We start from the raw sequence: 134,753 nt of genomic DNA, 5'->3' as shown, positions 1-134,753 counted from the left end.
CCTCGACCTGCCCCTCGCCTGCCCCGTGTTTATAATAAATCATCTGAGAACTGTACTATCCGCCTCCGGTGTCTGCATCTGGGTCATATCCTGAGTCGTTTTACAAAATAGAATCTGTGAGACTCATGCACCATGTAACCCCCATTAATTTAGCAGGTCAAAATGTTACAACTTGTAACTAAACGTTTTATTTACAAGATTCTCAGTTCAAACCTTCGCCATGTTTTCAAAAGTTGTGCATCTGTTCAACTCCGCCCATTGACATTTAATAAGCAATTAAATTTGTTCTGCCCCCTAAACCAATCAGATTATTTTTGCCCTTAGAACAAATTTGACAATTTATGTCAATCTGCCTGCCACAAGCAGCAACAGTGTATAATTTGTTATCCCTTTCTCAAAACATTGTAGTTCCCCTAGAGGGCACTATAGCATTAAACATTTGCATAGAATGTTCTAGCTAGCAGTTTGTGAGTAAGAAGAGAAAGCCCCAGATACCTAGTCAGTGGTGTAAAGTACTTAAGTACAAATAATTTAAAGCACTAAAGTTGTTTTGTGGGGTATCTGAACTTTACTATTTACTTTTACTTCACTACATTACTAAAGAAAATAATGTACTTTTTACTCTATACATTTTCCCTGACACCCAAAGTACTCGTTATATTTTGACAGGAAATTAATCAAATTCACAAACTTATCAAGTGAACATCCCCGGTCATCACTACTGCCTCTGATCTGTCAGACTCATTAAACACAAATGTTTTGATGTCTGAGTGTGCCCCTTGCTATGCGTGAATTAAAAAAGAAAAGAAAATTGTGCCGTCTGGTGTGAAATAATTTGTACTTTTACTTTTGATACTTAAGTATATTTTAGCAATTCCATTTACTTTTGATACTTAAGTATATTTAAAACCAAATACTTTTAGACTTTTACTCAAGTAGTGTTTTACTGAGTGACTCACTTTAACTTGAGTCATTTTCTACTAAGGTATCAAGTATGACAATTGAGTACTTTTTCCACTACAGTACCTAGTCCATTGTTGCCAATTTAGCAACTTTGTTTTCAGAGCCCTCTAGCGACTTTTATTGGTAAAAGAGACTAGCTACTTTTCAGGCTGCCTTTGGGGAGTTTTGCCACAGAGATTTCCTATGGTTTTAATAGCATTTAGGGACTTTTCTCACTCAATTCTGCCGCAAACGGGATTGTGAGAAGCTGTCTGCAACAGCAACGAGTCCGCAGCTGTGCTGCAGAAAGGCAAATTGGTGCTGTGGTGTTGTTGCGGTAATGGCTCAATGTAATCTCGTGTTTCTAGCGACAGATCAAGGAGCCAATAGCATTTCTCACTGAAAAATTGAGCGCTTCAAGTTCCTCAGTGTCCACATTACTAAGGACCTATCATGGTCCAAACACACCAGTCGTGCCGCGTGAATGACAACACCACTTCCCCCTCAGGAGGCTGAAAAAATGTGTGGTTCAGGCAACACTGACCTAGTCTCGAAAAAGTCTACTAGATAAACTACCTACCATCACAAGCTAGTTAGTAGAAATCCCCACAAAGTGAAATCACCAGATCAAAATATAGAAATATACAGTGTTTTGAGCGATATTCTTTTCAAGAGTTTTAAGTTTTTTTGTTTGAAGATGATTTTGTTTCATGACAGAGAAAGTGTTTAGCACAGTGTTTCACGTTTTCTTTCTTTAGGAGTCAGATTTGCAAATGAGATAAAAGTATTATTTTGTTTTTAGCTCTTGTGAAGTGTTGATGATGTCTAGCTAGTTACATGTATTGCTGATGGGGCCAGCTCTGAGTTGTCATTCTAGAACAGGGATGGGCAACTTTGATTGTGACCAAAACACTGTAGTGGCCCCCCTCCTGACGGGGGAGAATTCATTTCCTGCAATTCTAAAATTTTTGCCATAGAGTAGAGAGAAATGTTGGCAGTTTTTAATATGTTAACTGAGTGAGAGTGATTAACAAAATCAGTGAGGGGTCCCCGGCTGATAATTTGACCATGATTACTACAAGTTTAGATAGCTTTCCCCAGTTAAAATAACTTACCAATAAATAAAAACATTTGTGGACATGGACTAATTGAGTGACTGTCAGTGACAGACATAACAAGAGAACATTTGCTGATGCACAACAACATTTTGAAATTGCACATTTTGTATTCTACTATTTTAATTCTCAACAGTAAGTTGAGACTCAGACTGAGTTCCAAAATATATACAGTACCAGTCACACCTACTCATTTAAGGGTTTTTCTTAATTTTTACTATTTTCTACAATGTAGAAAAATAGTGTAGGGATCAAAATGATGAAATAACACATGGAATCATGCAGTAACCCAAAAAGTGTAAAACAAACTAAATATATTTATATTTGAAATTCTTCAAACTAGCCACCCTTTGCCTTGATGACAGCTTTGCAAACTCTTGGCCATCTCTCAACCAGATTCATGAGGTAGTCACCTGGAATGCATTTCAATTAACAGGTGTGCCTTGTTAAAACGTAAATATTGAAATTTCTTTCCTTCTTAATGCGTTTGAGCCAATCAATTGTGTTGTGACAAGGTAGGAGGGGTATACAGAAGATAGCCCTATTTGGTAAAAGACCAAGTCCATATTACGGCAAGAACAGCTCAAATAAGCAAAGAGAAACGACAGTCCATCATTACTTTAAGACATGAAGGTCAGTCAATCCGGAAAACTTCAAGAACTTTTAAAGTTTCTTCAAGTGCAGTTGCAAGAACCATCAAGTGCTATGATGAAACTGGCTATCATGAGGACAGCCACAGGAAAGGAAGACCCAGAGATATCTCTGCTGCAGATGATGAGTTCATCATCTGGGGAGGAAAAACTCCCTAGAAAGGCCAAAACCTAGGAAGAAACCTAGAGAGGAACCAGGCTATGAGGGGTGGCCAGTCCTCTTCTGGCTGTGCCGGGTGGAGATTATAACAGTACATGGCCAAGATGTTCAAATGTTCATAAATGACCAGCATGGTCAAATAATAATAATCACAGTAGTTGTCGAGAGTACAGCAAGTCAGCACCTCAGGAGTAAATGTCAGTTGGCTTTTCATAGCCGATCATTAAGAGTATCTCTACCGCTCCTGCTGTCTCTAGAGAGTTGAAAACAGTAGGTCTGGGACAGGTAGCACGTCCGGTGAACAGGTCAGGATTCCATAGTCGCAGGCAGAACAGTTGAAACTGGAGCAGCAGCACGGCCAGGTGGACTGGGGACAGCAAGGAGTCATCATTCCAGGTAGTCCTGAGGCATGGCCCTAAGGCTCAGGTCCTCCGAGAGAGAAAGAAAGAGAGAATTAGAGAGAGCATACTTAAATTCACACAGGACACCGGATAAGACAGGAGAAGTACTCCAGATATAACACACTGACCCTAGCCCCCCAACACAAACTACTGCAGCATAAATATTGGAGGCTGAGACAGGAGAGGTCAGGAGACACTGTGGCCCCATCCGATGATACCCCCGGACAGGGCCAAACAGGAAGGATATAACCCCACCCACTTGGCCAAAGCACAGCCCCCACACCACTAGAGGGATATCTTCAACCACCAACTTACCATCCTGAGACAAGGCCTAGTATAGCCCACAAAGATCTCTGCCACGGCACAACCCAAGGGTTGGCGCCAACCCAGACAGGAAGATCACGTCAGTGACTCAACCCACTCAAGTGACGCACCCCTCCTAGGGACGGCATGAAATTACCCTACCTCAACCCAATCGAGATGGTTTGGAATGAGTTGGACCGAAGAGTGAAGGAAAAGCAGCCAACAAGTGCTCAGCATATGTGGGGACACCTTCAAGACTGTTGGAAAAGGATTCCAGGTGAAGCTGGTTGAGAGAATGCCAAGAGTGTGCAAAGCTGTCATCAAGGCAAAGGGTGGCTACTTTGAAGATTCTAAAATATATAATAAATGTTGATTTGTTTAACACTTTTCTGGTTACTACATGATACCATATGTGTTATTTTCTAAAGAAAGAAAAACCCTTGAATGAGTAGGTGTGTCCTAACCTTTGACTGGTACTGTGTACATATGTATACAGTGGGGAGAACAAGTATTTGATAACCTGCAAAATCGTCAGTGTTTCCTACTTACAAAGCCTGAAGAGGTCTGTAATTTTTATCATAGGTACACTTCAACTGTGAGAGACGGAATCTAAAACAAAAATCCAGAAAATCACATTGTATGATTTTAAAGTAATTAATTTGCATTTTATTGCATGATATAAGTATTTGATACATCAGAAAAGCAGAACTTAAAATTTGGTACAGAAACCTTTGTTTCAGTGTATCAAATACTTGTTCTCCCCACTGTATATATACCGCCAGTTGCCCATCCCTGTTTTAGAATGTGTATTGGCATATTCATCCCGCTCGTGGAACTATAAGCTTTTTTATGCAGTCAAATGCCGATACCTAAGGTATTTCAATGAAAATGTTATTATTTATGTTAGAGATACTATTATTCCTGTTATGAACTTGTTTCTTCGTGAAGAGTTTTATCATATTGAGACGCTATTTCATGTAAATATGTTATTCTAACATCCATATTCTAGCTTTTATTTTATGAATATATGTTAGCTACAGTACTGTTGCTAGCAGTTTTTATGGAGTCAGTGTCTTGTTTACATTGAGAATTGAGAACTTTTACCGGTAATTTTAACATTCTATGTGAGATCCTGTGCAGCTCTAGGCAGATAAAAAAAAAATGGTATTGCTTGATTCTGAGACCAGAGCGCCGATTCAACGATCTCAAAGAATGGCGAGCTATCCAAACCCATTTGACTGACTGGCAAGTGCAGGCTGTACTGCTTTTACTGCTTCTTCAATTCTTCTCATTGAGGATGTGCCTCGTCATTGGATCAGTCATTGGATACTGATAAGAAAAGTGCTACAAACTTCTATTTGTGACTGATTTTTATTGTGTTTTTTTATATTTGTGTACTGATTAATTTATGTGTTGATGAATTTGTGTCTATTTTATTAAATATGCCAGGTTTTTTGTCATTTTTAATCCAAACCTTGTGCTTCAAGACCAAAAGTGCATTCAGAAAGTATTCAGACCACTTCCCTTTATCCACATTTTGTTACATTACAGCCTTATTCTAAAATAGATTAAATTAATACAAATCCTCATCAATCTATACACAATACCCCATAATGACAAAACAAAAACATGTTTTTAAAACTGTTAGCAAATCTATTCAACTTAAAAAACAGAAATACCTTATTTACATAAGTATTCAGACCCTTTGCTATGAGACTCGAAATTGAGCTCAGGTGCATCCCTGTTTCCATTGATCATCCTAAAGATGTTTCTACAACTTGATTGGCGTCCACCAGTGGTAAATTCAATTGATTGGACGTGATTTGGAAAGGCACTCACCTGTCAATATAAGGTCCCACAGTTGACAGTGCATGTCAGGGCAAAAACCAAGCCATGAGGTCAAAGGAATTGTCTGTAGAGGTTCCTCTGTGGAGATGAGAGAACATGAAGGACAACCGTCTCTGCAGCACTCCTCCATCAGGCCTTTATGGTAGAGTGGCAAGACGGAAGTGACTCCTCAGTAAAAGGCACATGACAGCCCGCTTGGAGTTTGCCAAAAGGCACTTAAAGGACTCTCAGACCATGGGAAACAAGATTCACTGGTCTGATGAAACCAAGATTGAACTTCTTGGCCTGAATGCCAAGCATCACGTCTGGAAGAAACCTGGCACCATCTCTACAGTGAATCATTGTTGTGGCAGCATCATGCTGTGGAGAAGTTTTTCAGTGGCATGGACTGGGAGACTAGTCAGGGTTGAGGGAAAAATGAATGAAGCAAAGTACAGAGAGATCCTTGATGCAAACCTGCTCCAGAGCGTTCAGGACCACAGACTGGGGCGAATGTTCACCTTCCAACAGGACAATGGCCCTAAGCATACAGCCAAGACAACGCAGGAGTGGTTTCGGGACAAAACTCTGAATGTCCTTGAGTGGCCCAGTCAGAGCCCGGACTTGAAACATCTCTGGAGAAACCTGAAAATAGCTGTGCAGCGACACTCCCCATCCAACCTGACAGAGCTTGAGAGAATCTGCAGGGAAGAATGGGAGAAACTCCCCAAATACAGGTGTGCCAAGCTTGTAGCATCATGCCCAAGAAGACTTGAGGCTGTAATTGCTGCCAAAGGTGCTTCAACAAAGTACTGAGTAAAGGCTCTGAATACTTATGTAAATGTGACATTTCAGTTTTTAATTTTTAATACATTTTCAAAAATGACTAAGACCCTGTTTTTTCTTTGTCATTATGTTGTTTTGTGTGTAGATTGATGAAGAAAAAAATATATATTTAATCCATTTTAGAATAAGGCTGTAACATAATAAAATGTGGAAAAGGTCAAGTGGTCTGAATACTTTCCGAATGCACTCTATGTACAACAATTAAATGATAATCAACTCCTCAAATACACCATTTAATCCATATGAACAAAGTAGCTGTTCATAGGTCCAAAATGGCCAAAAATGGCCAAAACCATCCTTAGGTAGGTCTGTTTTGTCATTATTGAAACATCCATTACATCCTTGCTCTCTTCAGGAGACCCACTATGAGTAACTAGAGCATGCCATCTTGTGGTGACAGCCTGATGAAAAGTATAGAAAAATGTTTGCTATACAAAGTAGGCCTACAGCCAGTGAGAAAAGTTCCCTGCTACAAAATCAAATAGTTTCCCCCCACAGATGCTACCAGGCCCCACTAGGACGTGTACTCTGAGCATGCGCTGACCAACCGAGAAGTGTCTTAATTAACTGATATTTTCAACCTCTCCCTGTCTGAGTCTGTAATACCAACATGTTTCAAGCAGACCACCATAGTCCCTGTGCCCAAGAACACGTCTGTAGCCATAAAGTGCTTTGAAAGGCTGGTCATGGCTTACATCAACACCATCCCATCCCTAGACCCACTTCAATTTGCATACTGCCCCAACAGATCCACAAATGACGCAATCTCTATTCCACTCCACACTGCACTTCCCCACCTGGACAAAAGGAACACCTATGTGAGGATGCTATTAAATTGACTACAGCTCAGCGTTCAACACCATAGTGCCCTCAAAGCTCATCACTACACTAAGGACCCTGGGACTAAACACCTCCCTCTGCAACTGCATCCTGGACTTCCTGGCGGGCCGCCCCCAGGTGGTAATGGTAGGTAGCAACACATCCGCCACGCTGATCCTCAACACGGGGGCCCCTCAGGGGTGCGTGCTCAGTCCCCTCCTGTTCACCCATGACTGCATGGCTAGGCACGACTGCAACACCATCATCAAGTTTGCTAATGACACAACAGTGTCACAACAACAACAACTGATCACTGACAATGATGAGACAGCCTATAGGGAGGAGGTCAGAGACCTGGCCGTGTGGTGCCAGGACAACAACCTCTCCCTCAATGTGAACAAGACTAAGGAGATGATTGTGGACCACAGAAAAAGGAGGACCGAGCACGCCCCCATTCTCATCGATGGGGCTGTAGTGTAGCAGATTGAGAGCTTCAAGTTCTTTGGTGTCCACATCACCAACAGACTGACATGGTCCAAGCACACCAAGACAGTCGTGAAGAGGGCATGACAAAACCTATTGCCCCTCAGGAGACTGAAAATAATTGGCATGGGTCCTCAGATCCTCAAAAGTTTCTAAAGCTGCACCATCAAGAGCATCCTGACTGGTTGCATCACTGACTGGTATTGAAACTGCTCGACCTCCGACCACAAGGCACTACAGAGGGTAGTGCGTACAGCCCAGTACATCCCTAGGGCCAAGCTTCCTGCCATTCAGGACCTCTGTACCAGGCGGTACCAGAGGAAGGCCCTAAAAATTGTCAAAGACTCCAGCCACTCTGGTCATAGACTGTTCTCTCTGCTACCGACGGCAAGCGGTACCGGAGCGCCAAGTCTAGGTCCAAGATGCTTCTAAACAGCTTCTACCCCAAAGCCATAAGACTCCTGAACGTCTAATCAAATGACTACCCAGACTATTTGCATTGCCCCTCCCTCTCTTTTACGCTGCTTCTACTCTCTGTTATTATCTATGCATAGTCACTTTAATAACTCTACCTACATGTACATATTACCTCAATTACCTCGACTAACCGGTGCTCCCACATATTGACTCTGCACCGGTACTCCCTGTATATAGCCTCGCTATTGTTATTTTACTGCTGCTCTTTAATTATTTGTTACTTTTATATCTTCATCTTATTTTGGGGAGGGGGGGGGGGGGTATCTGCATTGTTGGCTAAAGGCTTGTAAGTAAGCATTTCACGGTAAGGTGAAATGTTGTATTCGGCACATGTGACAAATAAAATGTAGTAAACCGGATAGATTTTTGATTGACTTTATCAACAACTGCTCAAAGTTTTGTTCACCTGGAAATTCCTATTGCATTAGCCTAGAATGCTGACAAAAAAGGATGTTTATTTATAAACTAGAAGTATTTAAATATTCTTGATTTCGCAATTGGGATAAATAGGAGTACAGCAACATCTTCCATCCTGGCAATAAGATACGGTTACAAGCCATATCCTTCATTCGTCACCGCAGTGCCAACAAATAGTCATAATATTGTTTCGACTTTAAGGAGAAAATTGAACTTACCACTGAACCTCAAATAGGACCCATTCTGGCTAGGTAGGCCTACGTGTTTTGTTGACCTTGAATCAGATAAAGAAACGCTAGAAAAGGGGAACGAGAGAGAGAACTAAGAAACACAAAGAACGATACAGGGCAAAGTAGGCCAAATCAAAGAGTTCTGGTTAAACCCTTATTTTCCAACCTTTAAGGATAAATAAGTGTATTGTATGCCCGTTTTAAAGGGTCCTTGATCTTGCTATTTTAATTAATCTGATTTTCAACTCTGTAAATAAAGTAGTGGTGAGGTGCATGCTTTATTTCCTAGTGTTTAATCTCAAAGGAATGCGCTTAATCTGTTTCTATAGAAACACTACTTCACAAGCACACACTCACACACACACACACACACAAGACTGCTAAAAGAGACTAGAGTACACCTTGTGTTGGTGTTGTCACAAGTGTAATATTATTATGCATTTTCATTTAAAGAATCACTCCAGGCTCATTTTCACTTCATTTATCACCAGATTTACTTAACACAAGGCACAACTCAACAGGGGGTCCAGGTACTGTACGACATGACATGGTACAAGTGGGGGAGTTGACCTTTCCACTTTTGTCCTCTATTGCTCTTCTATTGTTCTCACAAGCAAGGGGAGATGCCAATGACATCAGAGTAAGTGCATCAGACCAAGTCCTTAAATGGACAACTCTTTAAGTTTCCAGTTGTGTATAAAAAACTCAAACTCAAAACATGTTCTTTTACCCTTGTGTACATGACAGTATTTATACTTGGGGTATTGTTTTTCAACGGGAGAAGGTCAAAAATAGATGGATTGCATCTATAACTTATTTTAAGCTGTTTGGCTGTGTTTACACAGGCAGCCCAATTGAAATCTTTAGCACATTTTTTGAGAAGCATCCAGCTGCAGATGGTGTTGGCTGAAGCTACCTAGTCTGTGAATATCAAAGTGTATGTGCGTGCGTCTCAGATGGTGTTTTTGCATCTCCGAAGGTGTGTTCGTGCTAACTGAACTCGAGCCGTAACATAGTAGATGTTTTCTTGTATCCTTCCATTTCATATATGTGACATTTCTATGATATGTCTGCTCTTGTAGCTGTCCCTACAATTTGTATGATATGTTACAAATCTGTGCCTCATGTTAGTTAGGTGTCAGCGTTCGTATCATAGAGGTCAAAATTGGGAGAGTGAGCTAATTGTTCAGGATTATTTTAGTTTTGTCATACAATGTCAATACCATACTTGTACTTTTTGGGTGAAAATCACTACAATGAGTCTAAACAAAGCTTTAGCTGTCACCTTGACAAATTGGCTACACTAGCTATCTAGAAGCTAGCTCTCTGGCAACATTCAACATCCTTTCTCAGCTCACATGTCTCACAGCATCTGTGTCCTGAGAAGGTATATAAAGGAGCCAGACCCTATTGAAATATTTGGCATACCTGATATCTATCTGATCTTTTCAGTAATGTGTAAACAGCAACAACAACAAAAAGCACATGGAATCTGATCTTTTGAGTTCATATTTTATCTACGTTAGATGCTCAGATTTTTTGCTCTGAAGTGTTTTTTGCACATGACCTGGCATTAACTAAGACAACTACTCCCACATTCAAAGGAACAATGAAAAAAAAAAAGCATTGCATCTGTGTGCTACTTCAGAGGCTACATCAGTGTGCATATGCAAATCTGACATGGGTCACATCTGCTGTGTTTACACAGGCAGACAAATTCTGATATTTTTTCACTAATTGGTCTTTTGGCCTATCAGATCAGAAAAATATTTGATGTGAAAAGATCTGATGTGATTGGTCAAAAGAACAATTAGAGGGAAAAATATCCGAATTGGGCTGCCTCTGTAAACACAGCCATATAAAACTGAATGTAGACAGTCAGAAAAAAAGATTGGATATGGAGAAAAAAATCTGAATTGGGTTCTGAGGGTGGCTGTGTTAACACAGTGTCTGTGACATCTGTAGAGTTGTCTGAATCCCAGTGGGATAGGCTACAGTGAAATATAAAGTTGGGAGGACTGAGGACACCAAAGAGCAGGAAGCAATGTTCCTATTTTTATATGCACCAATTGTCCAACGGTCATGCAGGATAATGGGATTATACTTGGTTTTCCTATTAGTTGGTTTCTTAATTGGTGTCCATACTGTGCGCACAGCGTGACCAGGAGGGATTCCCTCAATTGTGTTGGCCATTATTGGTGGTGATTATTCTGCATCAACAGTTATGCAAAAGTTACATTATTGACTTCAATGAGAGATTTGTGCTAAAATGTGATTCATGCTCAGAGATCTTAAATGAGTATTCGGCCCTGTTAGAGGAGATTGCAGACTAGTCGTACGCGGACAGTTTGTTGCTCTGTTAATATTAGCACTTGTTATCTTGCGTTTTGTCAAATAAATGTTACCAATACGAATGTACGAAGGGCAGATGTTTTGGTAATTAGACCGCTATTTACATTTTGTAGGCCAGCCCCCGAAATGACTCTCAACAATGTTGTATGCAAGGATTCCTTTGTCTTCTCAGGAATTCTTCCTTTTAAGTGTTGCTATCACCGAGCCTCCATCTTGGCACATCTGGGAAGCAGAGGTGCTGTTGTGATCACATTCTGTAGGTCTGATGATCTGATTGGAAGTTAACTTAAAGATGACCTCTTGTGATTTTTGAACTTTTACTGTTGAAAAGCAGGGTAATACTTTATTTTAAGGGTCTGTAATAAACCATTTATAAGGCATTTATAAACAAAGTGCAAGGCCTTTAAAAACAGTTTGCTCACCACTTATTAATCATTACTCCCACATTTGTCAATGTTAGTAAACTAGTTATTCACAAATGTATATTTCCTTAAATATCCTGTGTTCTGTGCTTATATTTTACCAGGTACTGGTGGAACGTCTAACGTCTTCCTCTTTAGTGAGAAATTACATTGGTCACTCAAAACATGTATAAAGCATAAATAGCTGTCACTTTAGATTAGGGACTGCAAAATACTAATGATTAGTAAATGGTTTATAAATATGGGAGTAAAGATTAATAAATGGTAAAAATACTTTATAAATGCCTTATAAATAGTTTATTAGGGACCCTCAAAATAAAACGTTACCAAAAAGAGTATTCCAAGTATAAATACAGTAAAGTACACACAGCAAAGGATGAAAACATATTTTTGAGCAAAATCGTTTTTTTAGACAACTGCAAAGTTCAAGAATATGGTCAGATGGGAATCCATGATGTCATCGGCCTCCCCCTTGCTTGAGGAGCAACAGAGGAGAACTAGAGAACAAAAGAGAAAAGGCCCACCCCTCCTTGAGCTACTGTATGAGCCATGATTTCTTTGTCTCTCTCTCCCTCTTTGATCATGCCTAGATTATGAATGCCTTAATGCAGGTGATGCCTTGTAACTTATTGTTTTGCCTTGTATAATTTGACTTGCCTAGTTAAATCAATGTTTAATATATATATATATATATATATATATATATGTATATAATTGAATCCATACATTTTACAATGATATCAAATATAGTATTATTAGCTAAATACTGTATGAAAAAGATTCCAGCACTACAATAACAAGAAATGTTTGCAAACTTACCTGTTCTGTATATTGTCTGAATTGAAGAGGTGAATTGTTTACTCCTCTGCTGTGCTTGGGTAGGAGGTGGGGGGGGGGGGGGGGGGGGGGTTGAATTTCAGAAAAAGCTGCATCTCGGAAGCACCAATTATCATGGGTGTTGGGTGGGGACAACGTTTCTAATTGATCAATACTGGTATGGTCCAGGTGAAGGCCACGGTAGAAGGACATTTAAGCACCTTCATTTCTGTCCTGAGGACTGAGGAGACATTGTGAGGTTGATGTAGGTTCAGGCATTATTTAGTCCAGGGGCCTCATTTAGCAAAGGTGCGCTTTAATTAGTAAAACGTATTAAATGTTACAAATTCTAGCTAGGTGGCTAAGTGGCCAATGTTAGCTAGGCTAGGGGTTAGAGGTTAGGGTTAAGTTTAGGAGTTAGGTGAAAGGGTTAAGGTTAGGGTTAGGGGAGGGGTTAGCTAAAAGGTTAAGGTCAGGGTTAGGGGAAGGTTAGCTAATATGCTAAGCAGTTGCAAAGTAGCAAAAAAGTAGTAAGTACTAATTAGCAAAAATGCTAAAGTAGTCTGTGTGTAACGGTTTTCTTGAGGTGAAGGAGAGGCGGACCAAAACGCAGCGTGGTGGTTATTCATGGTTCTTTAATAAAGACACTAGACATTAATAAACTAACAAAACAATAAATGTGCGAAAACCTAACCAGCCCTATCTGGTGCAAACACAGAGACCGGAACAATCAACCACAAAACACTCAAAGAATATGGCTGCCTAAATATGGTTCCCAATCAGAGACAACGATAAACACCTGCCTCTGATTGAGAACCACTCCAGACAGCCATAGACTATGCTAGAACACCCCACTAAGCCACCATCCCAATACCTACGAAAACCCCAAGACAAAACACACCACATAAATAAACCCATGTCACACCCTGGCCTGACCAAAATAATAAAGAAAACACAAAATACTAAGACCAGGGCGTGACACTGTGATGAGAGATTCAAAATGTGTTATAAGCCCACCCAATGAGATTCGAACTCACAAGCTGTCACGTTCTGACCTTAGTTCTTTTGTTATGTCTTTGTTTTAGTATGGTCAGGGCATGAGTTGGGTGTAATACCGATGTTCCTTTTTCTATGTTGTGTTTTGCGTTTGGCCTGGTATGGTTCTCAATCAGAGGCAGGTGTCGTTAGTTGTCTCTGATTGAGAATCATACTTAGGTAGCCTTTTCCCACTTGTGTTTCATGGGTGATTATTTTCCTGTTATGTGTATGTCAGCTTTCAGAACTGTTTCGGTCACATACACATGGTTAGCAGATGTTTTTGCGAGTGTTACGAAATGCTTGTGCTTCTAGTTCTGACAGTGCAGCGATATCTAACAAGCTAAAATTCCACAACAACTACCTAATACACACACATCTAAGTAAAAGGATGGAATAAGAATATGTACATATAAATATATGGATGAGCAATGACCAAGCAGCATAGGCAAGATGCAATAGATGGTATAAAATACAATATATACATAGGCATTAGTTACAAATGAGGATTTCTATTGGGCAAATTCAGGTATGTTTAGCCATGTTTCGTTCCATTTGCTTCAATCACTAGTGCCAAAGTGATTGTAAAAAACTGTAAATGTCATACGTGCAGCCCTCTAAATGATTGTCTCAACCCAAAGTGGTCCCCTTACAAAAAATAGTGAGTAACACTGGTCTACACAATGGTGCTACCCGCTGTTGAGGCTACTGTAGACTTTCACTGCAAAACAGGGTGATTTAATAAATTATTTGTTGACATTTACAGTGCATTCAGAAAGTATTCAGACCACTTGACTTTTTCCACATTTTGTTATGTTCAGGGTTGGGGAGTAACGGATTACATTACAAAAAAAACAGTAACTGTAATCCGTTACATTAATAGCAAAAATATTGTAATCAGATTACCAATACTTTTGAAAAACTAGATGATTACTTCAAGGATTACTTTTAAATTCTGAAAGGATGTTTGCGAAACAAAATATTTGACACTTCTCTGTTTTCTTAATGACATTCAAATCAGCCTTAAAAAAATGAGCAAGTTTAAGTTGGTTCCACCTGAGCGAGTCAAAGACCAATATGATGACACACCAAATGTGTTTGATGGGTCTCGGGAAAAGAGCTGGAGTAGGTTTTTGTAGGCTACAGTCCAAGCTATGTCTTTCAATGGTGCGACTGCTGTCGACATCCAAGGATTATCCAACTTGAATAAACGCTTGGAGGTAAGGATGACAGTAGTGGTGTAGTCTACAGCATATGGATATCCCTTGTTATTGATATCTACATAGCGCATTGATGTGAATCACACTGCTGCTCTCTCATGTAGCTATTTGCGTCTTAAGGATTGTGGTTGTTGTGGATGGCTGTTCACAAATCTAAATGTGTATTTGAACCCAATAATGGTTGAATTCAAGAAGTTTAAACTGCCTAGACATTGTTTTTGAAACCAGTGGACAGCCAGTGAAAAATGTGCTCTTACAATAGCTGCATAGTGCAGATCCAAGCCTATGGAATAAAAGTGGGGCTTTTATTGCTCAATCTAATTTATGCTGATAAAAAAATGATCCATAGGCCTAATGGACACATGTTCAAACTTGTACACTTTTGATAGACTTAAAAGGGCAATCTGTAGTTGCTATCTATTTTTGGACGTATAGGTAGGTACATTATATAATAAGTACCAGTCAAAAGTTTGGACACACCTACTCATTCAAGGGTTTTTCTTTATTTGTACTATTTTCTACATTGTAGAATAATAGTGACGACATCAAAACTATGAAATAGCACATATGGAATCATGTAGTAACCAAAAAGTGTTAAACAAGTCAAAATATATTTCAGATTTTAGATTCTTCAAAGTAGCCACCTTTTGCCTTGATAAAAGCTTTGCACACTCTTGGTAAATTGTGGATGGGCCTGAAACCATGCTTGCACCATTTGAGCATGGTGGAACCTGACATTATCCCACACAATGACATAAGTCACGCCATCAGCTCTTCAGACCTGATTTAGCTCATCAAGGACGGTTACATTCGAACAGCGAATCATGTGGCTGCCTGCAACTCAATATATAGAGTATATAGAGTAGAGAGCTTTAGATGTTGTTCGACCAAACATTAGAACGGGCAAGATGAGTAATCTAAGCAACTTTGACCGTGGTATGATTGTTGATGCCACACATGGTGATTCCAGCATCTCAGAAACAGCTGCCTTCCTGGGATTTTTACACACTACAGCCTCTAGAGTTTACAGATAATGGTGCGATAAACAAAACACATTCAGTGAGCGGCATTTCTGTGGGCAAAACCACCTTGTTAATGAGAGAGGTCAGAAGAGAATGTCCAGACTCATTCAAGCTAACAGAAAGGCCACAAACGCTCAAATAACAGCTGTTTAAAACAGTGGTGTGCAGAAGGGCATCTCTTAACGTACAACACCGTGAATAATTCAGGCTGTTGTGGTGGCAAAAGGGGGTTCCTACCCAGTACTAGATAGGTGTACCTATCTGAAAACCAATCTGAAAACATGGTCTGGAAAAGTAGTACATGGGACCATAGAAATAGTGTCTGATAAAGAATGATGGGGATATATTACATCCATAGATAATGTAGTCCAATTGGTTCATGTTCCACGGTAATTGGTGTCAATGGATCTCGTTATCCTGAAACTTTCATGATTGAAACACGTAAAACTATGCATTAAGAGTAACGCAACAGTTACTTATCATTTTGAGCAGTTGTATCAGTTGATAGTCAGATCATTGTAATGAAATGAATAGACAGTCATCTATGATGTAATGTGTGAATTGCATTTTGAAATGGTAATACTTTGATGTTAAGTTGTGTCATTTTGGACAGGTGATTTTAGTTCAATGAACAAATGATCTTAGCTTTATGTGTATTTATGTGTAATTGGAAAAAGTGTTGCGTTTTTCTTAAATGCATTTTGATCATTGGTTGTGAGTTTTGTGTCTAGAGTTTTGAAAAAGGACATCAAGGTTCCAAAATTAGTGCCAAAGTGATTGTAAAAAACTGTAAATGTCATATTTTGTTCAAGGATTCCACTGTGTCTGAAGTATTTTCTCTACTAGTTATTTTACGGTGATGTATTTACGTGTAGTAGCATAATGAAAAATGTATCACATATTTTGTACTACAATATTCAATGATTGTATGAAAAACTACACAGCGAAACTATTGGTATCTTGTGTGTGGGTGATCTAAATGAATGTTCCTATGGTATTTCATGATAAATAAGTTATTTGAACCAATGATTCTGCAAGTGCAAGGTTTCTTTAAAGATATGAATGCACAATGCAATGTTTTGAACATTGGACAGCCTGTGTTACAAGTGATGACCGTTTTGAATTTTGTGTCTAGAGTTTTGAAAAATGACCACAAGGTTCTGAAATTAGTGCCAAAGTGATTGTTAAAAACTGTAAATTAGCTGAAATATCTAAAAACCTGTTTCGCTTTGTCATTATGGGGTATTGTGTATAGATTGATGAGGGCCATTTTTTAAAAATGTAATCCAAATTAGAATAAGGCTGTAACGTAACAAAATGTGGAAAAGGGGAAGGGGTCTGAATACTTTCTGAATGCACTGTTTATAGTTTTATAGTTTTTATAGTTTCATCTAAAAAGTACATGTTTGTTAATGTTAAACTATTTTTATGAAATTCACTGAGGAGGATGGTCCTCCCCTTCCTCCTCCGAGGAGCCTCTGTCGTGGCAGAATCAGAATTATTTAGGTAACATTTATAAATAATATGTTTTATTATTTTTATTGCATGCTTATGTGAGATATGTCATTAGAATGTCTATTTTTGGATAATACTGTTGGCCGGTTGCAGTTATCTGTTCTCTGTCAGGGTTCAGTTACTTGGGCCGCAGAGAGGGGAGAGGTCAAGCTTGTCTTCATATTAAACCATGTGGAGGGGTGATTGAGGGGGAACCAATTATCTCTTGGCTCCACAATGTCTGTGTGCCAGTCACTGTGTCTCAGTGAGCTTGTCCAGAATGGGAGTGTCTAAAATGACAATTGATATATATCCTAATGTCTTGGTACTATGTTGTACCAAGAACGAGAAGTAGAACCTCGTTTTAGGAGAGCAAACTGAACGATAATTTATAGCTAATGCTGTCTGGGAATGGGATACTCCTCTCTCAAGTAAAGTCTTCCTTTGTACTGTTCCTAAGATCTGTTATTCGTCATGTGAGTTGAGGGGTGTGTCTTGGCCATAAATGATACTGAGAACTGTTTTGTAAGCACTCTCAGAGAATTCATTTATAGACACTGAATTGATCTGAGAGTCACAGGGTTGTGATGGAGCTCATAATAATTAAAGATGGACTTTATGATAACTCTGACTTGTGTGGTGGTTTGGTCTCATGATTTGATAAATACAGGAAATTTCCACTACACCTCCACTGTGCTCTGTTTATCAATGGAAACATGCGTAGCCTCTAGTACATCCTAGAATCTCCACGTACGCCAGAATTTCAGTAAGAAATGTCAGCATGGTTGATAATGAGGCCTCTACTGTATTATAATTTGAGTTTCAGTTTTTGTTTGCTGTTTCGTTCATCGACACGTTTGTTATTTTTATTTGTAGACTCCATTCTGATCCTTACTCCTCCGCCACGAGGAGTAAGCACCGGCCAAGGCTCAGGCTTTAGAAAGAAAAGTATTTTAGATGTGTGGGAAATAGAATCCATTACTCTATAATAAGGCCTAGGTCAGGAGCTATGCAGAATGTAGACCTACATGTTTTACTCTATAACGTTTCTATTTTGTATAATGTGGCCAGCCGTTTATTAAACCCTGCCAGAAGTTATGCTTCCAGTGTTGCAGGTGAACAAGTGTAGTTCTTCTACAACTCCCCTGTTAGGCCATCTGTTTTTTAAGGCCTACTAAGGCAAGCCCCACAAATGACCGGACTATTCAATCCTTCACTGTATTTTGTTCATTACTTAATGTTGTTCATGTCGAGGGGACACAGCATGCATTCTTTCTTGGAGTTGGATAAATTGTGCCTGTCAGCGAGAAAATCTAATTTGTCAGGTTTCTTGGCTTCTCTCCAGGAAAGGCTTGACCTCGCGACCCTTCCCATCAGGAGGTGAGCCAGTTACCGGAGGTATAAAAACCCGGTGTGTCCCCGGAGACTCCAGTCCAGTGGATTCTGAAGACAAGGGCAACATTAAAGAAGTACCAAACTTACCAGGCTACGGTAAGATGTATTTTCTTTGTCGTTATAGTTTAAAAGTTGAAGAACAGAAGAGTCGTGAGACATAACGAGATATAACAATTAGCTTTTTAAGATGTAATCATTTGCTAATTAATGTCTCTTATTAAATTGCTTTCATCATTGCTTAATTTTCAGTGAATAAATCATTCTATTCTTTCTAGAGATGACGATCTGGCAACTGCCTTCCATGCTCCTTGTTGTTATATCAAGTGTCTCTCCTCATCCTCATCACTTATTTGAGTATGATGAGCTGAGCCAATATGTTGACAGCCATCAGGAGGAATATGTACAGGCAAGTTTCTAAACAGAATAATGATGTTGTCTGTTTTATTATCTGATAATACAATATTCATTATAAATAAATACTGTGTGTGTGTGTGTGTGTGTGTGTGTGTGTGTAGACTCTGAGGGACTGGGTTGCTGTAGAGAGCGACTCCAGTGATGTCTTGAGGAGGCCAGACTGCCATCGCATGATGGATATGACGGCTGAGAAACTACAAGCCATGGGAGGGAAGGTGGAACTAGTGGACATCGGCGTACAAGAGGTCAGTTTTCTGAAATGTGGTCAACTTAATGATTATGTTATAGGATCTTATTGTTTGCTTTTAGCTTAGTCTTTAGAGTCATTTAGTGGCATATCAGACTGGTTTGCAGAAAGCAATACTGAAAGTTGGGTGTTAACAGAAATGCTCCCTGCCTTGCAAACTGTATTCAGGTCATTTTCTGCATCTATCGTGTCTTTATCACCATGCTTAGCTGCCTGATGGCAAGACAGTGGCCTTACCCAAGGTGGTGACAGCCCAGTTTGGCAGTGACCCCAGTAAGCAGACAGTCTGTGTGTACGGACATGTGGATGTCCAGCCTGCTAAGCTAGAGGACGGCTGGGCCACTGAACCCTACAACCTGACCGACATCAACGGTAGGCTATGGCTTGCAACAGTAGTCTATGGTATCCAACGGTAGTCTATGGTATCCAACAGTAGTCTATGGTATCCAACAGTAGTCTATGGTATCCAACAGTAGTCTATGGTATCCAACGGTAGTCTATGGCTTCCAACAGTAGTCTATGGTATCCAACAGTAGTCTATGCTATCCAACAGTAGTCTATGGTATCCAACGGTAGTCTATGGCTTCCAACAGTAGTCTATGGCTTCCAACAGTAGTCTATGGTATCCAACAGTAGTCTATGGTATCCAACGGTAGTCTATGGCTTCTAACAGTAGTCTATGGCTTCCAACAGTAGTCTATGGTATCCAACAGTAGTCTATGGTATCCAACAGTAGTCTATGGTATCCAACGGTAGTCTATGGCTTCCAACAGTAGTCTATGGTATCCAACAGTAGTCTATGGCTTCCAACAGTAGTCTATGGTATCCAACAGTAGTCTATGGTATCCAACGGTAGTCTATGGCTTCCAACAGTAGTCTATGGTATCCAACAGTAGTCTATGGCTTCCAACAGTAGTCTATGGTATCCAACAGTAGTCTATGGTATCCAACAGTAGTCTATGGTATCCAACAGTAGTCTATGGCTTCCAACAGTAGTCTATGGTATCCAACGGTAGTCTATGGCTTCCAACAGTAGTCTATGGCTTCCAACAGTAGTCTATGGTATCCAACAGTAGTCTATGGTATCCAACAGTAGTCTATGGTATCCAACAGTAGTCTATGGTATCCAACGGTAGTCTATGGCTTCCAACAGTAGTCTATGGCTTCCAACAGTAGTCTATGGTATCCAACAGTAGTCTATGGTATCCAACAGTAGGCTGTGGATTCCATCGGTTGGGTATGGCTTTCAATGATAGGCTATGGGTTCCAACAGTAGACTATGGGTTGCAACAGTAGGCTGTGTTCCAAGGGTAGGTTATAGGTTCCAACTGTAAACTATGGATTCCAGGCGTTCACAATCACAGCAATCAAATCAAATCAAATTGTATTAGTCACATGTGCCGAATTCAACCTGTTGAATTCGGCACGTGACTAATACAATTTGATTTGATTTGATTGCTGTGATTGTGAACGCCTGGAATCCATAGACTAGATCTTACAGTGAAATTCTTACTTATGTGCCCCTAACCAACAATGCAGTTTTAAAAAATATGGATAAGAATAAGAAATAAAGGTAACAAGTAATTAAAGAGCAGCAGTAAAATAACAATAGCGAGTCTATATGCAGGGGGGTACCGGTACAGAGTCAATGTGCGGGGACACCGGTTAGTTGAGGTAAAATGTACATGTAGGTAGAGTTATTATTAAAGTGACTCGTGAAATGTATTATAAGGATTTTTTTTTACAGTGCTTTACATTAATCCATTCTAGACTCAACACACAGAAACATCTATCTACAACTAACAGCCATGAGATATTGTAGCTAACGTGAAGGAGTGAAGCAAGTACTTGGGTGTGGGATGATTTTTACCATACGTATTTTCAACCAATGTAATGTAACTGATGTAACTGATACATGCATGTTAAATGTCAATGTAAGGTGAACAGAATGGACATTTATTTGAAAATAATGACTTCGATTCTACCCCTAAGGACACCTTTACGGCAGAGGGGCGTCTGACAACAAGGCCCCTGTCTTAGCCTGGATACATACAGTGGAGGCCTATCATGCCCTCAGCATTGTGAGTGTCCAGTAAGAAGAGATATCAGAGTGAACTCATAGGAGATGTAGAGACATAAGACGTGGTGAAACAAGTTAAGTTGCAGTCTATCTGCCCATTATTAATGAGCCTTCCTTTGTTATAAAAAAAAAAATCCCCCTCCTCCTCCTCTCCACCCCCTGCCTTCTCCCCATGCAGGACCTGCCAGTCAATGTGAAGTTCATCATCGAGGGAATGGAGGAGACCGGGTCCAATGGCCTGGACGCCATGATCGTGGCGCAGAAAGACACGTTCTTCTCCGATGTCGATTACATCATCATCTCAGACTGTGGTTGGCTGAGCCGACGCCCCGCCCTCACCTACGGGACCAGGGGGAACTGCTACTTCTTTGCTGAGGTAGGACGGGCTGGGGGCATTTCCAATTCTGTGGAACGTAACTTTTTCAAGATCATTAATGAATAGCAATGGTGACTTTGTATGTTTGCTAGGTAGAGGGCCCAAAACAGGACCTACACTCAGGGGTGTATGGAGGCACTGTTATAGAGCCTATGACAGATCTGATCGGCATATTGGGTGAGTTTTTAACCTCTTTGAGTGACAGAATATAATACTATCTTAACACCTAAGGTATAGCTATCTCTGGCTCATGTTTGCACGCAAAGCTATCGTTCGTGTGTCTGTGTGAGCTCTCTATTGACACAAATAATAAAGTATTAGATGTCCCTACAAATGTGTGTCTATAAGGACTGCGTGTGTGTTGTCCTATGTCTCCCCCCAGACACACTGATCAGCCCCAGTGGAAAGATCCTCATTCCAGGCATCAGAGAGGCCGTCGCCCCACTCTCAGACGAAGAGTGGAAGATGTACCAGGACATTGAGTTTGACATTGAGAGCTTTAAGTCCAAGATTGGCGTCAGCCAACTCATGTACAGCAACAAGGTGATGCACAGGGGAGTGGATATTTTTTTTTTGTTCTTTTAAGGTTTTCGCTCCTCCTATCGCTGTTTCTCTGTTTGTATATAGCCAGCATGTATATAGCCTCGTTATTGTTAATTTTTGTAAAAAAAAAATGATTGTGTTATTTTATTGTCTTTTATCTATTTGTACATTTTCGTACTTTTTAACTGCCTTGTTAGGAAAGGGCTCGTAAGTAAGCATTTCATGGTAAAGTCTGCACTTGTTGTACTCGGTGCATGTGACAAATAAGAGTTGATCTGATTTGATTTCTCAGGTAGATCTGCTGGCCCATCGTTGGCGTTACCCTACCGTTACCATCCATGGAATCGAGGGAGCCTTCTCTGGCCCTGGCTCTAAGACGGTCATCCCTGCTAAGGTCATTGCCAAGTTCTCCATCCGACAGGTCCCCAACATGGACCCAGCAGTGGTCAAGAAACAGGTGGGTGGTGCACGCCACTCACCCAGTGCATTGTGCAGTTGCAACAAACACAGTTACATGCAGTTACACACAGTTCACACACATTTCTGGAATTGTTCTCACTATTTCAGTTTGGTTTCAGTTAATGAAATAGACGTGAAGACTGCATGTATGCCTGTTACATATTTGTTCTGTTGTAGGTCACAGACTACCTGTACTCTGTGTTTGCCAAGAGAAAGAGCCCCAACAAGCTGAAGGTGACCATGATCATCGGGGCTAAGCCCTGGTTAGCAGACACCAAGCACCCCCTGTACGAGGCAGGGAAAGCAGCCGTGAAGAGAGGTACAGTTAGACAACTCTGCTCTGGAGATGTTCAGAGGACGTTTCATATGCTGTGTGTGTGTCTGTATGAACAGTGGTCACAGGGGTAATGATTACTGTATTGTAGCTGACTGTGGACATTTATTGCACAACAGTAGCTTCACAGTCATAGGCCTATCTGTAGTTGTTAGAGTTAAGATACCAGACATAGATACATATCCTTATCGCTAAATGAAGCAAATGTGCTGTAGTTCTACTGTAGACCTATCTGTGGTTAAGGCATGACAGTGCAGCAGTATTGTAATGTTTGTGTAGCAGAAAGGACTTGGAATGACAATCTCGCGAAGAGGTAGCCCTGTCTGAGGCTTGTATTCCCAAATGACACCCTTGGACCTTGCAGAGGTACTCTTGGTCTAACGGTTATTGACTTGGTGAGCAGGAGACCTGGCTTCTAATCCCACTGGTTGCAGTTGGTTTTCCTCTACTGCAGGTATAATGCATTATGACGCAGTCAGACTTGTCATTGTTTTCCTCTAGTGTTTGACGTGGAGCCAGACCTGATCCGTGAAGGGGGAACCATCCCCATCGCCAAGACCTTTGAGGACGTGACCGGGAAGAGCATCATCATGATGCCCATCGGAGGCTTCGACGACGGCCTCCACTCCCAGAACGAGAAGATGAGCAGGTTAGCCTTTAAATATGCTAATACTGTACTGTATGTATACATTTTTTAACCCTGAACATTTATAGATTTTTACCCATGCACACACGAACACACACACACAGATGTATCAACAGTCTTATTTCTGTTTAAAGGATTGGTTGAGGACATATTGTTTTCTCTCACCCATTCCTTTCCCAGGTACAACTACATAGAGGGGACCAAGTTGTTCATCGCGTACCTTCATGAAGTGGCCCATCTCAAGAAGGACTGAGAGCACCTCTTTTCATCACCACTGTTAAAAGACAGTTCTATAATGTGTATCTTGTATGTGATCCCATCAGTGGCTTTGTTTAGCTTTTTTCCTGACGTTAACTTGGAACTTTTCTGGATTCTTTCCCTCTAAGCAAAACACTCCAGAAACCCTGTGAGTTCTTGGCATCTGATATAGCCTCAACACTCTGCCTCTCTCTCTCGCTCTCTTTCTGTATCTTTCTTCCTCCCTCACTTTCCTCCATTCTCTCTCAATGTCTCTCTCTCTCATTTTCTCTCTCGTTCACACACAAATATCTACATGAAACAGCAAATAAATCTGGTTTGACGCACTATATGTTTCCTTAATCTTTTTCATCTGGGATTCTTTAGAAATAACATTTTCAAGTGTTAGCCAATATATAAAAACTGTTTCACAATACCACCACACCACCAAGGCATAAAAGTAGCCACAAAAACCGAGAGCAGCAAAATTGCAGTTCTCTCTTTATGTCTGGCACATGGACACTCTTTTCGTCGGCATTATGGTGAGTCTTTACTATTTTAGCAAAACATGTATAATTTTTTTTCAAGGACTTCCTTAATTAAGTGCACTACAAAGACTTTGTCATGGAAAAACAGAAGTGGCTGCATGTTCATAGATGGTATGATGAGGAAGAAGGGTGAAATTACTTAACAGAAAAATTTGTCTGATATTGAACATCAATATGATTGTATGATGATCTGAGTGGGGTCGTGAGTGTGTATGCATGCATAACAGGCTTTGCATGAGCAGCTAACCTTGCTGGTGTAGTGTACTGTAGCCTAGACATTGTTAAAACAGTATTATGGCATCACCAACTGTACCAACTTCTGGGAACAACCTTCCCGGTCTCTGTATTAGTTATGTTAGAAAGTTAAACAGTAATCCCAGTTGAGACAGTGCTAAGTCGCGTGTTGTGTCATACTGCACCCTGATCTTTGATCCTCGAGTCCAATCAAGTCAATCAGATACCAGAGACTACCTACAACCATATAAATTGAATTACTAGAACAGACAATTCCATTCAAGTCACTGCTGTGTGTTGTTTTGGAATTCTATGCCCCTACACTCTCTGGAGGAACATGGAAATCTAAACTCCGCAAACCACCCAGACCTGTACAAGTAGAATCCAGTAGAAAGGGATTGTGGCAAATATTGCTACATTATGGAGTAAGTTATTACTTGGTTATTTTCATCACTGGCTTCCTGTGGCATCTTACTCTCCCTCACAGACAAAGTTCATTGTTGTTGCGTTCTTGTTACTCCACACATCGGCTTCCTCTTCGTCCTCCTCTTCCTCTTCTCCTGGAGCAGCAGGCATGTTGAAACAACTGTTTCAATACATAGATGACCACCAAAATCAGTTTGTTCAGGTGAGGAACGAGCACTATTATGACATTCTACTTGGAGTTGGGACTCATACCTACTCAATTCAATTCAAGGGCTTTATTGGCATGGGGAACATGTGTTAACATTGCCAAAGCAAGCGAGGTAGATAATATATAAAGTGAATATATAAAGTGAAATAAACAATAAAAATTAACAGTAAACATTACACATACAGAAGTTTCAAAACAATAAAGACATTACAAATGTCATATTATATATATACAGTGTTTTAACAATGTACAAATGGTTAAAGGACACAAGATAAAATAAATAAGCATAAATATGGGTTGTATTTACAATGGTATTTGTTCTTCACTGGTTGCCCTTTTCTCATGGCAACAGGTCACAAATCTTGCTGCTGTGATGGCACACTGTGGAATTTCACCCAGTAGATATGGGAGTTTATCACAATTGGATTTGTTTTCGAATTCTTTGTGGATCTGTGTAATCTGAGGGAAATATGTCTCTCTAATATGGTCATACATTGGGCATGAGGTTAGGAAGTGCAGCTCAGTTTCCACCTCATTTTGTGGGCAGTGAGCACATAGCCTGTCTTCTCTTGAGAGCCATGTCTGCCTACAGCGGCCTTTCTCAATAGCAAGGCTATGCTCACTGAGTCTGTACATAGTCAAAGCTTTCCTTAATTTTGGGTCAGTCACAGTGGTCAGGTATTCTGCCACTGTTTATTGTCTGTGTAGGGCCAAATAGCATTCTAGTTTGCTCTGTTTTTTTGTTAATTCTTTCCAATGTGTCAAGTAATTATCTTTTTGTTTTCTCAGTGATTTGGTTGGGTCTAATTGTGCTGCTGTCCTGGGGCTCTGTAGGGTGTGTTTGTGTTTGTGAATAGAGCCCCAGGACCAGCTTGCTTAGGGGACTCTTCTCCAGGTTCATCTCTCTGTAGGTGATGGCTTTGTTATGGAAGGTTTGGGAATCGCTTCCTTTAGGTGGTTATAGAATTTAAGAAATTAAAATTTAGAGAGAGAGAGAGAGAAAAGAGAGAGATAGAAAGAGAGAGAGAGAGAGACAGAGAGAGAGAGAAAGAGAGAGAGAGAGAGAGAGACAGGGAGAGAGAGAGAGACATACAGAGAGAGAGAGAGAGAGAGAGAGACAGGGAGAGAGAGAGACAGACAGAGAGAGAAAGAGAGAGACAGAGAGAGAGAGAAAGAGAGAGAGACAGAGAGAGAGAAAGAGAGAGAGAGAAAGAGAGAGAGAGAGAGAGAGACAGAGAGAGAAAGAGAGAGAGAGACAGAGAGAGAAAGAGAGAGAGAGAAAGAGAAAGAGAGAGAGAGAGAGAGAGAGAGAGAGGGGCCAATAGATAGTGAAAGAGATTGAAGGGAAGTGGTTTAACACTTTCATGATAAATACTGTGATCTCTGATTAAACCATCAAAATGATTCTGAATGTGGGTCAGTGGTTCTGTTGCAGTGTTCTCTGCACGTATCCCTGCCCTAGACAGTCTATGGCTGTGTCCAATTATTATTATACAATCTATGAAATATTCTGACCCTCTCCTGGTTGGTGCCTGACTCAGAGGCTGAGGGAGTGGGTTGCTGTTCAGAGTGACTCAGGAGATCACACAAAATGGGGAGAAGTTGAAAGGATCCTGAACATGACAGCAGTGAGGATCCAAGAGATGGGAGGCACAGTGGACATTGCAGATGTAGGCACTCATCAGGTAGGCTACAATACACACCACCAGTCAAGTGTATTATTCTCCAGATAATGTCACACAATTGGGTGTAATAATTTGTCTTAAAATACCTTTTAAAAAGAATGTACCTTTCCGGTCTATCACATAAGCTGCCCAGTGGGGAGACTGTGCCACTTCCACCGGTGATACTGGCTGAGTTTGAGAGGGACCCAAAGAAAGCTACTCTCTGTATCTACGGCCATGTGGATGTCCAGCCAGCCAAGATGGCGGATGGCTGGACCACTGACCCCTTCAATCTAACAGAAATCAAAGGTATTGCTGCATGTTACATACCATGAATGGAGGGGTTTGATGTACATCCAAAATAATAACATGAGCTGGACAAAAAGAAAGTCCATTTTGAGGGAACGTAATGTCCACTCACTGTTTTACTGGGCCAAAATGGGATATTTTAAACAAATCAGTTTGATTACTTAGAGAAAAGAGGAATGTCCACTCACTGTTTTGCTGCTTCCGTACGGGATCTTTTAATAAACCTTAGATGATATAATCACAACCAGGTTGCCTGCCTGTTATTCATAGGCCAGCTTGAGCTAGCTAATGTACCCTGGTATTACAAATGTGACAATATGAGAATGATGGTGGCTCAAGATTTTGGTTCCCTAGGTAACCTGTATGGGCGAGGGGCCACGGACAACAAAGGGCCGGTCCTGGCCTGGCTTCATGCTGTTGAGTCCTACCAGGCCACAGAGAAGGTTAGGATTTGCTCTGAAACAGCACAGCTGAAATCTGAATCTTAATGTTCTGCTTGTAGTCTCTAGTTAGTTTTCAGACATTAATAACCATTGCTATGTATTGCTTTACATAGCAATGGTTATTAAAGGTATTCTGTAATGCATGTATCATAACCTCAATGTTTGGGAAAATCTGTGAGTCTGTGGGATTGTAGTGGAGTCAAACAGTGTGTGAATAAGAGAAGGGTCACTGACTGGTAGGATTGCCTGGATCTATTGATTTCAGGAGATACCAGTGAATATAAAACTCATCATTGAGGGTCTGGAGGAGGTGGGCTCATACGGTCTGTTGGAGTTGACCAGGAAGAGAAACGACAGCTTCTTTGCAGATGTGGACTTCATAGTGATCTCTGACAACGTGTGGGCGACCAGAAACCCAGCCCTGACCTATGGAACCAGAGGGAGCAGCTATTTCTTTGTGGAGGTGCTGATATAGCTTATTTGATTGGTCAAATAAAAATATGACACTCTCTACCAGGGCACCATTTGTTCAGTATCTTCCTCTGTTATGTGTTTCAGGTTGATGGCCCTAAACTGGACTTCCATTCTGGAGTGTATGGGGGTTCTATCCAGGAGCCCATGTCAGATCTGATAGCCTTACTGGGTGAGTGTTACAGGAATTAAATTCCTCTATGTTTTAATACCCAATTAAAATTAAACACTCTGTCAATTCATAAGAATTTGTAAGACTCTTATTTGTATAAAATGGACAGAGACCAGTCTTTAAAATCAACCAGCTACATTTATTCTCGAGAGTACTGCCCATGATACATTTTACCACAGGTTATAAAGTGAAAATGACGTCGACGTTTTCTAACTGTTCCGTCTCTTCTTGACACTGGTACAAAGGCTGTATAGTTCTCAAGCCTTCCCACATCGTCTATCCTTACTAAGATCATTTACGATCAGAGCCAAGGTCTGCCTGTGTAGATAAGCCTTCTAGCCAGTCTGGCTATAAGTTCATTCATTTCTACCAAGGAACAGACAGTCATTGTTCTAATTCTTGATTATATTTACACACATTATATTCAGTACTAGGATTATAAAGACAATTCATACATATACAGTAATATAATAGTATTCTGATTAGTCAGTCCTGATTGAAATGTATACATAATTAGTCATTATTGATAAAAATTCCCTTAACAGTGAGATACAGAGGCGTTTGACTGACAGCTCTATCCAATCATCAAGAAAAGATAGGCGCAACTCTCTTGTCTGATAGTAAAAAAATGATCATTTCATTCCGTTATAGTTAAGGCCAGAAGTCCCTGCACCAAGCAAAAAAATAAGATAAAGGTGTATGTGAGCTAAGGTGCTTACCCAAACTCGGTTCTAGTTAAAACATGTTTCATCCAAAAATGTCTTCATTATTTCTTATTCCTCCCAAACAGGAAGTCTGTTGGACCACACAGGTAAGATCCTGGTTCCTGGGGTCACTGATGATGTCGCGCCCCTCACTGAGGATGAGAGGAAGCTCTATGACAACATCAGCTTTGACCTGGAGGAGATGAAGAGTGTGGCTGGGGTCAAACACTTCCTACAGGACACTAAGGTCTTACCAATTATGGTCATTGTCATGCCAAACATTAATAATGGCATAACAACCATTGGAGTTGGCTATACTATTTTTTAAATTGTACCTTTATTTAACTAGGCAAGTCAGTTAAGAACTAATTCTTATTTTCAATGATGGCCTAGGAACAGTGGGTTAACTGCCTTGTTCTGGGGCAGAACGACAGATTTTTACCTTGTCAGCTCGGGGATTCAATCTTGCAACCTTCTGGTTACTAGTCCAACACTCTAACCACTAGGCTACCTGCCGCCCCATACTAAACTAATCTGGGCGTGAGGAGGAAGACATGTTTTGTCAGTGGGTTGTGTAGAAGTCGATGTTTGACAGAGGGTGATTACTTTTTGGGGGATACACACTATCTGAGCTGTATAACATGATACAAACAAAGTGAGTTAATATATATACAGGAGGAAGTCCTCATGGCTCGATGGCGTAACCCATCCTTGTCCATCCACGGGATCCAGGGGGCCTTCTCAGAACCAGGCACCAAAACTGTCATCCCCAAACAGGTCACAGGGAAGTTCTCCATCCGACAGGTCCCCAACATGGACCCTCCAGATGTGGAGAGGAAGGTAAGAGTATCTACCTGTCATGGTTTGAATGACAGGGGTAGCACGCTTGGGACAGGAGAACACCCATAACAAACCCTTTAAGGATCAAAATACATGCACGCAACCCCCATAACCCCCACAACCCCTGCAACCCCCGTAAACCCTGCAACCCCCATAACCTCTGTAACCAGTGAGTGAGTAGTAAGTGATTATAAGTTGCTCTGGATAAGAGCGTCTGCTAAATTACCTAAATGTAAATGTATTGGTCACTGAGTAAGTGTACAGTATAGAAATGTTGGCCCGCTCTATCTTGGGCACTCCAAGAGTCAATGTGTATATTTAAAACCCAGAGACCAATGTTAACATAACCACCCTCTTTAAGCCTCCATGTCAAACTCTCCCCTGTCACAATGCCATGTTTCACAGGTGAAGGAGCACCTTCAGCAGGTCTTCTCCACTCTAAAAAGCCCTAACAGGCTGAGGGTGACCGCAACTGTTGGGGCTAAACCATGGGTGGCTAACCTGAAGAACCCACAGTACGTTGCCGGACAAAGGGCAGTCAGAGAGGGTCAGTTGTAGAGGCCATTTACATAACCTCTCTCATTTGAAACCATGTCTAACTTCATTGTTTAAGTTAAGATGCGGTTTATCCTTGTGTTAGTGTTTGGAGTGGAACCGGAACTGATCCGTGAGGGCTCCACCATCCCTATCGCTCAGAACTTCCAAGAGGAGACAGGCAAGAGTGTGATGATGCTGCCTATAGGAGGCCATGATGATGGAGAGCACTCTCAGAACGAGAAGATCAGCAGGTAAGAGGAGATGAGAAAAAGAAGAGATAGGATTCCATACGTTTCTCCCCTAAATTTGTTTTACATTTTTTACATAGCAGATTAATCATGGCAAACATCATCTTCAGTAAAATACTGAATATTGTTTTTCTCTCTCAGGTACAACTACATCGAGGGGACGAAGCTGTTTGCCGCTTATTTTTATGAGCTTTCACTAGTAAAGTAGGTGCAGGATATATTTCCATCCAAGCTGTGACCATGATAAATATGCTGTAGGTGACAGCATTGTGCTGCTTGAGTGCCCGGGTTTCCGTCAATAATGTCTGATTCCATGCTGTGACTCCACTCTCCCAGGGTGTCTCGGGGGGGAGTGGGATATGCAACCAACACATGTCCATTTCACTACACAATGGATAGGTTACACACTTGTACATGTGTGTAACAGGAAAAATATAACCACCCCTATTCGACCTTTGAACAGGTATTATTACATAGCCTGAATGAGGGTTATTGCATAAGTACAACATTTTAGCCCCCTCTAGAATAACTATTTCTACTATTTGTATTTTTTGCATGTATTCTACTGTGGATTAACTAATAAAGGGGGCAAAGACAAATGGTGGCATGTCTTGTGAAATCTTTGCATTTGTCAGAAGGTGGGTGTAGCTGGTGCATGAAGTCAGGCGCAGGAGAGCAGAATGAGTGAGCAACGTACTTTACTCAAAATAAAGGCACAAGGTAACAATACACTTGACCAACAATAAACGGTAATCAAATACGCACGGGTGAAAACACCACCCGTCGAAATCCAGCCGTAACGTACCGAAAGAACATAGAAACAATCACGCACAAAAACATGGAGGAAACAGGGTTAAATACACTAAAAGGTAATTGGGGAATGAAACAAAGTGGACAAAATAAATGGAAAATGAAAAGTGGATCAGCGATGGCTAGAAAACTGGTGACATCGACCGCCGAATGCCGCCTGAACAAGGAGAGGGACTGACTTCGGCGGTGACAGTAACCCCACCCCCCCCCCCCATGACGAATAGCTCCAGCAGCGTGCCGACACCGACCTCGGGGACGACCCGGGGGATGACCTGGAGGGCGAGGCGCAGGGCGATCCGGATGGAGATGGTGGAACTCTCGTAGCGTCAATGGGTCTAACACGTCCTCCACCGGCACCCAGCATCTCTCCTCTGGACTGTACCCCTCCCACTCCACGAGGTACTGAAGACCCCTCGCCCGACGCCTCGAATCCAGTATGGATCGAACTGCATACGCCGGGGCCCCCTCGATGTCCAAAGGGGGCGGAGGAACCTCCTGCACCTCAGACTCCTGGAGTGGACCAGCCACCACCGGCCTGAGGAGAGACACATGGAACGAGGGGTTAATACGGTAATCGGGGGGAAGCTGTAACCTGTAACAAGGTGACCAGAGGAGGGTGACATGTGGGCACAATAGATCAAACGGTCATGGACAGCAGATGGACATTAGAGGGGAGTGGGATCTGTATGTAACGCCTGCTCGATGTCCGCGTCCAGTTCCCACACTACCGGTGCCACCAGGCAAGAGGCCGGGAGTATGGGGGTGTGATCCATGGGCCGCTCCGCTGTGTCATACATCCGGGACAGTGCGTCTGCCTTCGCGTTCTGGGAACCTGGTCTGTAGTATAGGGTGAAAACAAAACGGGTAAAAAACATGGCCCACCTTGCCTGGCGAGGGTTCAGTAGCCTCGCTGTCCGGATGTACTCCAGATTGTGGTGGTCAGACCAGATGAGAAAAGGGTGTTTAGGTTGTTTAGCCCCCTCAAGCCAATGTGTCCATGCCTTCAAGGCCTTGACGACAGCCAACAGCTCCCGGTCCCCCACATCATAGTTTCGCTCCGCTGGGCTGAGCTTCTTCGAGAAGAAGCTCAGCCCTATCCCAGCCTCGGATGTGTCCACCTCCACTATGAACGCCAAAGAGGGATCCGGAAGAGCCAGCACGGGAGCCGAGGTAAACAGATCCCTCAGTTGACTAAAAACCCTGTCCGCCTCAGCTGGCCGCTGCAAACGTACCGGGCCCCCCTTCAGCAGTGAGGTAATGGGAGCCGCTACCTGACCAAAACCCTGGATAATCCTCCGGTAGTAGTTGGCAAACCCTAAGAATCGTTGCACCTCCTTTACCGTGGTGGGAGTTGGCCAATTACGCACGGCTGAAATGTGGTCACTCTCCATCTCCACCCATGAGGTGGAAATGCGATACCCTAGGAAGGAGACAGACTCCTGGAAGAACAGGCATTTCTCAGCCTTGACGTACCGGTCATGCTCCAACAGGCGACCAAGCACCCTGCGCACCATGGACATATGCTCGGCGCGTGTAGCGGAGTATATAAGGATGTCATCAATATACACCACTACACCCTGCCCATGCAGGTCCCTGAAAATGTTGTCTCTGGGCTGTTAGAACCATCACTGTACAACAGTCTCTGGGTTGCTTGAAGCCGGAAAGCCATGATCCTAGAAGAAATGTCCACCAGGCCTTACCCACCCTCGTGCAGTGGCAGGTACAGGGCTGCAACTTTAATCCAATGTTGTCCAGACCAGAAGAAATTGACAAGGGTCCTCTGAAGCTCTTGTATCAGCTGTAACATCATTAGTCTGTGCCTCAGGGTAGAAGCAGCTAGGTTATTGGCTATTAGCACCATTTCCCAGAGCCTAGAAAAAAAAAAAAAATCTTCATCCCATCTCTGCTCCACTGGAGCCCCCCTGGTAACCGTGGAGCGGACCCTATCTGAAGCCCCCTGGTAACCGTGGAGTGGACCCTATCTGAAGCCCCCCTGGTAACCGTGGAGCGGACCCTATCTGAAGCCCCCCTGGTAACCGTGGAGCAGACCCTATCTGAAGCCCCCCTGGTAACCGTGGAGCAGACCCTATCTGAAGCCCCCCTGGTAACCGTGGAGCGGACCCTATCTGAAGCCCCCCTGGTAACCGTGGAGCGGACCCTATCTGAAGCCCCCCTGGTAACCGTGGAGCGGACCCTATCTGAAGCTGACCTGCCCACAGCGAGTCACTCTTTTCCCAATTAACTCTAGCTGAGGAGGCTCCCTCATACTCCTTCATAGCGTTTGAGAGAACCTCAACATCCTCACCCCCTGTACTAAGAATGATCACGTCATCAGCATAAGCAAACAGTATTATCGTAGGACCCTTCATAACCCCTGGCACAGAGAAACCAGTAAGCCTCGCACTTAAAAAACAAAGCATTGGTTCAATTGCCGGACAATATAACTGTCCTGAAATTGGGCAGCCCTACCTAATACCCATATGGACAGGGATGGGACAGCTCAAACCACCCCCCACCTTCACCATACATGAGGCCCCAGTGTAGAGTAAACTCATTCAAGACAAAAAAAAAACATCCACAAACCCAATTGTTTTGAACAAGAACTGGTGGTCCACACGGTCAAAATCCATCTCCTGATCCAAAGAATGCAAACCCACCATCAGACAGTTTACAAATGTCTAAAACATCTCTTATTAGAAACAAGTCATCAACAATAGAGCATTCAGGTACACTGTAAGACTGGTCCTTGTGGACCAACAGCCCTAGTTATTCTTTCAACCTGTTTGAGAGACACTTAGATATCATTTTATATTCTGCACACAGCAATGCAATAGGTCGTCAGTTTTTAAAAGAGCCAAAACACCCTTTTTGGCAACAATGAAAGCACAGCATGTTGACAGGATACAAGAAGAGAACCCTCATGAAAAGACTCACACCCCACTTCATAAAAATCCACTCTAATAGACCCGCCAAAAGTGCTTATAGAAATCAGGTAAACCATCGATGCCAGGGGCTTGGCCTGATGAGAGCTGCATAAACTGCAGTGGACAGCTCCTGCAGAGTTATGTCAGAGTCAAAAGCAGCTCTCTGTTCGGGGCCCAATTGAGGAAGTCCATGTAACAACTGTTCAGCACACAGAGGATCACAATTCTCCGCCTTATAGAGGGCAAAGTAGAAATCCACGGCATGTTGGCGCATCTCACCATCCTCCATGGTCACCTTCCCATCAGGGAGACGAAGGCAGACCATCTGTTTGCGTTGCAATGTCTACTGCCCTAGTTAAAAACAAAAGGCACTAGGCGAATCCATATCCTTGAGGGTAGCAAAGCGAGACCTAATCAAGGCACCCTTAACCTCTATGGGATTGTAAACAACAAGAACATTTCCCAGGACCTAGACGTCTGATATAGGAAGAAAGCTTACATTCTTGTTAGTCTAACTGCACTCTCCAATTAACAGTAGCTGTTACAGTGGAAAAAAACGTTATATTGTTTGAAGAGAGTGCACAACAACAAAAAACTTGTATCATGGTAACTGGTTTGATACATTCACCTCTGAAGGTAAATAATGTACTTAACGTTCAATAATCTTGCTCTGATTTGTCCTCCTGAGGGTCCCTGAGATAAAAATGTAGCAAAGTTTTGTTTGATAAAATACATTTTGATATTCAACTGTAGGAACTGGGTTCTACAGTTTGAACCCCTGCTGTGTCTGGCTCCACACCCACCCCACCCGGCCATCTGGATGTGTGAAAGTTAGACTATAAGATAATAATCCATCATGACATTCCTGGGAGAGTGTTAACTTACATTTTATATTACCATATCATTTTTGTATGTTCTCTATAGTTACGTACTTCAAAATGTATCAATTGACCATTTGGGCAGACTTGATACAAAATATTATCCAGTATTGAAATGCTTCACTGGATCAATCTGAAACATTGCACATACATTGCTGCCATCTAGTGGCCAAAATCTAAATTGCGCCTAAACTGCAATAATACATTCAGGCCTTTCTCTTGCATTTCAAAGATGATGGAACAAAAGAAAACAAAGCAACACATGTTTTTTTGTTTGTATTAACTTTTACCATATCTAATGTGTTATAGTTTCCTACATTCATTTCACATTTCCACAAACTTCAAAGTGTTTGCTTTCAAATGGTATCAAGAATATACATATCATTGCTTCAGGTCCTGAGCTACAGGCAGTTAGATTTGGTTTTTGTCATTTTAGACGAAAAATGCAAAAAAAAGGGTCTGATCTTTAAGAGGTTTTAATTAAAGGGTCTGGATACTAATGTAAATGTGATATTTCAGTTTATTTTTAATACATTTTCAAAAATGTCTAAAAACCTGTATTCGCTTTGTCATTATGGGGTATTGTGTGTAGATTGATGATGGATTTTTTAAAAATTATTATTAATTTTAGAATAAGGCTGTAACGTAACAAAATGTGGAAAAAGTCAAGGGGTTCTGCATACTTTCTGAATGCACTGTAAGTGTTATCCAAGTGTTAAAAGATCCAAGTGTTAAAAAAACACTTGGGTATTGTGAGAACATTTCCGGGAAAAGAGGTGAGTCAACAAGGTCTTTCACCTTCAACAAGAAATGTTTCTATTGTACTTTAGATAGAGATCAGCTGTGACTTACATTTGTGTGACTTGTCTGTCTGTCATCTTTAGCTGAAAGAAGGTGAGTCAGTCAGTGTGGATGTCTGTCAGAGATATTGACCTGGGCTGGGAGGGGGCAGGGTTATGCAGACATTAGATGAGATTAGGAGGAAGCAACAGGTGTGTTTTTACTGGAGATACTGACAGGTCACTGTGTCAGTCTGCTAGAGGAGCTTACAGAGTGAGAGACAAAGAGAGAAAGAGAGACAGGGAGAAAGTGAGCGGAAGGGAGAGCGAGAGAGACAGAGAGAGGAAGAGAGAGAGAGAGAGAGAGAGAGAGAGAGAGAGAGAGAGAGAGGAGAGGGAGAGGGAGAGAGAGAGACGGACAGACACAGTCGGGGAGAGACAGGGAGTGTGTGAGAGAAACTGCAAAGGAGAGACACCGAAATTGAGAATTGGACAGTACCACCAGAGAGACGTGATGGAATCCATTGGTGATGTTCTCCACCTGTTAGTCATCCTGTCCTTGTTGGAGACAGGCAATGCCAAAGTGGGAGACTTCAAAGCAGCAGGAGCTACAGCACCAGGAGATATCATCATTGGAGGGCTGTTTGCCATCCATGAGGGAGTAGAGGAATCCGCCAACCTCTCAGCACCCCATGCATCACAGTGTGCCAGGTGAGTGCCAAGATATGATTTGGTGTTGTAAAGAGAATCCCGAAGATTCTCTCTCTCTCTCTCTCTGTGGGGTGTGTGTGATTCTGTCCGCATGTATGATTAAGTGTTCGTGAGAGAGAGTTGATTTACTCTGACAGGTTGACCACAGACAGTGTGATGATCCAACTACGCCTTATGTACCCTTCACAAACACACACACACACACACACACACACACACACACACACACACACACACACACACACACACACACACACACACACACACACACACACACACACACACAGGTTCAACATGGACGGGTTCACCCAGGCATTGGCTATGATCCACGCTGTAGAGTCGGCCAACAGATCCCCTGTCCTGACTACACTAGGGATCTCTCTGGGGTACCGTATCCACGACTCCTGCTCTGATGTCACCACCGCTCTGAGGGCCTCAGCTGACTTCACACAGGTAAAAGCTCTTTAGCCGAAACGTTTGTCAAATCAATCCACAGCAAGTATAGATGAGTGTGTGGCCTGTTTTCATTTGTATAGTTTATCTTCCATTAGCCAGCATCTCATTTAAATGGTGTACATTTTTTACTTCACAGGAGCCCACCACGGACTGTGGGGGAGGGGCCAACACCTCTAACTCTTCCCCACCGATCATGGCTGTCATTGGGGCCTCTTCCTCTGAGATTTCCATCTCCGTTGCCCGGCAACTCAATCTAGAGCTCATCCCTCAAGTAAGCAGCCCCCCCCCCCCCTCCACAGAGTGACGGTTGATGGACAGTAACAAAATAAATAACAATAAAGAACTGAGTTGTGTTGAATAAATGAAATAGACAGCAATGATGATACAGATTAATGGCCAAATCAATCCAACAGAATGTAGACGGAAATTAATTCTCTCTTCGAATCATCACAGATCAGTTACGCCTCCACCGCCATCATCCTGAGTGACAAGAAACGTTTCCCTACTTTCCTGAGGACCGTACCTAGTGACCTGTACCAGACACGGGCCATGGTCCAGTTGCTTAGCGACAGCAAATGGACCTGGGTGGGCGTGGTCACAACAGATGGAGACTACGGCCGTTCTGCCCTGGACAGCTTCTTCTCCCAGGCAACCGCCTCAGGCATCTGTGTGGCCTTCAAGGAGATCCTCCCTAATTCGCTAACCAGGCCTGACGGTGAATCAGCAGTCAGACAAGTCGCCGCCACCCTCCGCCGGAACCCCAATGTCAAGGTGGTGGTGTCATTCGCCAAGCCTACTCAGATGATGTACCTATACCAGGAGCTGAGGGGTCTGGGGTTGGGGCTGGGAGAGAGGGTATGGGTGGCCAGTGACAGCTGGTCCTCGTCCAAGGAGGTCCTGGGAAAGATGGACCTCCCAGATATTGGTCATGTGGTGGGCTTCACCTTCAAAACAGGGAACCTGGCTCATTTCCATCATTACCTGATGAATCTGAGTGACAGCAATGATGTCATAGGAAACAACTCCTTCCTAAAGGAGTTCTACTCCCTGCCAAACGGGTCGGGAGACCCCAAGGTTGTGTCCTCCTCCACAGCCGCAGCAGAGATCCTGTTAAACAACAGCTATGCGAACGTAGTCTTCAATGTGGAGATGGCTGTCAGTGCCATCGCCCATGCAGTGGCTGATATCTGCAGCAGAAAGGACTGCAAGACACCTGGCAATGTCCTACCCTGGCAGGTAGCTACTGCACAATTCCTCAGGTCTACAACACATCAAACTTTACTTATATACTGTATCTCGTCTAATATACACTGAATATACCAAACATGAGGAACACCTTCCTAAATTTGAGCCGCACCCCCACTTTTGCTCTCAGAAAAGCCTCAATTTCTCAGGGCATGGACTCTACAAGGTGTCGAAAGTGGTCTACTGTGATACTGGCCCATGTTGACTCCAATGCTTCCCACAGTTGTGTCAGGTTGGTTGGATGTCCATTGGGTGGTGGACCACTGTTGATACACACAGGAAACTGTTGAGCGTGAAATACCCAGAAATGTTGCAGTTCTTGACACCTGGCACATACTACCATATCCCATTCAAAGGCACTTAATAGCACATATACACAATCCATGTCTCAATTGTCTCAAGTCTTAAAAATCCTTCTTTAACCTGTCTACTCCCCTTCATCTACACTGATTGAAGTGGATTTAACAAGTGACATGAATAAGCGATCACAGCTTTAATAGGGATTCCATCTGGTCAATCGATGTCATGAAAAGAGCAGGTGTTCTCAATGTTTTGTATACTCAGTGTATTTTGGAAATGGCTTGGGTCTATGGCATGATAACTTGTATTTCAGGTGCTTGAAGCCCTGAGAGGCAGTCGGTTTGAGCTGGAGGGGAAAAGCTACACGTTTGACCAGAAAGGAGACATCAACATGGGCTATGATGTAACCCTGTGGAGGTCTGTGAGAGGGGTCATCAACATCCATGACGTTGTAGCTGAGTACCATCCAATCAACAACAGCTTCATCTACACCAGCGGAAACACCAAAAATATCACTAACCTGATGGTAAGGGTTAGGTTGAGGGTTAGGGATAGGGTCAAGGTTAGGGTTAGGGATAAGGTTAGGTCTCATTCTCTTTTAGTCTGTTTTCTAGGCTGCCACACAAAGGTTCAAGTACACATCCACATTAACCTATCCCACTTGACATAGAGACATAAACACAAACAATCTACTTTTTCTTCCTCAAAGTGACTAAAGAAAACTAAACATACCTGTTTGAGAGACTTCTCAGCCAAACTGTACAACAAGTAAAGATGGAAATTAAATAACTCCAACTCAATGAAACAATGGGGATATGAAAACCACATACCTTCCACACACTGGGAGCACCTGTCTGTTATCACACATTTTAGTTGGATCTCAGTGATGATCTAAAAACAAAACAAAAACACAAAACTCATAATTACCAGAGCATATTGGTTGAATACTTTGAATACACCTGGTCTATTGAACATGGTTTTAAATCGAGAGCTAGGTTAAACTGTGTCCAGGAAACTGGCCGTAAACGTAAAGCCTTGTTAAAATGCTACTATTAATAGATTTCAGTCACAGTTTTCTTGGGTCAGCCATTTAAATTAGTGCATTGTATCCCAATGCAGGATGTGGTGTCTGTGTGCTCAGCTAGCTGTGAACCTGGGAAGTTCAAGAAGACTGCGGAGGGTCGGCACACCTGCTGCTATGAATGCATCAACTGCACTGAGAACCACTACTCCAACAACACTGGTTAGTTCTCTTGTACTGTCTGTCTATACACACCAGTGTACTCTATCTCTCCTCAGTAAACTAGAGTTGCCCTGTTGTTCACACAATCTTCCTCCATTTCTTCAATATGTTTCCTAAGATTTCCCAACACTGTCCTTATCCAAAACAGTTATTACTAGGCAACAACAGACATATTTCTAAATGCTAAACAGGTGTTCAAGCACTATCCTCCTTTCCTCTCCAGACATGGACCAGTGTCTCTCTTGTGATACAAAGAGAGAGTGGTCCCTGGAAGGGAGCTCTGGGTGCACCCATAAGACCCTGGAGTTCTTCTCCTGGCAGGAAGGTTTTGCGGTGGTGCTGCTGGCGCTGTCGGCCCTGGGCATCGTCCTGGTTCTCCTGGTGGGGGCGCTCTTCCTACACCACCACCAGACCCCCGTTGTGAAGGCTGCCGGGGGTCCTCTCTCCCAGATCATCCTGCTCTCCCTAGTGGGAAGTTTTGTTAGTGCTGTGTTCTTTGTAGGACATCCCAGCAGCCTACAGTGTAAGGTATGTACGGTACACACACTTTGGGAAACACTGATGTAATGCAGTGTTCTGTGACGTTGTCTGAATGTACCAGTGCTTTTTTGTAAATTCAGGGTTTATTGTGTGTGTATTGTTCTGAACCTTTTGTACCTTTGTGGTAAAGAATTTAGTTTGTAAACGGAAAGCAAATTTAAATACAAAGAGAGAATACGGCTGTCTCATTGTCTCATCTCTTCTCATCTCATCTCATTGTCAAGGTGCGTCAGGTGCTGTTTGGACTCAGCTTCACCCTGTGTGTTTCCTGCATCCTGGTCAAGTCCCTGAAGATCCTGCTGGCCTTCCAGCTCAACCCTGACGTGAAGGACGTTCTCCGCCGCCTCTACCAACCCTATGCCATCATCTGTCTCTGCGTGGCCCTACAGGTCCTCACCTGCACCCTGTGGCTGGTCCTGCAGAGCCCCCGGGAGAAGGCCACAGTCTTCGCCACCACTGTGCTGGCCGAGTGTGACGAGGGCTCCCACGTGGCGTTTGGCGTGATGCTGGGCTACATCGCTGTCCTGGCGCTTGTCTGTTTTGCCTGTGCGTTTAAAGGCCGCAAGCTGCCACAGAAGTACAACGAGGCCAGGTTCATCACTTTCAGCATGCTCCTCTACCTCATGTCCTGGGTAATGTTCGTGCCCGTCTATGTGACCACCTCGGGGAAGTACCTGCCAGCGGTGGAGATGGTGGTCATCCTCATCTCCAACTATGGCGTCCTCAGCTGTCATTTCTTCCCCAAGTGCTACGTCATCCTCTTCAAGAAAGAGCACAACACCAAGAGTGCCTTCATGAAGAACGTGTTTGAGTATTCCAGAAAGGGCATTACTGACTCTAGCTCTGTCTCTGAGACTTCAGTCTCTCAGACAGAAGGGAAGTGCATCAGTAACTCTTATTCCATCAGTTCACCTTCCTTTTTCATGTCTACTACACCAATAGAACCCGCAGCACCTCAGAACTGTTGGTCCGTTGGCCAGGACATTCAGAGCATTGACCCTGCAACCCATTGCACCGTAGTAGACCATGGAGTGTTTTTCACAGGTCAGCTGACTCGACCACACCATCTGAGGAGAAGCATGAGCCTATGAGTGGAGTGGACCACTGTCTGGAATTTTTACGTCTTACGGTACATCACACAGTGTGTCTCTGTGATCCTCCCTTTGGTTTGACTGTTCCCATTTTGCTTAGTCTACTGGCATGTTTTTTGCCCAAGTGGGTTGTGGATTTTACATTCAAGGCAATTTAGGTAACACTTTATTTGACACTGATTTGGACATGATAAACAGGCATAAATCCAGGGGCGCAACTTTGGTTTTATAAATGGGGGGGACATAATATATATGCACTCCCGGTCAAAAGTTTTCAAACAACTAATCATTCAAGGGGTTTTCTTTATTTTTACTGTTTTCTACATTGTAGACTAACAGTGAAAACATCAAAATTATGAAATAACACATTTAATAATTGCATTTCAATGAACAGGTGTGCCTTATTAAAAGTTCATTTGTGGAATTTGTTTCCTTCTCAATGCGTTTGAGCCAATCAGTTGTGTTGTGACAAGGTAGGAGGGGTATACAGAAGATAGCCCTATTTGGTAAAAGACCAAGTACATATTATGGCAAGAACAGCTCAAATAAGCAAAGAGAAACGACAGTCAATCATTACTTTAAGACACGAAGGTCAGTCAACATGGAACATTTGAAGAACTTTGAAAGTTTCTTCAAGTGCAGTCGCAAAAACCATCAAGCGCTATGGTGAAACTGGTGAGGACCGCCACAGGAATGGAAGACCCAGAGTTACCTCTGCTGCAGAGGATAAGTTCATTAGAGTTACCAGCCTCAGAAATTGCATCCCAAATAAATGTTTCACACAGTTCAAGAAACAGACATATCTCAACATCAACTGTTCAAATGTGACTGTATGAATCATGCCTTCTTGATCGAATTGCTGCAAAGAAACCACTACTACAGGACACCAGTAATAAGAAGAGACTTACTTGAGCCAAGAAACATGAGCAATGGACATTAGACCGGTGGAAATTTGTAATTTGGTCTGGAGTCCACATTGGAGATATTTGGTTCCAACCACCATGTCTTTGTGAGACATAGTGTGGGTGAACGGATGATCTCCGCATATTGATTTCCTAATGTAAAGCATGGGGGAGGAGGTATTATGATGTGGGGGTGCTTTGCTGATGACACTGTCAGTGATTAATTTAGAATTGAAGGCACACTTAACCTGCATGGCTACCACAACATTCTGCAGCGATACGCCATCCCACCTGGTTTGGGATTAATGGGACTATCATTTGTTTTTCAACAGCACAATGACCCAACACACCTCCAGGCTGTGTAAGGGCTATTTTACCAAGAAGGAGAGTGATGGTGTGCTGCATCAGATGACATATGTGGGAACTCCTTCAAGACTTATGGAAAAGCATTCCAGGTTAACCTGGTTGAGAGAATGCCAAGAGTGTGCAAAGCTGTGATCAAGGCAAAGGGTGGCTACTTTGAATAATCTCAAATATAAAATATATTTTGATTTGTTTGATACTTTTTTGGTTACTACATAATTCCATATGTGTTATTTCATAGCTAAAATGTAGAAAATAGTACAAATAAAGAAAAACCCTTGAATGAGTAGGTATTCGAAAACCTTTGACCGGTTGTGTACATTTTTTTATCCAGTCGGATAAACACTCCAAACAGCCTACCCGACCGCTCGGAGGCATCCTCATGGTCCTAAAGAACACTGTTGTTTGGTTTTGTATTACATTCCAATGATAAAACTGGGGGGGAAATGCAATTTCAGAATGTGAAGGGGACATGTCCCCCCCCCCCTGTCCCCAGTTAAAAGCCCCTGTGTTTATCTATCAATATTTCTATTGGTTCATTTTCTATGGTATACAGGGCTGATTTATTTGTGAACTGCATATGGTGTCCAAACCCATGTTAATGTGAAATGTTTTAACTGTAAAAATCATGGGGGATGCTGGAATTTGCTATGGGCATACTGTCATGTCGTGTGTTGGATCCCTGAATAGGCCGTTTCTGTACGCGATGTGTACAGTAAACAGCATTTTTCTAGGAGCTGATCCAGCAGGATACATATGAGATATTAAACAACAGGTGGGTCTAATCCTGAACGTTGGTTGATTAGAACCGCATTCCAGCTGGTGTCTAAACCACAAGTTACCACCGACTAAATCTATTACATTAAAATGCCTATTTAGTCTGTTCCATCTGACTGCGCAATCCACTATCTCATCAGCCCAGCCAAGCAATTTATAAACTTGATATCCACTATAAAAAGCATCTAGACATTATCTCACATTGATTTTAGACTAACATTTAGTTTTCAACAGCGGAGATTTGTTAACCTTGCGGATAAAAAGTCAAACGAAACGAGGTGTGGAACCACAGTGTCCTGACGAGAGAGCACATTTGCTTTGCAAGGCAAAATCGCTGCTCATTAGTTCATTGTTATGGATGTATCCAAATAAATGTCACGATAAAACAGCTTAAACAAATGCAAATGCAGCTACTTTGCTGATATTCTTGGTGCACCTTTTGACGTGACTGTAAGTTATTCGTAGTTGGCTGGTTTTAGTGAAAGTAGTTGATCCAAACTAGCTCCTTGCAAAATGCACTTATTAAAATGACTCTGTGATCTCTATTTTGCTAGCTACTATTTTATTCAAGCGAATAGGGTAGTGAATTAGGTAGTGACAAAGTTCCCCTATGCCAAAAGAGTCTGTTATTGAAACCAGACCCTAGTCACAGCTATTTGAGACTAGCTGAACACCATCTCTAGTCTACGTCACTATGTTTTTGTGGTAAAGGAGCCATTTGCAGACAGGAGAGCACATTTCTGTGCAAACGGATAGGCCCAAATCAAATCAAATCAAATTTTATTTGTCACATGCGCCGAATACAACAGGGGTAGGTAGACCTTACTGTGAAATACTTACTTACAAGCCCTTACTTACAAGCCCTTAACCAACAATGCAGTTCAAGAAATAGAGTTAAGAAAATATTTACTAAATAAACGAATGGGAAAAAAAAGTAACACAAGATAGTTACATAACAATAATGTGGCAGGTAGCCTAGTAGTTAGAGTGTTGGACTAGTAACCGAAAGGTTACAAGATTGAATCCCCGAGCTGACAAGGTAAAAATCTGTCGTTCTGCCCCTGAACAAGGCAGTTAACCCACTGTTCCTAAACTGTCATTGTTAATAAGAATTTGTTCTTAACTGACTTGCCTAGTTAAATAAAGGTAAAATAAAATATACAGCGGGCACTGGTACCAAGTCAATGTGTGGTGGTACAGGTTGGTTGAGGTCATTTGTAAAGTGACTATGCACAGACAATAAACAGTGAGTAGCAGCAGTGTAAAAATGGGGGGGGGGAGGAGGGGTCAATGTAAATAGTCCAGTGGCCATTTGATGAATTTTTCAGCGGTCTTATGGCTTAGGGGAAGAAGCTGTTAAGGATCCTTTTGGTCCTAGACTTGGCGCTCCAGTACCGCTTGCCATGCGGTAGCAGAGAGAACAGTCTATGACTTGGGTGACTGGAGTCTTTGTCCATGTTTGACACCGCCTAGTATATATGTCAGGAAGCTTGGCCCCAGTGATGTACTGGGCCATATGCACTACACTCTGTCGTGCCTTGTGGTCGGAGGCTGAGCAGCTGCCATACCCAGGTGGTGATGCAAACAGTCAGGATGCTCTTGATGGTGCAGCTGTATAACTTTTTGAGGATCTGAGTACCCATGCCAAATCTTTTCAATCTCTTGAGGGGGAATATCTGTTGAGTGCCCTCTTCACGACTGTCTTGGTGTGTTTGGACCATGATAGTTCATTGGTGATGTGGACACCAAGGAATTTGAAGCTCTCAACCTGCTACACTTCAGCCCTGTCGATGAAAATGGGGGCGTGCTCGGTCCTCCTTTTCCTGTAGTCCACAATCATCTCCTTTGTCTTGATCACGTTGAGGGAGTGATTGTTATCCTGGCACCACACTGCCAGGTCTCTGACCTCCTCCCTATAGGCTGTCTCATCGTTGTTGGTGATCAGACGTACCATTGTTGTGTCGTCGGCAAACTTAATGATGGTGTTGGAGTCGTGCTTGGCCATGCAGTCGTGGGTGAACAGGGAGTACAGGAGGAGACTGAGCACACACGCCTGAGGGGCCCCCGTGTTGAGGATCAGCATGGCAGTTGTGTTGTTACCTACCCTTACCACCTGGGGCGGCCCTTCAGGAAGTCAAGGATCCAGTTGCATTGGGAGGTGTTTAGTCCCAGGGTCCTTAGCTTAGTGATGAGCTTAGACGACACTATGGTGTCGAACAATGAATAGCATTCTCACATAGGAGTTCCTTTTGTCCAGGTGGTAAGGGCAGTGTTGAGTGCAATAGAGATTGCATCATCTGTGGATCTGTTGAGGCAGTATGCAAATTGGAGTGGTTCTAGGGTTTCTGGGATAATGGTGTTGATGTGAGCCATGACCAGCCTTTCAAAGAACTTCATGGCTACAGACGTGAGTGCTACGGGTTGGTAGTCATTTAGGCAGGTTACCTTGGTGTTCTTGGGCACAGGGACAATGATGGTCTGCTTGAAACATATTGGTATTACAGACTCGGTCAGGGACAGGTTGAAAATGTCAGTGAAGTTGGTCAACGCATGCTCGGAAATACACATCCTGTTAATCCGTCTGGCCCTGTGGCCATGTGAATGTTGACTTGTTTAAAGGTCTTACTCAAATCGGCTACGGAGAGCGTGATCACACAGTCCTCCAGAACAGCTGATGCTCTAATGCATGCTTTAGTGTTACTTGCCTCGACACGAGAATAGAAGTCATTTAGCTCATCTGGTAGGCTCGTATCACTGGTAAGCTTGCGGCTGTGCTTCCCTTTGTAGTCCGTAATAGTTTGCAAGCCCTGCCACTTCCGACGAGCGTCAGAGCCGGTGTAGTACGATTCAATCTTAGTCCTGTATTGAGGCCTTACCTGTTTGATGGTTTGTCGGAGGACATAGCGGGATTTCTTATAAGCTCCTTGTAATCACCGCTCCTTGAAAGTGGCAGCTCTACCCTTTAGCTCAGTGCGGATGTGGCCTGTAATCCACGGCTTTTGGTTGGGGTATGTACATACGGTCACTGTGGGTACGACGTCATCGATGCACTTATTGATGAAGCCAGTGACTGATGTGGTGTTCTTCTCAATGCCATCGGAAGAATCCCGGAACATATTCCAGTCTGTGCTAGCAAAACAGTACTGTATCTTAGCATCTGCGTCATCTGACCACTTCTGTAATGAGCAAGTCACTGGTACTTCCTGATTTCATTTTGCTTGTAAGCAAGAATCAGGAGGATGGCGTTATGGTCAGACTTTCCAAATGGTGTCACGCCCTGATCTGTTTCACCTGTCCTTGTGCTTGTCTCCCCCCTCCAGGTATCACCCATCTTCCCCATTAGCCCTGTGTCTTTATACCTGTGTTTTCTGTCTGCCTGTTGCCAGTTTGTCTTGTTTGTTCACGCCTACCAGCGGTTTGTCTCAGCTCCTGTTTTTCCTTAGTCTCTCTTTTTCTCGTCATCCTGATTTTTTGACCTTTGCCTGTCCTGACCCTGTACCAACCCGACTGACCACTGCCTGTCTCTGACCCTGAGCTTGCCTGCCGTCCTGTACCTTTGCTCCACCTCTGGATTACCGACCTCTGTCTGACCTGACCTTGAGCCTGCCTGCCATCCTGTACCTTAGCCTCTGCTCTGGATTATCAACCCCTGTCTGCCTTGACCTGTTGTTTGTCTGCCCCTGTGGTTACAAAACATTGTTACTTCACACAGTCTGCACTTGGGTCTTACTTTGATTCTTGATAAATGGAGGGTGAGGGAGAGCTTTGTACACATCTCTGTGTGTTGATGCAAACCGCATGCAAACCTGCATACAAACCGACAGACATTCAAAGATTCACACAGATACAAAGATACATCACAAGCCAATGTATTTGAATAAGAAATAGTAACCATATGGATGTACCATATGTACGTACATTCAGAGGTACAAGGTAAAAACAATATACTCATTGTCTAATATGGGAGGAGAGGGTTGGTTTAGCATGGATAATAGCAGCTCATTGTCGTCTGTCTGCTAGCGTAAGATGATAGCTTCTGGAAAATCTACTGTCATGTAGTTTCTTCTACTCTGAGAATTCCCCATTCTGAACCTGCCTGTCTGGTTATGACACGATAACACCATGAGGAGAAAGACAGTGAAAGGGAGTGAGAGAAGGGGTGGTGAAAGAGAGCAAGAGAGGAAGAAAGAGAGTTGGTAGAGTACAGAGAGGGTAACAAGTGTTCCTAGGGATAGTGTCTTGTAGAAGCTTTGAGGTTACAGGCAGCATCAAAATGAAACCATGATCTCTGTCAAGAATATCTTTATCAAGAATGGGTGCCCTAATTAATTCAGATGATACCCTCACTAAGTATATAACAGCTAAATATTAGTCAGAAAGAGTTCCACAGCAACTCAGCTTACACCATTCTCACACTTTGAACCCATCTCAACAGACCATAAACTCAATTCCAGTTAACTGACATTGGACAAATACTACACTGAAATAGGATGTGGATGGAATAGTTCTCTTAGAATGCCTAGTCACTAACACTCTGAGGAAATAATCGTCCTTGAGCAGGAAGAGCCAGCTTTAACTGAAAGTGTTTATACTTTGCTATTCTATGACAGCAATCCTGATTCTGGATTCTGGCTAATCAACTTGTTAGTGAGAAAAAGTGACAATGTGTTATACATAGGGATAGTTTGGGTGTTTTTTATGTGGATCAAAACAATTAGAACAACAAGGCAACATATGCAAGCTCTGTAGACCTGCTATCATGATGTGAACAAAAAATATGCTTCCACGGTCAAACATAAAAATACAATAAACAACACCATTTCATTTGATGGGACCAATTTTGAGACACAGACTGTGCTTGCCTAGCCATGGTAAACAGTGGTGTGAAGTGAAGTTGTCGTTGTTGTTTTACAGTGGTTGTCTCCAATCCTGTGATGTATGACGCTCTCAGGTAGACTTCTACCGGTTTCTTCTCGTGGTTGGGTTAGGTGAAAGGGCTGGGGGGTAGAAACGGATCAGATGTATAGACAGCAGCCACATACAGAAAGTGTCTTTAGGTATGTGTGTGTGTTTCATAGGAACTGAACAAGTTCTGTCGAAACCATCATTGCTTTTGTGCAGAAGAATAGACAGATGTCCTGAAGGCAAAATCCACTAAATTCCAAGAGGCCTTATGTGTAACAGATAATGTATGTATTTATTTGTCATTATTTTACAGTCAAGTCAACATTAACCCCTCATAGAAGAGCCAGACAACAGTTCCATGAGTAACACAGAGAGGAGTTGTTTAGTCCAGCTTCACACACAGCCCTCTGTGGTCCAATGGCATAAAGGAAACAGAACCACAATGGTGGCATGATACGGTAATCACCTAAACTACGGGATTCTGGACAGAATGCCGCAGAAGTCCTTATAGCCTCTGTATCAAGGCCAAAATGAAAACACAAAACAATTCCCAAATGGGGGAGAAATAAATCAACCTAAAACATAAAAATGATATATCATCCAATCGTAGAAACATGAGAAATATTAGAAAACTATACACAATTTTTGATATGCATGACAAAATGTAGCATTAAACTGTTTACAGTCATAAATAGGGAGAGTTTAGGTGTTTTTGTGTGCAACATAACAGTTAGAACTACAGAGCAACATATGCAAGCTCTGTAGACCTGCTATCATGATGTGAAAAATATACAATAAACAACCGTTTCCTTTGATGGGAGTAATTTTGAGACGCAGTCTGTCTAGCTGTGGTAAACAGTGGTGTGATGTGAAGTTGTTGTTGTTGTTTTGCAGTAGATGACTCCAATCCTGTGACGTACTGTATGACGCACTCAGGTGGACTCCTACTAGTTTCTTCTTGTAATCACACTGAGGTTGGGTTAGGTCAGCATTTCCCAAACTCGGTCCTCGGGACCCAAAGGGGTGCTAATTTTGTTTTTTTTGCCATAACACTAAACAGCTGATTCAAATGATCATAGCTTGATTATTAGTTGATTATTTGAATCAGCTGGGGGTGGAACTGGATCAGCCGCATATACAGTGCCCACATACAGAAAGTGTCTGGAGTTATACGTGCCTTCAGAAAGTATTCATACCCCTTGACCTATTCCACATTTTGTTGTGTTACAGCCTGAATTAAAAATGGATAAAAGTATCTAATTTACATAAGTATTCACACCCCGGAGTCAATACATGTTAGAATCACCTTTGGCAGCGATTATAGCTGTGTGGGTGTTTTGGGGCAAGTCTCTGACAGCTTTAAACACCTGGATTGTACAATATTTGCACATTACTTTTTGGAAATTATTCAAGCTCTGTCAAGTTGGTTGTCGATCATTGCTAGTCAGCCATTATCAAGTGTTACCATAGATTCCCAAGATTTAAGTCAAAACTGTAACTGGGTCACTCAGGACCAATGTCATCTTGGTAAGCAACTCCAGTGTATATTTGGCCTTGTGTTTTCAGTTATTGTCCTGCTGAAAGGTGAATTTGTCTCCCAATGTCTGTTGGAAAGCAGACTGAACCAGTTTTTTAATCTAGTAATTTGCCTGTGCTTAGCTCTATTCTGTTTATTTTTACCAACAAATAACTCCCTAATCATTGCCAATGAACAAGCATACCCATAACATGATGCAACCACAACCACCTTGAAAATATGAAGAGTGGTACTTAGTGGTGTTGTGTTGGATTTTCCCCAAACATAACACTTTGTATGGAGGACAAAGTTAATTTCTTTGCAAACATTTTGTAGTTTTACTTTAGTGCCTTATCGCAAACAGAATGCATGTTTTGGAATAATTTTATCCTGTACACACTTCCTTTTTTTCACTCTGTCATTTAGGTTAGTATTATTGAGTAGCTACAATGTTGTTGATCCATCCTCAGTTTTCTCCTATAACAGCCATTAAACTTTGTAACTATTTTAAAGTCACCATTGTCCTGAGCGGTTCCTTCATCTTTGGCAAATGAGTTAGGAAAGACGCCTGTATCTTTGTGGTGACTGGGTGTATTGATACACCATCCAAAGTGTAATTAATAACTTAATAATTTTACCCTCCTACCAATAGGTGCTGTTGTTTGCAAGGCATTGGAAAACCTAATTGGTCTTTGAGGTTGAATGTTTGAAATTCACTGGAACCTTACAGACAATTGTATGTGTGGGGTACAAAGAGAAGGTAGTGATTAACAAATCTTGTTAAACACTATTAATTCACACAGAGTGATGTGTGACTTAAGCAAAATTGTATTCCAGAACTTATTTAGGCTTGCCAGAACAAAAGGGGTTCAATAGTTGACTCAAGACATTGCAGATTATACTTTTTTATACATTTGTAAAACTTTTCCATAAGACATAATTCCACTGACATTATGGGGTATTATGTGTAGGGCCAGTGACACAAAATCTCAATTGAATACATTTTAAATTCAGTGTGCCCTTCAAGGGGTGTAAATACTTTCTGAAGGCACTGTACTTCCAGCAGTCACACATAGGACTAATGCCTCCATGTAGTGTATGCACTGTTACCGCAGACAAAGATGCTCTGATAACAGGGCCAGGACCAGACTTCTAAAATCAGCTGCAGTCAGACTCCCTACTAGTCCCCCTTAAGAACTGTAACAGGCTAGACAATGTCTATTGTAAGGTCACGTGTGTTTCATTCATAAGAATTGAACAGACAAGTTCCTATGAAAACAAATTGAAGACAAAATCCCCAATATTCCAGTCGACAAGAGGCCTTGTGTAACAGATCATTGTATTTCTTTATTCTTCATTATTTTACAGTCAACTCCACCTTAACCCCTCAAAGGAGAGCCAGACAACAGCTCCATGAGTAACACAGAGAGGAGCGGTTTAGTACAGCTTCACACACAGCCCTCTGTGGTCCATTGGATTAAAGTAAACAACCACAATGGCGGCATGATATGGTAACCACCTAGAGAATTCTGGACAGAATACCACAGCAGTCCTTATAGCCTCAGTATCAGAGCCAAAACAATTCCCAAATGGGGAGAAATAAATCAACCTAAAACATAAAAATAATATATCATCCAATCGTACAAACATAAGAAATATTAGAAAACTATACACCATTTTTTATGTGCATGACAAAATGTAGCACTACAAACTGTTTCCATCTCACGTAAATATATATCATTTCCAAGGCCTAAGATCAATTAATATGGTACTCAAAATGTATACAGCATCTTCAATTTCCAAAAATGTAACACGCCAAAAGTAAAGCGCCAGGATTCAGGAGTGATGAGTTTAAAACTAAAAGAAAAGTAGAATGCTGAAATACTTGTAGTCACACACGAATAAAGGCTCAGCAGTTCAGTTTAGCCAGGTTGGGTTTCCTTCACCAATCAAGAGTTCATATAATTTTTTATAAAAAAAAAAAAGTTTTTAAAAAAATGTAAGGAGTCCTTAACAAAACATGTTCTAGAAGCAGTTTAAGGTGAGGGGAACCAGGAAACAAACACATGACCAACAAAAGATCAGAATAAAGCAGCAACAGGTAAGTGTGCAAAGACTCCACAATAAGTACAACATTGCATATCTCAGTCAGAAAACACATTATACTGCAATTAATAAATCACCCCTTCCAATTAGTAGGTATTTTCTCCCCCATATCATTTCTTACATGTATATATAATATACAAAGCACTCAAGTTCAACTGAGCATTTTATATCAACGTCCAATAGCGTTAAGTCCAATGTAAGGTTAACCACCACCAATAAAACAAAAAGACTTCAGCAAAACAAATAAGTCATGACATCATAATAACTCATGGTGAGATGACGGGAAAAAACACAACTACAAAAGAACTCTGAGAGCCTGTGTTTTTATTCACCTGGAGATTGTTACAGACAGACACTGCATCACACGACAGATACTAGTCACTGAACCTAACCCGTCTGGCACTGTACTGTGGCTGGCTGGCGGCGCTTCAATAAGGAGCACTCACACAAGCAGAACACTCCTCAACGTTACCCTAACGTTGTGTCAATCCTACCGTAACGTTGTTACAGATAAGCATAAGCCTGGCTGAACGCTATGCTGACTAATGCAGCAAGTGACATGCAGTGTTTCCCTACACAATGCATCTACATTACTGCGGTCAGTACGATGCAACTGGTGTTGTGTTATTCTAAAGTTAATATTGCCAGGGTCAAGGAACTGAAAGACATTTCAACAGAATAAATAAGATTAGGAATCTCCAGGTCAACCATTGTCAATTTTATCATTGAAGAGAGACCCCAGAGAAAGATGTCCACCTGCTTTCCAACTTAAATAATGTCACTGGAATACACACATCATCATCATCACCTTGACACAATGTACATCCTCCAACGAAAACAGTAGGCTGTCTGTAGCCAACTGTTCTCTCAGCTCTGGTCAAAGGGTACAAGAAGTTAGGAAATGAGCTGATACAGTCACTAAACCTCTTCAGGACACTAGTTGGGATAGGAGTTTGACTTGGACTATCTGGTGAAATCCAGAGAATCCTCAGTCAAAATGCTTCATATCTTTTGTTTTCTTTTTGAAGACTGAAGAGGTAGTTTCACATTTAAAAAGGAGATATGGAGGGTGATTGAGACACCAGTGTCGTAATAATAATATCACAGGAAATTATAAAATAAAAAAACATTTTAGGGAGTAAGACAAAATATCAGCTAACTCTTTCTTTTCTATGCCTACCATGTTAGGAGGCTTGCCACTGCACAGACGGTATAGTCTACAATAGAAAGAAACAACCCAAACGCTGCATACAGCTCCAGGAAGTCTCAAACACTAAGAATGAGCTGTCCTCAGTCAGTCTTTCAGTCAGTCAGGTCCTCTCTCTCTCATGCTCCCTCTCTCACCCTTTCCAGATAGGGTGCTGTGGCAGGGCAAGGCTAGCCTTGCAGGAGAGGAAGATTTGGAGAGAGAGAGGTAGAGCAGGTGGGTCCAGTGAGAGGCGAGATGGGGTAGTGTCATCAGTTCAGGTCTAAACAGCCCTATGGAGACTGGACTCCCCTGGGGGGGTGGTAGATACTCAGAGGGGTGAAGGTCAAAGGTCAGGGTGTGGTTAGAGCTGGAAGCCCTCCATGGGCCCATCCTGCTGCTGGAAGATAAACTGGCCTTGGTTCTGGTCCACCTGCGGGGCGATGCTAGCATCCTCCTCCTCCACACCAAAGTAGTGCTCGATCAGGTCAAAAGCCTTCTGGTAGATCTCCTGATTCTCATGGCTCTGCAAGAACTCGATCTTGTCCAGACCTGCCGTGGACATTTTTACATTCAGCAGATGTTATTATCCAGAGCGACTTACAGTCAGTGCATTCAACAAAGGTAGGTACAACATCTACAGTCATTGCAAATACAACTTTCTCAAATAAAGCAGCCATAAGCTAAAATCAGTGCTTGTAAGAAAAGCCAGCGGATACACATACGCACACAAATTAATATCAGGCCTTAGTGACTCACATGACAATACTGAGTCATAAATCACTAACGAATGGCTGTTTAAATTTGGCAGCATGTGTCCTTGCATCTCATTAGATAAGAACTACAGAGTACACGATTCACTTCACAGCAACATTTCTACTGCCATCTAGTGGAACAGTGTGTGCATTCCACTGGCTAAGTGATTATCCATAGCATAATGACATTTACTCCTTCTCCCTAAAGAGTGCAATCGTTCCCTCTGCCTCCTTACATCAGTACATTCCTTATAAATCCACGAGAAATGTGTAATTTCAGGGAATAGGTGGAGAAACAGAATTGAGCGTACATCTATGGGTTGATGCCTGTCCCATTCTCTGATGGTGTGTGAATGTGTAACATACCATAGGCTTCCTCTATGAGGGCACAGTAAGGATTGATGCCGGTGCCGTTCTGCTTGGCCTCCTGCTCTCCCAGTCTCAGGATGTTCTCCAGGCCGTTCAGTGACACCTGCACTATCTTACTGTCCATCACTGTCAGCAGGTCACACATGGGCTTGATGGTGTTCAGACTAACCAGGTACCTACAGGGACAGCAAGACAGACAGATTTAGATTTACTCACATTTGTTACATTTGGTTTAGCAGATATAGGGTTATACAGGCCTGCTACACTGGGACAAAACTAGCTGAGCATGAGACTACTCACATTCATTTCATGAATTCTTGGTGTAAGCAACAAGTCTCCAAAATGATAGCCCCGGTTCTATTTTCAAGAATTTGACGTGCGTTATTACCTGATCTGCTCAGGAGTGCCCCCAGAGGTAGCGTTGGTTATAGCCCACGCTGCTTCCTTTCTGGTGCGGAACTCTGCCTTCTGAAGAATCTCTATCAGCACTGGGAAGATGTTGGCATCTATCACCGTCTGACCAAGACAGAGAGATAGAACAGAGATATAGAACAGTGAGATGACATATTATATAGACCCCCCCTCCCCCCAGAACTACACAGTTCAGATTATTCCACATTCAGCTCTATCATCAGAGTTATAAAGCATGTAACTGCACGCTTTTCATGATCAGTAACCATAAATTGATCATGTAATTTCAGATACGTGAAGGTAGACTCACAATATCGGCCACCATTAAGGGGATGATATAACAACCAAATAGTTAACATTATTTTAACAATCCCTTGAAAACAGCATGAAGTTGTCAATGGTTTTTCCAGAGCTGGGGGTCTCCTTGACCCCAGGAGGCAAATTGAACGCTCTGCACCTTGTGACATTTAATGACCTACAGAGTGTACAAAACATTATGAACACCTGCTCTTTCCATGACAGACTGACCAGGTGAAAGCTATGATCCCTTATTGATGTCACCTGTTAAAGGGGAGGAGACACGTTAAAGAAGGATTTTTAAGCCTTGAGCCCTGGATTGAACAAGACAAATGGGCAAAAGTATGGGCAAGACAAACGATGGGCAAAAGTATAGGCAAGACAAAAGATTGAAGTGCCTTTGAACGGGGAATGCTAGCAGGTGACAGGCACACCAGTTTGTGTCAACAACTGCAACACTGCTGGGTTTTTCACACTGAACAGTTTCCCGTGTGTATCAAGAACGGTCCAACACCCAAAGAACATCCAGTCAACTTGACACAACTGTGCGACGCAATGGAGTCATCATGGGCCAGCATCCCTGTGGAACGCTTTCGACACCTTGTAGCGTGCATGCCCCAACGTATTGCTGTTGTTTTGAGGGCAAAAGGGGGTGCAACTCAAAATTAGGAAGGTGTTTAATGTTCTGTACACTCAGTGTATAACTCAATGATAAAAGCCCTCAGACAACTACTTAAAACACTGTGCTACCATCAAGCACAGGTACACACACACACACACACACCTGGATCTGTGCTCTGTTCCCAGCTGTAATATTAGACACAGTCCAGCAGGCCTCCTTCTTGATGGACTCCTTGGGACTGCTGAGCAGGTGTAATAGGCATGGCAACGCCGAGCAGTTCAGAATCACCTGGAACAATCAATGGACACAGCTAGGACCATGTGAAGGATCAAAACTTCACACACACATCAGGGTGAAGAGACAAAGCCATTGGGGAGGTAGCAAGAAAATAAAAACTAGTTCTACCTGAGTCTGAATGTCATCTCCTGTCACTATGTTTCCCACAGCACGCAGCGCAGGAGAGACCACCTTATAATCACTGTGCCTGGGGAAGACCAAAAACACCAGTCAGTGTGCACCAACATCTCAATTTCTTGTGTGCGTTTGTGTCTAGTAGTACTTACATGAGTAGCTCCACCAGTCTGCGGCAGACCCCAGAGTCGATGACGGTCTGTATCTTGTCATTGGGTCCGTCAGACAGGTAAGAGAGGGCCCAGCAGGCATCAGCCAATACGTCTGGGTCACTACTGAACAGCAGCCTGGACAGCACACTCAGACAGGGAGACACCTGGGGAGGAGAGCAAATAAGAAGAAAAGAGCGAAGGGAGGAAGACAGACAGAAAGAGGGATAATGGTGAAAGGAGAACATTAAGTTTTGCTAAGAGAATGGCTTTGAGAGAAATGAGTCAAAATCCCAGAGTGGTTTGTGCATTTGACAGGTGAGATCTGTTGGACTGTTAGAACTGTCCTCTGATTGGGCAGTGTGGGAATAGACCCTATTACCTTGGTGAAGTCTGGAGGGGGGTTCTTCCCTCTACACAGGTTAGACAGAGCCCATACAGCATTCCTAGTTGTGGTGAGACGGTTGGATTTAGCCAGCAGCCTGCAGGAGCAGAGAACAGTTTAGTACACCTTGTTTCTCTGACCACAATTAAACTGTTAAACCTGACTAATCGGATTATACAATGTATTAGGTAATGGTATGAAGCTTCAATGCCATACAACTCTCCTTCCGTGGCCTCCAATTGCTCTTAAATACAAGTAAAACTAAATGCATGCTCTTCAACCGATCGCCTTCTGCACCTACCCGCCTGTCCAACATCACTACTCTGGACGGCTCTGACTTAGAATACGTGGACAACTACAAATACTTCCTTCCAGACCCATATCAAACATCTCCAATCCAAAGTTAAATCTAGAATTGGCTTCCTATTTCGCAACAAAGCATCCTTCACTCATGCTGCCAAACATACCCTTGTAAAACTGACCATCCTACCAATCCTCGACTTTGGCGATGTCATTTACAAAATAGCCTCCAATACCCTACTCAACAAATTGGATGCAGTCTATCACAGTGCAATCCGTTTTGTCACCAAAGCCCCATATACTACCCACCATTGCGACCTGTACGCTCTCGTTGGCTGGCCCTCGCTTCATACTCGTCGCCAAACCCACTGGCTCCATGTCATCTACAAGACCCTGCTAGGTAAAGTCCCCCCTTATCTCAGCTCGCTGGTCACCATAGCATCTCCCACCTGTAGCACACGCTCCAGCAGGTATATCTCTCTAGTCACCCCCAAAACCAATTATTTCTTTGGCCGCCTCTCTTTCCAGTTCTCTGCTGCCAATGACTGGAACGAACTACAAAAATCTCTGAAACTGGAAACACTTATCTCCCTCACTAGCTTTAAGCACCAACTGTCAGAGCAGCTCACAGATTACTGCACCTGTACATAGCCCACCTATAATTTAGCCCAAACAACTACCTCTTTCCCAACTGTATTTAATTTATTTATTTATTTTGCTCCTTTGCACCCCATTATTTTTATTTCTACTTTGCACATTCTTCCATTGCAAAACTACCATTCCAGTGTTTTACCTGCTATATTGTATTTACCTTGCCACCATGGCCTTTTTTGCCTTTACCTCCCTTCTCACCTCATTTTCTCACATTGTATATAGACTTGTTTATACTGTATTATTGACTGTATGTTTGTTTTACTCCATGTGTAACTCTGTGTCGTTGTATCTGTCGAACTGCTTTGCTTTATCTTGGCCAGGTCGCAATTGTAAATGAGAACTTGTTCTCAACTTGCCTACCTGGTTAAATAAAGGTAAAATAAAAATAATAAATAAATGAAACTCTACTTCTCCTTGTTAAAACGGCAGGGGCCTAAAGACTGATAAAACCAAGTGTGTGCACACACACACACACACACACGTACTGTTGTAAGGAGGGCAGGATGCCACAGTTGAGAACGTAGTCTCTGCACTCTGCGTTGTCCCCGGCGATGTTCCCCAGGGCCCACACGGCCTGAAACACACCAATCACTCGTCACCTCTAACTCAGCAGCCATGCATATTGCCATTCTGTAACAGTGCAGCTATATTTGCATGCAGCTAGGAGCCATAGTATACAGTGCTGCAGCTAAGCTATATTTCCACACAAACATCAGCACCATATAGAGCTAGGCTTGGATGGCCATACCATATACTGCTACAGCTATATAACCACACAGCTAGGACCATACTGGGCTGGGATTGCTTAGTGCTTGTCTACGTTAAAACCCATGGAAGGGGAGTGAATAAGAGAACACTTCAGGGAGAACGGTAGAAAATCAGAATACAGCTACAGCATTTATATTTAGGGAACGCAAACATAGCTGGTTTACTATTCAGATGGAATCTTCTTGGCGGGACAAATCCCATGACATCTTATTCCCATTCCTGCTAGCTATCACTGTGACCCATGTGTTAGTGTCCCATCCTGCTGCAACCCTGCCCCAAGGGCTTCAGCCTCCCCCATCCTGCTGCAACCCTGCCCCAAGGGCTTCAGCCCTCCCCCCATCCTGCTGCAACCCTGCTCCAAGGGCTTCGGCCCCCCCAACCTGCTCCAACCCTGCCCCAGGGGCTTCAGCCCCCCCATCCTGCTGCAAACCTGCCCCAAGGGCTTCAGCCCCCCCCATCCTGCTGCAACCCTGACCCAAGGGCTTCAGCCCCCCCCCAGGCTGTTCAGTCACCTGCTCCTGGACGTCCTCGTAGTCCGAGTTGAGCAGCTCGATGAAGATGGGCACGGCTCCCGTCTCGATAACCACCTTGGTGTGCAGGAAGGTCCCAGAGGCAATGTTGGTCAGGGCCCAGGCTGCCTCAAACTGTGTCACACACACAGTTCACACCATGGTCACATGGGGAGCATAGTGCAAGCCCTCATAGACAGATACACAGGCTGAAGAGTTATGATTGAAAGTGTCATAAAGAGGCAGAGGAAAGTTCACTAGCTAGGTCTTTTGGCAGGGAGCAATACAATGCAGATGTCGTGCAGACTGACTAATGCCAACAGGATGCAATATAACATTAAAGAATCTGACTTCATTTCATATATTCCAACAGCTTTCTGTTAGTGTCATTTTGTGTAGTGAATACATTTTACGATTTCTAACAGACCAAACCAAGAATTCCCAGCACATCCAAATAACAGACAGACAGAGAGAGACCCAGCCACCTGACCCACCTGAAGAGTGCAGTTCTCACTCCTCTTGAGGAACTCCACAAACTTATTGACAACCCCTGGGGTGAGGATGACCTCATCGATGGGGGGGTTGGGCTCTGATGAGGAGGGAGAAGAGTGCATGACAATGACATCACACTACTAGCTTAAATACTTCCTGGTTCATAGCTGAAAACGTGTGATGCTGAAACATTCCAATATGGTGTGGAAGGAATAGCATCAGGTCCAACAACGGCATTACTCGCAGGCATTTGGAACGAACAACCCATCTTTGTTGTTGAGAAAACATACTATACAAGACCAAACTATGTGTCTGTCCCAAATGGAACCCTATTCCCTATATAGTGGGTCCAGGTCAAAAGTAGTGCACTAAATAGGGAATTGTGTCCCATCGGGGAATCAACCTAGATAATACAGGTGGCATGAGCCCTGCATTGGGGGTGTTATGAATTGAATGATTCACACAGACCTTTGGAGAGTAACTTCCTGAATTTCTGTGTGGCAATCAGCTGCTGGTCTGGATCCTCAGAGAAGATCATCTGGATCATGTCTGGAGTTATGACACCTTCCTACACACACACACACACAAGTCAACATACATAAAGATGTGAATGACATACAAAACCATGTACTCTGACACTACATACACATATTGCAGGGCAAGCGATGTAGGGCTACACCTGACAGGTTGATCACGTAAAGTGCACTTAGGACTAAAGACCTTCATCTAGTTTTAATCGCAGATTGATTTGAAAACCAAAAACTCTTTGTCTTGTTTGGATACTGAAGAGAAAAGACAAGTAACCACGTGTTTAAGAATCTTCTGTTTCCCCAACATTCTTTTTACTTATTTTATGGAGTAATGGCATCGTCTTTCAACAGGTAACTAGTCCCTCGGTGCAGAGTGTAGACCACGAGAGTAAGAAAATGGGGCAATTGGAGTAATGGTCACTTACACCTGAGACTGGTGCAGTGGAGCTGATGTCAGGGTCCTGGACAGGGCATTCCAACATGGACTCGTCGCCCGAGGGCACACACACATTCCTCCTCTTGAACAGCTGGGGGAAGAGGGAGAGGTAAGTGTTAGTAGGACACTGACTCACTACAACACAAACAAACCAAAGACAACTATAACAGGTCAATAAAAAAATGACTTATATCTGGAGAAGATTTACCATTCAAAAGGCATTTACATGGTTAAATTGAATGAGATTAGGTTTGTCTCCACAGAATTGTGCGGCAGGCAGCCTAGTGGTTAGAGCGTTGGGCCAGTAACTGAAAGGTTGCTAGCTCGAATCTCCGAGCTGACAACGTAAAAATCTGTCGTTATGCCTCTGAACAAGGCAGTTAACCCAGTGTTCCTAGGCCTTCATTGTAAATAAGATTTTGTTCTTAACTGACTTGCCTAGTTAAATAAATAAAAATGGAGAGTAGCTGATTCAGTGGTCCAGGCGTAAGAACTAGAAGCACCCTACCTGCTCTTCTCTCTTCTGTTTGCGGAGTTGGATCCCCTCCTCCTCTCTCCTCCGGCGCATCTCCTGTGGGTTCAGCGCTTTGTTCTTGTAACTCTTCATTCGGTCATTCCCTGGGCTTGCCATCTCGTCTGGGGAAATAAGGATAAACATAACGTTATCCTAAACAATCAAATATACGAACTTGTGAATTCACAGCAGCCACAGACAGGCAAACTTGACTGACTAGCTAGCTAAGGTTGTTGTTAACATAGGCGCTTAATGGAAATTCAAATAAATTAAAAAACTCTCGATGTGAATTTGGATTGGTTGGCCAAAAGGGGATTTGAAGACAGACCCTGCCATGCACATCTTCACACGAAAACAGCAGTTGGGGTGAGTTTGATAGCTGATGAAGAAGACTGGTGATCAAAGAAATACAATAAAATGTTTCTCGCTCGCTGTCATCATAATATAATCAACGTTAGATTAGTCAAGCTAAAACAAAAATAGCGTTCGATGATCTCAGCTATTAGTAATCTTTGTGTTAGCTAGCGAGTCAAATAATGCCATAAAGATGACATGCGCATCAGCCAGCTAATGAATGTTAGCTAACATTAACCACTGTCTCGCTGCAGCGTCACATTGACATTGTTTGTTGTATTTTCTGGGGGAATCAGTTGTCTTCCAGGCTGGATATCTCCAATCGCAAGAAACCGGGTTCCTCTCTAGCAAGTAGTACAGTACGGCCTAGTACAGTGGTTCCAAACCAGCGGTACTACCTAATAGGACCCCTGGCCTGGGGAGGGGTACCTGGCCTATCCACAGGGGATACTTGAAGGCCTACGAGACCTTAGGCTTATTGGTAAAATGCACATGATGGGGTACTTCAGGGGTACTCCGGGCAGAGCAAAATTCAGTTGGTGGTACAATAACTCAAAAAGGTTGGGAGCCACTGGCCTAGCACACAGAAACTAGTAGTAGCATGCTGGCTACCTAGCTAATACATTATTAGTATTAATTGAATTAAATTACATGGTGTCCAAAAACCTAACGTATTCGTATCGTTAGCAAAATAATACTTAAAACAGCTGTAAAACCAATTATAATAGGCAACGGTATCCAAAACTGCATTTAGACCCCAAACCACAGCTTTTTAAGAGATTGTTCTTGCTAATAACACAGCAAGCGATAGCTAGCTACATCGTTAGCTCCTTTACACCCCTCTCTGGTCCCCTCGTTTAGCAACCATCGTCATGCCAAGTTACCAGATAAAAAAAAGAAAACAACAATAAAAAGGTTGTGACGATTGTATTGCTCTTACCCATTTAAGATGAATAATGTCAGAAACTCCTAGGTGTAGCTAGGTATTATTATTTCCTTCACGCAAACTCCCGAGTCCAGCTGAGAGCAATATGGCGTCTTGTATCGCTTAAAAATTTCCCAGTAACCCTCCTTGGATCAACAACCAGTGACGTCAAATCCATCAGCTCAAACTGAAGGAGGAGAAGCCAACAGGGCCAGTAAAGTCAAGTTGTTAGCTAGCGTTGCTAAAATGGCATATGAATGAAAAGTGAAACAGAAACACATATATTTTGAAAGTAGTCACATAAGTTAAGCATTAGTACGGCACATCGTCCATATTCTTGAAATCGGTGAGTAATATGATGGTTAGATAGTTAGCAATCTTTCAGCGTTTTGAAGTCACGTTTTAGTCCATAGACTGACATGTTGACTAGCTAGACAAATTCAGAATAAATTATAATAGCCGAGTTAGAATTTGGCTAGCTATCTTAGCTGACAAAGATGGGAATTGCGTTGTTGCATCTTGGCTGACAAAGGTGGGCATTGCGTTGTTTCGTTATTGGGTATATTTGGTGTCATTTGGATTGATATCCTTCCTGTTAATTCCTATTTATTTACTGACAATTAATGTTATCTTCGTTTATCTTCATTTCAGTGTTAGTGTGACAGCTGAGCACCAGAAACAACAAGCCATGCTGACGTGTGAGATTTGTGGCGAGGAATTTGTGTTGGACGAGGACATGAAGACCCATCTCCTCCTGAGCCACATGGAGAATGACATGGGCTGCCCCCTCTGTTCCTGGTCCGGAGTCACCTACAACGAACTCCGCTTCCACATCAATACCACACACAAAGAGAAGCAGGACCATGACGGAGCAGAGGGTAGAGGTGGTCACAGTCTTGTCAGGCCCAGCTCAAGTCCTACTCCCTCTACCACCATAGTGGACAGTCACTGCAAACAAGCCATTGGTTTGTCTAGGTCTGAGGGTTCTGAAAAAGGAGTAGCCAATGGGAACAGGTTTGACACCATTGGAGGAGGGGTCTCACTCAGGACATCCAATAGCACACTGGAGTCTAAGGAGCGAATGACTGTATCCCCCCAAGCTTTTAGTAGGGGGGAGTCCGGTGGAGGGCGAGCAGTGGCCATTGTTGAACCCACCTCTTCAATGTCTACGGGCTTTCTGAGATCAGCTCAGGACTCCAGTAGGCCTACTAGCAGACACTGTAATGCTGAGGACTCTGTGGGAGTGGGATCCGCAGAGCACACCACAGTCAAACAGAAGCGTTTCTCCTCCCCACTTAAAGGTTTATTTTAGAGGGTGTTGTTACATCTGTCCTGGTTTGTTGTACTGACTGATATTAGGTGGTTTGTCGTACTGACTGATATTAGGTGGTTTGTTGTACTGACTGATATTAGGTGGTTTGTCATACTGATTGATATTAGTTGTTTTTACTAACTGATATTAGTTAGTTTGTTGTACTAACTGATATGATTTGTCGTACTGACTGATATTAGTTGGTTTGTCGTACGGACTGATATTAGTTGGTTTGTCGTACTGACTGATATTAGTTGGTTTGTCGTACTGACTGATATTAGTTGGTTTGTCGTACTGACTGATATTAGATGGTTTGTTGTGCTGACTGATATTAGTTGGTTTGTTGTGCTGACTGATATTAGTTGGTTTGTTGTGCTGACTGATATTAGTTGGTTTGTTGGTACTGACTGATATTAGATGGTTTGTCGTACTGACTAATATTAGGGGGTTTGTCGTACTGACTAATATTAGGGGGTTTGTCGTACTGACTAATATTAGGGGGTTTGTCGTACTGACTAATATTAGGGGGTTTGTCGTACTGACTAATATTAGGGGGTTTGTCGTACTGGCTGGTATTAGGTGATTTGTCGTACTGACTGATATTAGGTGGTTTGTCGTACTGGCTGGTATTAGTTGGTTTGTCGTACTGACTGGTATTAGTTGGTTTGTCGTACTGACTGATATTAGATTGTTTGTCGTACTGACTGATATTAGGGGGTTTGTCGTACTGACTGATATTAGGGGGTTTGTCGTACTGACTAATATTAGGGGGTTTGTCGTACTGACTGGTATTAGGAGGTTTGTCGTACTGACTAATATTAGGGGGTTTGTCGTACTGACTGGTATTAGGGGGTTTGTCGTACTGACTGGTATTAGGAGGTTTGTCGTACTGACTAATATTAGGGAGTTTGTCGTACTGACTGGTATTAGGGGGTTTGTCGTACTGACTGGTATTAGGGGGTTTGTCGTACTGACTGATATTAGGGGGTTTGTCGTACTGACTAATATTAGGGGGTTTGTCGTACTGACTAATATTAGGGGGTTTGTCGTACTGACTAATATTAGGGGGTTTGTCGTACTGACTAATATTAGTTGGTTTGTCGTACTGACTGAAATTAGTTGGTTTGTCGTACTGACTGAAATTAGTTGGTTTGTCGTACTGACTGATATTAGTTGGTTTGTTGGTACTGACTGATATTAGATGGTTTGTCGTACTGACTGATGATGGGTGGTTTGTCGTACTGACTAATATTAGGGGGTTTGTCGTACTGACTAATATTAGGTGGTTTGTCGTACTGACTAATATTAGGGGGTTTGTCGTACTGACTAATATTAGGTGGTTTGTCGTACTGACTAATATTAGGGGGTTTGTCGTACTGACTGGTATTAGGAGGTTTGTCGTACTGACTAATATTAGGAGGTTTGTCGTACTGACTGGTATTAGGGGGTTTGTCATACTGACTAATATTAGGTGGTTTGTCGTACTGACTAATATTAGGGGGTTTGTCGTACTGACTGGTATTAGGAGGTTTGTCGTACTGACTGATGATGGGTGGTTTGTCGTACTGACTAATATTAGGGGGTTTGTCGTACTGACTAATATTAGGTGGTTTGTCGTACTGACTAATATTAGGGGGTTTGTCGTACTGACTGGTATTAGGGGGTTTGTCGTACTGACTGGTATTAGGGGGTTTGTCGTACTGACTGATATTAGGGGGTTTGTCGTACTGACTAATATTAGGGGGTTTGTCGTACTGACTAATATTAGGGGGTTTGTCGTACTGACTGGTATTAGGAGGTTTGTCGTACTGACTAATATTAGGAGGTTTGTCGTACTGACTGATATTAGGTGGTTTGTTGTACTGACTGATATTAGATGGTTTGTCGTACTGACTAATATTAGGGGGTTTGTCGTACTGACTAATATTAGGTGGTTTGTCGTACTGACTGATGATGGGTGGTTTGTCGTACTGACTAATATTAGGGGGTTTGTCGTACTGACTAATATTAGGTGGTTTGTCGTACTGACTAATATTAGGGGGTTTGTCGTACTGACTGGTATTAGGGGGTTTGTCGTACTGACTGGTATTAGGGGGTTTGTCGTACTGACTGATATTAGGGGGTTTGTCGTACTGACTGATATTAGGGGGTTTGTCGTACTGACTAATATTAGGGGGTTTGTCGTACTGACTAATATTAGGGGGTTTGTCGTACTGACTAATATTAGGGGGTTTGTCGTACTGACTAATATTAGTTGGTTTGTCGTACTGACTGAAATTAGTTGGTTTGTTGTACTGACTGAAATTAGTTGGTTTGTCGTACTGACTGATATTAGTTGGTTTGTTGGTACTGACTGATATTAGATGGTTTGTCGTACTGACTGATATTAGATGGTTTGTCGTACTGACTAATATTAGATGGTTTGTCGTACTGACTGATATTAGATGGTTTGTCGTACTGACTGATATTAGATGGTTTGTTGTACTGACTGATGATGGGTGGTTTGTCGTACTGACTAATATTAGGGGGTTTGTCGTACTGACTAATATTAGGGGGTTTGTCGTACTGACTAATATTAGGGGGTTTGTCGTACTGACTAATATTAGGTGGTTTGTCGTACTGACTAATATTAGGGGGTTTGTCGTACTGACTGGTATTAGGTTTGTCGTACTGACTAATATTAGATGGTTTGTCGTACTGACTGATGATGGGTGGTTTGTCGTACTGACTAATATTAGGGGGTTTGTCGTACTGACTAATATTAGGTGGTTTGTCGTACTGACTAATATTAGGTGGTTTGTCGTACTGACTAATATTAGGGGGTTTGTCGTACTGACTGGTATTAGGTTTGTCGTACTGACTAATATTAGGGGGTTTGTCGTACTGACTAATATCAGGAGGTTTGTCGTACTGACTGATATTAGTTGGTTTGTCGTACTGACTAAAATGGTTTATCGTACTGACTGATATTAGGTGGTTTGTCGTACTGACTGAAATGGTTTGTCGTACTGACTGATATTAGGTGGTTTGTCGTACTGACTGATATTAGGTGGTTTGTCGTACTGACTGGTATTAGGAGGTTTGTCGTACTGACTAATATTAGGTGGTTTGTCGTACTGACTGATATTAGATGGTTTGTCGTACTGACTGATGATGGGTGGTTTGTCGTACTGACTAATATTAGGGGGTTTGTCGTACTGACTAATATTAGGTGGTTTGTCGTACTGACTAATATTAGGTGGTTTGTCGTACTGACTAATATTAGGGGGTTTGTCGTACTGACTGGTATTAGGTTTGTCGTACTGACTAATATTAGGGGGTTTGTCGTACTGACTAATATCAGGAGGTTTGTCGTACTGACTGAAATTAGTTGGTTTGTTGTACTGACTGAAATTAGTTGGTTTGTCGTACTGACTGATATTAGTTGGTTTGTTGGTACTGACTGATATTAGATGGTTTGTCGTACTGACTGATATTAGATGGTTTGTTGTACTGACTGATATTAGGTGGTTTGTCGTACTGACTAATATTAGGGGGTTTGTCGTACTGACTAATATTAGGGGGTTTGTCGTACTGACTAATATTAGGTGGTTTGTCGTACTGACTAATATTAGGGGGTTTGTCGTACTGACTGGTATTAGGTTTGTCGTACTGACTAATATTAGATGGTTTGTCGTACTGACTGATGATGGGTGGTTTGTCGTACTGACTAATATTAGGTGGTTTGTCGTACTGACTAATATTAGGGGGTTTGTCGTACTGACTGGTATTAGGTTTGTCGTACTGACTAATATTAGGGGGTTTGTCGTACTGACTAATATCAGGAGGTTTGTCGTACTGACTGATATTAGTTGGTTTGTCGTACTGACTAAAATGGTTTATCGTACTGACTGATATTAGGTGGTTTGTCGTACTGACTGAAATGGTTTGTCGTACTGACTGATATTAGGTGGTTTGTCGTACTGACTGGTATTAGGGGGTTTGTCGTACTGACTGATATTAGGGGGTTTGTCGTACTGACTGATATTAGGGGGTTTGTCGTACTGACTAATATTAGGGGGTTTGTCGTACTGACTAATATTAGGGGGTTTGTCGTACTGACTAATATTAGGGGGTTTGTCGTACTGACTAATATTAGTTGGTTTGTCGTACTGACTGAAATTAGTTGGTTTGTTGTACTGACTGAAATTAGTTGGTTTGTCGTACTGACTGATATTAGTTGGTTTGTTGGTACTGACTGATATTAGATGGTTTGTCGTACTGACTGATATTAGATGGTTTGTCGTACTGACTAATATTAGATGGTTTGTCGTACTGACTGATATTAGATGGTTTGTCGTACTGACTGATATTAGATGGTTTGTTGTACTGACTGATGATGGGTGGTTTGTCGTACTGACTAATATTAGGGGGTTTGTCGTACTGACTAATATTAGGGGGTTTGTCGTACTGACTAATATTAGGGGGTTTGTCGTACTGACTAATATTAGGTGGTTTGTCGTACTGACTAATATTAGGGGGTTTGTCGTACTGACTGGTATTAGGTTTGTCGTACTGACTAATATTAGATGGTTTGTCGTACTGACTGATGATGGGTGGTTTGTCGTACTGACTAATATTAGGGGGTTTGTCGTACTGACTAATATTAGGTGGTTTGTCGTACTGACTAATATTAGGTGGTTTGTCGTACTGACTAATATTAGGGGGTTTGTCGTACTGACTGGTATTAGGTTTGTCGTACTGACTAATATTAGGGGGTTTGTCGTACTGACTAATATCAGGAGGTTTGTCGTACTGACTGATATTAGTTGGTTTGTCGTACTGACTAAAATGGTTTATCGTACTGACTGATATTAGGTGGTTTGTCGTACTGACTGAAATGGTTTGTCGTACTGACTGATATTAGGTGGTTTGTCGTACTGACTGATATTAGGTGGTTTGTCGTACTGACTGGTATTAGGAGGTTTGTCGTACTGACTAATATTAGGTGGTTTGTCGTACTGACTGATATTAGATGGTTTGTCGTACTGACTGATGATGGGTGGTTTGTCGTACTGACTAATATTAGGGGGTTTGTCGTACTGACTAATATTAGGTGGTTTGTCGTACTGACTAATATTAGGTGGTTTGTCGTACTGACTAATATTAGGGGGTTTGTCGTACTGACTGGTATTAGGTTTGTCGTACTGACTAATATTAGGGGGTTTGTCGTACTGACTAATATCAGGAGGTTTGTCGTACTGACTGAAATTAGTTGGTTTGTTGTACTGACTGAAATTAGTTGGTTTGTCGTACTGACTGATATTAGTTGGTTTGTTGGTACTGACTGATATTAGATGGTTTGTCGTACTGACTGATATTAGATGGTTTGTTGTACTGACTGATATTAGGTGGTTTGTCGTACTGACTAATATTAGGGGGTTTGTCGTACTGACTAATATTAGGGGGTTTGTCGTACTGACTAATATTAGGTGGTTTGTCGTACTGACTAATATTAGGGGGTTTGTCGTACTGACTGGTATTAGGTTTGTCGTACTGACTAATATTAGATGGTTTGTCGTACTGACTGATGATGGGTGGTTTGTCGTACTGACTAATATTAGGTGGTTTGTCGTACTGACTAATATTAGGGGGTTTGTCGTACTGACTGGTATTAGGTTTGTCGTACTGACTAATATTAGGGGGTTTGTCGTACTGACTAATATCAGGAGGTTTGTCGTACTGACTGATATTAGTTGGTTTGTCGTACTGACTAAAATGGTTTATCGTACTGACTGATATTAGGTGGTTTGTCGTACTGACTGAAATGGTTTGTCGTACTGACTGATATTAGGTGGTTTGTCGTACTGACTGATATTAGGTGGTTTGTCGTACTGACTAATATTAGGTGGTTTGTCGTACTGACTGATGATGGGTGGTTTGTCGTACTGACTAATATTAGGGGGTTTGTCGTACTGACTAATATTAGGTGGTTTGTCGTACTGACTAATATTAGGTGGTTTGTCGTACTGACTAATATTAGGGGGTTTGTCGTACTGACTGGTATTAGGTTTGTCGTACTGACTAATATTAGGGGGTTTGTCGTACTGACTAATATCAGGAGGTTTGTCGTATTGACTGATATTAGTTGGTTTGTCGTACTGACTAAAATGGTTTATCGTACTGACTGATATTAGGTGGTTTGTCGTACTGACTGAAATGGTTTGTCGTACTGACTGATATTAGGTGGTTTGTCGTACTGACTGATATTAGGTGGTTTGTCGTACTGACTGATATTAGGTGGTTTGATAGCCCATTGATGAACTGCCAATGCATCCCATTAACAATCCATGCTATCTGGTGCTTGTGGGCTCTGCCACACTTTAATCCGTCTTCAATTGCAACACGTTTTTGTAAACCTCATCAGTTTCTTTTTTTGTACTGACTGATATTAGGTTTAGTTGTTTTGTTGTACCGAAGCGGAAGAGAGAGGCCCAACTCAGCGGACAATATGTCTGTCTTCATCAGGTGGTGGTTTTTGTTGTTTCGCCCACCAAGCAAGAGATTGTCGAATTTAGCCAACAATAAAATTAATGGTTTATTTTCTACGTGAAGTTTATTTGTAATATACATTTTGTTATGCTTAAGTTGTTATGAGTGTACTGACATCATTGTCACTTGAGAACAAACACTATCTCGGAGATGGCTATGCATATTCATGGGATGAGGCTAGCAGCATCTCTCGCATTGAATACAGGCGGTTAACGTCAACAACCCTTGTCGAATATTCAAAAAAGGATTACAATAATCCACCAATCCCAAGAAAAGATAGGCAGGAGCTAGACAGTCTGCCTTGCCGCTTTGTGGACAACGACTCCCATCGTTAGGGCAGGGAGACGTATATTGTCAGTATATAATCTTTGGTTTGAGTAGAGTAGCACTTTACTGATCCCAACTTGAGAAATAGTTTTCACTCCGCATCACTAATAAATTACAAAGACAATGACAAACACATGATAAAAATGAATTAGAAGACACCTAAGAATGCATCTCGATGGTAATAGCCATAAAAGATGGAGACAAGTTTAAGATAAATACTATTGTCTATCCTACTGCTGGGAAACAAGCAATAACAACATTCCTATTAAGAAGGCATCATAAATGAGTCATTTACACTTGTTAAAAAGCCTCATGGCTGTGGGTAAAAAATGGCCTTCTGAACTGCTCTGTGGAGCTTCTGGGGAGGATGAACCTGCTACCGAAGCTGCTCCTGTGCTCAAGTGCTGTGTGGAGTGGGTTGAAAAACTCCTTGCTATGGATTGCATTAGTCTTGTCATCATCCTGTGTCTCATTGTTATGTACTGTGTGTCTTTTGTAGAGAAGCAGTTTTCCTGTCCTATGTGTGCTTTGGTCTGCACAGATGCCTTCATCCTACAGGAACATGTTGAATTGCACTTGCTAGAAGAGAGCCCAGCTGAAGGTACAGTATCTACAGTTAGACCACACAGTTCAGCACAGAACACACTGTGACTGTACAAACTCATGACAGTCCGAGTCTACACAGTTCAGCACAGACAGAACATGAGGCCCAATCCATTGTGTTAAGTCTCTGACTCTGACATAATCTGTATCTGTCTTTTCAGAGGCTGTCCTGGGGGCCACATCATCAACCGAGGCAGCATCATCCAGCAACAGCTCAGGTTTGTCTCATGATTTTCTTCATAGGAACAAACATAGTTCAACCAAACAGAGGAAGAAGCCTGCCTATGGCAGATCCACAGAGGTTGAGGCTCTCTCTCTCTGCCCATGTCTTACTGATTCAGGTATAATATTCCCCAAAAAATCTAAATTAACTTGCAAGAGAGGTTTTATCTCAACAAGAATAACCTGGATGAATAATGATTTAAATAAAAATGCCCTGTTGATATCCCTTTTAACCGCTGTGTGTGTCCCTGACCTCGTCCTCAGGTGGGAAGAGTTATGAGTGTCCCCTGTGTTCTGTGGTGTGTGGAGACTGCTACTCCCTACAGGAACATGTGGAGCTGCATCTTGACTATGGCACAGTCACTAGTGCAGGTATGGCTTGATTTAAACAATCATATATGATGGGAACACAGGTTTAATTGGGATTTTGTGTTTACACTTGTGGGAATTGTCCTATAGGGTTGAATTGGAAGTGTATCTTAAGGAAGAAATATGAAAAGCAGATGAATAACCATGGTAGCAGTTGAAGGGGAACAGTTTGGCGATTATGGGGAAATTATTAGACCAAAAAACAGTTCACAGACTGAATCCAAACATTAGTATTGTTTGCATGTGCATTTTACATTTACTTTCGCTGCATTTGTAGATAACGAAATCTGAAAATACTCTGGATACATTCATTAACATGATAAGAATATTCCTGGAAAATGTGGGCATAGGTGCAACATAAGACAAAATAAATACAAAAGTTTGAGTGAGAGGACTAAGTGGTGTCTCCTAGTGGCCACACACCTCTCCAAAGTGTGCAAATTTCCTAAGTAATTTCAATGCACTTTTGACTCATTGCACGCAGAGTCAGGGTATATGCAACAGTTTGGGCCTCCTGGCTCATTGCGAACTAATTTGCCTGAATTTTACATAATTATGACATAACATTGAAGGTTATGCAATGTAACAAGAATATTTAGACTTAGGGATGCCACCCGTTAGATAAATTACCGAACGGTTCCGTATTTCACTGAAATAATAAACGTTTTGTTTTCAAAATGATAGTTTCCGTATTCGACCATATTAATGACCAAAGGCTCGTATTTCTGTGTGTTATGTTATAATTAAGTCTATGATTTGATAGAGCACTCTGACTGAGCGATGGTAGGCAGCAGCAGGCTCGTAAGCATTCATTCAAACAGCACTTTCGTGCGCGGCTTTTGTGGAGCGATGGGTAACGCTGCTTCGAGGGTGGCTGTTGTCGATGTGTTCCTGGTTCGAGCCCAGGTAGGGGCGAGGAGAGGGACGGAAGCTATACTGTTACACTGGCAATGCTATAGTGCCTGTAAGAACATCCAATAGTCAAAGGTATATGAAATACAAATGGTATAGAGAGAAATAGTCCTATAAATACTTTATTAACAACAACCTAAAACCTCTTACCTTGGTATATTGAAGTCTCATGTTAAAAGTAACCACCAACTATGTTCTCATGTTCTGAGCAAGGAACTCAAACGTTAGCTTTTTTACATGGCACATATTGCACTTTTACTTCTCCAACACTTTGTTTTTGCATTATTTAAACCAAATTGAACATGTTTCATTATTTATTTGAAGCTATATAGATTTTTATTGATGTATTATATTAAGTTAAAATAAGTGTTCATCAGCGCCAGCTCTTTCATCAGCGCCAGCTCTGCCACCAGAGACCCTGGGTTCGCGCCCAGGCTCTGTCGTAACCGGCCGCGACCGGGAGGTCCGTGGGGCAACGCACAATTGGCCTAGCGTCGTCCGGGTTAGGGAGGGCTTGGCTGGTAGGGATATCCTTGTCTCATCGCGCACCAGCGACTCCTGTGGCGGGCCGGGCTCAGTGCGCGCTAACCAAGGTTGCCAGGTGCACAGAGTTTCCTCCGACACATTGGTGCGGCTGGCTTCCGGGTTGGATGCGCGCTGTGTTAAGAAGCAGTGCGGCTTGGTTGTGTATCGGAAGACGCATGACTTTCAACCTTCGTCTCTCCCGAGCCCGTACGGGAGTTGTAGCGATGAGACAAGATAGTAGCTACTAAAACAATTGGATACCACGACATTGGGGAGAAAAAGGGGTAAAATTCAACAACAAAAAAAAAATTTATAAAAATAAGTGTTAATTCAGTATTGTTGTAATTGTCAAAAAAAAGAGCCGATTAATCGGTTTTGGCTTTTTTTGGTCCTCGAATAATCGGTATCGACGTTTAAAAATCATAATCCGTCGACCTCTAACAGAACCCCAGCCTAAATCCCCAAACAGCAAGCAATGCAGGTGTAGAAGCACGGTGGCTAGGAAAAACTCCCTAGAAAGGCCAAAACCTAGGAAGAAACCTAGAGAGGAACCAGGCTATGAGGGGTGGCCAGTCCTCTTCTGGCTGTGCCGGTTGGAGATTATAACAGAACATGGCCAAGATGTTCAAATGTTCATAAATGACCAGCATGGTCAAATAATAATAATCACAGTAGTTGTCGAGAGTACAGCAAGTCAGCACCTCAGGAGTAAATGTCAGTTGGCTTTTCATAGCCGATCATTAAGAGTATCATTAGGAGTATCTCTACCGCTCCTGCTGTCTCTAGAGAGTTGAAAACTGCTACCTGGGACAGGTAGCACATCCGGTGAAGAGGTCAGGGCTTCATAGCCGCAGGCAGAACAGTTGAAACTGGAGCAGCAGCACGGCCAGGTGGACTGGGGACAGCAAGGAGTCATCATGCCAGGTAGTCCTGAGGCATGGTCCTAGGGCTCAGGTCCTCCGAGAGCGAGAAAGAAAGACAGAATTAGAGAGAGCATACTTAAATTCACACAGGATACTGGATAAGACGGGAGAAGTTCTCCAGATATAACAGACTGACCCTAGCCCCCCGACACATAAACTACTGCAGCATAAATACTGGAGACTGAGACAGGAGGGGTCAGGAGACACTGTGGCCCCATCCGATGATACCCCCGGACAGGGCCAAACAGGCAGGATATAACCCCACCCACTTTGCCAAAGCACAGCCCCCACACCACTACAGGGATATCTTCAACCACCAACTTACCATCCTGAGACAAGGCCGAGTATAGCCCACAAAGATCTCCGCCATGGCACAACCCAATTGGGGATACCAACCCAGACAGGAAGATCACGCCAGTGACTCAACCCACTCAAGTGACGCATCCCTCCTAGGGACGGCATGGCACCAGTAAGCCAGTGACTCAGCCCCTGTAATATGGTTAGAGGCAGAGAATCCCAGTAGAGAGAGGGGAACCGGCCATGCAGAGACAGCAAGGGCGGTTCGTTGCTCCATAGCCTTTCCGTTCACCTTCACACTCCAGAGCCAGACTACACTCAATCATATGACCCACTGAAGAGATGAGTCTTCAGTAAAGACTTTAAGGTTGAGACCGAGTTTGCGTCTCACATGGGTAGGCAGACCATTCCATAAAAATTGAGCTCTATAGGAGAAAGCCCTGCCTCCAGCTGTTTGCTTAGAAATTCTAGGAACAATTAGGAGGCCTGCATCTTGTGACCGTAGTGTAGGTGTAGGTATGTACGGCAGGACCAAATCGGAAAGATGGGTAGGAGCAAGCCCATGTAATGTTTTATAGGTTAGCAGTAAAACCTTGAAATCAGCCTTAAAAGGAATCCAGTGCAGGGAGGCTAGCACTGGAGTAATATGATCACATTTTTTGGTTCTAATCACGATTCTAGCAGTCGTATTTAGAACTAACTGAAGTTTATTTAGTGCTTTATCCGGGTAGCCGGAAAGTAGAGCATTGCAGTAGTCTAACCTAGAAGTAACAAAAGCATGGATACATTTTTCTGCATCATTTTTGGACAGAAAGTTTCAGATTTTTGCAATGTTAGGTAGATGGAAAAAGCTGTCCTTGAAACAGTCTTGATATGTTCGTCAAAAGAGAGATCGGGGTCCAGAGTAACACTGAGGTCCTTCAGTTTTATTTGAGACGACTGTACAACCATCAACATTAATTGTCAGATTCAACAGAAGATCTCTTTGTTTCTTGGGACCTAGAACAAGCATCTCTGTTTTGTCCGAGTTTAAAAGTTGAACGTTTGCAGCCATCCACTTCCTTATGTCTGAAACACAGGCTTCTAGCGAGGGCAATTTTGGGGCTTCACCATGTTTCATTGAAATGTACAGATGTGTGTCATCCGCATAGCAGTGAAAGTTAACATTATGTTTTCGAATGACATCCCCAAGAGGTAAAAATATATAGTGAAAACAATAGTGGTCCTAAAACGGAACCTTGAGGAACACCGGAATTTACAGTTGATTTGTCAGAGGACAAACAATTCACAGAGACAAACTGATATCTTTCCGACAGATAAGATCTAAACCAGGCCAGAACTTGTCTGTGTAGACCAATTTGGGTTTCCAATCTCTCCAAAAGAATGTGGTGATCGATGCTATCAAAAGCAGCACTAAGGTCTAGGAGCACGAGGACAGATGCAGAGCCTCTGTCTGACGCCATTAAAAGGTAATTTACCACTTTCACAAGTGCAGTCTCAGTGCTATGATGGGGTCTAAAACCAGACTGAAACATTTCGTATACATTGTTTGTCTTCGGGAAGGCAGTGAGTTGCTGCGCAACAGCCTTTTCTAAAAATGTTGAGAGGAATGGAAGATTCGATATAGGCCGATAGTTTTTTATATTTTCTGGGTCAAGGTTGGGCTTTTTCAAGAGAGGCTTTATTACTGCCACTGTTAGTGAGTTTGGTACACATCCGGTGGATAGAGAGCCGTTTATTATGTTCAACATAGGAGGGACAAGCACAGGAAGCAGCTCTTTCAGTAGTTTAGTTGGAAAAGGGTCCAGGATGCAGCTTGAAGGTTTAGAGGCCATGATTACTTTCATCATTGTGTCAAGACATATAGTACTAAAACACTTGAGTGTCTTTCTTGATCCTAGGTCCTGGCAGAGTTGTGCAGACTCGGGACAACTGATCTTTGAAGGAATACGCAGATTTAAAGAGTCTGTAATTTGCTTTCTAATAATCATGATATTTTCCTCAAAGAAGTTCATTAATTTATTACTGCTGAAGTGAAAGCCATCCTCACTTGGGGAATGCTGCTTTTTAGTTAGCTTTGCGACAGTATCAAAAAGAAATTTTGGATTGTTCTTATTTTCCTCAATTAAGTTGGAAAAATAGGATGATCGAGCAGCAGTAAGGGCTCTTCGATACTGCACGGTACTGTCTTTCCAAGCTAGTCGGAAGACTTCCAGTTTGGTGTGGCGCCTTTTCCGTTCCAATTTTCTGGAAGGTCGGGTATTTTCTGTATACCAGGGAGCTAGTTTCTTATGACAAATGTTTTTAGGGGTGCAACTGCATCTAGGGTATTGCGCAAGGTTAAATGGTGCAATAATCAGTTAGGTGGTTAACTGATTTTTGTCCTCTGATGTCCTTGGGTAGGCAGAGGGAGTCTGGAAGGTCATCAAGGAATCTTTAGGTTGTCTGAGAATTTATAGCACGACTTTTGATGCTCCTTGGTTGGGGTCTGAGCAGATTATTTGTTGGGATTGCAAACGTAATAAAATGGTGGTCCGATAGTCCAGGATTATGAGGAAAAACATTAAGATCCACAACATTTATTCCATGGGACAAAACTAGGTCCAGAGTATGACTGGGACAGTGAGTAGGTCCAGAGACATGTTGGACAAAACCCACTGAGTCGATGATGGCTCCGAAAGCCTTTTGGAGTGGGTCTGTGGACTTTTCCATGTGAATATTAAAATCACCAAAAATGTGAATATTATCTGCTATGACTACAAGGTCCGATAGGAATTCAGGGAACTCAGTGAGGAACGCTGTATATATGGCCCAGGAGGCCTGTAAACAGTAACCAACATCGTTGGTGCCGACGTGGATAACAATATCTCTATACTCTCGACACTCGCCAGTTTTAGCTTTAGTCAGCACCATCTTCAGATTAGCCTTAACGTCGGTAGCCCTGCCCCCTGGTAAACAGTAGAGATATACTTCTCAGGTAAACAAATACCCGGATCGCTGGATGATTCGTTTTAATTCAAATACTGTGTGTAATGGAGTCGCCAATGACTAGGGTTTTCAATTTGTCAGAACTAATGCTGGGAGGCTTCGGCATCTCAGACCCCGTAACAGGAGGAGTAGAGACCAGAGAAGGCTCGGCCTCAGACTCCGACTCGCTGCTTAATGGGGAAAACCTGTTGAAAGTTTCTGTCGGCTGAATGAGTGACACCGGTTGAGCATTCCTACAGCATTTCCCTCCAGAAGCCATGAGAAAGTTGTCCGGCTGCGGGGACCGTGCGAAGGATTTATACTACTATCTGTACTTACTGGTGGCACAGACGCTGTTTCAACCTTTCCTACACTGAAATTACCCTTGCTTAACGATTGTGTCTGAAGCTGGGCTTGCAGCACAGCTATCCTCGCCGTAAGGCGATCGTTCTCCTGTATATTATGAGTACAGCGACTGCAATTAGAAGGCATCATGTTAATGTTACTACTTAGCTTCGGCTGGTGGACGTCCTGACGAACCACGTCCAGATAAAGCGTCCTGAGTGAAAAAGTTGAATGAAAAAAAAGTTGAGTGAGGGAAAAACTAAAAATATACACGGTAATTAAAAAGTAAAAACCGTAAAGTTGTCAGGTAGCAAAGTAAGGTTGGCAACAAAACGCACAGCAACACGTAAACAAGTCTGCAAGTTGTGCTTCCAACATGTTTTATCTCCTGCTTAGATGTAGCCATGTTATAACAACGGGTCTCGGTAGAGATAGAGGATGGTGTAGTACCCCGTATTGGATTTGCACATGCACTTTATTGCCAGCCAGCTCCTGAAGTTGCAATATAATGATGTGTAATTTGTCCTTTGTGTGATCGGTTTTGAACTATGAATTTCCCTCTGGGGACTATAAAGTTTGAACTGAACGGAACTTATACAACCTGCCAGCACATGCCGCTGAGCTCTCACAAGCAGCTGTCTTCACATCAGTTTTGTGACTACAAGATTGATTCCCATGGTGTGTTAGAGAGAGGGAATTGTGACTGACCCTGTGTGTGTTGCAGTGAGCCCTGGCTCAGACCTGAGGCTGGCCAGACGGCTGCAGGAGGAGGAGAAGCAGAGGAGGAAGGAGCAGGAGGCCAAGAGGGAGGCAGAGGAGTTCAAGAAGCTGCAGGTTCTTATAAAGTACAACCATAATAACACTGGAGTAGTGGATTTGACCTTGCTGCACGATGCACCATATGACACGTCTGTGCTTTGTCACATGGCTTATGTAGGAGTGTGTGGTTTATTTGTGTTTCTGCACGTCAGCAAGCATGATTTACAGTATATGTGTGTCTGCTTATGTATGCTGAGTGTGGTGGTGACCTCACCCTGACCCCTTGTTGTGTGTGTGTGTGTGTGTGTTTAGAGGCAGTTTGGTGTGGATGGGAGGGGGGGCTACCGCAAACAGATGGAGAGGACCATGGAGAAAGCCGTGTCTCGAGGTGTCATGGTGCCTGCTGACTTCCACAACAAGAGAGCAGAGATGATGGAGGCTCTGGCCTCAGGGGTCGACGATGGCAGGACCAGAACGCAGGGTGTGTGTGTGATTAAATTTCTTACCCGGATCTTGACTAACATAGCTCCCTCATTATTTACTATGTTCTCAAACTGAGTTGTTTAGATCACATCATGTTATCTGTTTATACAGCTGTCTATCTACCATCTCTCAGGAAATTAAAATGTTTTTCCTTCATTTTATTTAGCCTACTTTTATTTAGCCTGTCATTAATAACTGTCTTCTTTCAATTGAGGGGGGGGGAAATGCCATCTCCACCTTAGCCCCCCCACTTTCTCTTTTTCTCTGTCTTTGTCATTCTCTTTGTTTATTGTATTCCTCTCATTCTGTCAGGTGTGCTGGGTGCTCTGTATGTTTACTACCAGAGGGAGGTCAGAGACTGTGTCCACGTGTGGCTGAGTGCTGACACAGATCACTTCTGCTCATCAGAGGGGGATAAGGGCTGGGGTTGTGGCTACAGAAACTTCCAGATGCTCCTGTCTTCTCTGCAAAGAATGGAGCCCTACACTACCTGTCTCTCAGGTACACAGAGACAGAGACACATATTCCAAAACCTCACATTCCACAATTGTTTACCATTCTCTCAAATCCAGTAGCTGTCTGGATCACTTAATGAAACAGTTGAATGCAGCCCTCTCAAAAAGCCGTTTCGCCATGTAATCTCCTAAACTAACTTTCTCTTAAATCTTCTATCATGGCATCTTTTCATTGCCCCCTCTCTCTCTCCCTCCTCTCCCAGAGGGGTCAGTACCCAGCATCCCACAGGTGCAGGTGTTGATAGAGGGGGCGTGGCGGGAGGGGTTAGACCCACAGGGTGCCACCCACTTTAACCAGCGACTACAGGGCACACGGGCCTGGATAGGAGCTACGGAGATATACGCTCTCTGCACCTCCCTCAGAGTCAGGTTAGAGCCCAGAGAGTCACACACAGAACGATAACATACTACATGCATTAGAACATAGCACATTTGTGTAGCCAGCTATATTTGAATTAGATACACCTGAATGGACACACAGACCTGAGTATACAAAATAAAAAGAATACCTACTCTTTCCATGCCATGGACTGACCAGGTGGAAGCTATGATCCCTTATTGATGTCACTTGTTAAATCCACTTCAATCAGTGTAGATGAAGGGGAGGAGACAGGTTAAAGAAGGATTGTTAAGACTTGAGGCAGTTAAGACATGGATTGTGTGTCTGTGCCATTCAGAGGGGGAATGGGCAAGACAAAATATTGAATTGCCTTTGAATGGGCTATTGTAGTAGGTGCCAGGCACACCGGCGTGTGTCAAGAACTGCAATGCTGCTGGGTTTTTCACACTCAAGTTTCCTGTATGTACAGTTGAAGTCGGAGGTTTACATACACCTTAGCCAAAAACATTTAAACTCAGTTTTTCACAATTCCTGACATTTAATGCTACTAAAAATTCTCTGTTTTAGGTCAGTTAGAATCACCACTTTATTTTAAGAATGTGAAATGTCAGAATAATAGTAGAGAGAATTATTTATTTCAGCTTTTATTTCATTCATCACATTTCCAGTGGGTCAGAAGTTTACATACACTCAATTAGTATTTGGTAGCATTGCCTTTAAATTGTTTAACTTCGGTCAAACGTTTCAGGTAGCCTTCCACAAGCTTCCCACAGGCCTCCTTGCTCGCACACACTTTTTCAGTTGTGCCACAAATTTTCTATGGGATTGAGGTCAGGGCTTTGTGATGGCCACTCCAATACCTTGACTTTGTTGTCCTTAAGCCATTTTGCCACAACTTTGGAAGTATGCTTGGGGTCATTGTTCATTTGGAAGACCCATCTGTGACCAAGCTTTAACTTCCTGACTGATGTCTTGAGATGTTGCTTCAATGTATCCACATCATTTTCCTTCCTCATGATGCCATCTATTTTGTGAAGTGCACCAGTCCCTCCTGCAGCAAAGCACCCCCACAACATGTTGGTGTTCTTCGGCCTGCAAGCCTCCCCCTTTTTCTTCCAAACATAATGATGGTCATTATGGCCAAACAGTTCTATTTTTGTTTCATCACATCAGAGGACATTTCTCCAAAAAGTACGATCTTTGTCCCCATGTGCAGTTGCAAACCGTAGTCTGGCTTTTTTATGGCGGTTTTGGAGCAGTGGCTTCTTCCTTGCTGAGTGGCCTTTCAGGTTATGTCGATATAGGACTCGTTTTACTGTGGATATAGATACTTTTGTACCTGTTTCCTCCAGCATCTTCAGAAGGTCATTTGCTGCTGTTCTGTGATTGATTTGCACTTTTCACGCCAAAGTACATTCATCTTTAGGAGACAGAACGCGTTTCCTTCCTGAGCAGTATGACGGCTGCGTGGTCCCATGGTGTTTATACTTGCGTACTATTGTTTGTACAGATGAACGTGGTACCTTCAGGTGTTTGGAAATTGCTCCAAAGGATGAACCAGGTGGTGGAGGTCTACAATTTTTAGAGTCCATGCCCTAGCGAATTGAAGCTGTTCTGAGGGAGAAAAGGTTGGGGGGGGGCTCAATATTAGGTGTTCCTAATGTGTTTTGTATACTCAGTGAACACACACAGAGTCACTATAGAATGTACATGGTTGAAAATGGAGTCTGTTCTCAGTCAGTTACCTCTAACCTGTGTCCCCACAGTGCCCGTGTTCTAGACTTCCACCAGCCCACGGGTCCAGGAGACACCCACCCCCGCCTCTTTGACTGGGTGAAGCAGTACTTCTCTCAGACTGACACCAGAGGCGCCAGACTACCGCCCCGGGTGGTGCAGACCACACAGCCGCCCCTCTACCTCCAGCACCAAGGTAGTCTTAACATGGGTTTAGTGGATTGGATGGATTAGGTGATGATGGGTTACTGATATCCAATGTAGAATTTGTTTATGGCGTGTGTCTATTTTATGTTTGCATGTGTGTCGTTTAGTGCTGCGTGATTAGTGCTTTTTGAGGTCGGTTGTGTTTTGGTTCGATCATTCAAAAATAATCACGGATTTCGGTTTCGATATTTTTTATATTAAATGCACTATACATTTTGTGGGTTGAATGCTGTAACAACACATATAAAAACAATAAAAGTCCCATGATGGTAGTGACTGCCCATTACTGCTTATCACTTAACTATCACTTATTCACATTTAATAAAATATTTCAGTTATTGTGTATATTACATTTGTTTAAATTGATGACTTTATTATTTAATTCTAAGTCATCTCATCTCGATAGAGCTGCTGCCTATGCTGTCTGCCAAAATCACTATTTTAGTGGTTCTTCAAAGTACATACTTTAATGACTGCTGAATAGCAACTATCAATCACTTAGATCATGTATTTTCAGGTAGAGATACCTCTCAAAGTAACTGCTTTCTATCTCACTCGATCACGCGTGCTCCACACAGACCGGACAAGTAGGCGGGCGCGCAATGGATTATAGTCATTGTAGTTAATTACCATGTCTGCTCCACACAGACCGGACAAGTAGGTGGGCGTGCAGTGGATTATAGTCATTGTAGTTAATTACCACGTTTTCTGCACTTAACTATGTTGAAAAATGACCTGGTGGAAGCTTCAACTCCCCACTACATCACACAGTTTGGGCTTGATCTGATTTATCGCTAGAGAAACTGCACATCGAGCTCACAGAACAAAAACGAATGAAATGGAATTAAAATAACTGAATCTATGTCGGTCAATTAGTTGATTAAAAACTGAAATATAACTGAAATGTTGGTTAATCGCTCAGTACTAGTGTGTTTGAGATTTGTTTGTTTTGTCTGTGTGTACAGTCGTGGCCAAAAGTTTTGAGAATGACACAAATATTAAATATTCACAAAGTCTGCTGCCTCAGTTTGTATGATGGCAATTTGCATATACTCTAGAATGTTATGAAGAGTGATCAGATGAATTGCAAAATTATTATTTGCCAAGCAAATGAACTGAATCCTCCCAAAAAACATTTCCACTGCACTTCAGCCCTGCCACAAAAGGACGAGCTGACATCATGTCAGTGATTCTCTCGTTAACACAGGTGTGAGTGTTGACGAGGACAAGGCTGGAGATCACTCTGTCATGCTGATTGAGTTTGAATAACAGACTGGAAGCTTCAAAAGAAGGGTGGTGCTTGGAATCATTGTTCTTCCTCTGTCAACCATGGTTACCTGCAAGGAAAGACGTGCCATCATCATTGCTTTGCACAAAAAGGGCTTCACAGGCAAGGACATTGCTGCCAGTAAGATTGTACCTAAATCAACTATTTATCAGATCATCAAAAACTTAAAGGAGAGCGGTTCAATTGTTGTGAAGAAGGCTTCAGGGCACCCAAGAAAGTCCAGCAAGCGCCAAGACTGTCTCCTGCAGGATCGGGGCACCACCAGTACAGAGCTTGCTCAGGAATGGCAACAGGCAGGTGTGAGTGCATCTGCACCCACAGTGAGGCGAAGACTTTTGGAGGATGGCCTGGTGTCAAGAAGGGCAGCAAAGAAGCCACTTCTCTCCAGGAAAAACATCAGGGACAGACTGATATTCTGCAAAAGGAACAGGGATTGGACTGCTGAGGACTGGAGTAAAGTAATTTCCTCTGATGAATCCCCTTTCCGATTGTTTGGGACATCCGGAAAAAAACTTGTCCGGAGAAAACAAGGTGAGCGCTACCATCAGTCCTGTGTCATGCCAACAGTAAAGCATCCTGAGACCATTCATGTGGGGTGTTGCTTCTCAGCCAAGGGAGTGGGCTCACTCACAATTTTGTCTATGAACATAGCCTGAACACATGAACACATCCTCTGAGAGCAACTTCTCCCTACCATTCAGGAACAGTTTGGTGACAAACGATGTATTTTCCAGCATGATGGAGCACCTTGCCATAAGACAATAACTAAGTGGCTCGGGGAACAAAACATCAATACAGTGCCTTGCGAAAGTATTCGGCCCCCTTGAACTTTGCGACCTTTTGCCACATTTCAGGCTTCATAAAGATATAAAACTGTATTTTTTTGTGAAGAATCAACAACAAGTGGGACACAATCATGAAGTGGAACGACATTTATTGGATATTTCAAACTTTTTTTAACAAATCAAAAACGGAAAAATTGGGCGTGCAAAATTATTCAGCCCCTTTACTTTCAGTGCAGCAAACTCTCTCCAGAAGTTCAGTGAGGATCTCTGAATTATCCAATGTTGACCTAAATGACTAATGATGATAAATACAATCCACCTGTGTGTAATCAAGTCTCCGTATAAATGCACCTGCACTGTGATAGTCTCAGAGGTCCGTTAAAAGCGCAGAGAGCATCATGAAGAACAAGGAACACACCAGGCAGGTCCGAGATACTGTTGTGAAGAAGTTTAAAGCCGGATTTGGATACAAAAAGATTTCCCAAGCTTTAAACATCCCAAGGTGCACTGTGCAAGCGATAATATTGAAATGGAAGGAGTATCAGACCACTGCAAATCTACCAAGACCTGGCCGTCCCTCTAAACTTTCAGCTCATACAAGAAGAAGACTGATCAGAGATGCAGCCAAGAGTCCCATGATCACTCTGGATGAACTGCAGAGATCTACAGCTGAGGTGGGAGACTCTGTCCATAGGACAACAATCAGTCGTATATTGCACAAATCTGGCCTTTATGGAAGAGTGGCAAGAAGAAAGCCATTTCTTAAAGATATCCATAAAAAGTGTTGTTTAAAGTTTGCCACAAGCCACCTGGGAGACACACCAAACATGTGGAAGAAGGTGCTCTGGTCAGATGAAACCAAAATTGAACTTTTTGGCAACAATGCAAAACGTTATGTTTGGCGTAAAAGCAACACAGCTGAACACACCATCCCCACTGTCAAACATAGTGGTGGCAGCATCATGGTTTGGGCCTGCTTTTCTTCAGCAGGGACAGGGAAGATTGTTAAAATTGATGGGAAGATGGATGGAGCCAAATACAGGACCATTCTGGAAGAAAACCTGATGGAGTCTGCAAAAGACCTGAGACTGGGACGGAGATTTGTCTTCCAACAAGACAATGATCCAAAACATAAAGCAAAATCTACAATGGAATGGTTCAAAAATAAACATATCCAGGTGTTAGAATGGTCAAGTCAAAGTCCAGACCTGAATCCAATCGAGAATCTGTGGAAAGAACTGAAAACTGCTGTTCACAAATGCTCTCCATCCAACCTCACTGAGCTCAAGCTGTTTTGCAAGGAGGAATGGGAAAAAATGTCAGTCTCTCGATGTGCAAAACTGATAGAGACATACCCCAAGCGACTTACAGCTGTAATCGCAGCAAAAGGTGGCGCTACAAAGTATTAACTTAAGGGGGCTGAATAATTTTGCACGCCCAATTTTTCAGTTTTTGATTTGTTAAAAAAATTTGAAATATCCAATAAATGTCGTTCCACTTCATGATTGTGTCCCACTTGTTGTTGATTCTTCACAAAAAAATACAGTTTTATATCTTTATGTTTGAAGCCTGAAATGTGGCAAAAGGTCGCAAAGTTCAAGGGGGCCGAATACTTTCGCAAGGCACTGTATTTTGGGTATATGGCCAGGAAACTCCCCAGACCGTAATCCCATTGAAAACTTGTGGTCAATCCTCAAGAGGCGGGTGGACAAACAAAAACCCACAAATTCTGACAAACTCCAAGCATCGATTATGCAGGAATGGGCTGCCATCAGTCAGGATGTGGCCCAGAAGTTAATTGACAGCATGCCAGGGTGGATTGCAGAGGTCTTGAAAAAGAAGAGTCAACACTGCAAGTATTGACTCTTTGCATCAACTTCATGTAATTGTCAATAAAAGCCTTTGACACTTATGAAATGCTTGTAATTATACTTCAGTATTCCATAGTAACATCTGACAAAAATATCTAAAGACACTGAAGCAGCAAACTTTGGAAATTAATATTTGTGTCATTCTCAAAACTATTGGCCACGACTGTACATCTGGTGTCTACGTTATCTCTAAAGCCGTGTTCACATTGGCAGTTTGAAGTGACTCAAATCCTATTTATTTGCATATCCGATTCAAATCTGTTCTGTTTCCTGCAGTCTGAACTGCCAAAAAGCACATGGAATCTGGTATTTCAAGCCACTTTTCAAACCACCTTCATAGGTGTTTTTAAAGTCAGATACAAATCTGATTCCCGGCCGTGTGACTTGTGTGAATGGTCAAACCAGATTTATTTGCCCTCAAGTGTTTGTTTTTTTAGACTTTTTTTGGCATATCTTGTTGGTTGCTAGCTACTCCGTTGACAGTTTGACAAGAACATGTGGTAGTAACTTGCCTGTTAATTGTTTACAAACAAATGAGTGAATATGCTAGAAAGCTAAACTGCTAGCTAGTTGACTGCTGTGGCTATCCATATGATTCCATTTGAAAGTTGGATAATCTTATCCTTTTAAGGCTTTAAGTGTTCTTACACTATGATTTTTGAACATACAAAGCAACTGGGGAAACATCCATGGCAGGCATTGTTATTACCTTAGCTTGATACATAACTTCTGAGTGATGGGAAGCATGAGCACCACCACCAATCAGCCTACAGCACTGTGCACACACCCGTTGTTACTATGAAAACTAGCATAGCCATGTCAACAAATGAATGCTATCTGAACACACACAAATCCGATTTGGTCACTTGTAACATGCTGTGTGGAAAGTCAGTAGTCCAAAATGCATTTGAAAAACAAAACTGATTTGGGCATTAAGGCATGCAGTGTGAACAAGGCTTTAGTGTGTTTCCTCCATGTCTTCTATTGACATCCTCAGGCCATAGCCGCTCTATAGTAGGAGTGGAACAGAAGAAGAATGGCAGCCTGTGCCTGTTGCTCCTGGACCCTGGCTGTTCACCTGGAGATGTGAGGAAACTGCTGAGCCAAGATGGCTCCACTGTTAGCACAGCTGTCCGCCGCATGAGGAAGTTCTCTGGCAACCTGAAACATAGGCAGTACCAGGTTGTGGTTGTAGATGGCATGCTCTCCCCCGAGGAGAAACAGGTGAGTCCGAGTGGCTCTTAAGCTCTTAACTGCATACAGGTACAGTATTTGGTCATCTGGATGGTGTTCCGTAAGGATAAAACCCTTTTGAAATGAAGTGAAACAGGGAGGTTGCACCTGAAATTTTCCAATAAGAACACAGGTTTTGACTTTAAATTGTGAAGTGTTTTGCTATGATGTGCTCTGAACTGGGAATCAACTATTCGATTTCGATATTGATTTGTTTTTTGTTTGTCAGACCCGCGTTCTCAACTCAAGAACACTCCAAGCCGAGAGGATCCCTTGATGCTGGAATGCAGTTGTCGCATTCATTTTACTGTGAATGTAAATTTGTAACTGCCAAAAACATTTCATGTTGAATTTTCTTTTACATTTTATTAAGGTAATAAATGTTGTATTTTTAATATTGCCATTTTCTCTGTTCTGTTCAAATCCTCAACATATTCCTGTGTGTAGAATTGGGACCTTGTAGAAGTCGTAAGGACACACTGAGAATGGAACATCTATTCATATATTTATTCAACTACCAGAAATGACTGTAACCAAACATTGTAGATTACTGGTAAATGACAAGAATTAACTGTAAAAAAAAATCATAAAACACACACACACTACCATTCAAAAGTTTGGGGTCACTTAGAAATGTCCTTGTTTTTGAAAGAAAAGCAAATTTTTTGTCCATTAAAATAACATCAAATTGATCAGAAATACAGTGTAGACATTGTTAATGTTGTAAATGACTATTGTAGCTGGAAACTGATGATTTTTAATGAAATATCTACATAGGCGTACAGAAGCCCATTATCAGCAACCATCACTCCTGTGTTCCAATGGCACGTTATGTTAACTAATCCAAGTTTACCATTTTAAAAGGCTAATTGATCATTAGAAAACCCTTTTGCAAATATGTTAGCACAGCTGAAAACTTGTCCTGATTAAAGAAGCAATAAAACAGGCCTTCTTTAGACTAGTTGAGTATCTGGAGCATCAGCATTTGAGGGTTCGATTACAGGCTCAAAATGGCCAGAAACAAAGAACTTTCTTCTGAAACTCGTCAGTCTATTCTTGTTCTGAAAAATGAAGGCTATTCAATGCGAGAAATTGCCAAGAAACTGAAGATCTCGTACAACGCTGTGTACTACTCCCTTCACAGAACAGCGCAAACTGTCTCTAACCAGAATAGAAAGAGGAGTGGGAGGCCCCGGTGCACAACTGAGCAATAGGACAAGTACATTAGTGTCTAGTTTGAGAATCAGACGCCTCACAATTCCTCAACTGGCAGCTTCATTAAATACTACCCGCAAAACACCAGTCTCAACGTCAACAGTGAAAAGACTACTCCAAAATGCTTGTCTTCTAGGCAGAGTTGCAAAGAAAAAGCCATATCTCAGACTGGCCAATAAAGATAAAATATTAAGATGGGCAAAATAACACAGACACTGGACAGAGGAAGATTGGGGGGGGAGGGTTATGGACAGATGAATCTAAGTTTGAGGTGTTCGAATCACAAAGAAGAACATTCGTGAGACGCAGAACAAAATGAAAAGATGCTTGAGGAGTGCTTGACGCCATCTGTCAAACATGGTGGAGGCAATGTGATGGTCTGGGGGATGCTTTGGTGGTGGTAAAGTGCGAGATTTGTACAGGTTAAAAGGGATCTTGAAGAAGGAAGGCTATCACTCCATTTTGCAACGCCATGCCATACTCTGTGGACGGCACTTAATTGGAGCCAATTTCCTCCTACAACAGGACAATGAACCAAAGCACAGCTCCAAACTATGCAATAATTATTTAGGGTAGAAGCAGTCAGCTGGTATTCTGTCTATAATGGAGTGGCCATCACAGTCACCGGATCTCAACCCTATTAAGCTGTTGTGGGAGCAGCTTGAACACAGACAGCCCCTGAACAAGGCAGTTAACCCACTGTTCCTAGGCCGTTCTTAACTGACTTGCCTAGTTAAATAAAGGTAAAATAAAAAAGAAGTGCCCATCAAGCTGACACAACTTCCGGGAGGTGCTTCAGGAAGCATGGGGTGAAATCTCTTCAGATGACCTCAACAAAATGACAACTAGAAGGCCAAATGTCTGCAAGGCTGTAATTGCTGCAAATTAAGGATTCTTTGACGAAAGCAAAGTTTGAAGGACACAATTATTTCAATTAAAAATAATTATAACCTTGTCAACGTCTTGACTATATTTACTATTCATTTTGCAACTCATTTTATGTATGTTTTCATGGAAAACAAGGACATTTCTAAGTGACACCACACTTTTGAACGGTAGTGTGTATGTATGTATGTAAATGTACATTGCCTTGCGAAAGTATTCGGCCCCCTTGAACTTTGCGACCTTTTGCCACATTTCAGGCTTCAAACATAAAGATATAAAACTGTATTTTTTTGTGAAGAATCAACAACAAGTGGGACACAATCATGAAGTGGAACGACATTTATTGGATATTTCAAACTTTTTTAACAAATCCAAAACTGAAAAATTGGGCGTGCAAAATTATTCAGCCCCCTTAAGTTAATACTTTGTAGCGCCACCTTTTGCAGCGATTACAGCTGTAAGTCGCTTGGGGTATGTCTCTATCAGTTTTGTACACCGAGAGACTGAAATTTTTCCCATTCCTCCTTGCAAAACAGCTCGAGCTCAGTGAGGTTGGATGGAGAGCATTTGTAAACAGCAGTTTTCAGTTCTTTCCACAGATTCTCGATTGGATTCAGGTCTGGACTTTGACTTGACCATTCTAACACCTGGATATGTTTATTTTTGAACCATTCCATTGTAGATTTTGCTTTATGTTTTGGATCATTGTCTTGTTGGAAGACAAATCTCCGTCCCAGTCTCAGGTCTTTTGCAGACTCCATCAGGTTTTCTTCCAGAATGGTCCTGTATTTGGCTCCATCCATCTTCCCATCAATTTTAACCATCTTCCTTGTCCCTGCTGAAGAAAAGCAGGCCCAAACCATGATGCTGCCACCACCATGTTTGACAGTGGGGATGGTGTGTTCAGCTGTGTTGCTTTTACGCCAAACATAACGTTTTGCATTGTTGCCAAAAAGTTCAATTTTGGTTTCATCTGACCAGAGCACCTTCTTCCACATGTTTGGTGTGTCTCCCAGGTGGCTTGTGGCAAACTTTAAACAACACTTTTTATGGATATCTTTAAGAAATGGCTTTCTTCTTGCCACTCTTCCATAAAGGCCAGATTTGTGCAATATACGACTGATTGTTGTCCTATGGACAGAGTCTCCCACCTCAGCTGTAGATCTCTGCAGTTCATCCAGAGTGATCATGGGCCTCTTGGCTGCATCTCTGATCAGTCTTCTCCTTGTATGAGCTGAAAGTTTAGAGGGACAACCAGGTCTTGGTAGATTTGCAGTGGTCTGATACTCCTTCCATTTCAATATTATCGCTTGCACAGTGCTCCTTGGGATGTTTAAAGCTTGGGAAATCTTTTTGTATCCAAATCCGGCTTTAAACTTCTTCACAACAGTATCTCGGACCTGCCTGGTGTGTTCCTTGTTCTTCATGATGCTCTCTGCGCTTTTAACGGACCTCTGAGACTATCACAGTGCAGGTGCATTTATACGGCGACTTGATTACACACAGGTGGATTGTATTTATCATCATTAGTCATTTAGGTCAACATTGGATCATTCAGAGATCCTTACTGCACTGAAAGTAAAGGGGCTGAATAATTTTGCACGCCCAATTTTTCAGTTTTTGATTTGTTAAAAAAGTTTGAAATATCCAATAAATGTCGTTCCACTTCATGATTGTGTCCCACTTGTTGTTGATTCTTCACAAAAAAATACAGTTTTATATCTTTATGTTTGAAGCCTGACATGTGGCAAAAGGTCGCAAAGTTCAAGGGGGCCGAATACTTTCGCAAGGCACTGTATGTAATAAACTCATCAAAAAAAGAAACGTCTCTTTTTCAGGACCCTGTCTTTCGAAGATAATTTGTAAAAATCCAAATAACTTCACAGATCTTCATTGTGAAGGGTTTAAACATTGTTAGCCATGCTTGTTCAATGAACCATAAACAATTAATGAACATGCACCTCTGGAGCGGTCGTTTAGACACTAACAGCTTACAGACGGTAGGCAATTAAGGTCACAGTTATGAAAACGTAGGACACTAAAGAGGCCTTTCTACTGACTCTGAAAAACACAAAAAGAAAGATGCCCAGGGTCCCTGCTCATCTGTGTGAATGTGCCGTAGGCATGCTGCAAGGAGGCATGAGGACTGCAGATGTCGCCAGAGCAATAAATTGCCTTGTCCTTCCTGTGAGACGCCTAAGACAGCGCTACAGGGAGACAGGACGGACAGCTGATCATCCTCGCAGTGGCAGATCACGTGTAACACCTGCACAGGATCGGTACATCCGAACATCACACCTGCGGGACAGGTACAGGATGGCAACAGCAACTGCCCGAGTTACACCAGGAACACACAATCCCTCCATCAGTGCTCAGACTGTCCGCAATAGGCTGAGAGAGGCTGGACTGAGTGCTTGTAGGCCTGTTGTCAGGGAGGTTCTCATCAGACATCACCGGCAACGTTGCCTATGGGCACAATCCCACCATCGCTGGACCAGACAGGACTGGCAAAAAGTGCTCTTCACTGACGATTTGTGGTTTTGTTTCACCAGTGGTGATGGTCGGTTTCACGTTTATTGTCGAAAGGATTGAGCGTTACACCGAGGCCTGTACTCTAGAGTGGGATCGATTTGGAGGTGGAGGGTCTTTCATGGTCTGGGGTGGTGTGTCACAGCATCATCGGACTGAGCTTTTTGTCATTGCAGGCAATCTCAACGCTGTGCGTTACAGGGAAAACACCCTCCTCATGTGGTACCCTTCCTGCAGGCTCATCCTGACATGACCTTCCAGCATGACAATGCCACCAGCCATACTGCTCATTCTGTGCGTGATTTCCTGCAAGACAGGAATGTCAGTGTTCTGCCATGGCGAGCGATGAGCCCGGATCTCAATCCCGTTTAGCACATCTGGGACCTGTTGGATCGGAGAGTGAGGGCTAGGACCATTCCCCCCAGAAATGTCCAGGAACTTGCAGGTGCCTTGTTGGAAGAGTGGGGTGACATCTCACAGCAAGAGCTGGCAAATCTGGTGCAGTCCATGAGGAGTAGATGCACTGCAGTACTTAATGCAGCTGGTGGCCACACCAGATACTGACTGTTACTTTTGATTTTGACCCTCCCCTTTGTTCAGGGACACATTATTCCATTTATGTTAGTCACGTCTGTGTCATGTCTGTGGAACTTGTTCAGTTCATGTCTTGTTGAATCTTATGTTCATACAAATATTTACACATGTTAAGTTTGCTGAAAATTAACACAGTTGACATTGAGGAGACATTTATTTTTTTGCTGAGTTTATACAGTGGGGCAAAAACGTATTTAGTCAGCCACCATTTGTGCAAGTTCTCCCACTTAAAAAGATGAGAGAGGCCTGTCATTTTCATCATAGGTACACATCAGCTATGACAGACAAAATGAGAAAAAAAATCCAGAAAATCACATTGTAGGATTTTTAATGAATTTATTTGCAAATTATGGTGGAAAATAAGTATTTGGTCACCAATAAACAAGCAAGATTTCTGGCTCTCACAGACCTGTAACTTCTTTAAGAGGCTCCTCTGTCCTCCACTCATTACCTGTATTAATGGCACCTGTTTGAACTTGTTATCAGTATAAAAGACACCTGTCCACAACCTCAAACACTCCAAACTCCACTATGGCCAAGACCAAAGAGCTGTCAAAGGACACCAGAAACTAAATTGTAGACCTGCACCAGGCTGGGAAGACTGAATCTGCAATAGGTAAGCAGCCAGGAACTCAAACTCTGCAGTGCCAGACGTGTCCCCCTGCTTAAGCCAGTACATATCCAGGCCCGTCTGAAGTTTGCTAGAGAGCATTTGGATGATCCAGAAGAAGATTGGGAGAATGTCATATGGTCAGATGAAACCAAAATATAACTTTTTGGTAAAAACTCAACTCGCCGTGTTTGGAGGACAAAGAATGCTGAGTTGCATCCAAAGAACACCATACCCACTGTGAAGCATGGGGGTGGAAACATCATGCTTTGGGGCTGTTTTTCTGCAACGGGACCAGGACGACTGATCCGTGTAAAGGAAAGAATGAATGGGGCCATGGAAGGAGGTTTTCACTCAAAATCTCATGATACATCAGCAAGGGCATTGAAGATGAAACGTGGCTGGGTCTTTCAGCATGACAATGATCCCAAACACACCGCCCGGGCAACGAAGGAGTGGCTTTGTAAGAAGCATTTCAAGGTCCTGGAGTGGCCTAGCCAGTCTCCAGATCTCAACCCCATAGAAAATCTTTGGAGGGAGTTGAAAGTCTGTGTTGCCCAGCAACAGCCCCAAAACATCACTGCTCTAGAGGAGATCTGCATGGAGGAATGGGCCAAAATACCAGCAACAGTGTGTGAAAACCTTGTGAAGACTTACAGAAAACGTTTGACCTCTGTCATTGCCAACAAAGGGTATATATCAAAGTATTGAGATAAACTTTTGTTATTGACCAAATTCTTATTTTCCACCATGATTTGCAAATTAATTAATTAAAAATCCTACAATGTGATTTTCTGGAATTTTTTTCTCATTTTGTCATAGTTGAAGTGTACCTATGATGAAAATTACAGGCCTCTCTCATCTTTTTAAGTGGGAGAACTTGCACAATTGGTGGCTGACTAAATACTTTTTTGCCCCACTGTATACACAAACACACACACAAACATAAACGGAGTGCATTCATGGAGACACACCTGGTGCATATTTGCCCCACACTGTCTTTCACTAGAAGTAGGAATAGACCAGCCCCTCCTCATGTATTGTCAAATCAGAAAACAAGACCAAGTAGTTCTCCCCTTTCTCAAACATGAGTCAGGTTACATGGGGAGACATCGAGACCACTGATGATTTAGTGTTGAGTCACACTTTATCCTTCTGTCCTGTTCCAATTGAGGAGGAACATTCCGCAACCTCAGCTTTTATCTTCTTACAGTATCTGGGGGCTGGGGCCCTCTGGGTACGTGCGGCTTCGGTGGAACCCATACACACACATACACTGACATTCACTCACACACACATATACTCTCTCACAAACACAGATGACACATACACTCACTCACACCCTCCTGGCAAGTCACCTGGCAACATGATCACTACTGTGAGAATAAGACAGATAAATAAATAAAAAGTTGCTGGTGAAAAGGACATTCTGTAATACATATTATTCCCAGGCCACCGACTGGAATGCTCTAATTACTATTGAACTGGTAGGACCGCAGTCTGTGGGTTGGTTAGAGGAACTTCTCTGGTACATTCTTTCCTCCAAGCCTCTGTCCTGATTCCTGTCCATGCCCTCTCAGCAATGTGACAGCTCACTGATAACTGACAGATGTGTGGATTGTGACTACGCATGTCCTTATCAGTTCTACAGAGAATAAATATGTATTGGACATATTACTGTCATATTAGAGACATTTCACGAACTGGTGAAAGGTTATGCTTTGTTGCCCTCTAACAAAATATGAATCCATCAGAAGTATTAGGGTCCATGCATGACAGGGCCTGGCCAGAAAACGTGGAGAAATTACATTTGCCATTGACAATCACCATTTTTTGTATTTAGTTTAATAAAATATATCAACGCAAAACGTTAAAAAGGGGGGGGAGTTCTGTATTTTAGACTGATTTGCCTCATGATTTGTCAACTCTAAGTAAGACAAGATCTCTTTCAGTCACACTGGAGCGCTGCTACAGGCTCTTTGCATGCCTTAACCAATCAGGTTCACAGAAATCGCAGGTCACGCGGGCTGGGCACAATGCACAAAGTTTAAGGCAATCTCCACTTTCCGCTGGTATTTATTTAGCAAGCCTGATAACACATCACACCAGACAGACACAAAAAATAACTCCTCCGTAAATGTATCCGCCTATGCACTTAAACATTAGCGATCTGACATGCTGTATTGCATGGAAACAATGTAATTGTTCAGTCTGATCACTGCTATGTGCCCTGTCTCTGGCCAGGTTGAAGGAAGCAGTAACTTGGTGTATTTATAGCCAATTTGTTTGTGAGAAAATGTGAATTGGATGAAATTTGGTTTATATTCAAACTTGGACTGACTCGACTACCTAGGCTTTTTCAATCCAAAATGATTAACTGGAATTAATCAATAAACACAATAGCTAACAGGCTGAGTACATTTTTAATTAGGCCTAGAGTTGCATAGGGCGGGACAATATGACGCAACAAACCCGCATACAGAAAGCTTTGTCCAATCATGTTGCTTTCTCTGTCTGTGTAAACAACCCAAGTCCTAATATAATGAATATGTAAACTACAAGGTTGCTGCAGTTTGACAGTATTTTCATCTTCCCCAAGAACATTAGTTTGTTTAAACCATGTGACCTGATTAGAACAACTCTGGTCCCATCATAGCCCATTTTAAACCTTAATACAACAGATGAATCACGGCATACCGTATAAGGTCCTGAGTTTTACCTGGTTAGGTTACCAGAACAGGAAAGACTACAGCCCCATAATACATTTTCACCACACCACTCTAGTACGTGTGGTGCCACCTCTGATGCACAGGGTGGAAAGTGTGTGTGTGAGAGTGAGTGCACAAAATGTTGACAAAACAAAAATTAATTTGGCCTCACAAAAACGTTTCTCAATTAATTTTCTCAGTAAAACAAACTAGTTAAGAATACCGGATTTCCTCTGTAGCCTAATCAAAATCGTTTCCCGTTTTTCGTCGGACATGGGGGATGTAAAATATGGCATATTGCATGGAGTCTGTAACGCTGTGTTTAAAAAACGCAAATTAATCTGAGGTGCGACCGCGCAAAAAACAAACCCTACTGCTGCGTGCGCGAACGCGCTTAAATTGTATAGGCGGTCAGTATTCCTCGAGCACGACACGAATAAAAAACCCAGCTGAAACGTGTGTTTGTCTTCCGCGTCTTCTATTTGGGACAGTAGGTGATATTCGGGTAGGCATTGGACACCGAGTGAATTTTACTTCGCTCTGCCCGCTATCCATCATAAAACCTTATTTTTAAGAATAGTTGTTAATTGACTGCAAAAAACTACCTGGGCCAGGGATTTCATAGTAGCCAACACCGACTGTGGATTTTGTCACATTGGCATACAATGACAACTTCCATCCGTACAAAGACAGGTAGGGAATACTGTGCGCTCTGTGCAGTGCGTGGAGTTATAGTTGGGAGTTCAAATAGGTTGCTATATTGCCTATTGCAGAATACAGTGCCTACCCTTGTATTGCCATTTTATCATGTTAATTGAATGTTTAACCAGAATCTGAGTGGCATAGTTAGAAACAAGTAATTACTTTGTTTTCTCTGTGTGATACTTCGTTGCGTAATTGTGTTATTGTTGTATTCATATTTGGAACCTCTCAGTGAGATGTTTGCATGTCTGAAGTGTACATAGTGTACATGAATGGTGACCAAGGCTTGAGCTTGATGGACACAAACTAGGCAACTTTTTTTAAACCTGTGATTCAGACCAGCCTGTGAACAGAACAACATGCTCCCTGCCCCTTTACAGCTAGAACTGCATTGTTGCACAGCAAACCCACCATTTATCTTTACTGAAATATTTGCTAGTCCTTCATAGGAATACTTTTTTTTTGTACCCAGGCTTTGTTTATAGGTACTTGAATGTTATTAAATGTCTCCTTTTGTTAAAGGGGCAATCTGGGATTGTGACATACATTTTAGGACTTTTGAGTTAATGGCATGTAGCCATTGCTGCTTCATGAAGAATATAACTTGTAAATGCCTCATGAGTTTAGGTCAACTGTTTTTCCCAACCAGAACCCAAAATAGTGTTATTTGTTTAGAATTATAATGTTATTCTAAACAAACCCTATATGGTTTCATAACTATCATTTTGATATCATTAATGGTCAGTCCTTGCATCCATGACTCTGTTTATGTTTACATTTCTCCAGCCCCAACCCTCAGATGTTTACCAGTTGTTTTTCCAATCCCAGATTTCCCCTTTAAACATTTCCACTTGGCTTCCTCCTGGCTCCCTGTGATCTGATAGCTATATAAACATTTGTTTGGAATATCAGCCTTATTTACTGGGCTTTTTGGGTGTTTATTTCAGATTTTTGTCTAATCAAGCACAGCGTTTCAACTCTAGATGAGTAGGACTTCGGCCTCGTGCCTTCTCACACGGCTGGAGGTGTATGGTTATTCCCTGTTGTGTGTTAATGCTTACATACATAGATCCAGATTGCTTGAATGAGTGGGCCTTTGACTATGTCTTGTCTTCTCAGATCCTTTGGATTCCACTGATCCCCAGGTTCTGGACTATATGCTGGTTCCTCACCGGAACTTCAACCTGATCAATGGGGTCCACTCTCCCGACGAGGTCGACCAAATCCAGAACTGGGAGATCCGAGACTCAGACATATTCGCCGTCACTTATCCCAAGTCAGGTGAATACTGGAGACAGCATGGATGCACTTACCTAGAATACCCAGTTGATTACCACTTTTAAAACATTCCTGCATTCCTCTTTTATCTCTATAAGATCCTCTTACACAGTTTCAGCTCAACTGAGTAGATCTCGTTCAGCGAGTTTACTTTGCTTATCTGTTAATGGGCTCTGTTCTCGACCTGTATCAGTCCAGCAGCCCAGATAAGTGAAAGCAATGTCCTAGTTGTTTTAAGCCAACAACTGGTATTATCGCTAATCTCCCTGCGCAGAATCTTGCCCGCATCCTTACATTAGGTGGAATGCTGCCATGCCCTGTTATTCTCCCCTTGGCTGAAAACAATGGTTTAAACCAGGCTAGATTAAAGTGTAACAGACCGATGTCCCATAAGCATCGTATCAGAGCAGGAGGAGCACAGTGATGGTAGGCAGGACAATGTCCACATTCAAATACACTATATATATATATATATATATATATATCACACAGAGTATGTGGACACCCCTTCAAATTAGTGGATTTGGCTATTTCAGCCACACCAGTTGCTGACAGGTGTATAAAATCAAACACCGCCATGCAACCGTCATAGACAAACATTGGCAGAAGAATGGCTTTACTGAGGAGCTCAGTGACTTTCAACGTGACACCATCATAGGATGCCACCTTTCCAACAAGTCAGTTCGTCAAATTTCTGCCATGCTAGAGTTTCCCCGGTCAACTGTTATTGTGAAGTGGAAACGTCTCAGCTGCGAAGTAGTAGGCCACACAAGCTCACAGAACGGGACCACCGAGTGCTGAAGCACGTAGCGCATTAAAAATAGTCTGTCCTCGGTTGCAACACTCACTACAGAGTCCCACACTGCCTCTGGAAGCAACATCAGCACAGAAACTGTTCGTCGGGAGCAACATGAAATGGGTTTTCACGGCCGAGTAGTTGCGCATGGTGATCTTAGACTTGTGTGCAATGCCAAGCGTCGGCTGGAGTGGTGTAAAGCTCACCGCCATTGGACTCTGGATTAGTGGAAACACCTTCTCTGGAGTTATGAATCACACTTCACCATCTGGCAGTCCGACGGACAAATCTGAGTTTGGCGGATCCCAGGAGACCGCTACCTGACCCAATGCATAGTGCCAACTGTAAAGTTTGGTGGAGGGGGAATAATGGTATTGGGCTGTTTTTCATAGTTCGGGCCAGGCTCCTTAGTTCCAGTGGAAGGAAATCTTAACCCTACAGCGTACAATAACATTGTAGACGATTCTATGCTTCCAACTGTGGCAACAGTTTGGGAAGGCCCTCTCCTGTTTCAGCATGACAATGCCTCGTGCACAAAGCAAGGTCCATACAGAATGGTTTGACGAGATCGGTGTGGAAGAACTTGACTGGCCTTCACAGAACCCTGACCTCAACCCCAACGAACACCTTTGGGATGAATTGGAACGCCGACTGCGAGCCAGGCCTAATTGGCAAACATCAGTGCCCAACCTCACTAAGGCTCTTGTGGCTGAATGAATGCAAATCCCTGCAGCAATGTTCCAACATCTAGTGGAACGTCTTCCCAGAAGAGTGGAGGCTGTTATAGCAGCAAAGGGGGGACCAACTCCAAATGAATGCCCATTTTGGATTGAGATGTTCGACGAGCAGGTGTCCACATACTTTTTAGTGTAAAATCCCTGAAACAAAAGTTCACTACATTTTCCCCAATAAAAATAACCCTTGAATTGTCAGTTAAACAGTGTGTGGGTGTTATCAAATCAAGGTAGTGCAGTGAGGTGAAAGGGCCAAGCTATCCAGTATTGTACATTGTATGGTAGGACTGACATTGAAGTTTAAATTTCATTGAAATTACCTCTGGGTGACCTGTAGTGTCCACTCTGCTGTGATTGACAGGGACGATCTGGATGCAGCAGATTCTGACTCTGATAGAAGCCAAAGGGGACGTCACTCCAAACACAGAGCATCTCAACGCACAGCGCGTCCCATGGATCGAGCTGATTGGCAGTGAGAAGGAGTTTAACGCTACCCCTTCCCCCAGGCTACGGGTCACCCACCTGCAGTACAAGTTCATGCCTCTCGCCATCAGACAAAAGAGGGGAAAGGTCAGTGGAATGCAAGGCTAATTTTGGTAACACTTGGGTATTATTCTGTGGTATTAGCACTTAGCATAATTAGCACTTTGGTATTGGTGTTAGCCTGCAGGTATAATGCTTTATTACTTGTTATGTATGAGCCTTTTTAATGCCTTATAAGGCTTTTAATATTTTATATCTCTGTGTATCAAAATACTCTAAATGGTCGGTATACATGCTTATTATAAGTCTTAGAATGCATAATACCTGCAGGCTTTAAGTGTTACCCGAAGTCTATTTTCACTATTTGTCATTACCTTCAGGATTACTTTCATTAAATTATTACTACTGATATTGATGGATCGTTTTTTATAGTCAATCTATTGATATGCAGTATGATCTTGCTTCAAGTATGATCTTGCTTTAAGGTGATCTATGTGGCCAGAAACCCTAAGGATGTTCTCGTGTCCTATTACCACTTCCACAAATATGCAGCCATGCTGGAGACACCGAAGGACTTCAATGATTTCTTTGAGAAATTCATGGAAGGGAAAGGTAAGTAGAATGTGTGCCTTTGGTCCTGTTAAGGACTATGAATATCGTACATGATGTGCAAAGCCAAGTATTTTTTTCTATGAGGAGTTGGCACTAGCCAACAATGCGTTACGCTTACAGTTAGGTCAGTTAATTGTGATTATTTTGAAATGAATGATGTCGAAAGCCTTCTAAACACTTTCATCTGTAGTATCCTTAGGTTCAGCTGTGCTTTCATGGTGGTAGGCTGGGTATGAAGCATCTATTTTAGTCTTTGCTGTGTGTGTTGCAGTTTTTGGGAACTGTTGGTTTGAGCACATCAAGACGTGGTACGCTAATAGAGACAACATGAACTTCCTGTACATCACATATGAAGAGATGATCAAGGTACCAACGGTGGCAAAGCCTACCTGTCCATCTACTTGTCCATCCTGTCCTGTACTCGGAGTTGGCTTGTGGGTTTACATGAGTCTCAAAGCATGAACGGTGTGTGTGTTGCAGGACCTGCGCTCCATGGTGGAGAGGATGTGCAGGTTTCTAGGGAAGGATTTGACAGAGGAGCAGATGGCCAGTGTGGTGGAACACAGCACCTTTAGAACCATGAAACAGAACCCGCAGGCTAACTACAAGACGGTGCCCGACTCCCTGCTTGACCACAACAAGGGCACGTTTATGAGGAAAGGTATGCACGTCACACCTTCTAAGTCATAATATAATGTGATAACAGAATCAATACACTTTGGTATGAGGATTGCACAAGCTGCAAATGCTTTCAGCCTTAATCAAGCCAAGGGCAACCACAAAGGCCTTACAGTACTGTACTTGTAACACCAGGCCCCCACACATTTACACTGAACCAATATTCCGATAGATATACAACCATCCGGATTATAATCCGTGCAAACCTAAAGAACAATTAAATTGATCATTTTTGATTTTATAGGGCAATTCTGCCACTCTTCAACCTCATATTCATGATCTCTGGAATCATACCTGTGTCTACATATGTGAAAATGGTGAGTTAAAAAGCTAAGGTCCTATTCTTTTTAAAATCTGTGACATCACAAGGTAGGATTAAAAGTAAGAAACTGTGATTTACAACAAGTTTCTAGCCAGAGGAAGGGTATTTTCTTGCTCCGCACGTCACCGCGAATCTCCTAGTGTTTGATGTTCTCGGGTAGAACTTTAACCTTTAGATGTTTAGATACGAAATGTAGAAATGTGCCATTTTCACATACTGTATGTATTATGCTGGAGATAATGAAAATGGTGGAATTGCCCTTTTAATACTCTGATTTCCATCCACACTCTGACAGGGACCATTGGGGACTGGAAGAACCATTTCACTGTTGCACAGAGCGAGAGATTTGACAGTGTCTTCCAGGAGAAGATGAAGGACCTGCCCCTCTCCTTTGCTTGGGACATCAATGACATCACTAGTGTCACGTGATGACATCCTAGTCACGTCTTGCAGGGATGTTTTTAATCCTTGGGCGGGCCCCCTAAGCATTTTTTCAGGTCACCTAAGTCCAAATAGTGTAAAAAGAAAACATTTTTTTTAGGATGGAAAAACGCTTTTACTGTAAACTTAAATGACTAAATGCCTTTTTTTATACCACAGCATTGTTGAATACTTGTTTATGATGTACAGAATGTGGGCATTTATCCCTTACATAAAATAACCTTTGAAAACTGTCACCTAAATAAATACTAGAAAGTCGGGGCCAATTGAAAAATCCCTCAAACAATTAATTTAGCACTACATATTTCATGTTTGAGCAAAATAACACATAATTAGCCATCGCAAAATGCATAGAATCGCAGGGAATTTAGTTTAAAACGGCGAAGATGAGGGTCTCTAAAATGTTCTCTAAAATTCATGCCCCTGCCACGTCCACCACCTAAGCCCATTATTAATCCAGAAAAAACACTGCCTTGGTTACAAGTAACCCTAGATAACTTAATAAGCTAGTTATAAGCTATACTGAACAAAAATGTTTCATGAGTTGAAATAAAAGATGCCAGAAATTTTCCATACACACAAAAATCTTATTTCTTCTGTTATTCATTGCACAAATGTGTTTACATCCCTGTTGGTGAGCATTTTTCCATTTGCCAAGATAATCCATCCACCGGTCTCAAGTTGAGGGAGTGTGCAATTGGCATGCTGACTGCAGGAATATCCACCAGAGCTGTTGAATGTTCATTTCTCTACCATAAGTCACCTCCGTTTTAGAGAATTTGGCAGTACGTCCAACAGACCTCACACCACGTACAACCATGCAAGCCCAGGACCTCCACATCCGGCTTCTTCACCTGCGGGATCGTCCGAGACCAGCCAACCAAAGAAATTCTGCACACTGTCAGAAATAATCTCGGGGAAGCACATCTGTGTCCCAACCAGTTTCTTGACCTGACTGCAGTTTGGCATCATAACCAACTTCTGTGGGCAAATGCTCATCTTCGATGGCCACTGGTATGCTGAAGAAGTGTGCTCTTCTCAAATTAATCCGTTTCAATTGTACTGGGCAGACAGCATATGTGGCGTTGAGTGGTTTGCCGATGTCAACGTTGCGAACAGAGTGCCCCACGGTGGGGTTATGGTATGGGCAGGCATAAACTACAGACAACAAACATAATTACATTTTATCGTTGGCAATTTGAATGCACAGATACCATTACAAGATCCTGAGGTCTATTGTCATGCCATTCATCCACCGCCATCACCTCATGTTTCAGCATGATAATACACAGCCCCATGTTGCAAGGATTTTCATTCCTGGAAGTTGAAAATGTCCCAGTTCTTCCATGGCCTGCATGCTCACCAGACATGTCACCTGTTGAGCATGTTTGGGATGCTCTGGATCAACATATGACAGCGTGTTCCAGTTCCTGCTAATATCCAGCAACTTCACACAGCTATTGAAAAGAAGTGGGACAACATTCCGAAGGCCACAATCAACAGCCTGATCAACTATGCGAAGATGGTCAAATGGTCATACCAGATACTGACTGGTTGTCTGATCCACACCCTTACCTTTTGAAGGTATCTGTGACCAACAGAATCTTCTCTGTATTCCCAGTCATGCAAATCCATAGATTAGGGCCTAATGAATTTTTCAACTGACTGATTTACTTATGAATTGTAACTCAGTAAAATCTTTGAAATTGTTGCATGTTGCATTTATTTTGGTTCAGTGTAGTAGCCATCAATCCAAAATGTATATTAAGTTATCTATTTTACAGAGGGAAAAATAGTTTTGCAAGTGTACAGTAACTTCTCATGCGCTGTACCCACAGTTTGTCAGTTTTTAATGTATAAAAAACATATTCATAAAGTTTAAAGATTTGAAATATATATTTTTAAAAGCAATTGTCTTGACTCAATTTAGCTATATGGTGATAGAATAAGGAAACAGTGAATTCAACCAGTGTCTTTTGAAGGTTATGTTCCGTAACAAAGTGCTGCTGCCCTCTGTGGACCAGTCAGGGTTTCTACAACTGCCTTGTGAATTCAAAGCCGGCAAGCACTTATTCCCTATTTTTCCACATTCAGATTATCTAGATGGCAATGTAAAGTCCTTAGTCCCCCACATCCAACAAAAGTACTTAAAACAATTAACTCATCGAAAGCAAGTCTAAGAAGCAGTAGATCTGTTCTATGTGAGCCATTTCTATGCTACCTGTTTAAGTATCTTTTTTGTACACCAGCTTCAAACAGCTGACAAGATTTTTGTTTATGGAAAAGACATGTCACAGAGGTTTAGATGGTACAATGATTCTCTACACTATACTTGTTTTGTCAAACTGAAATTAAGCAAACTAGAATATTTGTGACCAGGAAATGGTGAAGAGATTTCTGCATAGTGCATCTTTAATGGCATCCGGGTATAAATCAACTCATTGACAAGGGTGTATAAATGCCTTGAGGTGATTCTGTGTTTACAGTCAACTGGAGTTATAGTTCATGTTTAGAACAAATGTGGGTGTTATTGGATGTCTTTCTTCTCTGTGCTTGGTCAGATACTGTGACTCCCCTTCCTGTGATGATCCCCTCCTGTTAGTATCGGTTGCGTTCAAAGTCGTAAATATTAGTCGTGCTGCGCATCTCAGACGAATTCTATATCTCATTGATGTCGTTCCTGAGATGCAAAACCCTTCTCCAGGCATTGGGGGATCTGAAATATGTGCAGCACAACGTGACTGCAATAAAGATGATCTGGGACCGGACCTGGTTTCAAATACTATTTCAAATCATTTCAAATGCTTTCTTCTGGGCTTGATTGAGCTTGCCAGGCGCAATGGAACCAATAAAATAGTCAAGACACTGCAATCCCCACTCATCTGGCACCCCAGGCAGGCTAGAGCAAATGCTCAAAGTATTTTAAAGATCATAAATAGTATTTGAAAACAGGTCTGCCTGGAACATGCCCATGGCATCTTTCTTTCTCTTCTTCCTAGTTCAGTCCTCATCACTGCCCAGTGCCAGAGGGTCAAAGTCAGGGTCGTCTTCATCCAGGTCAAGTTCCTCAAGGTCCTGGAAGAGGGACTCGTCCACTTCAACACTGTTTCCAGCTGAACGGGAGGGAAGCGCAAAGTCATTGTACAACCTTTTATAGATCCCACTCGCTAATCACCGTACTTCTCTTACCTCAGACATACTGAGGCAAACGCGCACAAACACACACACTACAGTTGTATCGCTCCGCTATACTTACAATCTTCCAGGAACTGTATATCTGATGTGTCAAGATTGTGATCGGTCTCAAATAGCTTTTTTCCTGGTAGAGAAAAAAAAGTGTTAATCATGTACAAATGCCAAGACGCTCACCAACCATTGAGAACCTTGTCTCAAATGGTGGACTGGACCTCACTTTACATGCACTGACCGCTACATTGGTATGTGTTCATATAAAGTAGAGGTCGACCGATTAATTAGGGCCGATTTCAAGTTTTCATATCAATCGGAAATCGGTATTTTTTTAATACCTTTATTTAACTAGGCAAGTCAGTTAAGAACACATTCTTATTTTCAATGACTGCCTAGGAACGGTGGGTTAACTGCCTATTTCAGGGGCAAAACGACAGATTTTCACCTTGTCAGCTCGGGGACCCAATCTTGCAACCTTACAGTTAACTAGTCCAACGCAATAACGACCTGCCTCTCTCTAGTTGCACTCCACAAGGAGCCCGCCTGTTACGCGAATGCAGTAAACCAAGTTAAGTTGCTAGCTAGCATTAAACTTATCTTATAAAAAACAATCATAATCACTAGTTAACTACACATGGTTGATGATATTACTAGATATTATCTAGCGTGTCCTGCGTTGCATATGATCTGACTGAGCATACAAGTATCTGACTGAGCGGTGGTAGGCAGAAGCAGGCGTGTAAACATTCATTCAAACAGCATTTTTGTGCGTTTTGCCAGCAGCTCTTCGTTGTGCGTCAAGCATTGCGCCGTTTATGACTTCAAGCCTATCAACTCCCGAGATGAGGCGGGTGTAACCAATGTGAAAAGGCTTGCTAGTTAGCGCGTGCTAATAGCGTTTCAAACGTCACTCGCTCTGAGCCTTCTAGTAGTTGTTCCCCTTGCTCTGCATGGGTAATGCTGCTTTGAGGGTGGCTGTTGTCGTTGTGTTCCTGGTTCGAGCCCAGGGAAAAGCGAGGAGAGGGAAGGAAGCTATACTGTTACACTGGCAATATTAAAGTGCCTATAAGAACATCCAATAGTCAAAGGTTGATGAAATAATGGTATAGAGGGAAATAGTCCTATAATAACTACAACCTAAAACTTCTTACCTGAGAATATTGAAGACTAATGTTAAAAGGAACCACCAGCTTTCATATGTTCTGAGCAAGGAACTTAAACGTTATCTTTCTTACATGGCACATATTGGACTTTTACTTTCTTCTCCAACACTTTGTTTTTGCATTATTTAAACCAAATTGAACATGTTTCATTATTTATTTGAGGCTAAATTGATTTTATTGATGTATTATATATATTAAGTTAAGTGGTAATTCAGTATTGTTGTAATTGTCATTATTACAAATAATGAAACAAAATAAAAAAAATTGGCCGATTAAATCGGTATCGGCTTTTTTGGTCGTCCAATAATCGGTATTGGCGTTGAAAAATCGGTCGACCTCTAATATAAAGTCCTTCTGGGCAAACTCCCTCTACCTCAGTAGCCTGCTCTCCTTCACCACTAGCAGTTACAGACATGGTCTTCAATATGGTTGCTACTTAAAGTCCCCAGGGCCATTACCAAGTTAGGACTACCTTTTCCTACTGTGCACTAGAGGCATGTAATTAACTAACTATCTATGTTCAGGAGGAGTGTAAATGTTTCCTGTAGGCCGGACCGTGTTGTGCTGATGTTTTACATTTTGTAATGTTGTATTGACTGCTGCCGCTTTCTTGACCAGGTCTCCCTGTTAAAAGAGACTCAATGGACTTCTCCTGGTTAAATAAAAGAAATGCAGAAACTTGAAGCACTTGAGTTCCTGTTTTGACTGTACATGATGGCGGAGATGTAGCATCCAGATTAGGGTTTAATATTTTCCAGGTATTTTCCAAATGTTCCATCCTGAGAATAAATCATTTCTCTACCGGTAACCAGGTATTTCCCGTCAAAACTGGAAGTGCCATTCAAAAGCATATAAATAGGCCTGTCTGGATTTTATTGAAAATTCAAGCCTGATGCTACCTGAGCCTGATGAGCCATACATTAAAATACATTGTAGGCCGCATGTGCTGCTCAGTAAAAGTTACAAGTATAGGCTAGCAAATTTGATCAAAATATAATAGGGTCTGTTTGTATAATTAGTAGGCTGACGCATATATACACCTTTCATAATATTTCCCCAAATGTTATTAGCCTACTTCTTGTTGATTCAATCCTTCCTCACTTTCAACAGTTAAAGTTGGCATTATCTTCATTCTAAAGACATCCTTGAATAATACAGGACTAGAATTAGATGTAGAAGGCTTTCACTTCAAAGACTGAATGGTTATGGGTCTGAACAAATAACTGCTATAGTCTACAGGCATCGCACATTGACTATTATTTCAAACTACCCGTGAGTTTTATTGGCTGCTGCATTCAACTTTCAGTAAACAAGAGCTTCCGTCTCCGAATAGTCTATTGGTATAAGAAATACTACGAAAAATCATGTCCAGCAAGCTATTCCAGTCTAGCTTTTCCTGCATGGGAAAGGAGAGGGGCCAGCGGCACACTGATGAGTGCTTATTGCGCAAGAGACCGAGGCTATAATTTAGAAGATTATTATGCATAACCCATCATTAATTAGCTAAATATAAGGCTAATCCTGAATTGAATTTATTACCTGAAAGAGGTAGGCTAAAGACATCTAGAACAGGATTATCTATTTTGGATTCAATTTGAATGAGGTTGTTGGAGATAGAGACTGACAAAGTGCACCGATTTAAAGCAATGATATTCGAGATAGCTGCTGTTTTAAAACAGCCTGAAAAAAAAAAAGAAGCCAGATGGAGATGGGTAAATTAGACATGTATTTGGTCTTTATATTACTGAAGCATAGACTATGCAAATGTACCTGTCACTAGAAGAAAAGTTACCATGATGAAATGATAGGTCTACATGCATTGTGAACTGTACTCCATACTAAAATGGGCTGTCTGTCCCCACCCTGAGCACGCATGATTTATCATACAGAGGCCGTAGAGAAGCTAGATTTAGACATTGCATATAATTTAACAGTTCCATTTCAAGCCAAGCTGTTCGTATAACTAATTGAATATATTTACCAGTGTCTCACAGTTATTTATCCTAGGAAAAGGGAGTGATTTTGGGCTGTAAATCCCAGTAAATCTCAGTAACCAGGTTCCCGCCATTTAACCCTAATCCAGATGGCTCTTGGCTGGGGATGAAGAGGGGTTTGGGGGGTAGACACATACCTGTGAGTTTAATCTTTCCAGCCTGCTGTTGTTCCTCCTCTTTCTGCCGTTTCCTCCTCAACTCAGCCATCTCCAGTTCAAACTTGGCTTTCCATGACAGGAAGTTCTCGATGGTGACCACTGTTCCTTGGAAGAGCACCTTCTCAGCCTCCTCCGCTGCCTCCTCTTTTCGCCTCTTCTCTTCCTCTCTTCTGTTTTTTATCTCGTCGACTAATTCGTTCAGTTTGTCCTGAACTGCTGTAACTAGGGTGAATATCATCACCATTCCAAGGTTTTCCTCAGCCTAGAAAAATGTAAAAACACAGATGTACGCGTTGTCATTGCCGAGTAAGGCTGAATAGACAGGCGGAGAGAGACTGCCGGACAAACATACAGAGCTGCAGTAAGGCGAGAATGATGGAACAGACCGTGAGTGAGTGAGTAGGGCTGTTAGCCAGTGATTGTAAAGCAAATAACTGCCGGTCTCGCGGAAATTGACCATTAATTAACAAACATTTAGCATCTCCCGTCTTCCACGCATAGCCTACAAGCCACTGACGCAGACCCTTGGAACATCTACATTTGAAAAATGGCTATGCCATATGGCTGATGGCTACACTAGTTCATTTAGCATTTGCTTAGAATTGCGTGGCATTATGTTAAAGTATGAAGAATACAATTAAACAAAGCTGAATAAAATAGAAAGGGTATTTTCTCCAAACTATTTGAGGGAATGTGCACATGTGACTATTCTGTGATGAGGGGTTAACAAAGAAACAGGTACTTCCTATATGTTTAATTCAGAGGTATTTATGTAACTTTAGTTGTGATATATGTTTAGATTTTTTAATACATTCTAAGGTTGCGTGATGCAACTAAAGATGACATGAAAAAAGTTGTATGAAAGGCATGAGCTCTGCTTTGTTTTTTTGTGCAGGCTGTAAACACTTCATCAGCCATCCTCTTCGGTGCCATCTTACCACATCATTCACAAGTGATAGGCTAATATTGTCACCCATCACAATATTCTTGATGTAATTTAGTCTTTACATATAGTAAATAATATGCGTGAAATTTGTTTTGAAATTGACCATTATGCATGCACCTGTCTTGAAACAGGGGCAGCGGGAAAAAAATACATCATCTTTGCACTTAAATAGCAAATGGAAGGACCCTATTCCCGTGGTTCATTTTCATGCAAGCCAGGTAGGCTATACTGCTGTTTTAAAGAGAAGCAATGTGCTTAATATTAGGAAGATTGAGAAATAAATATAGTAGGTGTAGCCTATAGAAAGCTGATGGGATCCTCCTCTATTTACTAGAGGCCATTACTCTGTTTTTTCACGCAATTGCATAGCCTATAGAAATTTTGCGCTCATCAGCTCTCATGAAGTGTTTGATTTGATTTCCAATTACATCTGCATTGATGTCAGTGATTTGAGGGACAATAGAGTGCGGAGTACCAGGCAGTTAGCAAGTTTGGTAGGCTACTAATGACCATGAGCAGCATCAGAGCTTGGAGAAGTCTAATTACAGTGACTGTCACATGGAATTTGACTGCCATCATGACTCGGTAATACAGTCACCGTAACAGCCCTATGAGTGAGTGTGTGCACATGCGTGTAACAGACCTGCTGCTGCAGTAAGGTGAGGATGCCCTCTGCGTCTGAATCCTCCAGGTTCTCCTGGGAGTATATCTCCCACAGCGGCACCTCATCGGGATACTTCTCCACATAGGTGAACTGTAGAGTCACTTCAATCGCTACAATAACAGAGGCATTAGGTTAACAAATAAACAAACAATAAATGTAGTAGAACCCTAGCCTGGTCCCAGATCCGTAAGTGCTTTAGCCAACTCGACTGACGAGTCATGTCATATGAGACCAGGCTAGTGTAGCTGAACAGATCTACTACACAAGACTCGGGAAAGAGAGTGATAGGGTAGGTTACTTTCATCGTTTTCCCCTGCGTCCGATGTCACAGTGATGGTGAAGCTGGTGGGCACCTCTGATAGCACTACAGGAGGGCCAAAACAAATATGAAAGTCAGCAGAGCAGTCACATCATTGTTATGCAAATTAATACAAATCAAAAAGTTGCTCTAAAATAATTTCGCTATTGAAAAGTGGAAGATGTTGACTATGATCAACTCACCTGCTGGAGAGCCTGACTAACTGTATGGCACTGTAAGTGCAGTTGAGTTTGTTTAGCTAGCTAAAGAGGACAGTGGCACTGACTAACTTTGAGTGTGTGGTGATCGAGGGCGTTTCATTATGTGATCGTTAGCTAAAACAATTTCTCCTAGATATTGAGGGTTGTTGGCTTGCTAACTAGCTAGCTAGCCAGCTAAATTGGCACCACACTGCTAACCCGCGTTAGCCAGCTGGCTAGCTAGCGTTTGCCAGCTTGGAAACCAACCGAGACAAACTCGTAGAAAACTAACCTGTAAACGAGTCCGGGTAAATTGACTCTATAGCTTCCAGCTCGTTTCGCTGCTCCTCAGCGTAATCTGTCATTTTCTTCTACTATGGTCCATCAATGAGCTAGCAAAGTTAACCAACCGGGCACAGACGTGTGCGTGCTCAAAGAAGGGCCCACCAAAGACTTTTATATAACCAAGATAAACCTTAGCTTGTCATTTCCAATGGGAACAAAATAGTCATAGTGGGCAGAACAAGCAAGGAGGTGGGCAGAGCCAAGCAAGCGCTAGCGCTATCCTATTGGCGCGTTGTAGTATGTATTTTGCATATTTCCGTTAGGGAACGCCTACCCTGTGAAGTGCTCGTGTGCAATAACTCAATTCGACTTTGCACTCCTAAACAGCGTGATTTTGTAAAACGTTTGCAAATGGCGGAGTCTACAAGACTTAGTCTGTTCTGTTCATAATATATTCTAGTTTTGGGAACAGAAAACTATATTGAGATCAAATGTTTAATTGATGAGAAGATTTGTAGAATTTCGGCCAAAATCCATCTCGTTACATCTTCTCCCACTGCGCGCCAGTGGGCTTCCTCTCACTACCATATTTGGTAGTTAGTGGAAACGCCAACCGGATGCTTCACATTTATACGTCCACTGAAATATCTGTCTGTGGGCCCGCTGTTGATCGACTACATCGGCAATCCTTTTTAGTTCACACTCTGAGTCGCAGAAGGTTGGTTTGACAAAGTTTACTCATCGAATGGCTATTTATGCAATTATATTTATTAGATACGGATACATTTTCCATTCAAATCTCTTAGGTTATTATCTACTCATTAGTATTATTAGTTCGGTATCATGTATCATGTTTTATACTTTTCTTCAATAGATTTTTTTAGTCTAGTATATTCGTAAAGGGCCATGACATTGGCCTTTTCCTTTATACTGTAGTCATTGGCATTTCCTCAATTGGTTTGCTTAAATCCTGCATCCTCTCTCCTCCGTCCTCTGCAGTGGTGTATTGGAGGGTATATTGCTGTATTACCATATACAAACTTATTTTTCAGTGGGCATTGGGTATACAAAGTAATGGAGGGATACGCCATATCAATTTATAAAGCTAATAGAACAGATCAGAATGTTTAACTTATAATGTTGATAAACTATTATTTATTCATATTTTAGGTGCAGCAATGTGCACACAGCAGTAAGGCATACACGCAAATGTTCCTAAATGCAATTTACAGGAAAACACCTTTCTTAAATGCGCATATGAACAGAGATGAAAATATCCTAGAAATGTAGAAAGAGGGGAGATCTAAAGATGCAGGATCTATAATGGGATTGGTTTCTAATATGACTAGGATAATGCCTTTAGCCGCTAGACAATGAAAGAAAGTTGAAAGAAAACCAACAGAACAGCGGAACGCATATGAGGAAGTCTTTATAAAATGATTGCCTCCATGTTTCTACGGTGAAATTTTGACTATAGGCTACATCTGCTTATTAAAGAATTGGCACTTCCTCGACCACTCAACCACTTATCGGTTTCCAGGTCACAGAGGAGAGAGTCTGGAGGAAAGAGGATGGACTTTTACCCAAATGAGAAAAGAACATTGTGAAAGTGTGTGTGTGTGTGTGTGTGTGTGTGTGTGTGTGTGTGTGTGTGTGTGTGTGTGTGTGTGATGCACCATCGAGAGTAGCCCCAAGGCCCGCTGAGGGCGCTATTACTTGACGTCAGGACAATAATATCACCCTCTAGCGGACCTTGGAGCTGCATCGAGAGCATTATGACTGACTGCATCATCGCCTGCTACGGCAGCTGCACCGCCCTCGGACGTGGATCTACAGAGTGTGGTGAAAACTGCCCAGCCCATCACTGGGGGCGAGCTCCTAGCCCTACAGGAAATTTACACCAGGCGGTGTCTGAGGAAAGTCCAGAAGATTGCCAGAGAATGCAGCCACCCCAGACATGAACTGTTTACTCCCTTACTGCCTGGCATGCGGTACAGCCATTAGACTGTTGAACAGCTAAACCCTGGCGGCTGTCCACCTGCACCTTTTTTAAAAATTATTATTATTATTTACTTTAAATTTGACTCCCTTTTCTCCCCAATTTCATGGTATCCAATTGTTAGTAATTACTATCTTGTCTCATTGCTACAACTCCCGTACGGGCTCGGGAGAGACGAAGGTCGAAAGCCATGTGTCCTCCGAAACACAACCCAACCAAGCCGCACTGCTTCTTAACACAGCACGCATCCAACCCGGAAGCCAGCCGCACCAATGTGTCGGAGGAAACACCGTGCACCTGGCTACCTTGGTTAGCGTGCACTACGCCCGGCCCGCCACAGGAGTCGCTGGTGCGCGATGAGACAAGGATATCCCTACCGGCCAAACCCTCCCTAACCCGGACGACGCTAGGCCAATTGTGCGTCGCCCCACGGACCTCTCGGTCGCGGCCGGCTGCGACAGAGCCTGGGCGCGAACCCGGAGTCTGCGATGCAGTGCCCTAGACCACTGCGACACCCGGGAGGCCCCACCTGCACCTTAAGACTATTTGCACAGAATCTCTGCATTCCCACTTCCCTCTCCCTCTCACACACATGCACAACACACATACCTATTTATTATTTACCACTCTACCTTGCTCCTAACTAGTCACTATTCACTTACTACTTACTTGTATATAACAGTACACTGACATACAGTAGTATATTCACAGTATTTTTGTATTACCTTCTTTTTTTATTATTGACATAGTATTTTGGACTTGTTACGAGAATTTTCAATTCCAATGATGATGACTCAACTATTTCATAACTTTGACCAATTCCCAGAGGTTTGTAAGACCCTGGGTTTAATAATAATTAGGCAAAGTCTCAGATTCTGCAAAAGGTTAATTCTTTATTCAGAGAGCTCTGAAGTCAGAAATGCAAAAACAGTCATTTTATAACCCCCCCCCCCCCCCCCCCCCCCTCACACACACACACACATAAATTCCTTTATCAGGACTGCGTTAGTTTTACCGCTCATTTTATTATTTCTGCAATGTTGAGGAAGCTTGCATGTAAGCATTTTATTTCACCGTTTACGCTGTATCCTGTGCATATGACGAATAAACTATGATTTAAGTGTGTGTGTATGTGCGCAAAAAATAGGATTTTGACATAATCCATTTTTACCTTTACATTTTATCTTCCTACACATTCACTGTAAACTTAATGAAATATACAAATACACATAGTATGTTCATCTCTATTATCATTAACTCAAAAGTAAGATTATTTAAAAGTTGAGGGTCGGTTTCCAGGACCCAGATTAAACATATTCCTTAAAAAAAGGATGCTCAATGGAGCAATCAATTGAAACTAATTGCTTTTTAGTCCAAGACTAGGATTTCTACATCAATGAAACTGGTCCTTATTGTTCAAACTACATTTTAAAAATTACAACATTGAGTGAAAATCAACATTCTGTACATACCCTTCAAATAAATTGAAAGCAAACATTTGGGACATAAAAACTTAGCATGGGTAATGCTCACATAGAAAGTTACACTTTCACTATGCAGTGAAAAGGTGCCCAAAGCCAAAACACATGACATTACCAACTATCAAACAATGTGGGCTTCTTTGACACACAATACATTCTAAGAAATTACAGTGAATCACATACATTTGGACACACCTACTCATTCAAGTGTTTTTCTTTATTTGTACTATTTTCTACATTGTAGAATAATAGTGAAGACATCAAAACTATGAAATAATACATATGGAATCATGTAGTTACCAAAAACGTGTTAAACAAATCAAAATATATTTTAGATTTTAAATTCTTCAATGCAGCCACCCTTTGCCTTGATGACAGCCTTGCACACGCTAGGAATTCTCTCAACCAGCTTCATGAGGAAAGCTTTTCCAACAGTCTTGAAGGAGTTCCCACATATGCTGAGCACTTGTTGGCTGCTTTTCCTTCACTCTGCGGTCCAACTCATGCCAAACCATCTTAACTGGGTTGAGGTCAGGTGATTATGGAGGCCAGGTCATCTGATGCAGCACATACTCTCCTTCTTGGTCAAATAGCCCTTACATAGCCTGGAGGTGTGATTTGGGTCATTGTCCTGTTGAAAAACAAATGATTGTCCCACTAAGCGCAAACCAGATAGGATGGCGTATCGCTGCAGAATTCTGTGGTAGCCATACTGGTTAAGTGTGCCTTGAATTCTAAATAAATCACTGACAGTGTCAACAGTAATGCACCCCATCACACCTCCTCTGTGCTTCATGGTGGGAACAACACATGCAGAGATAATCCATTCACCTACTCTGCATCTAACAAAGACACGGCAGTTGGAACCAAAAATCTCAAATTTGTACTCATCAAACCAATGGACAGATTTCCACCGGCCTAATGTCCCTTGCGCTTGTTTCTTGGCCCAAGCAAGTCTCTTATTTTTATTGGTGTCCTGTAGTAGTGGTTTCTTTGCAACAATTAGACCATGAAGGCCTGATTCACGCAGTCTCCTCTGAACAGTTGATATTGAGATGTGTCTGTTACTTGAACTCTATTTATTTGGGCTGCAATCTGAGGTGCAGTTAATTACCGATTTCTGATCCTCTGCAGCAGAGTTAACTCTGGGTCTTCCTTTCCTGTGGCGGTCCTCATGAGAACCAGTTTCATCCTAGCACTTGATGGTTTTTGCAACTGCACTTGAAAAAACTTTCAAAGTTATTGAAATGTTCCTGGATTGACTGACCTTCGTGTTTTAAAGTAATGATGGACTGTCATTTCTCATCGCTTATTTGAGCTTTTCTTGCCATAATATGGACTTGGTCTTTACCAAATAGGGATATCTTCTGTATACCACCCCTACCTTGTCATAACACAACTGATTGTCTCAAATGCATTAAGAAAATTCATACCACAAATTAACTTTTAACAAGGCACACCTGTTAATTTATATTAATTCCAGGTGAAACTGGTTGAGAGAATGACAAGAGTGTGCAAAGCTTTCATCAAGGCAAAGGGTGGCTACTTTGAAGAATCTCAAATATTAAATATATTTTGATTTGTTTAACACTTTTTTGGTTACTACATGATTATATATGTGTTATTTCATAGTTAATGTCTTCACTATTATTATACAATGTAGAAAATAGTAAAAATAAAGAAAAACCTTTGATTGAGTAGGTGTGTCCAAACTTTTGACTGGTACTGTGCATGCTATGAATAGAAGGGATATGGTACTGTTCTTGGCATATACCCCCAACCTACAGTCCACTCCCTTTCAGTCATGAGCCTCTGGCTCCACCGTTGGAGCCTGCTCTGTGTTCATATTGTTCGGTTGAGACTGTGCAGGGGTGTCACCATTGCTTCTGGAGCCGTACAGCTCATTGTCCACCATAGGCTGCTGGGCTTGACTTAAGGGTCTATTGGGGACGGGTGGGGCAAAATGGGATGGGGGCACAAAAGGCTGGTAGATGCCCACCTCTGGATGTTCAGAGACTGTCCCCAGAGAGTGGGGCTTAGTCTCTGTGGGCCCAGTAAAGCTCTGGTACACATCCACAGCCGGGTCTCCATAGACACCCATCTCTGCCCCATCTCGCAGGAGATGGCTGTATACAAGTGTGTCCTCGATCGAGGCGTAGATGTGGGACTCGTTGTCTTTTCGTGATTTGGGGAAACTCCCGTTGTGCCCTGGCAGGAAGCTGGTACCGTTGGGGTTGTAGGTGGACACTTGGTGAGACAGCTGCCTTTTCTTCTTCCTATTCAACAGGAGGGAGATCAAAACACATTAACACACACAAGGTAGGCTACTGTATAGAGAGCAAATTATGTTGTCTTAAATAGTCACACTTATTAAATCCCAGAATTATATAAAGAACCTATGTATGTGTGCACTTAGCATGACACATCAAATCAAATTTTATTAGTCACATGCGCCGAATACAACAGAATACAACCTTACAGTTAAATGCTTACTTATGAGCCTCTAACCGACAATGCAGTTTAACAAAATACGGATAAGAATAAGAAATAAAAGTAACAAGTAATTAAAGAGCAGCAGTAAAATAACAATAGCGAGACTATATACAGGGGGTTACCGGTACAGAGTCAATGTGCGGGGGCACCGGTTGAGGTAATATTTACATGAAGGTAGAGTTATTAAAGTGACTATGCATAGATGATAACAACAGAGAGTAGCAGTGGTGTAAAAGAGGGGGAGAGGAGAGGGGAGGCAATGCAAATAGTCTGGGTAGCCATTTGATTAGGTGTTCAGGAGTCTTATGGCTTGGGGGTAGAAGCTGTTTCGAAGCCTCTTGGAACTAGACTTGGTGCCCCGGGTATAGCTTGCCGTGCAGTAGCAGAAAGAACAGTCTATGACTAGGGTGGCAGGAGTCTTTGACAATTTTAGAGCTTTCCTCTGACACTGCCTGGTATAGAGGTCCTGGATGGCAGGAAGCTTGGCCCCGGTGATGTACTGGGCCGTTCGTACTACCCTCTGTAGTGCCTTGCAGTCGGAAGCCGAGCAGTTGCCATACCAGGCAGTGATGCAACCAGCCAGGATGCTCTTGATGGTGCAGCTGTAGAACCTTTCGAGGATCTGAGGACCCATGACAAATCTTTTCCGTTTCCTGACTGGGAATAGGTTTTGTCGTGCCCTATTCACGACTGTCTTGGTGTGCTTTGACCATGTTAGTTTGTTGGTGATGTGGACACCAAGGAACTTGAAGCTCTCAACCTGCTCCACTGCAGCCCCTTCGATGAAAATGGGGGCTTGCTCGGTACTCTTTTTCCTGTAGTCTAAAATCATCTCCTTTGTCTTGATCATGTTGACGGAGAGGTTGTTGTCCTGGCACCACCCCAGGTCTCTGACCTCCTCCCTATAGGCTGTCTCATCGTTGTCGTTAATCAGGTCTACAACTGTTGTCATCTGCAAACTTAATGATGGTGTTGGAGTCGTGGCTGGCCGTGCAGTCATGAGTGAACAGGGAGTATCCAGGATCCAGTTGCAGAGGGAGGTGTTTAGTCCCAGGGTCCTTAGCTTAGTGATGAACTTTGAGGGCACTATGGTGTTGAACGCTGAGCTGTAGTCTATGAATAGCATTCTCACATAGGTGTTCCTTTTGTCCAGGTGGGAAAGGGTGGTGTTGAGTGCAATAGAGATTGCATCACCTGTGGATTTGTTGGGGCGGTATGCAAATTGGAGTGGGTCTAGGGTTTCTGGGATAATGGTGTTGATGTGAGCCATGATCAGTCTCTGTGTGTGGAGTAAAGGTGGTCCAGAGTTTTTTTCCCCTCTGGTTGTAAACATTTAACATGCTGATAGAAATTTGGTAAAATGGATTTAAGTTTCCCTAGCTACTAGGAGCGCCACCTCTGGGTGAGCGTTTTCTTGTTTGCTTATGCCGGAATACAGCTCATTCAATGCTGTCTTAGTGCCAGCCTCTGACTGTGGTGCTATGTAAACAGCTACAAAAAATACAGATGAAAACTCTCTAGGTAGATAGTGTGGTCTATCATGAGACACTCTACCTCAGGCGAGCAATAGCTCTAGACTTCCGGAGTAATCACGCACCAGCTGTTATTTACAAAAATACATATTTCGCCGCCCCTTATCGTACCAGACTCCGCAGTTCTACCCTGCCGGTGCCGCGTATAACCAGCCAGGTGTATTTTGATAGTGTCGTCATTCAGTCATGACTCCATGATAATACAGTTTTGAATGTCCCATTTGTAGTTTAATTTTCCGAGTAGGTCATCCATTTTATTGTCCAAAGATTGCACGTTTGCTATCAGAATGGAAGGAAGTGGGGGTTTATTCGATCACCTACAAATTCTCAGAAGACAGCCTGTCCTCCGGCCCCTTTTTCTCCGCCTCCTCTTCACGCAAATCACGGGGATCTGGACCTGTTCCCGAGAAAGCAGTATATCGTTCGCGTCAGACTCGTTAAAGGAAAAAAAGGATTCTGCCAGTCCGTGGTGAGTAATCGCAGTCCTGATGTCCAGAAGTTATTTTTGGTTGTAAGAGACAGTAGCTGCAACATAATGTACAAAATATGTTTAAAAAAAACAAGTTAAAAACAAGGCAAATAAACAAAAAACACATTTTACTGGCGGCACTTGTATGACTACAATGTCAAACAAGTAATCCCTTATTACCATTTTTCGAAATTGAAAATACCTCGGAGTGTAGCTATATTAATATAGACAAGCTAAAGTACAAGTAAAATACACATAGCCTTGTTAAACACAGGTTAAATAAAAAAATGTATCTCCACAACAGTCCACCGTCACTGTTGCACTCCACTCCAGCAGGTGGTGATGGTGTAAAAATATGTTTCGAAAAAGAGAATGTGGAACAGGAAAAACACTTGCTAGCAGCTACTCAGCTAGTTAACTACAAAATGTTGCCTAACATAAAATCATTGAGAATGTTGCTTAACATGCGATTAAAAGAGGCTGTCGATGAGCTATTCGGGGCAGTTGAAACAACGATAGCAGAGTACCAGCAAGAATTTTGCCGTTCAAAAGAGGAGAAAGACCGAACGATAGCAGAGTACAAGGAAAAAGTGTCCCGTTCGGAAGAAGAGAATGCACGGCTACAGAGGCTGCTGGATGTTGTTCTTAAACCAGAAATAAGGTTACAGAGACTTGAAGGTGCGTTACTTATTAGCTAAGCCCGTAACAACCATCATTTTATACAGATACCTAATGCATGTTGGTAAATTACATTTGAGTCATCACTAAATTTTCATCCAATTGGCGACAGATTTTCATGCGTTTTTCATTCTAAAATCGCATAATTTATTTTACCAAAACAAAAAGATCACACTGTCAAACGAACATATTATCTGTAGGCATTTATACAACTGTACCGAAACTTCCAGTTTCCATCACAGCTATCGTGTTTTTTTTAAATATATATATGGTATGACTTGCATAAAACTGTCTGGAAATGTGGTTACTGTGTAGCTCAAAAGTTACATGTATCTGGCTAGAACACATTTCTTGTAAGCCAGCATCTCAGCATTTGAATGTACTAGCCAATGTACTAGCTAAGTATGTCATGCTCTTTTTCCCACAGACCTCCAGCAGCTCACTCTCTCCATCTCTGAAGAGGAGGTTCCCCTTGAGCAGCAGCACTGCAAGCAGGATTGTAGTCCCGGTCTGGGGCAGGAGGACCCTTCCCAGATTAAAGTGGAACAGGAGGACCTATGGGTCATCAGTCAGGGACGAGAGCAGCTTCAAGCGATGGATTATGATACTGATGATACGGATGATTCTGCTGATACAGAAGCCTTCATATCTACTGCAAGAGTAAAATGTGACTATAATCAGAACCCAAATCAGTCCTCACATTTTTACCAAATTTTAACCCAACGTGAAGAAAACACAGAGAGGGATGAGCTACCCAGCACCACAACGCAAATTGAACAGATTAAAACGGAGTTCTTCAGTGACTCTCAGCCCCCCTCTGCAGTCAATTCAGACTGGTCTGAAACTCAGAGTGAGAGCGGTGAAAGTGTTGATCGGATGGAGAGTGAAGGACCTCCACTCAAGTCAAAGAGAACACAGACTAAAGCTGGACCAAGCTTCCATGTCTGTTGTCACATCTGAAATCCCCTATCTCCAGTAATGCTGTTCGTCATTGTAGAATATGTGCAAAACCTTATCACTAGTGATCTAGTGATTCGTGCCCATAGACATGCACAGCTATCTCGGTGTGGTATCTGCGGAAGAACCTTTGAGTCTGTAGAAAGTTTGAAAGAACATCTACATTTTCATGTTGCAAGTACAGGATCACGTTCTTGTTACATCTGTGGTATGTTTCACAGAGGATGAGGAGATTTTGCTGGAAGAGCAATCACAAACTGAAACTGGATCGCTGTCTTGTGTAAGAAACGTTTTGAAACTCGCCAGGGTCTGACATTGCATATCAGGACTCTTGAAGACTGCCCCGACCTGGGCCTATGACCCGCAGCCTGAGCCTGTCCATATTATGCCTTTTCTAAGCAGACTTTTTTTATTTTTGAAGTTGTAAAAACAATGTGAACGTGAGGGAGGCGTAGCCTATATTGTCGTAATCAAACTTGATTAGAACACTACCGCAGTTTTTGCTGAAGAAATGACTGATAAAATGCTCCAGTTCCATATCCTAGTAAAGGAGGCCTGAGTGAGGCCCATGCACGTCTGCTGAAGGTCTGTGTATACTGAAATGCATTTTTTTTTTTTATATATCAAATAAACTATTGAATGGAGAGTGTCACGAGTCGGCTTCTAATGCATAGTTGCCATATGTACTCAAAAGGACGGTTTCTCAGACAGATTAAGCCTAATCCTGGACTAAAAAGCACTTTCAATGGATATTAATCTCTAGTTGAATAGGAAAAATTATAACCACATATGTGCTAAGTGGCATAAAGAAATCAAAGGCCAGACACTTTGAAAGTTAAAAAACCTTCAACATGGGCTAAAACACTAAAATACACCAATGCGTATTGGCATAGGCCTTCATCAGGATGTCCTTAGCACTTAGTTGTGGTTATAACTTTTGTATTACCATTCCTCTGCAAGAGCACTTGTGGTTGTTTTGGAATACGCTCCTGCTACTTTTTCTTCTTGGAGATGAATCTGTCTGAGAAACCATCCCAACATTTATCATGAAGCACTAGAGAAAAGGTAGCTCACTTACTTGATCACCACACAAACCACAGCCAACACAACCACCATGAGAACCAGCAGAGCTGCCACCGCACTCAGAATGCTGGTCAGAAGCAGGTCTTAGGAACAGGAACACACACACAGGTCAATATTCACTGATATCCCATTATCAACCCACTCACTAACATAATAATGTTTCAAATCCGGAGGCTGATAACACTTAATATACAAAACATTAGGGACATTCTTTCCATGACACAGACTGACCAGGTGAATTCTGGTGACAGCTGTGATCCCTTATTGATGTCACTTGTTAAATCCACTTCAATCAGTGTAGATGAAGGCGACAAGACAGGTTAAAGAAGGATTTTTAAGCCTTGGGCAAGAACAGGGTATAGTAGGTGCCAGGCACATCAGTTTGTGTCAAGAACTGCAATGCTGCTGGGTTTTTCAAGCTCAACAATTTCCCATGGTTATCAAGAATGGTCTACCACCCAAAGGACATCCAGCCAATTTGACTCAACCAGGGCCGGTCCTTGCCGTTCTGCCACCTGTCGTAGAATTACAACATTATGTTAATCACATTACTTTTATATTAGAATGTATATTAGTACATTCACACTGTCTGTTATATCTAATAGGCAACAGAATAGTGTTCTTAGAACTCTATGTCTATGTGTCTGAGAGGAGTCGCTGAGATTTTAACGCTGACAGTAGATTTACGATGGCTTGGTGATAAGACAACATTCCATCCCATGATTACTGTCTGTGTGCCTGTCTGTCGGTGCCAGGGAGACCCTATCTCCTTTTTCTCTCCCATATGGCAGATGGAACACTGAACTTAGACACTAGGTCATTCCCTCAAATGATTATGTTACAGTAGTATTTCTGTATAAACAAGCAGTAAACGACCTTGAGACAGAAACCTGTTGCGATGTAATTGTGATGTCTGTTGCATGAGAGCACAATGTACCTTTGTATAAATTCTCTCATCTGTGATTTGTCATGAACATCCAGGAGGATGGACTTTGCTATAAAATGCTGTGACTTTGTCCTGCTGGTTGAGTTCTCAGGGATCACCTCCAGGGTGGTTACTGACCAACTCCATTACTGCACTAATTAAATAATAATGTTAAATTGTTTTGAAGAAATCTAAAAGTCTGTTGATTAGAATAATTCCACCACACACCCTAGGCGAGACCAAAACTGCAATACTCCCAGTAAGCAAGAAAACATTTCTAACAGATTTGGTCTATATTGGACCAAAAATCAATGTCCATGGATTTGTAAATCAAGGCCGATCCGGACTGCACCAAAAAATGACACCCAAAAGGAGTTGGTCCATGCTTCCGTGCTCGCTGAGGTGTAGCCTGAAATTGAATTCTATGAATGCCCAACAATGTGGTACGCCTAACGTTTGTAAAACACACAAAAAAGACTTCCAAAAGACTTCGGCTTGTGCTTACTGGGGTGTAGCCTACCATGTGGCCCCCAATGGAATTTTATGAATGCCCATCCATGTGCTAGGTAGGCCTACTGTTTGTCAAACAGGTCGCTTAATTAGTACGGATTCCTGTGACTAATCAGTTTGACTATTTAAGCTCTGAATATCAGCTACCAACTTTACAGGAGTTATCGTGAGCCTATTTGCACAGCGTGAAATGCAAAAGTACTTTTTTGCTATGATCAGCTTGTCAAAAATGGAGAGATACAAAATTGAAACCACTGATCACGACAATGGGGTGAAACTCCTGGAAAACAGTTGTGATTGTCCATTCCATATTGTCCATTTAACTTTGACCTATCCTGTTTTTAGGATATGTTAACACGACAACACATTTTTTATTTGATTGAGCTCCATTTAGGTTAGGCTATTTAATGGGAGAAACCTGTATGATGTAAAAAGTGTCTGTCTCATTACATTATCATACATTTTATCTCCAGTCTGTAGGCTACAGAAAAGGCCACATACTCTTTCTACCATAGCCTATATCTGCTACATGACTCATGTTAGATAATTTTTTTGACTGAATGTTGGTGCAGAGCAGAATATTTTGCGCCCTTGCCTTTGACAAAGTGGGCACTGCTTATCAAAGGGTGGCATCACCGCTCACGTAAAAAAAAAGGCCATATGCCACTGGTTGAGAAAAACTTTCATTTTTTGGTCAGTTTAGCTGAGAAAATTGTCAGTTTACCTCAGAAAATGCCACCCTCGTCAATCTGCCGCCATAGGCAGCTGCCTAATCCTACCTCATGAGTGAGTCCAAGCTCCAATGAATTCTGTTTGTTCTGAGGGCAAAATGGGGGGAGTGCAACTCAATATTAGGAAGGTGTTCCTAATGTTTGGTATACTCAGTGTAGTAAGACCAGAATGAACAAAATATTCGAATGGTATAGAGAAATGCTGAGAAACATGGAGCGTTAGATTTTCACTGCAATTTCAAATTCACTTTAAACAAACAACCTATGGAGAGGGCCAGAGGAAGAAGGGAGTGAGAGGAGATAGAACAACATTGCTTATCATGATGACTGCTCCACATGGTCGGTCACTCACTCTTATCCTTGTGCAGTGTGATCTGTGTGAGCATGCTAAAGTCTCCTCTCTCAGGCATACAGTTGGACATGTTGAGGTAGAAGCTCTCTGAGACAGTGATCTTCCTGCCTGCCTCCTCGTCCTCCCGCCGGCTGTACATCTCCTCCAGGGAGCCCAGGATCTGCACCCTGATCAAATCAAATGTATTTATTTACAGCACATCATAAAGTGCTTTACAGTAATCCGGCCTGGACCCCAAGACCAAGCAAGGAAGAAGCAAGACCACAGTGGCCAAGAAAAACTCCCTAGAATGAAGAAACATAGAGAGGACATCTCAGAGGGGTACCCCATTCTATTCTAGTTGTACCTGATGCCCGTGTGGCGGTTGCTGCACTTGGGCTGGCTGATGTTGTCGAACATGAGGTGGGCTTCCAGCTTGGAGGGGACATTGACGATCCAGGACACAGTGGAGTAGGACTTCATTCCCACAGGCCAACTAGGGGTGGCCAGGAGAGTTGGTACTCCTGTCATTGGGTATACCGTGAAGATGTATCTCTCTGTGTGTACATCAGGGGGATAATAACATATGTGCAGTTATAGTACTACTTTTATGTAAACCAATTAATTAAAGTTGTAACTTCATGGCCAAAAGTATGTGGACACCCGCTCGCCAAACATCTCATCCCAAAATAACGGGCATTAATATGGAGTTGGTCCCCCCTTTGTTGCTATAACAGCCTCCACTCTTCTGGGAAGGCTTTCCACTAGATGTTGGAACATTGCTGCAGGGACTTGCTGCCATTCAGCCACAAGAGTATTAGTGAGGTTGGGCACTGATGTTGGGCGATTACGCCTGGCTCGCAGTCTGCGTTCCAATTCACCCCAAACATGTTCGATGGAGTTGAGGTCAGGGTTCTGTGCAGGCTAGTCAAGTTCTTCCACACCGATCTCGACAAACCATTTCTGTTTGGACCTCGCTTTGTGCATGGGGCATTGTCATGCTGAAACTTTGCCACAAATTTGGAAGCACAGAATCCTCTAGAATGCCATTGTATGCTGAAGCGTTAAGATTTCCCTTCACTGGAACTAAGGGGCCTAGCCCGAACCATAAAAAAAACAAAACATTGGACTGCCAGATGGTGAAGCGTGATTCATCACTCCAGAGAACGCCTTCCCCTGCTCCAGAGTCCAATGGAAGTGAGCTTTACACCACTTTACACCACTAGCCGACGCTTGGCATTGCGCATGGTGATCTTAGGCTTGTGTGCAACTGTTCGGCCATGGAAACCCATTTCATGAAGCTCCCTACAAACTGTTCTTGTGCTGACGTTGCTTCCAGAGGCAGTTTGGAACTCACTCGGTAGTGAGTGTTGCAACCGAGGACAGTCCATTTTTTTTACGTGCTACGTGCTTCAGCACTCTTGTGGTTCCATTCTGTAAGCTTGTGTGGCCTACCGCTGAGCTGTTGTTGCTCCTAGACGTTTCCACTTCACAATAACACAGTTAAACCTTTAATTAAAACATGTTACCTGCAATCTCCCTGGTGAAGGAGATGTTGAGTAAAGGATGTGAGAATGGCCACCTCTCTTTCCCTCCCATGGTCGAGGCTGAAGCTGTGATGGACACGTTGGTGTGGACCTGGACTTTGTGTATGGCTCCCTGAGGGCAGAACTGACCCACGGTGGTGCCGTCATCGTCCTCGGCCACGGTGAGAGTGACAGAGCCGTTGCAGGGTTGTTCTGGCAGGGACTGCCTCAGGTTACCAGTAGTGGGCAGGAGCTCTACCGTGCCATGCTGAGGGGGACGGAGGATCCAGGTGACACTGCCCAGGGGGGCGGGAAGACACCTCTCCAGGACGGGCACCATCAGAGGGACAGGGGCTGCTGCTGCTTGGCAGCCCCTCCACTGACGGCACTCTGAGAAATGGAGAGGAGGTAAAGGATACAAACCAAAATAAAGTTGAATATATACCATGAGTTTGTGGTGCCTTAGGATCTCAAGAAGGACAAAGTATTTGTTCATCCTAATTACCACACTCCAGATATTGTTTAAAGTGTAAGGGAAGCCAAAAATGTAGCATTGAATTGCAGTGATTGTTTAGTTAGGGCTTAAGGCCACACTCACACACATGTTGAACGGTATATCATGTTATTCTTCTATGACGTCAAGCCAGACCAACACAATGAGAAGTTAGTGACTGGGCGAGCAACATAGTGTTAATAATAATGCTTATGGTTATATAACTTAGAGCAGAGCAGGGTTACTAGTTAGGCCTTAGTTACCTATGATTCTGATGGCGGTCAGTAGCAGCTCCTGACATGGGCAGTCCTGGAAGGATAGCTGAGAGATCTTCCCTGAGGGAACAGTGATTTTCTTCTGGATGACAGAGTTCAGCTTCAGCTCACAGTCAGACATGAGGTTAGTCTTCTCAATATGGAGGGAAAGCCCCCGCTCTTTCCTCAGGTCCACGTTGCACAACACTGCAAAGTATGTCACAGTAAGAAATCATATACATGTAGCTGCACATCCACTTCCACTGACTAACTTACTATAACTCATGCAGGCACGCAGCAAAATTAATACAAGGATTTCACATTTAGGAAGAAGAATACCAAAAGTCTGCCCCAGTGGTATCTGCAATGTTAAAAGCTGTATACAGTTGAAGTCGGAAGTTTACATACACCTTAGCCAAATACATTAAACTCAGTTTTTCACAATTCCTGACATTTAATCCTAGTAAATATTCCCTGTTTTAGGTCAGTTAGGATCACCACTTTATTTTAAGAATGTGAAATGTCAGAATAATAGCAGAGAGAATGATTTATTTCAGAAGTTTACATACACTCAATTAGTATTTGGTAGCACTGCCTTTAAACATTTCGGGTGGCCTTCCACAAGCTTCCCACAAGAAGTTGGGTGAATTTTGGCCCATTCCTCCTGACAGAGCTGGTGTAACTGGGTCAGGTTTGTAGGCCTCATTGTTCACACACGCTTTTTCAGTTCTGCCCACAAATGTTCTATGGGATTGAGGTCTGGGTTTGTTATGGCCACTTCAATACCTTGACTTTGATGTCTTAAGCCATTTTGCCACAACTTTGGAAGTATGCTTGGGATCAATGTCCATTTGGAAGACCCATTTGTGACCAAGCATTAACTTCCTGACTGATGTCTTGAGATGTTGCTTTAATATATCCACATAATTTTCCTTCCTCAGGATGCCATCTATTTTGTGAATTGCACCAGTCCCTCCTGCAGCAAAGCATCCCCACAACATGATGCTGCCACCCCCGTGCTTCACGGTTGGGATGGTGTTCTTCGGCTTGCAAGCCTCCCCCTTTTCCCTCCAAACATAACTATGGTCATTATGACCAAACAGTTCCATTTTTGTTTCATCAGATCAGAGGACATTTCTCCAAAAAGTACAATCTTTGTCCCCATATGCAGTTGCAAACCGTAGTCTGGCTTTTTTTATGGCAGTTTTGGAGCAGTGGCTTCTTCCTTGCTGAGCGGCATATCAGGTTATGTCGATATTGGACTGGTTTTACTGTGGATATAGATACTTTTGTACCTCTTTCCTCCAGCATCTTCACAAGGTCCTTTGCTGTTGTTCTGGGATTGATTTGCACTTTTCGCACCAAAGTACATTAATCTCTAGGAGACAGAATGCGTCTCCTTCCTGAGCTGTATGACGGCTGCGTGGTCCCATGGTGTTTATATTTGCGTACTATTGTTTGTACAGATGAACGTGGTACCTTCAGGCATTTGGAAATTGCTCCCAAGGATGAACCAGACTTGTGGAGGTCTACAATTTGTTTTCTGTTTTCTGAGGTCTTGTCTGATTTCTTTTGATTTTCCGATGATGTCAAGCAAAAAGGCACTGAGTTTGAATGTTGGCCTTGAAAACATCCACAGGTACATGTCCAATTGACTCAAAGTATGTTAATAAGCCTTTCAGAAGCTTCTAAAGCCATTACATCATTTTCTGGAATTTTCCAAGCTGTTTAAAGGCCCAGTCAAATTAGTGTATGTAAACTTCTGACCCACTGGAATTGTGATACAGTGAATTATAAGTGAAATAATCTGTAAACAATTGTTGTAAAAATTACTTGTGTCATGCACAAAGTAGATGTATAGTTTGTTAACAAGAAATTTGTGGAGTGGTTGAAAAACTAGTTTTAATGACTCCAACCTAAGTGTATGTAAACTTCTGACTTCAACTGTATATTAAAGCTACAGTAATCCCTTTTGTGGTTGTAAACATTAACCACAAGACAGAGTGGTTTGTCAAATTACCGCTGATCTAAAAGCTCCATGTTATTATAATGAATTGTAATATGTTGGATCTGTACAACTACAGTAGCTATTACCACTACTACTACATTATCTAAATACATGTGACACTACACAACAATTGGCCTTAAAAGGATGGTCACCCATCCCTTTGATACTTTATGATAATTTGGACAAGATGAGCAAAAAATGCTAATATACAGTGCATTCGGAAAGTATTCAGACCCCTTCATCTTTTCCAAATGTTGTTAAGTTACAGCCTTATTCTAAAATGGATGCAATACATTTGTTCCTCATCAATCTACAAACAATAGCCCATAATGATGAAGCAAAAACAGGTTTGTACATTTAAACATTTTAGAAAAAAATACCTTATTTACATAAGTATTCAGACCCTTTGCGATGAGACTCGAAACTGAGCTCAGGTGCATACTGTTTCCATTGATCATCCTTGAGATGTTTCTACAACTTGATTGGAGTCCAGCTGTAGTAAATTCTATTGATTGGACATGATTTGGAAAGCCACACACCTGTCTATATAAGGTCTCACAGTTGACGGTGCATGTCAGAGCAAAGACCAAATCACCAAGACTCTTTCTAAAGCTGGCCGCCCAGCCAAACTGAGCAATCGGGGTGGAAGGGCCTTGGTCAGGTGGGTGACCAAGAACCCGATGGTCACTCTGACAGAGCTCCAGAGTTTCTCTGTGGAGATGGGAGAACCTTCCAGAAAGACAACCATCTCTGCAGCACTCCAACAATCAGGCCTTTATGGTAGAGTGGCCAGACGGATGCCACTCCTCAGTAAAAGGCACATGACAGCCCGCTTGGAGTTTGACAAAAGGCACCTAAAGGACTCTCAGACCATGAGAAACAAGATTCTCTGGTCTGATGAAACCAAGATTGAACTCTTTGGCTTGAATGCCAAGCATCACATCTGGAGGAAACCAGGCACCGCTCATCACCTGGCCAATACCATCCCTAAGGTGAAGCATGGTGGTGGAAGCCTCATACTGTGGGGATGTTTTTCAGTGGCAGGGACTGCGAGACTAGTAAAGATTGAGGGAAAGATGAACGGAGCAAGTCTCTGAACATCCTTGAGTGGCCTAGCCAGAGCCCGGACTTGAACCTGATCGAACATCTCTGGAGAGACCTGAAAATAGCTGTTCAGCGACGCTCCCCATCCAACCTGACAGAACTTGAGAGGATCAGCAAGAAGACTCGAGGCTGTAATCGCCTAAACCTGTTTTTGCTTTGTCATTATGAGGTATTGTGTGTTGATAGATGAGGGGGAAAAAAACGATTTAATCCATTTTAGAATAAGCCTGTAACGTAATAAAATGTGGCAAAAGTGAAGGGGTCTGAATACTTTCCGAATGCACTGTAGGTACCATGACTTCAGTTGAGTCTCAGTGGGAGGAGCTATAGGAGGATTGCCTCAATGTAATGGCTGGAATGGAAAATATTGCCTTCTGTGTTCATACGTTTTAGGAATTGAGAGGGAAAGAGCAGGGCTTTCCACAAACTCACACATGATTCATCCTCTCCTTTTTTACTAAAGCTGTGTTTTCCAAACCTTTCCTGGAGAACACCTAGCCATTCCACTTCCCTATTCCAGTACCAGCACACTGGATTCAAGTTATCAAGAGCTTGATGTAGTTGACCAGTTGAATCAGGCATGCTGGTAATGGAAAAGATAAAGTCAGTCAAATTGCTGGGGATAATCAAGGAGGGTTTTGGAAAAGGTTTTCTAAAGCCATCTAGTTTATTGTACACAGTGTCCTGTAGTGACCTGGAAGACTCCTCCTCTTGGCTGAAACCTTGAAGTGGAGGGAGAGACCAGTGGAGCCGTCCCCGATCCTGTTCATCTCACAGTTCCTTAGGATCAGGGAGAAGGAGTCCCGACGTTGGGCCGGCTGGGGGTCCGACAGCTTCTTCACCACCGCGAACCGTCCGTTACCGTGGTGATACTCCACAGCCGGCTCCTTCTTCAGGCACTGCGGCTGGGTCTGACCCAGGAAGACAACCGTAGCGTTGTGTTTGGGAGGGACCACAAACTTCCACTCCATCAGGTCATCGTCAGGGAAACTATTCGGGTAGTTTGGAGAGAGCAACTCCAAAGACGACGTCCCTTCCGGTAAAGTCACTTTGAGGACAGCAAGTGCTGAGGGACAATGATATGTTGATGAAGTGTCAGAAAATACAATGTTAACCAGGTCCATTAAATCATGTCTGTGGCCATGACTAAAAACATACAGACATAAGTCATCCATTTATATTAATGAAAACAATGTGATTGTGTGTCAGTTATCTGAAACCACTGTCTGACCAACTCACATTTGATTTCCTCTCCAACAGACACGTTGAACATGGTGGGGTTCAGTTCCCGTCCTCCAGTGACCTCCAGAGAGAACCTGCCCTGGTTCAAGACCTGAGCCCCAGAGACGCTGCCGTTCCTGCAGTACGTCCCGATGGCAGCCTCCCCTGTCCTCTGGAGGGCTAGCAGGGTATATGTGTGCTGGTCTGGACATCTCTCAGAGGGCAGGATCTGTCTCATCCCCATCTGGGTGAAGTCCAAATGGAACGCCCGTGGAACCGGGGCCTTCAGGTTCCAGATAAAGGTACGGTTGAAGTTCTGGAGTGGAAGCGTTCCGGTTCTAGACTCACTGGGGGTGATGTCTCCATTACAGGACTTTGTGGTACAATCTGATGGAAGGAGGGTAGGAGTTAGAGGAAGTCAATACAGAGACGCACACACAGGTATGATCACACACACAGTCACATATGGACTATGTATTATGAAAATGCACACAGTTATCCCACTTGTAAGCACTATGTAATAGCAATATAACTACAGTGCACAATGTGCCTATACTGTAATGACACTGTATTTCTGTACCATGTGGACAAGCTATAGACACTCTAAGGACACTATGGACACTCTAAATACCATGGAACTACCACCATTATATATCTCATAGAGAGTTCTTACCTATTTCCCTGACCACCTCCACAGTAAAGACTTCCTCTGGTTTGGTGCAGGTGAACACCATGTTCACAGCAGCTTTGGGGTCTGTCAGCAGCACCACATAATCACTTCCAGCCCTGGAGCAGGACTTCTTCAAGCCTGTACCGGTGCATACCGTACACTTTGACCCCCTGCTGCGCTCTGAACTCTGGCTGATGTTGAGAGTAGTGCCCTGGTCAGGGGTGAGGGTCAGTGTCACACCCTCTGAATGAACAACAACCAAGGAAGGGATTGATGAATTAAGGTAGAAGAGTGGCATCAGTTGGGGAGGCAGGGTTGTTCTATACCACATGGGTATTTTACATAACCACACCTCTATCAAAACTATATTAATTTGTACAAAACATAAGCAGAGTCTTAGAATACAAAACAATGTCCTTTTTCTCTCTGACTGTCATGTGGGACTATACTACTCAGTAGACAGAAAAAACAACTGATCAGTTTTTCTCAGCCTGACCTCATGTCCTTTTTTTGCCACAGCATGTTAGAAAAGACTCATATGACTGAGGGAGTGTGTAGGGAGATGATCGATGTCAACAGCTTGGCTCCACTTCCTGTATGACTAACCAGCCCCACGTCTGTGAGCTAGGGCCTACTGAACAAACATAGGCCTGGTCGTTCAACAGTTCAGACTGTCATATATCTGTGATGCTGTATCCGTAAATGTCCTTATCTTTAGACAATCACTCACTTCATCTCCCTCTCTATCTGAAGCACACACACACACACAAGCGCTCTCTCTCTCTCTCTCTCTCTCGCTCTCTCTCTCTCTCTCTCCTTCTATCTGTCTGACTTATGCTTTCCCCAAAACCTTACCTAGTAAAGTAGCCAAGATATAATCTGATTGTGTGACTGTTTGACATTGGAGACGTTACTGGGAAGCCTTGTTTGTCCCTCGCTGTTACATGTACAGCTATTACAGTCCAGCTGTCACTGTTGACACTGGGATAAGATGTGTAAGCCACAACTTCTGGGTGATTGACTGAACATTATTCTGCCTACCTAGCTATATCATTACAAACCAAACTATAGCTATATCATTACAAACCAAACTATAGCTATATCATTACAAACCAAACTATAGCTATATCATTACAAACCAAACTATAGCTATATCATTACAAACCAAACTATAGCTATATCATTACAAACCAAACTATAGCTATATCATTACAAACCAAACTATAGCTATATCATTACAAACCAAACTATAGCTATATCATTACAAACCAAACTATAGCTATATCATTACAAACCAAACTATAGCTATATCATTACAAACCAAACTGCTCCTACAGATTGTAGAAAAAAAGAACAAAGGGAGGTGCTGCTAGAATACAATAGTAGATATTTGTAAATTGAAGGTGCTCTTGATAAAGGGGTTAATTGGCCATCAAAAAAAACAAAGAGGACCAAGGCACTCTAAGGCCTTTTAAATATATGAAGAGTGCCTGATCCTCGTCCTCCTTGTTTTTGATGCTGATCCTATTGTCTGACCTATGCAAATACTGCCCCCCCCCCCCCCCCCCTGTAATCTTCAATGCAAACTCAGTGGCCCTGGTCTACATATAGAAACTGATAAGCCGTTGTTCCACCTGATTCCTAATAAAATATTAGATGAGTTGGAAGTTCTTTCCTTAGTTAGTTGGCCTTTGGATAGAACCAATGCATTCAACAGTGCATTCAACATCATTCCTATTTATCCACTGAACCAGACTCATGCATTAAAGACGTTTTCCTATGTTTATTCATAAAGCACAACATGGGCCAGTCAACATCTATGTTGTCTGTCATTTGCATCCCATCTACACACTTTTGTTTTAGGAAACTGACTGGCCTTTCAAAGGTCTGTGTGTGGTTGTGCCAGTGTCAACAACAATTATTTAATGCATTGTCTACCGATATAATACATCCTCTTCCAATTCAAGAATATCCCTGCAACTTCATAATACTGTTAGTGTCTATCAGTAAGTGTTATCATGGGAAACATGTCATAGAACATATCATTGTATATATATATATACACATTTTAATATTTATAGTATAGGGACGAATGCAATGACCTAGTCATAAAATAAAAAGGAACTAAAATAATTTCCCTATTCTTCAGTTACATTTTTTTATATATTTTTTTTACAGAATCACAATAATCACAAATGTATTACAGTTCACTTCTAAATGTTTAAAACTATTACCAGATTAAAACAAAACCTTAAAATTATAATTCTGTTTACTGACACTCAGCAGTGGCTGGCCATATATTGGACAAAAGGAGCCTAACATTACTCCTTAGTTCAAGAACCTTACATGTTCTGTGGTGAATTGGCTCTGGAAGCCTAAACAGCCAAATACTCCATCTAAACGTGAATCGAATCTCAATTACGGTATGGTTCTAGAAACATAAATCCCTCTAATTTCATATCACATTCAAATTATTTCACAAATGCAAAATACAAACTTACTGTACTGTGCACTGTTTTCATTGGTTTTAACACAGTTGCAGCAGAGAGTATTGTGGCATCTGTCTTTCATCTACACACAGGTGTTTGGAGAAGATAGTTAACCCTCCTGCTGTGTTCCGGTCGAATTGGACCGATTTACAAGTTTCTCTCTGAAAACTGCAGTTCATTTCATCTTATTGTCATAAGGTTCCATGACTTATTCCACACAAGGCATCTGAACACACAAAATACATTTTGATGATTTTCATAAAATGTTAAGTGTTTTATTTAACTTTTGTACACCTGTGGTGTTCCCGGTCAAAAATAACCGGTCATAAGAAATTAATGGGTGAGACTACAATTAGTGTATAAAATTTTGTTCAGGCACATGCCCATTCATCAGATAGCCACACTTCCTCTCCCAGACCCCCACATGAATTTGTATTTGAGCACACACACACACACACACACACACCCCTTCTTGGCTTCCATGGCAACCCCCACGGGAACCTTTCCCCAATAGAATCTTTCCCCCACAACCACACCTGTTGGCATTCTCACAAACAATTGCAACATTGTTTCAAAAATATATAGAACTTTTCTTGCAGGTCTGGTATATAAAGCTTTTTTGAGGCCTTGCTCACAATTCATTCTGTCGCAGCACAATGACCAAACGATTTACTGGATGTGAGGCTCTTGATCATATCTTTGATCATGACACTGGTGAGGAGGAGAGAGTCCTTGTTGAACATTGACACAATGTAGTCTGTGTTAAATAGCACAATATGTTTCACCTGAGTATTTGTTACAGTGAAAATAATCCATACATTGTGCTTTTTTTTACTCAAAAACTAGTTGTATGAGCTCAGGTCAATGAGGCCTACAGGCCATAAATAGCAAATAGAAGTTCAAAACGTGTAATGTTCACAATAACTTAAGTTGATAAAAATATCTAACACAACATTATGTGATAATATATGTATTATTATGGATGTATAATCAGCTTTAATGGGGCAGTCATTTTGGATGGACCGGAAACACAGAATTAATTAACATGAAACGAACACAACAGGAGGGTTAATTAGCACAGGTAGTCCACTATGTCTTCAATATAACCCTATAAGGATGCTTCCCCAAAACCGTACCGCATGCGACGCTTGTTATCGTTCAGACCGAGCATCACGGCTCTTAACAAAACTCCCCATTATGTGTAATGTAATGGAACTGAGTAAGCAGACTTACCTGATAGAACGAACACGGCGTACGCGATCCCCAAAAGCTGCAGAGCCCAGCCGACTGTTGATAAAGTCATGCTTTTATTTTCAGCGTCGGTATCTCAAACGATATGCTATATAACTGAACAAAAATTGGCACAAATCGCGACTACGGCTTTGGACCTCCGTGTAGTTCTTTCGCTTTGAGGAAAATGGGTTACACCTACATTTGCTTTCCTGCTGTGTGACATCACTTCTCAGGTAAGGCGTTCCTCTTGCAGTCATTCGGACAGGTGAGTTGTTGCTTGAAGAATTGCAACATATTTGAACTCGGTGCCGTTTAAAAAAAAAGTTTATAGACAAATATGCTTTCATGTAATACA

At 42.4% G+C, this 134,753-nt stretch overlaps 8 protein-coding genes across 13 annotated transcripts; 5 read left to right on the top strand and 3 right to left on the bottom strand.

Moving 5' to 3' along the window:
- The first annotated feature begins 9,447 nt into the window (after window positions 1–9,447).
- Window positions 9,448–24,110, top strand: LOC139423838 (cytosolic non-specific dipeptidase-like). The gene is made up of 13 exons (XM_071175481.1): window positions 9,448–9,649; window positions 18,377–18,522; window positions 18,702–18,832; window positions 18,942–19,085; window positions 19,297–19,459; window positions 21,080–21,168; window positions 21,346–21,543; window positions 21,636–21,720; window positions 21,926–22,086; window positions 22,379–22,543; window positions 22,723–22,864; window positions 23,381–23,528; window positions 23,706–24,110. Exons 1-13 carry the CDS (start codon window positions 9,627–9,629, stop codon window positions 23,776–23,778), a joined length of 1,668 nt encoding a protein of 555 aa, XP_071031582.1. The 5' UTR covers window positions 9,448–9,626; the 3' UTR covers window positions 23,779–24,110.
- On the top strand, window positions 23,935–31,175 carry LOC139423847 (beta-Ala-His dipeptidase-like). Its single transcript, XM_071175490.1, has 12 exons — window positions 23,935–24,304; window positions 25,032–25,172; window positions 26,720–26,863; window positions 26,989–27,151; window positions 27,506–27,594; window positions 27,860–28,057; window positions 28,153–28,237; window positions 29,028–29,188; window positions 29,617–29,781; window positions 30,187–30,328; window positions 30,422–30,569; window positions 30,708–31,175. The coding sequence occupies exons 1-12, from the start codon at window positions 24,278–24,280 to the stop codon at window positions 30,772–30,774; spliced, it is 1,530 nt and encodes a 509-aa protein (XP_071031591.1). The 5' UTR covers window positions 23,935–24,277; the 3' UTR covers window positions 30,775–31,175.
- Window positions 31,176–36,422: 5,247 nt separating this feature from the next.
- On the top strand, window positions 36,423–41,543 carry LOC139380199 (G-protein coupled receptor family C group 6 member A-like). The gene is made up of 8 exons (XM_071122671.1): window positions 36,423–36,668; window positions 36,956–37,121; window positions 37,261–37,395; window positions 37,578–38,360; window positions 38,983–39,195; window positions 39,789–39,912; window positions 40,136–40,440; window positions 40,677–41,543. Exons 1-8 carry the CDS (start codon window positions 36,472–36,474, stop codon window positions 41,541–41,543), a joined length of 2,790 nt encoding a protein of 929 aa, XP_070978772.1. The 5' UTR covers window positions 36,423–36,471.
- Window positions 41,544–51,333: 9,790 nt separating this feature from the next.
- On the bottom strand, window positions 51,334–62,368 carry LOC139423824 (importin subunit alpha-6). Of its 2 annotated transcripts, XM_071175469.1 has the most exons (14): window positions 62,195–62,368; window positions 60,895–61,022; window positions 60,376–60,477; window positions 59,889–59,988; window positions 59,423–59,517; window positions 58,932–59,063; window positions 58,137–58,225; window positions 56,695–56,794; window positions 56,316–56,479; window positions 56,158–56,236; window positions 55,915–56,040; window positions 54,811–54,938; window positions 54,420–54,598; window positions 51,334–53,850 (listed from the first exon to the last, which is right to left on the bottom strand). In XM_071175469.1, the coding sequence occupies exons 1-14, from the start codon at window positions 62,196–62,198 to the stop codon at window positions 53,663–53,665; spliced, it is 1,614 nt and encodes a 537-aa protein (XP_071031570.1). In that variant the 5' UTR covers window positions 62,199–62,368; the 3' UTR covers window positions 51,334–53,662. The 2 variants fall into 2 exon arrangements, with proteins under 2 accessions (XP_071031570.1, XP_071031563.1); XM_071175462.1 differs by lacking the exon at window positions 62,195–62,368 and having other exon boundaries at window positions 60,895–61,044.
- Window positions 62,364–87,426, top strand: LOC139423809 (zinc finger-containing ubiquitin peptidase 1-like). Of its 2 annotated transcripts, none has more exons than XM_071175447.1 (12): window positions 62,364–62,525; window positions 62,831–63,480; window positions 70,849–70,950; window positions 71,114–71,170; window positions 71,439–71,546; window positions 78,237–78,346; window positions 78,584–78,752; window positions 79,067–79,255; window positions 79,473–79,638; window positions 81,376–81,539; window positions 86,492–86,718; window positions 86,957–87,426. In XM_071175447.1, the coding sequence occupies exons 2-12, from the start codon at window positions 62,868–62,870 to the stop codon at window positions 87,002–87,004; spliced, it is 1,953 nt and encodes a 650-aa protein (XP_071031548.1). In that variant the 5' UTR covers window positions 62,364–62,525; window positions 62,831–62,867; the 3' UTR covers window positions 87,005–87,426. The 2 variants fall into 2 exon arrangements, with proteins under 2 accessions (XP_071031548.1, XP_071031555.1); XM_071175454.1 differs by having other exon boundaries at window positions 62,513–62,711; window positions 86,957–87,119.
- An 8,306-nt stretch (window positions 87,427–95,732) lies between these two features.
- LOC139380180 (amine sulfotransferase-like) lies at window positions 95,733–101,875 on the top strand. Of its 4 annotated transcripts, XM_071122658.1 has the most exons (8): window positions 95,733–95,961; window positions 97,090–97,251; window positions 99,140–99,348; window positions 99,747–99,873; window positions 100,145–100,239; window positions 100,354–100,534; window positions 100,796–100,868; window positions 101,169–101,214. In XM_071122658.1, exons 1-7 carry the CDS (start codon window positions 95,934–95,936, stop codon window positions 100,828–100,830), a joined length of 837 nt encoding a protein of 278 aa, XP_070978759.1. In that variant the 5' UTR covers window positions 95,733–95,933; the 3' UTR covers window positions 100,831–100,868; window positions 101,169–101,214. The 4 variants fall into 4 exon arrangements, with proteins under 4 accessions (XP_070978759.1, XP_070978735.1, XP_070978743.1 ...); XM_071122634.1 differs by lacking the exon at window positions 100,796–100,868 and having other exon boundaries at window positions 101,169–101,875; XM_071122642.1 differs by lacking the exon at window positions 100,796–100,868 and having other exon boundaries at window positions 95,754–95,773; window positions 101,169–101,396.
- Window positions 101,876–103,708: 1,833 nt separating this feature from the next.
- LOC139423800 (RWD domain-containing protein 1-like) lies at window positions 103,709–110,391 on the bottom strand. Its single transcript, XM_071175437.1, has 6 exons — window positions 110,219–110,391; window positions 109,727–109,792; window positions 109,408–109,538; window positions 107,798–108,080; window positions 104,571–104,633; window positions 103,709–104,427 (listed from the first exon to the last, which is right to left on the bottom strand). The coding sequence occupies exons 1-6, from the start codon at window positions 110,289–110,291 to the stop codon at window positions 104,315–104,317; spliced, it is 729 nt and encodes a 242-aa protein (XP_071031538.1). The 5' UTR covers window positions 110,292–110,391; the 3' UTR covers window positions 103,709–104,314.
- Window positions 110,392–115,449: 5,058 nt separating this feature from the next.
- On the bottom strand, window positions 115,450–130,974 carry LOC139376887 (CUB domain-containing protein 1-like). The gene is made up of 9 exons (XM_071119874.1): window positions 130,680–130,974; window positions 130,025–130,393; window positions 129,480–129,851; window positions 125,683–125,880; window positions 124,930–125,316; window positions 123,768–123,957; window positions 123,422–123,588; window positions 120,899–120,986; window positions 115,450–115,967 (listed from the first exon to the last, which is right to left on the bottom strand). The coding sequence occupies exons 1-9, from the start codon at window positions 130,972–130,974 to the stop codon at window positions 115,490–115,492; spliced, it is 2,544 nt and encodes an 847-aa protein (XP_070975975.1). The 3' UTR covers window positions 115,450–115,489.
- Between the last annotated feature and the right edge of the window lie 3,779 nt (window positions 130,975–134,753).

Source organism: Oncorhynchus clarkii, chromosome 2, assembly GCF_045791955.1.
Source record: "Oncorhynchus clarkii lewisi isolate Uvic-CL-2024 chromosome 2, UVic_Ocla_1.0, whole genome shotgun sequence".
Classification (NCBI taxonomy): domain Eukaryota; kingdom Metazoa; phylum Chordata; class Actinopteri; order Salmoniformes; family Salmonidae; genus Oncorhynchus; species Oncorhynchus clarkii.
The sequence above is the reverse complement of the archived record's forward strand: the minus strand, read 5'-3'. Positions and strand labels throughout refer to the sequence as shown.

Excerpts from the sequence above, each read along its gene's own strand:
- LOC139423809 (XM_071175447.1), top strand. The coding sequence starts at position 62,868 with ATGCTGACGTGTGAGATTTGTGGCGAGGAATTTGTGTTGGACGAGGAC. Across the intron at positions 70,951-71,113 it reads AGAAGAGAGCCCAGCTGAAG|AGGCTGTCCTGGGGGCCACA; the intron begins GTACAGTATCTA and ends CTGTCTTTTCAG. Across the intron at positions 86,719-86,956 it reads TCTCCCCCGAGGAGAAACAG|ACCCGCGTTCTCAACTCAAG; the intron begins GTGAGTCCGAGT and ends TTTGTTTGTCAG.
- LOC139423800 (XM_071175437.1), bottom strand. The coding sequence starts at position 110,291 with ATGACAGATTACGCTGAGGAGCAGCGAAACGAGCTGGAAGCTATAGAG. Across the intron at positions 109,793-110,218 it reads TTACCCGGACTCGTTTACAG|TGCTATCAGAGGTGCCCACC; the intron begins GTTAGTTTTCTA and ends GCCCTCCTGTAG. Across the intron at positions 104,428-104,570 it reads TATACAGTTCCTGGAAGATT|CTGGAAACAGTGTTGAAGTG; the intron begins GTAAGTATAGCG and ends CCTCCCGTTCAG.
- LOC139380180 (XM_071122634.1), top strand. The coding sequence starts at position 95,934 with ATGACAACTTCCATCCGTACAAAGACAG. Across the intron at positions 97,252-99,139 it reads CGTCACTTATCCCAAGTCAG|GGACGATCTGGATGCAGCAG; the intron begins GTGAATACTGGA and ends TGTGATTGACAG. Across the intron at positions 99,349-99,746 it reads TCAGACAAAAGAGGGGAAAG|GTGATCTATGTGGCCAGAAA; the intron begins GTCAGTGGAATG and ends TCTTGCTTTAAG.
- LOC139380199 (XM_071122671.1), top strand. The coding sequence starts at position 36,472 with ATGGAATCCATTGGTGATGTTCTCCACCTGTTAGTCATCCTGTCCTTG. Across the intron at positions 37,122-37,260 it reads CCTCAGCTGACTTCACACAG|GAGCCCACCACGGACTGTGG; the intron begins GTAAAAGCTCTT and ends TTTACTTCACAG. Across the intron at positions 39,196-39,788 it reads AAAATATCACTAACCTGATG|GATGTGGTGTCTGTGTGCTC; the intron begins GTAAGGGTTAGG and ends ATCCCAATGCAG.
- LOC139376887 (XM_071119874.1), bottom strand. The coding sequence starts at position 130,974 with ATGCCACTCTTCTACCTTAATTCATCAATCCCTTCCTTGGTTGTTGTT. Across the intron at positions 129,852-130,024 it reads TGTTGGAGAGGAAATCAAAT|CACTTGCTGTCCTCAAAGTG; the intron begins GTGAGTTGGTCA and ends ATTGTCCCTCAG. Across the intron at positions 123,589-123,767 it reads AACCGCCACACGGGCATCAG|GGTGCAGATCCTGGGCTCCC; the intron begins GTACAACTAGAA and ends TGATTTGATCAG.
- LOC139423847 (XM_071175490.1), top strand. The coding sequence starts at position 24,278 with ATGGACACTCTTTTCGTCGGCATTATG. Across the intron at positions 24,305-25,031 it reads CTCTTTTCGTCGGCATTATG|ACAAAGTTCATTGTTGTTGC; the intron begins GTGAGTCTTTAC and ends TCTCCCTCACAG. Across the intron at positions 27,595-27,859 it reads CCTACCAGGCCACAGAGAAG|GAGATACCAGTGAATATAAA; the intron begins GTTAGGATTTGC and ends TATTGATTTCAG.
- LOC139423824 (XM_071175462.1), bottom strand. The coding sequence starts at position 61,044 with ATGTTTATCCTTATTTCCCCAGACGAGATGGCAAGCCCAGGGAATGAC. Across the intron at positions 59,518-59,888 it reads CAGGAAGTTACTCTCCAAAG|AGCCCAACCCCCCCATCGAT; the intron begins GTCTGTGTGAAT and ends CCTCCTCATCAG. Across the intron at positions 54,599-54,810 it reads GGCACTCCTGAGCAGATCAG|GTACCTGGTTAGTCTGAACA; the intron begins GTAATAACGCAC and ends CTGTCCCTGTAG.
- LOC139423838 (XM_071175481.1), top strand. The coding sequence starts at position 9,627 with ATGGTGTTTTTGCATCTCCGAAG. Across the intron at positions 21,721-21,925 it reads AGATCTGATCGGCATATTGG|ACACACTGATCAGCCCCAGT; the intron begins GTGAGTTTTTAA and ends GTCTCCCCCCAG. Across the intron at positions 22,544-22,722 it reads CAGCAGTGGTCAAGAAACAG|GTCACAGACTACCTGTACTC; the intron begins GTGGGTGGTGCA and ends GTTCTGTTGTAG.